General features: G+C 44.9%; 1 protein-coding gene across 1 annotated transcript; it reads left to right on the forward strand.

The window, feature by feature from the left end:
* Nucleotides 1-38,525: 38,525 nt before the first annotated feature.
* Nucleotides 38,526-117,057, forward strand: MAT2B (methionine adenosyltransferase 2 non-catalytic beta subunit). The gene is made up of 7 exons (XM_082257157.1): nt 38,526-38,661; nt 58,415-58,606; nt 78,245-78,359; nt 93,661-93,813; nt 93,979-94,172; nt 95,492-95,608; nt 116,678-117,057. The coding sequence occupies exons 1-7, from the start codon at nt 38,599-38,601 to the stop codon at nt 116,846-116,848; spliced, it is 1,005 nt and encodes a 334-aa protein (XP_082113283.1). The 5' UTR covers nt 38,526-38,598; the 3' UTR covers nt 116,849-117,057.
* Nucleotides 117,058-144,179: the final 27,122 nt, after the last annotated feature.

The following is a 144,179-nucleotide window of genomic DNA, read 5'->3' on the forward strand; positions in this document are numbered from 1 at the left end:
ATCTTAGGGAGAGCCTGGGATCTCAGTCTGGGTCTAAGATTAAGTGCTAGCAGGGAGCCCACCTTGTCCCTGTGATTATAAAACCTGGCGTTCTGCCAACGGAGGTGCTTTTCCGCCGAGTTGGCCAAGGCCAAATTAAGTTTGGCCCTGGCGTCATCCAGAGCTTTTGAGGACACTGCGGTGGGGTTCTGTTTGTGACATGTACTGAGGGTGGCAAACTCCTTTTCTAGGCGATCAACATGAGCACGTCTGTCTCGTTTAATGTTGGATGCGATTTGAAGCAGCTTTCCTCGGATTGTCGTTTTATGAGTCGCCCAAAGTGTTTCCGGAGAGATCTCGTCCAGGTCGTTCAGGGAAAAGTATTCCGAGATCGCACTTTCGAGCTTGGTTACTCTGCATGGTTCACTAAGTATTGATTCATTTAGTCTCCATTTAAAGGGTCCTCTGGGGGCATGGGAGCGAGTCAGCCTTATGGTCACCATAGAGTGGTCTGACCAGACCACTTCGTTGAAAGATGCCGAGGTCAGGGACGGGAGCAACGCCTGTGACACTAACAAATGATCGATGCGAGCAAAAGTCTGATGTGGGTGAGAAAAGTGAGTGTAATCCTTTGAGGTCAGATTCAATTCCCTCCAGCTATCCACCAATCCCAGTTGATTAATCAATTTGGCAATTTGTGAGCTGCGTTTTGGTGGTTTAACCACTCGGGAGCCCGGCGGTTTAGACTTATCTAGTCCATAATCGAATGCTGTGTAAGAATCCCCGCCAAATACAATATGGCCCTCTAGATGTGGTAGTAGCTTTTTGAACATGTTATGGAAGAATTGTGTTTGATTTTGATTAGGCGCATAGTACGAAACAAAGGAATATAATTGCTCATCTATGGTACCCTTAACCAATATGAATCTGCCCCTGGGATCCCTCAGTTCAGATTGGAGGGAGAAATTACAGGATTTGGCGAAGAGAATAGCCACTCCGCGTTTTTTATCTTCCGCGTTAGCCAAATAGAACGTGGGATATTTAACGTGTATGAACAGTGGATTATAAGATTTTGGGAAGTGAGTTTCCTGGAGCATTAAGACCTCCACCCTCCTGTGATGAAAGTCCTGAAGTGCCTTCCTTTGCTTCACGGGAGAATTGAGTCCCTGTACATTATGAGTCGCTATCCTGAGGTATGGTGCCGAACCTTTAGAACAAGCCATGGGGCAGAAAGTGTGGGTGCATCTGGTAAACCATGTCACTTACCCCAGGGCTCGACAAACCCCGGGCGCCAGGTCGCATTTGCGACTAGAATTAGCGACCTGGCGCCAGGGGTGCCCTGCAGAAGGTGTCCTGTCCCTTTTGCGCCCCCCACCTCCTCCTCGAGTGCACGGACTTCCGCGCCGTCCAAAAATTGAGGCCCCGGCTTTTCCGCCTTCTTCTGTGAGATGAGAGGCTAGGGGAACTGGCGCCCCCTTGTGGTGGCCGGGAGTAATGCATGTTCTCAATGCCTTCCCATCTCCTTCCAAAGAGGAGAGGAGAGGGAAGTTTTTTTAAGGCTTCATCTCTCTGTCCAGTTACCTTTGCTTAAAGGTAAGTGGGCAGGGAGTGTGGTTATTATTATTAATTTATTTTTTAAATGTAAAAAAAATAAATAATAATAATTTTTTCTTTTTTTTTTAATTATTAAAAAAAATAAAAAAAGTTTCTTTTTTTTTTTCCAATTCTTATTAATAAAAAAAAAATTATATATATATATATATATATAATCTTTTTTTTTCCTCATCGCCGTGCCAGAGCCGAAGGCCCCTTTCACACGGGCTGTCTGATCAGGTCCGCCTGTCAGTTTTTCAGGCAGACCTGATCGGACCCTTCATTCTCCTCTATGGAGCGGTAATCTGCCGCCATCTGATCCTGTCCGCCAAAAACAGACGGATGATGGTTCTATTTTCTATCCATCCTGTGGATCGGATCAGATGGCATCGGATGGAAAGAGACAGACAGTCTGTTTCCATCCAATTGCGCTATAGAGGAGAGTGGGGTTCTAGTCGTATTTATGTGTAAATTTAGTATCCGTTTTATTAAATAAAGCTTGGTTGTTAGTTAAAAAAAAAAAAAAACTGGCTCCTAACTTTTTTAGCTGGCTCCTAGATTTCAGGCAAATTTGTCAAGCCCTGACTTACCCGAGCCCGAAGAAAGATACCCTGCGTGGGAGAACTGGTATTGCTGAAGATCTGGCGTGATGCAAGAAATTTGGAGAACATGACCCTGGAGACCAGCTGTGGCAGAATAGAAAGAGAGGGGGTGAGTATAAGGTAAAGAAAGAGAAGTGAAAGCAGACCTACATCCAAAAAGGATTTCCGTTGTCGGGTTGAGGTCCGCAGCAACCCGACAAGGTATTGTACAAAGTTCCTGCCCCCCAATGAGGGAGGCCGGAAACAGTCACGTGAGAGAACCGAGATTTTCCCCCGTGACCAGTGGAGGCGCCATCCGGCCACTCCGGCAGGGCTCCCGCCCATACTAAAAGCTAATAAAAAATCAACTGGAAAAGGGGTTTGGTTCCTCAGGCCAAAAGAAGAAAGAAAGGTGGGATTTTGTAGGCAATGGTAAATTATATCAATTTTATTAAAAAAGTTTAACACATAAATAAAGCAAGGCAAAAAAGAAAATAATTGTGCTGGTAATTTGATGCCAGATCATATACAGGTTTTTACAATCAACTATGAACCATTTTACTTATTGAATTGAAGTGGTGATTCCTGGGGTTCCGACGCGTTTCGGCATTTATAGCCTTTATCAAGGAAAATCACCACCATACTCTATAAAGTGAAAAGTGAAGAAATACAAAAATTAGTGACTTATCGTGCAAGGTTTGTATCAAAACAAAGTAACATTGTTTTTTCTGGTTGTGTACCTAGATTCCAGAGATGGTTATCCCCATAGAATGGGTGGGAGGGTTCTGAGGTCCAATGCCCCCCAGGCTTGCTACTGGATCGTGGGCGTATTGGGTCTAGAAAAATAATGGAGTGTTAGGGCAGGCGGGTGTTGCCAGATCCCTATTGGTGGTAAGTGGAAGAAGTCTAATTACCTCAGGCTTGTGAGTAACACATCTTTGGGATGGATGGAAACCTGGGATATGTAGACACCAGACTCCTGGCTCCTGTATAGCCAAACGTCCGGTTTCCCTAAAGGAATGGACAAAATTATATACATGGAGGGGGGGAGTGTGGTAGGTGTTGAGAAAGGGTTGAATATGTATAAATAACACTCACGTTTTTGAAAAAAAAAGGGGGGGGTGAGACACTTGTAATCCTCCAATGATCCCAAATGGCAGGAGCCGGTGACCCTATATTTGAAAGGATGAGTTTATGTTGGTATGGGGATATACTATTTCCAGTACATTGATAAGGTAATATTCAAGAAACAAAACTAAAACAACACTTGGAGGACTACAGCAACAACATACTACGGAACAAAGAGAAAAAATACTGGAGAGATAAAAACGCCTTCATACAAGGCAGAGCGTACAGGTGGAACAACAATAGAAAAACAAGACCTAAACAAAATCCAGGTAACAAAAACTTTAACCCCTACTCATCCGATTCGTCATCCTTCTCGAACGCCTCAGGGACTGAGGAATCAGGTGCAAGAAGACGAGGACCCTTCCAGAAAGAACAGCATAGAGAACCACCGACCCAAAACAAATCCAAAAAGAGTAAGGATCCAAATCCTGATAATCCTCAAAATGGCACCTTAGATGCCACAAGCCAGGAAGAGGCGGAAGATACCAGTACTGCAGTTAGAAACCACGATATCTTCACAAGATTAAGAAGGAGAGAGCAAGAATCCTCAACAAAAGGTAAACCTTTTTTAGCCAAAGGCAAAGCACCTCAGAAACAACCACCAGACAATTAAATACCGAAGAAGAAGCATCCGGGATGTTCATCATTAATCTTTCACAGCACATTCTAACCAAAGAAGAAAAAGAGGTCCTCTCCTTGGGTTTATCCTTCTGCCCAAATCAAAAAATAGATAAATTTGAAACCATTAAAGATCTTAACCTCTTTGCTCGCAAACTACTATTCAAATGTCTCTATGACAAAAAAACCATGCAAAAAATACCAGAAGCCCATTTGTCGGCCGCAGAATACAGAGCCATAAGGGACTTAAACCTCCTCCTCGAGGAGGGAGGACTAGACGACATAGATGACCCCTGGGAGTAAAACTCCTCAGAGGATGAAGACCCCCCAGAACCCACGCAAAGTCAACCCATGATCTTCAAAAAGAAATCGCAAAAATTTGAACCAAAACCCAGCCATAGCACTTTTCATCAGACAGACCAGCAAAGACATCGAAAAAATGAAGGATGATCAACGCATGAGCAATTTAACCATGGAACAATGGAAAGCTCTCATAAACCTTAAACTAAATGATGAGATCGTAATCAAACCATTGGACAAAGGTGGTAACGTTGTAGTCATGGATAAACAACGATATAAAACCATGTGTCAAAAGATATTAAACAATACAGCATGTTACAAAAAAATTTCACCAGTTTTAATTCAAAGATACAACGAAGAATTCTATCTCAATGTAGACAGAGCCCTGAATGAAGGAGTGATTCCTAAAACACTATGGGAATTCATCCACATAGCTCATCCCCGCACACCCACCCTGTACGCACTTCCGAAGGTACACAAGAACCTGGAAGATCCCCCCGGTAGACCAATCGTGTCAGGGAACGGCAACATTACTGAGGCAATTAGCCAAGTAATTGATGCGTACCTGAAGCAGCATGTTCAAAATCTGTCATCTTACACCAAGGACACTATCCACCTTTTACAAATCTTGGAAGGGATGGAGGTCCCCATTAACGCACATCTCCTAACCGTAGATGTCGAATCATTGTATAACAATATACCGCATAACAAGGGATTAACTGCAGTCCAACATGTTCTCTGCCAAGAAAGTCTCCGTGACATACCATTCAACAACTTCATAATCAAAATGCTGGAATACATACTTACCCACAACTATTTTTCTTTTAACGGTTCATATTATTTACAGATCTGTGGCGTTGCGATGGGGACAAGTTGTGCCCCATCGTACGCAAATCTTTATCTGGGCGTGTGGGAGCAGGAGTTTTTGGCATCAGAAGGCAACGCATATCTCTGCAAACACATATTACTTTGGCAGAGATACATAGATGACTTGTTCATTGTCTGGAACGGCCCTGAAATCCTCATCGAGGAATGCATTAGTAAGATGAACAACAATACCTACAATTTATATTTTACAAGTTCACACAGCACCCAAGAGGTCACCTTCTTGGACACCACTATAATAAAAGACCCAGCTGGAAAACTTCACGCCAAACTATTTAGAAAAACAACTGCCGGCAATACTATATTGCACGCTGAGAGCTTTTATCCAACATCCCTCAAACAATCCATCCCTTACAGCCAGTTTCTGGGCATCAAGCGAAACAGTACGAACTATGAGGATTTTTAAAGAGACGCAGATGCTCTCACGACATGCCTACTAGAAAGAGGCTATACAAAATCTTGCCTCAAACGGGCATTTAACCGAGTAAGGACCCTGGACCGACAGGACCTATTATATAAACCCCAAAACCAACGCCAACAACAGAGCGTAGATGAGACAAGGGTAATTCTTACCTTCTCAAATCAACATCTACAAGTAAAAAGGATACTTGAAAAAAATTGGTCTATATTGACAGAAGATGACCTGCTTAAAACTTTGGTATCACCCAAACCACTTATAACCTATAGGAAAGCAGGCTCCATCCATAATTCACTCGTACACAGTGAATTTAAGGAATGTTACAATAAAGACCCTTGCAAACAAAAAGGTACCTTCCCATGCGGAAGTTGCATCCAATGCCAAGTGATCCCCAGAAGTGTTTCAAAAATACTCCCCAACGGGGAAATTTTTGAGCCCAGGCACTTTGCAAACTGCCGAACCAGAGGGGTGGTATATATGATGAACTGTCAGTGCGGAGCCTTCTAAATAGGCAAAACACGGCAAGAGTTTGGCCGCCGGGTCAACAAACATGTGCAAACCATGTCCATGGGTAATTTTCATTTCCCCCTTGGGGAGACATATGACTCAAACGCATGGCAACAAAATGCCAAAAGTTACCTTTTCAGTACTAGATAGAGTCCATATCCCCCCCCCCCCCCGGGGGGGAGATTGGAACAAAATTTTACTGCAGCGAGAAATGCGTTGGATTAAACGCCTGAAAGCTACCTCCTTTCCTGGACTCAATGAAAATGAGAGTTACCGGGCATTCCTGGAGGGTTTTTCATCGGGGAAAAACTGACTAAAACACAAAAAAACTTCAGATCCTTCCTTTACCTTCCTTCCCTTCTCGCCTTCTCCCCCCCCCCTACCCATTTTTCAATTATTTCTTATATTTTTTTTCATATTTTTTATTTTTCCCGCATTCTACACATTGCGGGTCATCAGAATTCTTCCTGTCCTTAGGGACAATATCTATCCGATGTCGGGCCAGGGGAGGAGAGACAGTGATCACCGCCGCTCTTCCCAGATCAACATCTGTCTTATGGTTCCCCCTTTGCTCTTTAGTGCCAGATTGCTGTTTTATTAGGAGGATTTTCCTCATACAATAGATTACTCAGCCCTGTTGATTATGTTACAAAAAACAGCAAACAAGTTCTTTACATGTAAAAAAATGTATTTGTTTAATGTGATTGTGTCCAGCATTCCAGGAATCCTTAGACCCATTTTGGGGGGGGGATCGTGTGCCCACATGCCCACCCAGTGCTTGCACCCGGCACAAAAAGCCCCCTCTTGGGGGCTTTACTAGGAGTTAGTTTTACATTGAGTGCTCTTGCAGCCCACCCAGCATCACGCCGGGACACACTGGCTCCAAGATGCGTGTCGGCGGCTTCCTCGTATGTCCAGCCGCATCATGGCACTGACAGGCTGCGCGCGCAGCCTCCCGGCACGCACGCACTACGTGCGGCCGTAGCCCATGACGTCCAACATTGGCGTCGCCCAGCGCGGTACCACGCATGCGCGACTCACGATTGTCGGCCGAACGATCGGCCGTCTTTTGTCCGGTGCTGTCCTGTCGGTTGAAAAGTGATAAGGACTGCACACGAATTTTGTCGGCCAACAACAGCCGACTGCAGAAGTGATGTAATGTGATGGTTAACTTTCCGTGTGTTTTTTCTTTTCTGAGCATGCCCAGTCTTGGTCATCTGCTGTTTGTCGGCCGAATTCTGTACTGACTGAGGAACAATTGGCCGTTCTGGTGTTGGCCAACAAAAATTTTAAAGTCTGCACGCCGGATTCTGTTCGGCCGAAAAGTCGCAGTCGGTTGTCGGAAGCATCATACTAACAAGCCGACAATCGGTCGATCGGTCGGTGGCTGAATATTTACGGCCGATAATCGCTACGTGTGTACGGGCCTTAACCACTTAAGCCCCAGAAGATTTTACCCCCTTCCTGACCAGGGTTTTTTTTGCGATTTTTTACTGCGTGATTTAACGGACAATTGTGCGGTCGTGCGATGCTGTACCTAAACAAATTTCACGTCCTTTTTTTCCCACAAACAGAGCTTTCTTTTGGTGTTATTTAATCACCTGTGCGATTTTTTGATCATGCGCTATAAACAAAAAAAAAGCGTAAATTTTGCAAAAATAACAATATTTTTCACATTTTTTTATATGAAATTCCCAAAACAAAAAATGTAAAAATCTAATTTTTTTAACATTTTCGGCCAATTTGTTTTATGCTACATATGTTTGGTAAAAAAAAATCGCAAAAAGCGTATTTTGATTTGTTTGCGCAAAATTTATCGCGTTTACTAACAAAGGGAAAGATTTTTGTCATTTTTGGTGTTTTTTTTTTTTAACGAGTAATGGCGGCGATTTGCGATTTTTGTTGCGGGACTGCGACATTGCGGCGGACAGATCGGACCCTTGACTGACATTTTTGGGTTTGCCAGTGACATTACTGCAGTAATCAGTGCTATACATATGCACTGTTACTGTAAAAATGACACTGGCAGGGAAGGGGTTAACTATATTGGAGAGGGAGGGGTTAAGTGTGTCCTAGGGGTGTGCTTCTAACTGTGATGGGACATGTCTACTATTGTAAAAACAGAGATCAACGGTTCTACATAGTAGAACCGTCTGATCTCCATTTTTACACAGGGGAGAATGACAGGTGGCTTGTTTACATAAGCCGCCCGCCTTTCTCCCTCTCTACCGACGATCGTAGTGTGACCGGCGGACATCGGGTCCGCCGGTCACACGCGCGGACTCCTCAGTGAACGAGCCGGGGCGGGCGCGCGCCTCAGCGGGAGCGCACTTGCCCGCTATTGGCTCACAAGCCGGTCACAGGCTAGTGACGTATATATACGTCACTCTGCCTGGCCTGGGCTGACCGCCGCAGTATATCTACTTGCGGCGGTCGGCAAGCGGTTAACTAGCCTAAGTATCGTCACCCGTGACACTAATACAGTGATCTGTAATCACTGTATATAGTGAACACTGTGACAGGGCAGTGAAGGGGTTAACTGGGGGAGATCAAGGGGTTAAACCTTTATAGAGGATAGATGGCGGGTGGCCTAAACCTATTTGGGCCTAGCGCAAGCGCAAATTAGGGTCACAAGTGACACTAATACAGTGATCAGTAGTTATCTGATATACTGTATATATTAGTGCACTGGGGAGTGAAGGGGTTAACTGAGGGAGATCAAGGGGTTAAAAGTTTATTAGGGGATAGATGGCGGGTGGCCTAAACCTATTTGGGCTTAGCACAAATTAGGGTCACAAGTGACACTAATACAGTGATTAGTAGTTATCTGATATACTGTATATATTAGTGCACTGTGTGATAGGGAGTGAAAGGGTTAACTGGGGGAGATCAAGGGGTTAAAAGTTTATTAGGGGATAGATGGCAGGTGGCCTAAACCAATTTGTGCTTAGCGCAAATTAGGGTCACAAGTGACACTAAATACAGTGATCAGTATTTACCTACTGTATATATTGTATTTAGTGCACAGAGTGATAGGGAGTGAAGGGGTTAACTGGGGGTGATCAAGGGGTTAAAACTTTATTAAGGGATAGATGGCGCGTGCCCTAACCCTATTTGGGTCTAGCGCAAGTGCACATGAGGGTCACAAGTGACACTTATACAGTGATCAGTAAAAGATCTGTATACCACTGTGAGGTGTTGGGGGGTGATCAAGGGGTTAAATGTGCCTATGTGAGGTAGTGTTAGTGTAGTGTTTGGTGGAACTCACGTTTTAGATGTCTCTCTGTCTTCTCCTGGAACCGAAAGGGCTCCAGGAGGGAAGATTACATCACTTCCCCTGCCTGTGTTTACATTACACAGGCAGAGGACATGATGCCATTGGCTAGAACCGATCACCAGATCCAGACCAAAAATCATTGGTCTGTATCTGGTGACTGATCGGTTCTCTGCCGAATTAGTCCGTGATCGTGCCCGACGTAGGTCTACGTTGCCAGACCTACAAGAGCCACTTTGCCACAGTACTGTCAATGTGAACAGTCGGCAAGTGGTTAACTTTTACCTATAGGTAAGCCTTTATCAGAGTGGGTTTACAACCACTTTAATATATGAATTTCTTCTCTGTTTTTTTTTTTTTTTGTGAGTTAGCTTGCATTTAATATATTTAAAGAATAATAAAAAAAATATTATTTGCATGCGCAGTTATTGTTATTATTAAATTGGCACTTGTTTTTTTTAACAAAATGTCTCTAATGTGAAAATAGTGCAGTGACAGCACTCCATTTTTCTCTGTTATTGGTCAAATGAATTCTCCTCCCCCTGACAAGAGAGGAATTACATCAGCAGAAGTAGGAATGCCTAAAGCCGTTATTAGTTAATTAAAGCAAGGTTTAAATTTGACTAGCAGCTACTTAGCTGAACAACAAGCTGTCATTGTCTGACTGAAACAACCATGAGCGAGAATTAAACAGCCGCCCTGTACAAAGGGCAGCTGGTGTTTCCTCATTCCATGTGCTCACTACTGAAAAGACAAAGACTGGAGCAGAGATCTGCAGCTTCCCCGGCCTCCTTCTCACTGCTATATTTTTAGCACACTGCCACAAAATGCCTGAAATGTTGATGGAAATAGAGGAGGTAAGGCACTGCCTTGAAGGATTTTGCTGGGGGGTGGAAATCAATGTATCACGGATAACAGTAGTTAACATTTTGCCTTATAGTTACAGAGCTAAGGGCGTCTTTGACAAGGGACTTCCTATTTCCTATGAGCCTGCCAGTGTCTTCTATGGTTCCTGTGTTATTTTCTTACTAGATGCTGTTAGATAAACATTTATCGTAAAGCGAGCCACTGCTGCACTACGTGTATGGTTACAAAAGTGTTGATGTATATGGCTTATCGTCAAAAGTTTAGGGGGTTGTAGTTTATGTGGCTTGCTATTTAAATATGCTTAAAACCATGCAATCTTCTCTGCAGTATATAGTAAAGCAGGCCATACCTTGGTAGATTTTTGTACGAATGATTGTATGAAAAATGTTGACAGTATATTTGAGAATGCCGTCAGACTCGATGAATGTTATTCAAAAGTACATGAAAAATGCAACTGCTTTTAACATTTGATTTCGGAATGAATGGAATTTCCCGAAATAGAATTTCAATATATTATAATATTTTTTTTTTTTTTTTGTCTTTACTGCATTTTAAAACAATCACTGATTTGACCTTGGTAATTATTAGAAAATCAAACAAACGCTCCAATATTTCTTTGTTTTCTTTTTTCGAATGAATTACTACCCATGCAAGGCCAGCTTTACTTGCTACATTGTAAATGTCCTTTACACACATACATTGTTATTATGCAGTAATATTTGTTAATCTTATTAAAGTGGGTTGTAAAGGCACAAAGTTTTAAAGTGAAGCGCTACCTCTCCAAATATCTAACGACACAAATATAAACCAAAATGAAAAATAAATACTCTGTTTCCTATGGCACCCAGTAAAAATGAAACCTATGTCATCTAGATTGCAATACACAGAAAAACAAAGACAATAATAGTGATGACCTCAAAAGGGGAGTTAGAGGTAAAAGTTCAAATGTGTCTATTTAAATCCTGTAATAGTGACAAGCTAAAAATAGTAAAGCATATGTTCATACTCAAAGCAGACTTTTAAACTGAAATAACAATAATTATGTAAATTGTAAATCATATATATAAATTTTACATAGTGACAATCCATAACATCTAGTCCATTAAATTGTTGCACATGTCCATACATGCTGTGCAAGTGATCATACTGTATATCCAATAGAAAACTTCAGTGAAATTAGTGTGCTTCTCTGATACAAAAACAAAGTGCCCTTAACCGGTCAGGGGTCCGAACTCGCCTTCCCCTTAGGAAAATTGATCCGGTGGCCCTTGGACTCTTGTTCCTCAGAGGGTATGCCTCATTCACATTATGTCACATAAATAGAAAAAAACTAACCGTGTTTAAGGGCTCTTTCACACGGTCCGCCTTCGTGGTAGGATCCGTGCTGCTCAGCGGGGATCGATCCGCTGAGCCGGCAGATTACAGCCCCGTCTCCGCTTGCATTGCGGAGAGGAAGGTGTCACAGCTCCCGCTGCTCTCTATGGGGAATCGGATGAGAGCGGACCGCCTGTCTGCTCTCATCCGATCCCTGAACGGATGGAAAAATAGGGTTTCCATCCGTCCGGATTTCACGGACAGGATCGGATATGGATGGCAGCGGGTGTCAGCGGAGGTGTCTCCGCTGACATCCACTGCCCCATAGAGCTGCATGGAGGATCTGATCAGATCCGCCTAAAAAACTGACAGGTGGATCTGATCGGATCGCCCGTGTGTAAGAGCCCTATCTGTATACAAAGGTGATCTTTATTAACCACTTGCCGACCAGCCGCCATAGTTGTACAGTGGCAGGTGGGCTCTGTTACGCAAAACAACGTACTTGTACTTTGCTTCATGTAGCAGATAGCGGGAGTGCGCGTGTGCCACCAGAGGCACACACAAGCGCCGACTGGCTAGAGGAGGAGCCAATCAGCGGGTCCAGCAGACACGATGTCCGCCGGGCCACCGCGGTCCCCCCCCCCCCCGCTCTTCTGTCAGTGATGAACACAGGGATCCTCCTATGTAGGAACGCAGGTCCCTGTGTCCATCCAGTGATTACCACCCCCACACAGTTAGAAAGCATCCCCTAGGCACACATTTAACCCTTTGATCGCCCCTGGTGTTAACCCCTTCCCTGCCAGTGTCATTAGTACAGTAACAGTGCATATTTTTAGCACTGATTACTGTAGTAATGTCACTCCCCCCCAAAGTGTCAAAAGTCTCAGTTGAGTGTCTGATCTGTCCGCCTCAATGTCGCAGTCCAGCTAAAAATCACTGATTACGGCATTACAAGTAAAAACTTTAATAAATAAAAATGACATTAATCTATCACTTAGTTTGTAGACGTAATAACTTTTTATGGCAGAAAAAAAAAATTATTATTTTTTTTTTTTTTCAGAATTGTCGTTCTTTTTTTTGTTTATAGCGCAAAAAATAAAAACCAGGGAGGTGATCAAATACCACCAAAAGAAAGCTCTATTTGTGGGAAAAAAAAGGACATCATTTTTATTTGGGTAGAGCGCCGCACGACCGCGCAATTTTCAGTTAAGTAAAGCAGCGCCATATTGCATTGTCATTAAGGGGGTAAAACCTTCCGGTCCTTAAGTGGTTATAATAAGTAATCTCACATTTACAGGTGCACTGTATCTGGTGCACACACACAGGTGGCTCACATATGGGGTGTAGGATCCCCTTCTGGTCACTTAGATATTCGCAACTACTTGACCCTATGTTCAACTGTAGCTGGCTGTTAGCTTCCTGGTACACTATGATGTCACAGGCTCTGCCCCAACATGTTTTGTCACTAATCATGTGACTTTTTCAAGAAGAACTCTTGAAAAAGTCACATGTGTCATCAGGCCTAGTGTTCCCATTGGAAGATTCCCCCTCTATTACTTTTCTGATGTCAAACCAAAATTTGGGATTTTCTTTTACTTTCACCGCTTTAACCTTCAATGATAAAGGTAAATAGGACAAATAGAGTGAATCTACCTAAAGGGGGCACAAACAGCAATAAAATCTGATTGGGATTCTAATCCCTCCCCACACTAAAGCTAACCAAAAAAAATTGCCTTTAGTGACAATTTAAATTTATGGTGGTGGCAAGCACTCCCGGCTTGTACGTAGCTGTGTTCATTTACACTTGCGAGTGATCAGATATGTAGGAAATGTGTTAACAAGCCTGTTCCTGGGTTGAATGCTGTGACAAATTATCCTCCCCGTAGAGAAGATCGTCCATAAAATACACAGGCAACAGCATGAGATAACATCAAAACATTTTCTAGACACCATAAATACATATTATTTAAGGTTGTGTGTTTATGTTGAGCTGAAGAACAAGCATGCAACCGTGTTTGTGCTAGAGAAAATGGCCATGAAGTCCTTTTCAAATCAGTGAATTTATCTGCAAAAAAAAACTTTGCATCAGAAATGATAAACTCAAAATAGCAGTTTTTTTCCAGACTAGTGTGACATTGGGGTTTTTTCGGTTTTATCGAATTAGTTAGTTTGAAGTGATCTGAAACCCTAATTTCTTTAAGCACTTTCAGCAGCTGTATTAAATTGGAAGGCTCCAACTCAGAGGTCTCTAGCTGGTGGCCCTCCAGCTTTTGCAGAACTACAATTCCCATGAGGCATTGGAAGGCTGACAGTTACAAGCATGACTCCCATAGGCAGAGGCATGATGGAACTTTGAGACCCCTACTCTAACTAAAGCTGCCCATACATTAGTCACATTTATGGTGGATAGGGGAATCCTTCCCGTTGAGCTAATGTATTCTGACAGCAGGGAGACTTCCCCCACCATCAGAATACACTAATCAGTGCTGTAGGCTATAGCTATGATCAAGAGGCTAAAATCCAACAAAGTGATTGTACAGAAGTCGATCGGTAGACATGAATCGTAATTTGTTTGGTCCCTGCTGAACCGACCAAATTTCAATCCATGTATGAATAGCTTAAACCCAAAACTGGTTTCACTCCCCTTTTAACTCCTATACAAACTACCCTGTAAAAGAAAGATGCTAATATTTACCTATTTTCTGAGCAATCCAGTCCAGATCTATGATCTCCCCAGCATCCGGTTTCAGATGAGGGGAGAGATCGCCAACAATGGCAGCTGTCGCTCACAGGCTTACTACAGGTCATTTGTTGTCTGCTGTCCCTCCCCTCCCCTGAAGCTGTCATTGGGAGTAGATCACGTGACCAGACCACAGCACCCTGAGAATAGTAGATATAACCATCTTCCTTCTACACGGTAATATAATACTTACTGAGTATTCAGCTTCCTCATATTTTAATCCTTGTCCCAGTTGAAGCGGATGCCATGATCTCTGCTCCAGTTTTCTTGTTTCCTGGTGACTCCTATCTCTTGCAACATCCTATGGAGCCACCCTTTCATGCGAGAACTTGAGTTGTCTTCTTTCACTGTGTGCCTCCCTTAAAACATACGACCCAGTAGCCTAGTTTGGCAAGGCACTCCCCTGCTTCTTACTCAGCCTAGCTAACAGACTGACTTGATACTGTACGGTCCACTGTTCCCTCTTTCCTGTGAAAACCTGAAGCTCAGGGGAGCAGCACCGGGAAAGCAGGAGCCAGCAGCTTTGACAGTTTTTTAAAATGAAAGAGCTGGAGTAAGAATTTTAATCTAAATCCGGGAACTAACTAAGCTTAACCACTTACTACATCAAATGATGGCGGAGCGGTGTAGCTATTATCCTGGGACGCCGTCATATGACGGCGCACCATAACAGCCTCTCTCGTGACCGCGCCGTGTCCTAGCAACATCCCGATGACTCTTTACCCATGTGATCGGCTGTGTCCAATCACAGCCGGTCACATGTGAATGAGGAAGTGCCGTTATTCGGCTCTTCTCGCTTCACACTGTCAGTGTGTGAGGCGAGGAGAGCTGATCAGCGGCTCTTCCTCACAGGGGAGACAAAAACAAGTAATCGGGGCACTGATCATAAGTGAAAGGAAAAATAGTCCTACTATTTAGGACTATCTACAGCGCTTGCTAAAACAATATAAATATATGCAATATTCTTACAAATATAAGTGCAAAAAGTGCAAATACTGTGCCAATTAATTAATCCAAAATTTGTAAATTTATAAATATATCAATAAAAGTCAATCCCAAAAGTGCAAAATCATAAAAGTCATGAAAACCAATGTTCAGTGTTTGTTCCTTTTCCTGGGAACTGTGCAAGTGCTCACAAAATTCAATGAGTGACAAATAAAGTGCAGGTGCTGGGTGCCTTCTTCCCGTGCAGCAATTTATATTCGGTAAATCACCCAATTTATAAATTGCTGCACGGGAAGAAGGCACCCAGCACCTGCACTTTATTTGTCACTCATTGAATTTTGTGAGCACTTGCACTGTTCCCAGGAAAAGGAACAAACACTGAACATTGGTTTTCATGACTTTTATGATTTTGCACTTTTGGGATTGACTTTTATTGATATATTTATAAATTGACAACTTTTGGATTAATTAATTGGCACAGTATTTTCACTTTTTGCACTTATATTCGTAAGAATATTGCATATATTTATATTGTTTTAGCAAGGGCTGTAGATAGTCCTAAATAGTAGGACTATTTTTCCTTTTTATGAATTTTTCACACTACTGCTGCTGCTGTATTTATTTATTTAATTTTATGATTTAACACTAAATTATTTACACATTTAATGTACACTAAATCCTAGGCGCGGGGAGTACGCTTCTTTTAAGTGGTACTTTTTTTACTGATCATCAGTGCCCTGATTACACAAAATGTAAATAAAGTGCCAGTTACTGCCCAGCATCAGTGCCCACAATCAGTGCCAAAGTGCTGCCAGTCAGTGCCCATCAGTGCCTGCTCATCTAGGCACTGACTGGCAGCACTATGGGCACTGATTGTGGGCACTGATGCCTCTCAGTGCTCATCAGTGCCGCCTCTCAGTGCCCATCAGTGCAGCATATTAGTACCTCCTCATCAGTGCCACCTCATCAGTGCCCATTAGTGCCGGCTCATCAGCACACATCAGTGAAGGAGAAAAATTTTATTTCTTTTCAAAATTTACTCACAGAAAATAAGAAAAACTTTTTTTTTTTTTTTCAAAATATTCTGTCTTTTTTCTTTGTAAGAAATAAAAAAAACCAGAGGTGATTAAATACCACCAAAAGAAAGCTCTATTTGTGTGGAAAAAATTATAAAAATTTCATATGGGTACAGTGTAGCATGACCGCGCAATAGTCATTCAAAGTGTGAGAGCGCTGAAAGCTGAAAATTGGCCTGGGCAGGAAGGGGCTTAAAGTGCACTGTAGGCAAGTGGTTTATTAAGAAGAGTGGTGCAAGAATTGTATTTGCACCACTCTCTGTTAATTTCCACCAGTGTGTTAAACTAAAACACACATTAAAGTAAAATTCCTAATTACACCTTACTAGCCTTAAAGCCATCATTTAAACAATGAACATGAAGTCAGGCAAGCTCCGGGAGGCATTGGAGGACAGAAAAGCCTGGTGTGCTATAGTCCATGAGGTCACAAAGAGTCAGACACGACAAAATAACTAAACAACAAAACTATTTTTTTTAATAGCATGTCATACTTACCTGCTCTGTGCAGTGGTTTTGCACAGAGCAGCCGGGATCCTCGTCTTCTCGGGTCCCTCGCCGGCACTCCTGGCTCTTCCCAGCTTGCTGTGGGGCACCCAAGCAGGCACGCTCCCAACCCACAGCCATTCACACACTGAGCCCTGGTTCCGTCCCACCCCCTCCATCTCCTAATTGTCTCACTGCCACTGAACCATAACCTTTCAGAAAGCCCATTAGGTGCTGGTTTTACAGTTGGAAGCCACTGCCATTTCTTTCCCTACTCATCTTTTCTGACTGTTTTTCACTAGTTTTGCATTTGGCTAGGGTCAGTGTCACTACTTGTAGCAGGAGACGATACCTGGACCCTATAGAGGTTGCAGAGGCAGTCCAACTCCACCAGGATGGCACATCAATACGTGCCATTGCCAGAAGGTTTGCTGTGTTTCTCAGCACAGTCTCAAGAGTGTGAGGAGATTCCAGGGGACAGGCAGTTACTTTTGGAGAGGTGGACAGGGCCATAGAAGGTCCTTAACACATCAGCAGGACTGGTATCTGCTTCTTTGTTTAAGGAGGAACAAGATGAGCACTGCTAGAGCCCTGCAAAATGACCTCCAGCAGGCCACTGGTGTGAATGTCTTTGACCATACAATCAGAAACCGACTTCATGAGGGTGGCCTGAGGGCCCGATGTCCTCTAGTGGGCCCTTTGCTCACTGCTTGGCACCATGGAGCTCGATTGGCATTTGCCATTAAACACCAGAATTGGCAGGTCTGCCACTGGCATCTTGTGCTTTTCACAGATATGAGCAGGTTCACCCTGAGCACATGTGACAGACGTGAAAGGGTCTGGAGAAGCCGTGGAGAATGTTATGCTGCCTGTAACATCATTCAGCATGACCAGTTTGGTGGTGGGTGATGGTCTGGGGATGTATATCCATGGAGGGACATACTCAGGGTGAACCTGCTCTCATTTGTGAAAAGCACAGGGTGCCAGTGGCGAACCTGCTAATTCTGGTGTTCAATGGCAAATGCCAATTGAGCTCCACAGTGCCGGGACAGAACACAGGGCCCACTAAAGGATGTCACGCCCTCAGGCCACCCTCATGAAGTCTGTTTCTGATTGTTTGGTCAGAGACATTCACACCAGTGCCCTGCTGGAGGTAATTGTGTAGGGCTCTGGCAGTGCTTATCCTTTTCCTCCTTGCACAAAGGAGCAGATACCGGTCCTGCTGATGGGTCAAGGACCTTCTACAGCCCTGTCCAGCTCTCCAAGAGTAACTGCCTGTCTTCTGGAATCTCCTCCATGCTCTTGAGACTATGCTGGGAGACACAGCAAACCTTCTGGCAATGGCACGTATTGATGTGCCATCCTAGAGGAGTTGCAACCTCTATAGGGTCCAGGTATCGCCTCATACTATCAGTAGTGACACTGACCCTAGCCATATGCAAAACTAGTGAAAAACAGTCAGAAAAGATGAGTAGGGAAAAAAAATGTCAGTGTCCTCCACCTGTAAAACCATTCCTGTTTTGGAGGTAGTCTCATTATTGCCCATCCAGTGCACCTGTTAGTAATTTCATTAACCTCAACATCAGTGCCTGACCTCACAAATGCACTTCTTGAAGAAATGTCAAACATTGCCATAGACGCACTCCTTGTGGACAGCCTTTCCAGAAGAGTTGAAGCTGTTACAGCTGCAAAGGGTGAGCCAACTCAACATTGAACCCTACAGACTGAGACTGGGATGCCATTAAAGTTCAAGGAAGGCGTCCCAATACCTTTTGACAATACAGTGTATATTAGGAACATTTGTGAAATCCTTAAAGAGGAAGAAAACCCTCCTCTGACACTTGTACCTATAGGTAAGCCTATGATAAGGCTTACCTATAGGTACTGTAAATATCTCCTAAACATGTACCGTTTAGGAGATATTTACCTTACATGCAGCCAGTGATGTCACTGGCGCATGCGCTCTGAAGGAAGGGCGGCTGGTGCCGTTTCTTCAGAGACCCGTGCCGTGACTGTCGGCTCCCACGCGACGTCATCGCGGCTCCGGCCAATCAGATGGCCGGATGCCGCGATCCCGGAAGACGGGCGACTGGACATGTCGCCAGTCATAGAGGTGAGTGGACGGCATGGCGGGGGCTTGTTCTAAGTTAAGTATTTCATTATGAGCTAGTATGCGATGCATACTAGCTCATTATGTGTTTCTCTTTCAGCTTGTAAAAAAAAAAAAACAATTTAACTGAGTTTACAAACTCTTTAAGTGGGGACAGTATGTGCAGGTAAAGAGTATTGCAGAGAGCAGTATGTGTAAATAATTTGGGACTAATATCAGCAGAAGAGATGACGGGGGTCAGTATGCGAAGTAGAAAAATGCTAAGGGTGTGACAGTGGGCAGCATGGCAGTAAGTATGTGGCAGGTGTTGCCATGTCCAATTTGTTTATTAGAAGAGTGTTGAGGGTGTAAAGGAATGCAGTATGTGTGAGAAAGCAGAGGATATTAGAGGGAGCAGTATTTGCAGGGGAGGAAGATAGGACTTGATGTTGGGCAGTATATGGAGAGGAAACAAAATCTCCCTGGATGGCAGTGTAGCCTTCCCAGGGGGGCACCTGTGAGGCCAGAGCTATGGGGCTATGTCACTAATGCCTCAGGAAGCCAGGACGTAAGAAACATCTACATGTATGGAAACAAATAACCGCTGTCCTTTTATTTGACTCAAGGGTGATTAGAGAGCAGCATGCGGAAAGCAAAAGCAGGTCTCATTCACACTGGCACTTTTGACAACCCTGCTGCCTGCATGTTGGTGTGTGTGTTTTTTTTGTTCCTAAACTGTGATTTTTATACAGAAACATTGTGCATAGGGTTGCCACCTCATCCGTTTAAACCTGAACACATATTAATTACACAGGCTCTGTGGTTGATTAAGGTGGTATTTAAACTGACTAGTGCCTTATCTGCATTAAATTAGCCTCAGAATCTTTGTAATTAATATGTGTTCCGGTTTAAAGGGATGAAATGGCAACCCTTATTGTGCACCTTAACTGCGAGCTCATGTTTGCTTTGCAGTGTATCCCCGTTGACGCCTGTGGGCACTTTTGACAGGCAGTGCTATCTGCCAAACTTGGTACGCCGATTTAAACTTGTCAGGCAATGTGTACAATCCTCTCTGGCTGCATGTTAAAATGTTAGGCGGGTGGCCAAGGTGCATAAAACCATGGCTCAGCTGCCTATTTTTACCACTCCCTGGCCACCCATCTGAAACTTTCTGTCCTGGTGACAATGCTTTTTAGACAGCAAGTCAGTTAAATTCTTCAGCAAGGACACAGACAGAAATAAAAATCTGTCATAGGTTTTTAGCCTTACCCGACTTTACTAACAAAAAACAATTTTATTTCTGTCTGTATTGTTGTTGAATTCCTCTTACTTTGTAGTAAAACATTGTCAGCAGGACAATGTAAGTAATTGTAAAGCTTACTAATAGAGCCCCAGATAGCAATACAATCCTAACAGGGTTCCAACTCTTCCTCGCCCAATCAAAAATTAAAGTGGAGTTCCAGTCTGGGATAGAAAAAATATTAAAAGTCAGCAGCTAGCAAATACTGTAGCTGCTAACTTTTAATATACGCATACTTACCTGTCCAGGGATCCCGTGATGTTGGCACACCAAGCCGATTTGTTCATTGGCTTTGTGTGCAGGCGCCAGCATTGCAAGTAAGCGAAAACATCAGCGAAGCCTTCAGGCTTCACAGCCATTTTCCTACTGCAAATACATGAGTCCTGCTGCACTTTCTGGATGGTCCCACCATCTTCAGACACACACACACAGGTCCCAGAAGGCAGCAGGGGGCAAGGAGGAGGGGCTGAACATGTTGTAGATTCCGTGCGCAAACTTTCCAGGAACAGGGAACTGGTATTTTTCAAAACCAGGTACCCACTCCCCCCTCCCCCCAAAAAGTGCCTAATGTGGCAGTGAAAGGGGGGGTGAAGAAGTGAAGCTTCCCCGTTTTGGCAGGACATACACCTTGGGGTTACATTTCAGTATTAGAAATAGTAACTACATTTGTAAACCCAATATTTTTTTGAATAGGGTTTAAAAGTAATAAAGTGTTCCGCCTGAGGATATGCACCAAAATCAAAGAACAAACACAAGGGCGCAACGGCCTAGTGCATTATCCTCTATAAAAGTTTTATTGAATAAAAGGTATAAAGATACTCACAAACAGATTCTTGGTATAAGCATATCAAATGGATATAGTGCCATCAGCATCAGAACCAAAAGGGTGTAACGTCCTTTGAAGCTAAAAGGCTTACGCGTTTCGAGGCTTAGCCTCTTCCTCAGAGCCTCGGATATGCACCCTCCTTATTTGCTTGGGGGGAAAATTGCCTACAGTTTTTAAAATGTACCAGGCAAGAAAATCTTCAGTGGGGGTCATTCTTCTCTAAAGGGTATTTAGACTGACTTTGTAGATTTTGCCTTTCCCTTTCTGTTGGAGCATCCAAGAGTAGAAATAAAGATGCAGGAATTGAGATGCCCCTGAAAGGATTTATTTTTATATGTTCTACTGATAACCTGAATTGAGAATTCTAATAGAGAGCTATTTTTTTCTGAGTTAATTAATTCCAGAAATGGGCATGCACAGTTTACACTTTTGTTTTCTAATAAGTGATGTCAGTGCTGTGATGATCATTGTTGTTAAGCAGCAAATTATTTTTTACAGATCTTGACACCTAAATTGAATAAAATAAAAAAGGAAACCAGTGCTTGAAGGTGTAACATTGCATAGGGAAAAAGTATCTACAAGGAATCTGTACACTCTTATTAAAAGGACAACTGTACCTTTTGGTACTCTGTTGTTCTCTTCATCCTGCTCATGTGCACCTTTAGCCTTATTCATTCCAATGGGGAGTTATACAAATGTCAATGTTCAGAGGTCCTACAGAGTATGGCACTGCCCATATGAATGAGTAAAAGAATATGTGTGCAGGTTGAAGAGAACTCGGCAAAGCCCTTTTTGATAAAAGCCTGTGTTGGCTTTGAGCCGGGCCACATAGTAAAAATTGTTGAAAACCAACTTTTAACAGAAAGGTTGTCCTTGAGGGTGGTTCTCGAAAGAAAACAAAATCCTTCCTTGGAAAGGAGCTGCCCCAGACATACAGAATATGATTTGTAACTGTTGTGCAATTCAAGGTAGTGTGGTGTCAGGAGACGCCACATTCTGAAAAAATAATTGTTCCATTGTTTTGGATTTTTTTTTCGAGTACAGATAGTGAAGGTTCAGTACTTAGCCTAATCTACAATTGGCTGATTTCCAGGTGTTGGCCAGGGAATTGGAGATTTGTCCTTGGAAATGTCCAAAGTTTTGAACACTGTTAAGCTTCTATAAAATAAACCACCAGCTTTTTGTGATATTTACTTTCAATCTTTACTCCTTATATATCCTTCACTTTGCAAATTATAGAAAAGCTATGCTTGAGAAAAACGCAAACCATTACAGTTCCCATTCAAAAAAGTGTCAAACTATATCAACTCGAGAAACTGCACTTGGAAAAAACAATAAATCATAATAATGAAGAAAAAGGCAAATTAAAATAAAAATGGTGCTAACAAAAAAATGCTAACAAAAAAAGTGATCATGATAATAGAAAGCAGCAGCTCTGCTGCAAGATATTTTGTCACAGACCAGAACCAATAAATCAAAAAAAGAGCCACGCTTTACTGAACTAAAAAAAAAAAAAACTGCATTTGTCAGTTCTTTACTGTCAGAGCGTTGAGGATGTGGAATTCTCTTCCACAAGAAGTGGCATCAGCAGGGAGAGTCGATTAGTTTCAAAAAACTATTAGATGGGCACCTTAACGAGCACAACATACAGGGATATACAATGTACTATTGACATAAACAAACACACACACACACACACACCATAGGTTAAACTGGATGGACTGGTGTCTTTATTCAACCTTACCAACTATGTATGTAAAGACATCAAGAAATTGTGATATAAATAAATTATGGAGCCAACATGCTATATAATCAATTATAGGACACCCATATGTGGCAGAATCCAAGACCAGATGCACAATACACTGATATAGTAATCCAGTTCCCAGATGTAAAGTTCATATACGTTTAAGGAACTCCTCTTCATGAGTGTTCAAACAAGAGCTGACGAGCAACCAATTACCAATAGGTCTCCAAAGTGTGACACAACCACCATTAAAATAGATGCAAGCTTACCAAAAGCAGTGGACCCTCTAACTAAAGAGAGGTCAGATGAGCATATGGCCAAACACCCTGGCTGGGGTAATTACAGGACTCTCCCACCTGGTACACTCTGGGTTGAAGATATGGGCTGTACTTTTTATTGCGATGGTGCTCCAATGAGACCGCAATCAACATAAGTACTTGTTTATTATATAAAAAGAAACACACTTGCATATCAGAAGAATATAACTCCCAATTGTAAAAAATAGCCGGCTGACTAAAAGCACAGAAGCATCCTCCACTTTGACTAAAAGCACAGAAGCATCCTCCACTTTTCTTGAATAGGCAATGACCTCAGCACATTGCTCCTCCCTACACGTTTCGTCACACATGACATTGTAAGGGGCACGGGTGCCATGCTGCGCCATCATACAAAATATAGAAATATATTTACAATGAATCTAATCACTATATAGAAGGAATCTAACCAAGCCTCTCTCTGAGTCACAGGCTTAGTGATTGAAAGATCGCAACCAAGGAAATGTAAATAACATCCATATAAACAATCGTTTGGATTGCAAAATATATTACAATAAAGGCCACATTATATATAAGCGAGACTCACCCAATGATACACTAGGTATTCCCTTATATCACTTAAAAACTGTAAATTAAAATTGTAATTTGACTGTGTCTTACCATTATTCAACTTAGCAAGTAGGAAATCAACCAAAGTGACCTAATGGGGACACCAAAACTTGACACTATACTGCCCTCTAAAGGCCATAACTAGTTCACCCAAGATGGCCAAAACTTGTAAAAATGAACAAAGCGAGCTAGGAAATAGTATAAATAGATCATGCACAACATTTCTAAGGTAAATGCTGCCACCTAGAGAGTAAAAGTCAAATTAAAAAAGGGGAAAAAGTCAAAATGCAAAAGGGAGTTTAACAAATTGCAAAAACAAGGCATCAGTCTTTGTGTCCTGGAAAATCTATTATGTACAATGTTCCTTTAAAACCTAATTTCATATCAGGCAGAAGCAGTTCCATTTTCCAATCCTATCTCCTGATTTGTGTGTTGTCACAACCACTCTGCTCTTAACATTTGATGAGATTATATTTGTTTACTGCATATTACTGCAGGGCAACCTCAGAGCTCCTTCGGTGCCCATCTCGATAATAAGACATGAGCTACTTTATCTACAGGGCAGATCATCCTTTCGTCCTTTCCTAATGGAAATGGAGCTGTGCAATTTTCTTAATATCGCCAGCACAATGTCTTGGGCCAGTAACCAAGAGAGCATAATGTAATTTGATCTTGGATCCTCTATATAATTCAAGTATTTTCCTCTGGCCCGGATGACTTTTTCTTTATTGCGATGCCTGGCATTTTGATATTATGTGGTCTATGTACTAGGATTCACAGCCCCACCCAAGAGGTATGTGTTTTTTCCCAGTTTAATTTTAAGGTTTTCTGATTATTTACATGCTCCTTTTTATTTAAACAAGCAAAAGAAAATCCTATGTGGCAGCATGTGTTGTATATTCAAAATTCCTAAAAGAAAAGTCTTTGTTCATATTTATTTGAAAACTGATATTGTGTTTTTTCCCTTTGTTGGCTGATGGAAATTGTGTGCATCTTGTTTTTTAAGTTAGGATGTTCAGCTCTGATTTAGGACATAAAATATATTGTAGTGAATTGGGATAATGCTTTTGGAAAAAGTGGCCAACCTAAATGGAATTGTCACTCTGAACTAGTAGTGATCTGGCACAATGCGGTGATCACTGGATGATATTTTCTATTGTTCTCCATTTCACCCTGTTGCTACCCAATATAGTTTGAGCTGCAACTAATTCCTAAACCTAGTCTAGCAAATGTATTTTTTTATTATAATTATCTTGTGTATGCTCAGATTTCTGAGTGTGTACAGCTGTTTAACAAAGTTGACTGTAACAGGTAAATGCTTTGCAAAGCTGGATATAGCATCAAGTAGATATACAGTAAACCCTTTCTGAATGATGATTATTATTTTTATGTAGTGCTTCTTTTCACCAGTTTGCATCGTTACTCAGCCTTGCTCTGTCTACACGTGGACATTTATCAATAGCAGGCTGCATGGTGTTTCTAGGGTTGGCTTCCTGGTACTGACATCAGTGAACCATGCCTTTGTAATTTCCATACCTCCTAATGAAGATCTTGAAGCGCCGCTCCTAATTACTATGGATGTAATGTTTCCCTACTGGTCTTCAGGATATGGGAGCAGGCATCCCTCCACTATTTCAGGAGTGCTTGAATATAAGGTGCAAGATGCTGCTCAAGTCCAGACCTGGTGTCTATAGAATATTCTAGATTTATTGGCCTTTAGTGTTAGACTTAGTGGCCACAGCCATTCCCACTTCAGCCACACACCCAGGAACTGGCTGAGGCCACTAAGTCTAAGGGTGTTTTCACACTTGGTGCGATTGCCTGGTCCGAACCCGAGTTTGATTGCTCCCCCCCCCCTCCCCCTGCCCCCCATGGACTGTGTTCACATTTGATTTTTGTATCCGAACCGCGGTACACTTGTGTCATAAAGCTGCAGCCGGCACGTACTCATGTTGCTTGGCAACCTATGTAAACGAGAAGGTGCCAAAATTGATAGAATTGCCCAAAAAAACGCCTGCAACAAAAACGCCCAGGTGTGTTGTTGCAGACGTTTTTTTTGGGCATTTTTTAGGCGTCTTTGGAGGCAGGCATAACATCTGAACTTCTGTATAGGGATATATATACACACACACATATGTATTTATACACATACACACATATAGGTGTGATAGGAGCGAAGCCCTATGCCTGCAAATTATTTCATTAGCGCAGGCATAGGGTTCTGCTATTTTTACACCTATAAGTGTGTATGTGTGTGTGTATATATATATATATATATATATATATATATAATATATACGTGTGTGTGTGTGTATATATATATATATACCCCCACACAGAAGTTCAGATGTAATGCCTGCCTCCAAAGACGTCCACAAAAAAGCCCAATAAACGCCTGCAACAAAAACGGCCAGGTGTGAAAATAGTGGAGCCCTATGTCTGCTCTACTGCAATTCTAATACAAACAATCTTCTTTTTTTTTTTTTTCTTTCTGGTTCTGGACATGCTACAGAGCTGAAACTTCACAGGTACACTTTTTAGACCACCCAGACACTAAATCCAAAGAAATCTCATTTTTTTTTTTTTTTCAATAATTTTTTCAATAATTGGCTCTCTATCAAAAACGACAATTTTTAAGAACTTTCTTTTGTGTAATTAATAGTCCCTGGGGCATGACCCAGAACCCTAGGCCCTTTTTAGTGGCTTCGAAATGGTGTTTTTTGATTACCGAAGTTCGGGTCCCATTGATTTCAATGGGGTTCTGGAATCCGGACCCGAACTTTCGGGAAGTTCGGTGTTCTGGTCGAACCGAACTTTTCAAAAGTTCGATCATCCCTAATGAGCACTGGGTTAGATCTTGAGTGGCATCTTATACCTTGTTTTCTGTAACTGTTTATAAAGTGTTAGCCGGAGTTCAGCTGCAATCTGTTAGTCTAAGGCTTGTCATACATTATTCAATTTTCTTAAAACTTTCTGTACAATTTTCCTTAGATTTATGTAGTACAAAGGCCTGCCTAATAGGATATAGTTGAAAGTGTTGTTTAGTTCTGACCTCATATTATATGGTTTTTGGTAAATCTAACAGAAAATTGTACATGTATGGCCAGCCTAACACTACCCTCCCCTAGACTGACAATAGTGCTGGCCAAAGGTGTCTGCTTTAATACTTCATCCATAGTGGACACCCTAAGACAGTGAGTGTTACTGACTGGATCACTAAGGGAAATAAAGGAAAAAAAGTCTAAAACAAGAAAACGAATGCAGCGATCACATCCAAGGATTGGTAAGCTGCAGAATATTCAAAAATTGTATATAAGTGTGCAAACCATAAATCCTTAGCGACAAGATCAGTAGTTGCATAGCTCCCAACTGTCCCTGATTTCAAGGGACTGTCCCTGATTTGGAACAACGTCCCTCTGTCCCTCCTTCCTCCTCATTTGTCCCTCATTTTGGCCTGATCTCTAAATTTGTATATAAAATGGACTATTTACCTTTTTAAATAGTGTTTTCCAGTGCTAAACCTTTTATCAATACTCTAATTTGCTGCATTTGTAAATTTCAAAGTCAGTATAAAGGAATAGTAGTAGTAAAAAAAAAAATAAATAAAAAAAAAAAAAGCCGTTGTGGGTTTAGCTAAAAAAAATGTTGGTATAATTCTCCTTTAACCACTTCTGGACTGGTAGGATTTGCCCCCTTAATGACTAGGCCATTTTTTGCGATTCGGCACTGCGTTATTTTAATGGACAATTGCGCAGTCGTGCAACGCTGTACCTAAATAACATTGATGTCCTTTTTTTCTCACAAATTGAGCTTTCTTTTGGTGGTATTTGATCACCTGTGCAATTTTTATTTTATTTATAAACAAAAAAAGAGCGACAATTCTGAAAAAAAAAAAAAACAAAATTTTTCACTTTCTGCTATATAACATTCCCAAAAAAAAAAAATTAAAAATCAAAATTTTTTAACATTTTAGGTCAATTTGTTTTCTGCTACATATTTTTGTTAAAAAAATTGCAATAAGCGTATTTTGATTGGTTTGCGCAAAAGTTATCGCGTCTACTATCTACAGGAAAGATTTATGTCATTTTTATTGTTTTTTTTTGTTTTTTTTAACTAGTAATGGTGGCGATCTGCGATTTTTTTTTTTTTTTTTTTTTTTTTTTTTTTTTTTTTTTGCGGGACTGTGACATTGCGGCGGACAGATCGGACCCCTAACTGACATTTTTGACACTTTTGGGGGGACCAGTGACATTACTATAGTAATCAGTGCTAAAAATATGCACTGTTACTGTAATAATGACACTGGCAGGGAAGGGGTTAACACTGTGGGTGATCAAGGGGTTAAATGTGAGCCTAGGGGAGTGATTCTAACTGTATGGGAACGGGGCTTATGGAATGACCATAGAGACCTGTGATCCTTTATAGAAGGATCACAGGCACTCTGTGATCATTCCAGAGAGAAGAACAGTCAGCTGTGTTTACAACAGCAGACCGTCCTTCTCTCTCAGCGGGTGCCAGGCGGCAATCGGAGCCGTCTGCCCCATGCATCGGAGTCCCCGCTGCCGAGTGGGGGCGGGAGCGTGCTGGCGGCACGCGCTCGTCTCCCCCTAGCTGCAGGTGCACGAACGATGTAGCCCTACGTCAGTTCACGTAAGAGGGCCAGCCTGCCGCAGTTTATCTGCAGTTGGCAGTCCGGAAGCGGTTAAGGGGGTGTGGCAGGGGGCCTGTAGCTTACGCATGTATTTGCAAATGCGTGCAGACTAAACCCCTGATTTTAACGCATAGTGTTAGACAGGTCAATTTGGTTGGTCACAGGCTGGTCGGTAAGTAGAGCTTGGAATTTTCCTTGGACTTTTTTGACAAATGTTGACCTCCATTGCTCCTTGCTGCACAGGCCAGTTATAGATTGGGGCAGTGGCAAACTATTTGCACAGGGGGTGTGTCCTATGCCTACATACTTTTGCTGATAGGTGTCCCTCATGCCCATCTCAAAAAATTGAGCAGCCTGTAGTCATACAATATAAATAAAATGATCTCAACAATAAATATTCAATAAATCCATATACAGTCCACATGTAAAGAATGGACAAAAAGGGAAAGAAAAAAGTCCAACTGAGAGTGCTCTTGTAAGTGAAAAGTGATTCACAACAAATGGTGCTTCAGAGTGCTCTTTCCCACATATAATATGCACCTCTTACCAGAAGGGCTGGATCTCAAGTTAAAGATCTAACTCGCTCGCTCAGATAGCGGCTTCCAGGGATATTCCACTCCTGAAGCTCCTATGAGGGTGCTTTCTCTTCGTAAGAAGACTTTTCCACTCTGCAGTAGTATATCTCAAATATCCTCGATGTATGTACAGAACATCCACTGTAGGTTCTCTCAGGCATGAAGGATTATAGAAGGAAGAGGTTTCAGGGTGCAGTACTCTAAACCAATAATAAATTGAGATCCAGCCCTTCTGGTAAGAGGTGCATAATATTTGTGGGAAAGAGCACTCTGAAGCACCATTTGTTGTAAATCACTCTTCACTTACAAGAGAACTCTCAGTTGGACTTTTTTTCTTTATATTTTTTATTTTTTTTTTTCCCCTATGGACTGTATATGGATTTATTGAATATATACTGTTGAGATCATTTTATTTATATTGTATGACTACTGATCTTGTCACTGAGGTTTTATGGTTTGTGCACTTATATAATTTTTGTATATTCAGTGAGTCCTGTATTTGGACTTTATAAGTAGAAGCACCTTTATTCTACACATTTTTCTTTGTTAGGGTGAGCGCAAAATATATTTTTTATTTACTAATCTGCAATATATTACATTTTTGGGTTAAAGAGTAACTGCATTTTTAAGATAAAAATCCCCTCTAGGTGATCTACATTGCAGGGATTTTACCAGACGTTGTTGCATATTCCGATATTTTTATTATTCTAAAGAAATGGCTTTTTATTTGCATCCATGTGCAAAGTTAATGTGAACGAGAGTGACTTTTTTCATCAGTGATCATCTGCTGCACTTGCAGGGTTCTATTAAGGAAAGTCGCAGGGTCTCAATCCCTTTAGAAAGGATTAACCCTTTGGGAGTATTTTACCAAACTGAAGTATATATTGCAGGGGATACCAAAAATCTGACTTGTATCGTAGTGCAGCTGGGAAAATCAGCAAGCCAATCACATAAGCAGGAAAAAACATTTCTGGGGGGGGCGTTTCGTACATCATCTGTGTACAGAACTTCTCCAGGTTGCCATATTGCATTGCATTGCATTTTAGCGAAAATTACAGCACTGCTATATTTTTCTCATTTGCAACATTTTTTTTTTCTATGAAAGTGGATTGCCCCTTTAAGTTAAGAAGTTGGGGATATGAATGTGTTAAACGGACGACTTGTCTTGGCTGGATGCCCATTTGATAGGGCGTGTGTGTTTTTTTTTTTTTTTTTGTTCTGTCTCATTATTTGCATTAACTCAGTTGATTACATACCAAGGGATTCTGCCCATGTAAGTGAACAGGGCCGGTGATGTCACTAATTAACCACTTCTGGACTGGAAGGATTTGCCCCCTTAATGACCAGGCCCTTTTTTGCTATTTGACACTACGTTACTTTAACGGACAATTGTGCAGGGGTGCAACGCTGCACCCAAATAATGTTTATGTCCTTTTTTTCCCATAAATAGAGCTTTCTTTTGGTGGTATTTGATCACCTGTGCAATTTTTATTTATTGCGCTATAAACAAAAAAAGCGCAAAAATTGTGAAAAAAATATATATATTTCTTTCACTTTCTGCTATATAACATTCCCAAAAAAAAAAATTAAAAATCAAATTTTTTCATCCTTTTAGGCCAATTTTGTATTCTGCTACTTATTTTTGGTAAAAAAAATCCCAATAAGCATATTTTGTTTGTTTGTTTGTTTTTTTTGTTTTTTTTTTCCTTTACTAGTAATGGCGGCAATCTGCAATTTTCAGCAAGATTGCGGCAGACAGATTAGACCCCTAACTGACATGTTTGACACTTTTGGGGGGACCAGTGACATTACTACAGTAATCAGTGCTAAAAATATGCACTGTTACTGTAATAATGAAACCGGAAAGGAAGGGGTTAACCCAGGGGCGAACAAAGGGTTAAGTGTGAGCCTAGGGGAGTGTTTTCTAACTGTACGAGGGAGGGACTTGTGGAATCAACACAGAGATCTGTGATCCTAAATAGAAGGATCACAGGCACACTGTGTTCATTCCAGAGAGAACAATGATCTGCTGTGTTTACAACAGCAGACCGTCGTTCTCTCTCCACGGGGAGTGATTGCGGGTGCCTGGCGGCGGGTCCCTGCTGCCTAATGGAGACCGGTGCGTGCATCAGGCGGCGAGCGCACACCCCCAGGAGCGCTTTCGCGAACTTCCGTACAGGTACAGCAGCCGAGACAGCCTGCCTCAGTATATCTGCGCGGGCGGTCGGCAAGTGGTTAAAGACTAGGCGGTGCCTGCACCCACTGGCATCCATAAACTGGCTGTAAACCTTCTTATATACCCAGTAAAGTGAATAGCCTCAGGTAATACCCATAGATAAAACAAATCCTACTACATAAATTTTACTTGTTTATTTGCAGTCTTCTCTTGTTACCTTCAAAAGAGCAGATTTGTGATAAAATCATTATGCATCTGTGAGGAGTACAGAGGAGGGGGTGGAGAGTTGCAGTTTTTAGATCTTCTACACTGTGTGAGAGCTGATTGGAGGAAAGGGACTCACACCCCCTCTGCACACTGTACAGGCACCAAGGAACATGCAGAGCTGTGTTCAAATAGACAAGCTGTGTGCTGAGCTCCCTCCCCCATAATAAATGTGACTCATGCTAATAACAGAGGAACAAAGCACCAGAGAGAAACGACATTTAGAGATAGACAAGTAAACAATACAGATCCATGTGCTTTGTTCAAATTTCATGACTGAGGTTTACAACCACTTTAAAGTAGAACTATTATTAATATACAGGATTTATATAGCGCCAACAGTTTGCGCAGCGCTTAACAAAATGAAGGCAGACCTTACAGTTACAATACAATTTGGAACAAAAGGAATCGGAGCGCCCTGCTCATTAGAGCTTACAATCTAAAAGGGAGGATCAATTGATACAAAAGGCAATAGCTGTGGGGATGGGCTGATGGAGCAAGTGAAACAGTGTTATTAGTTAGTAGCCGGGTAGGCTTCTTTAAAGAGAAGGGTTTTCAGGGATCGTCTAAAGATGGATAGATTAGGGGACAGTCGGACAGATTGGGGTAGAGAGTTCCAAAGAATGGGAGAAGCTCTGCAGAAATCCTGGAGGCGAGCATGGGAGGAGGTGACAAGGGAGCTAGAGAGCAGGAGGTCTTGGGAGGACCGAAGAGAGCGGCTTGGTTGATATTTTGAGATCAGGATAGTGATGTAGCTGGGGGCAGAGTTCTGGATGGCTTTGTAAACTATTGTTATCACTTAAAATTTTATTCGTTGGGTGAGTGGAAGTCAGTGAAGGGATTGGCAGAGAGGGGTGGAGGACACTGAACGGTTGGTAAGGTGGATAAGTCTTGCAGCAGCATTCATTATGGATTGAAGGGGCGTAGTCTATGTAACTACACTGCATCTGAGCACCAAAAACACAATTTGACAAAAATGTAATATTTAACCACTTGCCGACCGCCGCAAGTAAATTTACTGCGGCGGTCAGCCCCGGCCAGGCAGAGTGACGTTAATTAACGTCACTAGCCTGGGAGGGTCTGGGGAGCGAGCGCGCACCCGCGCTCCCGCGCGGTCACGGACCCCCCCGCGCGTGTGACCGGCGGACCCGATGTCCGCCGGTCACTCGGCGATCGTCGGGGGAGAGGGAGAAAGTCAGGCGGCTTGTGAAAACAAGCTGCCTGTCATTCTCCTCGGTGTAAAAACCCTGATCACACAGTTCTACTATGTAGAACCGTTGATCAGTGTCCTTACACCTCAAGCCACAGCCAATCACAGTAAGAATCACGCCCCTAGGGACACACACAGCCCCTCCCTCTCAAATAAAGTTAACCCCTTCACTACCAGTGTATTTTTACAGTAACAGTGCATATGTATAGCACTGATTACTGTAGAAATGTCACTGGTAACCCCAAAAATGTCAGTCAAGGGTCCGATCTGTCCACCACAATGTCGCAGTACCGCAAAAAAAATCGCAGATCGCCACCATTACGCGTTAAAAAAAAAACACAACAAAAATGACAAAAATCTTTCCCTTTGTTAGTAAACGCGATAACTTTTGCGCAAACCAATAAAAATACGCTTTTTGTGATTTTTTTTTTTTTTTTTTACCAAACATAGGTAGCATAAAACAAATTGGCCGAAAATGTTAAAAAATTTTGATTTTTACATTTTTTTTGGGGGGAATTTCATGTAAAAAAATGTGAAAAATATTGTTATTTTTGCAAAATTTACGCTCTTTTTTTGTTTATAGCGCAAAAAGTAAAAAGCGCACAGGTGATCAAATACCACCAAAAGAAAGCTCTGTTTGTGGGAAAAAAAGGAAGTCAAATTCGTTTAGGTACAGCGTCGCATGACCGCGCAATTGTCCGTTAAAGTCACGCAGTGTTGAATCGCAAAATATCCCCTGGTCGTTTAGCAGCCAAATCCTCCGGGGCTTAAGTGGTTAAAGAAAACTCGCCCATCCATCCATGTCTCCATGCTTTATTTTGTTGAGAAACCACTTTAAAAAACACCCCCAGCATTTCTTGCTGTGGCCATTCTGAGTAAGGGCAGATAATTCATGTAGCATCTCCCTGGAGTCCATCAGCCCTTAGCTCAGGCATATGGGAAGGAGGATGTGCTTAACTGAGGAAAGCACTCCCAGGATCGGTGCAAGGATTTTTGTCTGCACAGGCGAAGGTGCATTCTGGTGCCCCCCCCCCCCCCCCCTCCCTTTGAACTTCATAATGAGGGAAGAAGTGACCTGCAGTGCATGTAGCCTGAGGATAGTGGGTTAACAAAAGCCGGGCTTCCTTGCACCTATAAAATATGCTTTCACTGCTATGCCACAAGCAAGAGTCTCATGAATACATAAAAGCCCCAGCACAATCATCACAAAAAAAAAAGAAAAATAATGAAAAGCTTAGATTGCATACTGTATGGCTTTGAATACAACCAAAATATACAAAAAGCTAAAACTTTTTTTAGACCTTCTTTGAAATAGTCAGGGACTGCATAAAAACCAGACTCCATTGAGACAACGAACACTTTGGTGAGAAGTATATAATGTACAGTATTGTGTATATAGTGCAGGGGTCAGCGATGTGCAATGCACAGGCTGCAGTCAGTGTCGGGTTTAGGATACAAAATGCCGACTACAGGGTGTGTAACACACAGAATTCTGAAGTCAGTCCCGGGTTTAGGAGTACATGACACACAGAGAGCAAGGCCCAGGAGAGCATAATGCACAGAATGCGGGGGACAGGAGTGCAGTGCACGGAATGCGGGGGACAGGAGTGCAGTGCACGGAATGCGGGGGACAGGAGTGCAGTGCACGGAATGCGGGGGACAGGAGTGCAGTGCACGGAATGCGGGGGACAGGCGTGCAATGCACAGAATGCGGGGGACAGGAGTGCAGTGCACGGAATGCAGGGAACAGGAGTGCAATGCACGGAATGCGGGGGAACAGGAGTGCAATGCACGGAATGCGGGGGAACAGGAGTGCAGTGCACAGAATGCGGGGGCCAGGAGTGCAGTGCACGGAATGCGGGGGCCAGGAGTGCAGTGCACGGAATGCGGGGGCCAGGAGTGCAGTGCACGGAATGCGGGGGCCAGGAGTGCAGTGCACGGAATGCGGGGGCCAGGAGTGCAATGCACAGAATGCGTGGGACAGGAGTGCAATGCACAGAATGCGGTGGACATGAGTGTGTAGTGCACAGTGCAGCAGTAATTCGGGTACAAAATCACCCCCCAACTTCACCCTTTCAGCAAAAATCCCCACTCTCTCCCTTCCTGAAAAAAAAAAAAAATGACCCAGCACTAATTTGTACTCCCTCCCCCCAGCACAAATCATATCTTCGCCTCCCTGAACAAGACCTCCACCCAACACAAATCTTGTTTCCTCTTCCTCAGGACAAGTCCTCCTCCAACCTCCCCAAATACCCCAGAAAACAACGCACAACACAATCCCCCCCTTCTTCCGAATCCTAGCACCTATGCCCACACCCCTCAATTCCCCCTCCCAACACAAATCCTCTTCCCCCTCCCAGCACAAATCCTCCCCCCCCCCCCAATACCCCTCTCAGAATGAATTCTCTTCTACCCCCCAAATCCTCCCTCCCAGCACAACCCCCTATTCCAGTTCAAATGCTCCCCCACCCAATTCCCTTCTCTCCAAATTCCTCAGCACAAATCCCCCCCGCCCCCCCAATCCCCCTTACCAGCACACAAATTTCCACAGATTTCTTTTCCCAGCAACCCCCCCCCCCCCCCCCCACCGCCCTAATTCCTTTCCGAGCACAAATTCTTCTCCCACTGTAAATCTTTTCCCCATTTTTAGCATAAATGATTTCCCCCAAATCCCCCCTCCCAACACAAATCCCCCTCCCAGCACAAATCCTCTTTCCCCTAAATCCCCCACGCCAGTTCTGTCAAAAATCCTTCCTCCCAAATCCCCCTTCCCAGTACAAACTCCCTCCCCCAACACAAATCCTCCCCCCTTCTAATACAAATCAATCAACAAGACTTCCCAAGTGTCCTGCTTTTTGTGGGACCTTCCTAAGAACAAAAGCCCGCAAATCCTTAACTAAGGGACAATTCACACCAGCACGCAGTGCGGGAAAGCCGTGGTCTGTGTGCATTTCCTGCACCACATTCAAAACGCACTGCAGTTGCAATCTGCTGTAGGTGTGAATGTCAACTCAATGACCTCCCAAACGCAGGTTGCAAATTGAATGTGCTTTCCTGCACCATGTAAACCTGTCCCTGTGCGTTTTTACAACTTCTGGTGTGGCCCAGCTCAATTTTAGCCCATTCAAACGCACTGTGTGTTCCTGTGTGATTCATGGTGTGAGTCCTGAAGCCCAATGCTGAGAAAACTTCCACCACCTGGCTCCACTAATGTGCCTGGCAGGGGGGCACCTGGGGCGATTATCCACATCTCTTTGGGGTACCCAGGGTTCCACATACCATGTGTATCCCATGTGTACCAGCAGCCAGCGTCTCTTTGATTTGGGAGGGGGGCTACCAAGAAGATAATGCATGTCCTATTTTCCTCTCTCCTGCCAAAACACTCCCTAGGACATACAGTAGCTTCTCATACCCCCCACAAATCACTGCAAGTAGTTATTTCCAGCTGGTCTCCCCCCCCCGCAAGTGTTATCTATAGTATTTTCATCACAGACCTCAGATCAGCGTGGAACATGTACATCGATATCTCTCCTCCTGTCTTTGTGTAGCAATACATCAGAGCCGAGGGAGGAGGAGGCTGCGGCTCACAGTGTGAAGGGCGCTCGGCAGAGTGAGATGCTGGGTGCCATGCGGAGTGGAGATCGCAGCATGTGGCACATCAAACACCCCGCACAAGCTGCAGGTGCCCACACTAGCATGCCCCTGCAAGTGACTGGAGCCAAGTGTCTGATCTTGTTCCAACACTTGGCTCCGCTCCGGAATCCAGCCTGGATTCACCTGAGGTAAAAGCTAATCCAGGAGGTATGGGAATTTACCACCCTCACCACCCTGGCGCCCTCAGGCGGCTGCCTGTGCTGCCTTATGGTGGCGCTGGCCCTGACCACTCCTACACTGCTAAAGACTCCTGGGATGTATGACATAATTTGCCTAGGCCTAGAAAGCAGGAAGTAACTGAAGAAATGTAAAAAAAAGCTTAAAAAGGGATCCTCAAACTACGGCCCTCCAGCTGTTGTGGAACTACACATCCCATGAGGCATTGTAAAACTGACATTCACAGACATGACTAGGCATGATGGGAATTGTAGTTCCTGAACAACTGGAGGGCCATAGTTTGAAGACCCCTGAAAAACGTGTAAATATGTGGCACAGCACTTTCCTGATATTATACAAGTAGCGCAGCACCGGTTCTGTGGTTTTATGTTCTACTTGCTGCTCATTGCAGCCCAATCCTCGTCTTCTCGGGCCCCTCGCAAAGTCACTGTGAGCAGGCAGGTATTTTATTACAGGAAAGGCATGCAATGTTTGTTCTGCAATAAACCATACCCATAGTAGCTGCCTGCTTACAGTGATCCCTGGACTGGAAACTTTAAGCAGAGATGCGTATGCGCAGCTCAGAGCTTGGCCCTATCCAATATGCTGGGATGATTGGCACCCGTGGTCATTCTGCACTGGCGATGAAGATAGCCGAAACCCGGCTACACAGGAGAAGTTTCTGAAGCTGGTGAGGGAGCATTAGAAAGGTGAATATCCTCCCTTTTAGTTCCGCTTAAGGTGAATCTTTGCGCTGGGGGTCAGGATTGGCTTCCTGATCTCATAACCACTGATTGGCTATCAGAGTGGTCACATGTTTGTGAACCCAGTTGGCTGGGTCCTGGTCTTGACTAGGGACTAAGGGCTGTGTTATGAAGGGTTGGTCACTGTGCCGCCACCCTCTTTGCCGCTGCACGTATGCGTTTGGTGGAAGCCAAGAAGTTCATATATCGAGGACACTGTAATGCAAAGGGAAATTTTGGGTAAAATCCAGTAAATGTGAACTAAACCTTTTGTGAAATTGTAAATAACTGCCTCCTACCCACCATATAGACAAATGACTGTGGCGCTGGGCGGCTCTTTTCTGAATTATGATGGCGCCCAATCTAGCTGCGATTGCACGCCTAGCGCGGCGAATGCAGGCGGGCCATGTCCCGCCCACGGCTTTTACCTATGTGATTGGCTGTGTCCAATCACAGCTGATCACATGTAAACGATGAAATGCCGTTTATGGGCTCTGCTCGCCTCACACTGACAATCAGTGGCATCTCCTCACAGGGAAGACATGTATAGGTAATCAGGGCACTGGTCATTAGTGCCCTGAATACAATGAAGCCCCAACAGTGAAACACGTCTGTGCCCATCAGTGAGGCCAATCAGTGAATTAAATCTGTGCCCATCAGTGATGCCAATCAGTGCTGCCTTTCAGTGCCACCTATCATTGTCCATCAGTGCTGCATATTAGTGCCTCCTCATCAGTGCTGCCTATTACGGCTCATCAGTGCTGCAAATCAGTGCCACCTCATCAGTGCCCATTAGTGCTGCATACTAGTGCCTCCTCATCAGTGCCACCTATCAATACTCATCAGTGCTGCATATTAGTGTTACCTCATCAGTGCCACCTATCAGTGCTGCATATCAGTGCCACCTATCAGTGCTGCATAGCAGTGCCACCTATCAGTGCTCATCATTGCTGCATATTAGTGCCACCTCATCAGTGCCCTTCAATGCCACCCCATCAGTGCAGCCTCTCAGTGTCCATCAGTGAGGAAGAAAATTACTTATTTGACAAACTAAAAAAAAAATTTTTTTCAAAATTCTTGGTCTTTTTTGCCATGAAAAGAAAGCTGTATGTGTGGGAAGAACATGATAAACATTTCATATGAATACAGTTTTGTAAGACCGTGCAATTGTCTTTCAAAAGTGTGAGAGCGCTGAAAATAGGCCTGGGCATGAATGGGGTAAAGTGCCCAGTAGCAATACATTTAGCATTAGTTCAGTGTAACCTGAAGTGGTGCCCAGCGTCCCGCTCTGTGCCTGTCTGACATACATTGAAGGAGCATACATGCATAGCTCTGCCATGTCCTGGACATATAGCGGGAGTGACGTCACGTGTTTATTGGTCCCCATACCTGGCGGTGTGCATGTCGCAGCCAGCACGCGGACCGGGGTCATAGAGTGTACTGTGTACAGCTGAATAACAGAAGTTTCGCAACTCGCGCTCTGATAGGTCAGTATGGAGCTGTATGTTTATTCTTGGCCAATCGGACGCGCAGTCACGCCCATCCTCAGTCTGTGCAGATTTGCTTGTCACAGGTTCGCTGTGTTCGCTACAGGACAGGATAGAAGAAGATAAACATGGAGGGCCGATACTTCGACCTGAAGATCCGATTCCGGCCGGGCTGTGTGCAATTGGTGCAGGTGAGGGACGGGGCATGAGAGGGGCCTGGGCAACGGAGCGGGCATGGTACTGCACCTAGGCCGCACTGCTTCCAACAGAAGGGTGAGGAGTACCGATCGCTGTGTGTGTACAATGTGGACTGAGAGCTCCATGGACAGACACCTCACCTGTGTGTGGTGCAGAATGGGTGTATGTGATTGTGGTGGAGAAGGGGATGTATATATATATATATATATATATATATATATATATATATATATATAAATTGTGGTACAGAATGGTGTGGGTGTGTTTGATTGTGGTGCACAATAGTGTATATTTATGATTGTGGTAGAGAATGGTGTGTATGTGATTGTGGTGCAGAATGGGTGTGTGTGATTGTGGCGCAGAGAGGTGTGTGTGATTGTGGTGCAGAATGATGTGTGTGTGTTATTGTGGTGCAGAATGGTGTGTGTGATTGTAATGGATAATGGTATGTGTGTGTGTGTGTATGTGATTGTGGTGCAGAATAGTGTCTGTGTATGTGATTGTGGTGCAGAATGGTGTATGTGATTGTAATGGATAATGGTATGTGTGTGTGTGTGTGTGTGTGTGTGATTGTGGTGCAGAATAGTGTCTGTGATTGTGGTGCAGAATGGTGTGTGTGTGATTGTAATGGATAATGGTATGTGTGTGTGTGTGTGTGTGTGTGTGTGTGTGTGTGTGTGTGATTGTGGTGCAGAATAGTGTCTGTGATTGTGGTGCAGAATGGTGTGTGTGTGATTGTGGTGCAGAATGGGTGTGTGTGATTGTGGCGCAGAGAGGTGTGTGTGATTGTGGCGCAGAGAGGTGTGTGTGATTGTGGCGCAGAATATGTGTGTGTGATTGTGTGGTGCAGAATGGTGTGTGTGTGTGTGTGTGTTATTGTGGTAAGGAATGGTGTGTGTGTGTATGTGATTGTGGTGCAGAATGGTGTGTGTGTGTGTGATTGTAATGGATAATGGTATGTGTGTTTGTGTGATTGTGGTGCAGAATAGTGTCTGTGTATGTGATTGTGGTGCAGAATGGGTGTATGTGATTGTGGTGCAGAATGGTGTGTGTGTGATTGTAATGGATAATGGTATGTGTGTGTGTGTGTGTGTGTATGTGATTGTGGTGCAGAATAGTGTATGTGATTGTGGTGCAGAATGGTGTGTGATTGTAATGGATAATGGTATGTGTGTGTGATTGTGGTGCAGAATGGTGTGTGATTGTAATGGATAATGGTATGTGTGTGTGATTGTGGTGCAGAATGGTGTGTGTGTGTGATTGTGGTGCAGAATGGTGTGTGTGTGTGTGTGATTGTAATGGATAATGGTGTGTGTGTGTGTGTGTGTGTGATAGTGGTGCAGAATAGTGTCTGTGTATGTGATTTTGGTGCAGAATGGTGTGTGTGTGTGATTGTAATGGTATGTGTGTGTGATTGTGGTGCAGAATAGTGTCTGTGTATGTGATTGTGGTGCAGAATGGTGTGTGTGTGTGTGATTGTGGTGCAGAATGGGTGTGTGTGATTGTGGTGCAGAGAGGTGTGTGTGATTGTGGCGCAGAGAGGTGTGTGTGATTGTGGCGCAGAGAGGTGTGTGTGATTGTGGTGCAGAATGATGTGATTGTGTGGTGCAGAATGGTGTGTGTGTTATTGTGGTGCAGAATGGTGTGTGTGATTGTAATGGATAATGGTATGTGTGTGTGTGTGTGTGTCTGTATGTGATTGTGGTGCAGAATAGTGTCTGTGTATGTGATTGTGGTGCAGAATGGTGTATGTGATTGTGGTGCAGAATGGTGTGTGTGTGATTGTAATGGATAATGGGATGTGTGTGTGTGTGTGTGTGTGTGTGTGTGTGTGTGTGTGATTGTGGTGCAGAATAGTGTCTGTGTATGTGATTGTGGTGCAGAATGGTGTGTGTGTGATTGTGGTGCAGAATGGGTGTGTGTGATTGTGGTGCAGAATGGGTGTGTGTGATTGTGGCGCAGAGAGGTGTGTGTGATTGTGGCGCAGAGAGGTGTGTGTGATTGTGGCGCAGAATATGTGTGTGTGATTGTGTGGTGCAGAATGGTGTGTGTGTGTGTGTTATTGTGGTGCAGAATGGTGTGTGTGTGTGTGTGTGTATGTGATTGTGGTGCAGAATGGTGTGTGTGTGTGTGTGATTGTAATGGATAATGGTATGTGTGTGTGTGTGTGTGATTGTGGTGCAGAATAGTGTCTGTGTATGTGATTGTGGTGCAGAATGGGTGTATGTGATTGTGGTGCAGAATGGTGTGTGTGTGTGATTGTAATGGATAATGGTATGTGTGTGTGTGTTTGATAGTGGTGCAGAATAGTGTCTGTGTATGTGATTGTGGTGCAGAATGGTGTGTGTGTGTGATTGTAATGGATAATGGTATGTGTGTGTGTGATTGTGGTGCAGAATGGTGTGTGTGTGTGTGTGTGTGTGTGATTGTAATGGATAATGGTATGTGTGTGTGTGATTGTGGTGCAGAATGGTGTGTGTGTGTGTGATTGTAATGGATAATGGTATGTGTGTGTGTGATTGTGGTGCAGAATGGTGTGTGTGTGTGTGATTGTGGTGCAGAATGGTGTGTGTGTGTGTGTGATTGTAATGGATAATGGTATGTGTGTGTGTGTGTGTGTGTGATTGTGGTGCAGAATAGTGTCTGTGTATGTGATTGTGGTGCAGAATGGGTGTATGTGATTGTGGTGCAGAATGGTGTGTGTGTGTGTGTGTGATTGTAATGGATAATGGTATATGTGTGTGTGTGTGATTGTGGTGCAGAATAGTGTCTGTGTATGTGATTGTGGTGCAGAATGGGTGTATGTGATTGTGGTGCAGAATGGTGTGTGTGTGTGTGTGTGTGTGTGATTGTAATGGATAATGGTATGTGTGTGTGTGTGTGTGTGTGTGTGTGTGTGTGTGTGTGTGTGTGTGTGTGTGTGTGATAGTGGTGCAGAATAGTGTCTGTGTATGTGATTGTGGTGCAGAATGGTGTGTGTGTGTGTGTGTGTGTGATTGTAATGGTATGTGTGTGTGATTGTGGTGCAGAATAGTGTCTGTGTATGTGATTGTGGTGCAGAATGGTGTGTGTGTGTGTGATTGTGGCGCAGAGAGGTGTGTGTGATTGTGGTGCAGAATGATATGTGTGTGTTATTGTGGTGCAGAATGGTGTGTGTGATTGTAATGGATAATGGTATGTGTGTGTGTGTATGTGATTGTGGTGCAGAATAGTGTCTGTGTATGTGATTGTGGTGCAGAATGGTGTATGTGATTGTGGTGCAGAATGGTGTGTGTGTGATTGTAATGGATAATGGTATGTGTGTGTGTGTGTGTGATTGTGGTGCAGAATAGTGTCTGTGTATGTGATTGTGGTGCAGAATGGTGTGTGTGTGATTGTGGTGCAGAATGGGTGTGTGTGATTGTGGCGCAGAGAGGTGTGTGTGATTGTGGCGCAGAGAGGTGTGTGTGATTGTGGTGCAGAATATGTGTGTGTGATTGTGTGGTGCAGAATGGTGTGTGTGTGTGTGTTATTGTGGTAAGGAATGGTGTGTGTGTATGTGATTGTGGTGCAGAATGGTGTGTGTGTGATTGTAATGGATAATGGTATGTGTGTTTGTGTGATTGTGGTGCAGAATAGTGTCTGTGTATGTGATTGTGGTGCAGAATGGGTGTATGTGATTGTGGTGCAGAATGGTGTGTGTGTGATTGTAATGGATAATGGTATGTGTGTGTGTGTGTGTGTGTGTGTGTGATAGTGGTGCAGAATAGTGTATGTGATTGTGGTGCAGAATGGTGTGTGATTGTAATGGATAATGGTATGTGTGTGTGATTGTGGTGCAGAATGGTGTGTGTGTGATTGTAATGGATAATGGTGTGTGTGTGTGTGTGTGTGTGTGTGTGTGTGTGATTGTGGTGCAGAATAGTGTCTGTGTATGTGATTGTGGTGCAGAATGGTGTGTGTGTGTGTGTGATTGTGGTGCAGAATGGGTGTGTGTGATTGTGGTGCAGAGAGGTGTGTGTGATTGTGGCGCAGAGAGGTGTGTGTGATTGTGGTGCAGAATGATATGTGTGTGTGGTGCAGAATGGTGTGTGTGTTATTGTGGTGCAGAATGGTGTGTGTGATTGTAATGGATAATGGTATGTGTGTGTGTCTGTATGTGATTGTGGTGCAGAATAGTGTCTGTGTATGTGATTGTGGTGCAGAATGGTGTATGTGATTGTGGTGCAGAATGGTGTGTGTGTGATTGTAATGGATAATGGTATGTGTGTGTGTGTGTGTGTGTGATTGTGGTGCAGAATAGTGTCTGTGTATGTGATTGTGGTGCAGAATGGTGTGTGTGTGATTGTGGTGCAGAATGGGTGTATGTGATTGTGGTGCAGAATGGGTGTGTGTGATTGTGGTGCAGAATGGGTGTGTGTGATTGTGGCGCAGAGAGGTGTGTGTGATTGTGGCGCAGAATATGTGTGTGTGATTGTGTGGTGCAGAATGGTGTGTGTGTGTGTTATTGTGGTAAGGAATGGTGTGTGTGTATGTGATTGTGGTGCAGAATGGTGTGTGTGTGTGTGATTGTAATGGATAATGGTATGTGTGTTTGTGTGATTGTGGTGCAGAATAGTGTCTGTGTATGTGATTGTGGTGCAGAATGGGTGTATGTGATTGTGGTGCAGAATGGTGTGTGTGTGATTGTAATGGATAATGGTATGTGTGTGTGTGTGTGTGTGTGTGTGTGTGTGTGTGTGTGTGTGATAGTGGTGCAGAATAGTGTATGTGATTGTGGTGCAGAATGGTGTGTGATTGTAATGGATAATGGTATGTGTGTGTGATTGTGGTGCAGAATGGTGTGTGTGTGTGATTGTGGTGCAGAATGGTGTGTGTGTGTGTGTGATTGTAATGGATAATGGTGTGTGTGTGTGTGTGTGTGTGTGATAGTGGTGCAGAATAGTGTCTGTGTATGTGATTTTGGTGCAGAATGGTGTGTGTGTGTGATTGTAATGGTATGTGTGTGTGATTGTGGTGCAGAATAGTGTCTGTGTATGTGATTGTGGTGCAGAATGGTGTGTGTGTGTGTGATTGTGGTGCAGAATGGGTGTGTGTGATTGTGGTGCAGAGAGGTGTGTGTGATTGTGGCGCAGAGGTGTGTGTGATTGTGGTGCAGAATGATATGTGTGTGTGTGATTGTGTGGTGCAGAATGGTGTGTGTGTTATTGTGGTGCAGAATGGTGTGTGTGATTGTAATGGATAATGGTATGTGTGTGTGTGTGTGTCTGTATGTGATTGTGGTGCAGAATAGTGTCTGTGTATGTGATTGTGGTGCAGAATGGTGTATGTGATTGTGGTGCAGAATGGTGTGTGTGTGTGATTGTAATGGATAATGGGATGTGTGTGTGTGTGTGTGTGTGTGTGATTGTGGTGCAGAATAGTGTCTGTGTATGTGATTGTGGTGCAGAATGGTGTGTGTGTGTGTGATTGTGGTGCAGAATGGGTGTGTGTGATTGTGGTGCAGAATGGGTGTGTGTGATTGTGGTGCAGAATGGGTGTGTGTGATTGTGGCGCAGAGAGGTGTGTGTGATTGTGGCGCAGAGAGGTGTGTGTGATTGTGGCGCAGAATATGTGTGTGTGATTGTGTGGTGCAGAATGGTGTGTGTGTGTGTGTTATTGTGGTGCAGAATGGTGTGTGTGTGTGTGTGTATGTGATTGTGGTGCAGAATGGTGTGTGTGTGTGTGTGTGTGATTGTAATGGATAATGGTATGTGTGTGTGTGTGTGTGATTGTGGTGCAGAATAGTGTCTGTGTATGTGATTGTGGTGCAGAATGGGTGTATGTGATTGTGGTGCAGAATGGTGTGTGTGTGATTGTAATGGATAATGGTATGTGTGTGTGTGTTTGATAGTGGTGCAGAATAGTGTCTGTGTATGTGATTGTGGTGCAGAATGGTGTGTGTGTGTGTGATTGTGGTGCAGAATGGTGTGTGTGTGTGTGTGTGATTGTAATGGATAATGGTATGTGTGTGTGTGTGATTGTGGTGCAGAATGGTGTGTGTGTGTGATTGTAATGGATAATGGTATGTGTGTGTGTGATTGTGGTGCAGAATGGTGTGTGTGTGTGATTGTGGTGCAGAATGGTGTGTGTGTGTGTGTGTGTGTGATTGTAATGGATAATGGTATGTGTGTGTGTGTGTGTGATTGTGGTGCAGAATAGTGTCTGTGTATGTGATTGTGGTGCAGAATGGGTGTATGTGATTGTGGTGCAGAATGGTGTGTGTGTGTGTGATTGTAATGGATAATGGTATGTGTGTGTGTGTGTGTGTGTGATAGTGGTGCAGAATAGTGTCTGTGTATGTGATTGTGGTGCAGAATGGTGTGTGTGTGTGATTGTAATGGTATGTGTGTGTGATTGTGGTGCAGAATAGTGTCTGTGTATGTGATTGTGGTGCAGAATGGTGTGTGTGTGTGTGATTGTGGCGCAGAGAGGTGTGTGTGATTGTGGTGCAGAATGATATGTGTGTGTGATTGTGTGGTGCAGAATGGTGTGTGTGATTGTAATGGATAATGGTATGTGTGTGTGTGTATGTGATTGTGGTGCAGAATAGTGTCTGTGTATGTGATTGTGGTGCAGAATGGGTGTATGTGATTGTGGTGCAGAATGGTGTGTGTGTGATTGTAATGGATAATGGTATGTGTGTGTGTGTTTGATAGTGGTGCAGAATAGTGTCTGTGTATGTGATTGTGGTGCAGAATGGTGTGTGTGTGTGTGTGATTGTAATGGATAATGGTATGTGTGTGTGTGATTGTGGTGCAGAATGGTGTGTGTGTGTGTGTGTGATTGTAATGGATAATGGTATGTGTGTGTGTGATTGTGGTGCAGAATGGTGTGTGTGTGTGTGATTGTAATGGATAATGGTATGTGTGTGTGTGATTGTGGTGCAGAATGGTGTGTGTGTGTGATTGTGGTGCAGAATGGTGTGTGTGTGTGTGTGTGTGATTGTAATGGATAATGGTATGTGTGTGTGTGTGTGATTGTGGTGCAGAATAGTGTCTGTGTATGTGATTGTGGTGCAGAATGGGTGTATGTGATTGTGGTGCAGAATGGTGTGTGTGTGATTGTAATGGATAATGGTATGTGTGTGTGTGTGTGTGTGTGATTGTGGTGCAGAATAGTGTCTGTGTATGTGATTGTGGTGCAGAATGGGTGTATGTGATTGTGGTGCAGAATGGTGTGTGTGTGTGATTGTAATGGATAATGGTATGTGTGTGTGTGTGTGTGTGTGTGTGTGATAGTGGTGCAGAATAGTGTCTGTGTATGTGATTTTGGTGCAGAATGGTGTGTGTGTGATTGTAATGGTATGTGTGTGTGATTGTGGTGCAGAATAGTGTCTGTGTATGTGATTGTGGTGCAGAATGGTGTGTGTGTGTGTGATTGTGGCGCAGAGAGGTGTGTGTGATTGTGGTGCAGAATATGTGTGTGTGATTGTGTGGTGCAGAATGGTGTGTGTGATTGTAATGGATAATGGTATGTGTGTGTGTGTGTATGTGATTGTGGTGCAGAATAGTGTCTGTGTATGTGATTGTGGTGCAGAATGGGTGTATGTGATTGTGGTGCAGAATGGTGTGTGTGTGATTGTAATGGATAATGGTATGTGTGTGTGTGTTTGATAGTGGTGCAGAATAGTGTCTGTGTATGTGATTTTGGTGCAGAATGGTGTGTGTGTGTGTGATTGTAATGGTATGTGTGTGTGATTGTGGTGCAGAATAGTGTCTGTGTATGTGATTGTGGTGCAGAATGGTGTGTGTGTGTGTGATTGTGGCGCAGAGAGGTGTGTGTGATTGTGGTGCAGAATATGTGTGTGTGATTGTGTGGTGCAGAATGGTGTGTGTGATTGTAATGGATAATGGTATGTGTGTGTGTGTGTATGTGATTGTGGTGCAGAATAGTGTCTGTGTATGTGATTGTGGTGCAGAATGGGTGTATGTGATTGTGGTGCAGAATGGTGTGTGTGTGATTGTAATGGATAATGGTATGTGTGTGTGTGTTTGATAGTGGTGCAGAATAGTGTCTGTGTATGTGATTGTGGTGCAGAATGGTGTGTGTGTGTGTGATTGTAATGGATAATGGTATGTGTGTGTGTGATTGTGGTGCAGAATGGTGTGTGTGTGTGTGTGTGTGTGTGTGTGATTGTAATGGATAATGGTATGTGTGTGTGTGATTGTGGTGCAGAATGGTGTGTGTGTGTGATTGTAATGGATAATGGTATGTGTGTGTGTGATTGTGGTGCAGAATGGTGTGTGTGTGTGATTGTGGTGCAGAATGGTGTGTGTGTGTGTGTGTGATTGTAATGGATAATGGTATGTGTGTGTGTGTGATTGTGGTGCAGAATAGTGTCTGTGTATGTGATTGTGGTGCAGAATGGGTGTATGTGATTGTGGTGCAGAATGGTGTGTGTGTGTGTGTGTGATTGTAATGGATAATGGTATGTGTGTGTGTGTGTGATTGTGGTGCAGAATAGTGTCTGTGTATGTGATTGTGGTGCAGAATGGGTGTATGTGATTGTGGTGCAGAATGGTGTGTGTGTGTGTGTGTGTGATTGTAATGGATAATGGTATGTGTGTGTGTGTGTGATTGTGGTGCAGAATAGTGTCTGTGTATGTGATTGTGGTGCAGAATGGTGTGTGTGTGTGTGTGATTGTAATGGTATGTGTGTGTGATTGTGGTGCAGAATAGTGTCTGTGTATGTGATTGTGGTGCAGAATGGTGTGTGTGTGTGTGATTGTGGCGCAGAGAGGTGTGTGTGATTGTGGTGCAGAATGATATGTGTGTGTGATTGTGTGGTGCAGAATGGTGTGTGTGATTGTAATGGATAATGGTATGTGTGTGTGTGTATGTGATTGTGGTGCAGAATAGTGTCTGTGTATGTGATTGTGGTGCAGAATGGTGTGTGTGTGTGTGTGATTGTAATGGATAATGGTATGTGTGTGTGTGTGTGATAGTGGTGCAGAATAGTGTCTGTGTATGTGATTGTGGTGCAGAATAGTGTGTTTATTGTGTGGTGCAGAATGATGTGTGTGAGTGATTGTGTGGTGCAGGATGGTGTGTGTGTTGAGGTGTGGGGGGTAGTGCAGAATGGTGTGTGTGTGTGTGAGAGAGATTGTGGTGCAGAATGATTTGTGTGTGGTAATTGGTGTGTGTACGTAATAGTTTGTGGTGCAGAATGGTGTGTGTGTTATTGTGTGGTGCAGAAGGGTGTGTGCGTGTTGAGGTGGGGGGGGGGGGGGTAGTGCAGAATGATGTGTGTGTGTGTGTGAGAGAGAGAGATTGTGGTGCAGAATGATTTGCGTGTGTGATGTGTGGTGCAGAATGGTGTGTGTTTGTGTGAAGGTCATGTTTTTTACTTCTCTAGTGCTTTTGCTACCATGAGATCTGCTCTCCTGGGCAAGCAGGTAACCATCATACAGGTTGATGTCTCCCTCCTGTCATGGATTGACTACGCGCTAAGATGCCATTAACCGCTTAAGGACCGAGCCTTTTTCTGACACATGTTGTTTACAAGTTAAAACGGCGGCCTTTCAGGTGCAATTTTTTTTTGGAAAGAATACACTTCACTCAATTATAAAAAACTAAACAGTAAAGTTAGCCCATTTTTTTTTTTTTGATATTGTGAAAGATGATGTCACGCCGAGTAAATAGATACCTAACATGTTACAGTTTATAATTGGGCACACTCGTGGAATGGCGACAAACTACGGTACCTAAAAATCTCCATAGGCGATGCTTTAAAAAATGTTAACGGTTACCAGTTTAGAGTTACAGAGGAGATCTTGTGCTAGAATTATTGCTGTAAACATTCCTTGTGACAGTAATAGGCAGGGACAGCGACTCTTTATGGAGGGATCGGGGGTCTAAAAGACCCAAAATCCCTCCTTTGCACTTCAAAGTATTTAAAACGCTGAAATCTGTATGTTTGATTAGACACTTATTTTTTTTAAATCAGTGCCATTGGCTGCGGAGTAAACTGGAAGTGATGTGACGTCGCTTCAGGGTTACATGATCGGAGACCTGATCAAAGCTGAATCTGGCTTCGTTCAGGACTCCAGCCAGCTGGCGGACGTGTCAGCTGGTTGCCCGAGTCTCCCGGTGGGATGAGCGACCCAGGCAGAGCCACAGAAGGTGGCGGGAGGGGGACGTCCCCTCCCACTCACTGAGATAATGGCTGAGCAGCTGCTGAGCCGCACCTATGTTATCTACAGAAAGCTGACCGCCGGCTCTAAAAAAAACAGTACCGGGTTGATCCCTTCAGCTGCAGGCATCACCCCGCTACAACCACTTCTTCAAGCTGACATTGAGGCATGTTGGTTTGCGGGAAGTGGTTGTAGTTCATGTGCGTGTAAATGTAGGTCTCCAAATACTTTTGACAATATAGTGTACTTCTCTGCTTTTAATTGGATATCACATGGTCTGTCCACCAATTTCATGCCTATTGCCAAGTACCAGTTACATTAAGTACTTTGGAGAATATACTTTTTAGTAAGTATTGTGGGGTGTTTTCTAATTACAGGCAATATTTCCCCTTTTCTAGTCTCTTTTGGATCGACGACCCCTGTGCCTCTCTGCCCTATACTGTACAGGGATATTTTGCATAGGCTTTTCTTTGTAAAGTATGGGGTGCTTAATGTTTTGTGCATGTTTTTTTTTTTCTCCCTAAGTGGTATAGACAGAATAGTCTATTCTTTTTTGTGGGGGGGGGGGGGGGGGGCTCCATTTTTTTGGGAGGGGGGGGATTTTATGTGCTTGTATGTAACTTACTTTTTTTGCAATTAAAAAAACGTGTGTGTATATGTATGTGTGTATATATATATATATATATATATATATATATATATATATATATATATATATATATATATATATATATATATATATATATATATATATATATATATATATATATATATATATATATAATATATATATATATATATATAATTTTTTTTTTCTTTTTAACAGCTTTTTTTTACTCACATATGTGATAATTTTTTTGGTGACAGGTTCTCTTTGACGAGACATTCAGTGCCTAAAAGACTCCCCTGTGCTCTACTAAATATAATGACGTGTGTCCACTCTTCTGCCGCCCCTCTACCCTCTGGCGCCCACTATGCCAGTCCGAGGGCCTCCGATGGGCAAGGGGAGCCCAGGATACGTAGCAGAGGTGGGGCACTTTACCCAGTTGGGTGGCTTCCAACTGACAAGAGTAGAAAAAAACAACCTGCCCTATCAGGGGATGTAAATTGTGCATTCCTGCAACAGTGAATGGGTTGACAAAAGCCCAGGCACCAGTTTGCAATTTCTAGTCGACTTGGCATTTGCGATTTGTCAAGCACTTTATTAGGCTGCATTCACACTTGAGCGTAGCGTTTTTGCGTGGTTTTTAACGCGATTTTTACCGCGTTTTTCAGGCGTTTTTTTTTCAGGCGTTTTTGGAGGCAGGCATTGACATCTAACTAAAACGCTGGTAATCAGCCCAAAAAGAAGCTCATGTACTTTTTTGAGCGTTGGGCATTTTGCTTCAGGCGTTAAAATGCTCAGATGTGAACAGGGGCCATTTAAATGAATGGGGTTTTATTTGTTGGGCGTTTTGGAACTTTTTTTTTTTTTTAGCGTTTTTGGAGCTGAAAAACGCTCAAAAACGCCCAGGTGTGAATGAAGCCTTAGGCTGCATTCACATGTCAGCTTATAATCGCGGGCAGAACCGCCGCGGTTCCACCCGCGATTCGGAGATTTATTGCAAATCGCGGGACGCCTAGCTTTGCCCGTTGATTTGCAATAGCCCCCCAAACGCCGAGCGATGTTGCCGCGATTTACGCCCGCCGAATCGCGGCAACATCGCGCAAACAAAATCGCGGGACGCAATATGCTCCAAAGAAGCTCTTGTACTTTTTTGGAGCGTATTGCGTCCCGCGATTTTGTTTGCGCGATGTTGCCGCGATTCGGCGGGCGTAAATCGCGGCAACATCTCTCGGCGTTTGGGGGGCTATTGCAAATCAACGGGCAACGCTAGGCGTCCCGCGATTTGCAATAAATCTCCGAATCGCGGGCGGAACCGCGGCGGTTCTGCCCGCGATTATAAGCTGACATGTGAATGCAGCCTTAGACTTCTAAAACATAAACAAATGTTTATTTAACTCATTACATTTTTATTTATTTTTTATTTTTTTGTTATGGCTTTCTGCAGCACCATATTAAGGCTACATTCACACCTGAGCGTAGCGTTTTCGTGCGTTTTTTTACCGCAATTTTTACTGCGATTTTTGTGCAGGCGTTTTTAGATTGAATAGAGACCAATGGAAAACGCGTGTAATCTGCCCAAAAAGAAGCTCATGTACTTTTTTGAGCGTTGGGTGTTTTGTATACAGCATCAAACGCTCAGATGTGAACAGGGGCCATTGAAATGAATAGGATTTGTCTTGTTGGGCGTTTTGAGAGCTGATCCTAGAGCAGAAAAACTCCCCAAAAACGCCTACATGTGAACGGAGCCTAAGCAAAAAAAAAAACGAATGCCTATATTTTAAATTAATTATTTTTTTAAAAACTTTTGGGGGGACCAGTGACATTACTACAGTAATCAGTGCTAAAACTATGCACGGTTACTGTAGTAATGACACTGGCAGGGAAGGTGTTAACTCAGGGGCGATCAAAGGGTTAAGCCTAGGGTGTTTACTAGCTGTGAGGGGTGGAATCAACACAGAGACCTGGGTTTCTAAATAGGAGTATCACAGGCGCTCTGTTCATTCCAAAGAGAACAGCGGTCTGCTGTGTTTACAACAGCAGACCATCATTCTCTCTCCAGGGGGAGCGATCGTGGGTGCCTGGTGGCAATCGCAACCTTCGGCCTCATGGATCGGCTTCCCCACTGCCTAATGGGGGCACGCATGCACCCCCAGGAGCACTCCTGTGAACCAACGTACCCATACATAGGTTCACACAGCTGAGCCAGCCTGCCGCAGTATTTCTGCGGCGGGTGGTCAGCAAGTGGTTAAAACTGAATTGAGCTAATAAATCGTGTGTCAGGTAGGATCTATGAACAATGGGTCTATATCTCATATTTACAGTATATGTGTGTGTGTGTGTATTTATGTGTGTGTGTGTATACAGTGTACGTGTATGTATGTATGTATGTATATTATATAAACATAGATTAATATATATCTAATGTGTTCTACATAGAACTGTTGCCAAAGAGAGAAAGGAGATCAGAAATATGCCACAGCATTTGCACATGTGCATGCGATCACCCAACATCCTACCTCAGCTCCAATCGCATAAAGGCAATAATTTAGTGGTTGAAAAGTTGTAAATGTCAAAAGTGAAAGTAAACAAAACATACAAAATATATAAAATAGGAGATATTTACAGTATACCTATAAGTAGGCCTTATTATAGGCTTACCTATAGGTAATAGTCAGAGATGGGGGTTTTGTCCCACTTTAACCACTTTACCGCTGCTCACTAGAGCTCTACTGCGGCAAAGTGGTTCGTTATCATCTGGCGACGTAGACCTATGTCGCCAGACACTCCCACTTCTCTTCCCTGTATTCAGTCACAGCGGGAGTCGGGCCAGGGGAGGAGCGGCGGTAATCATCGCCGCTCTTCCCCGATCGTCGGGGAATCGAGTCTGGAGATCCGCCCGCTTGTGTAAACAAAGCGGGCGGATCTACTAAGTGACAGGCAGTGACAGATTGCAGGGTTCAGCATAGCTGAACATGCGATCTGTCCCTGTGTCACTCAGTCACCTCCCCCCACACACGTTAGTAAGCACCAGGCATACATTAACCCCTCCCTCTCCAATAAAATTAACCCCTTCCCTGCCAGTGTCATTTTACAGTAACAGTGCATATTTATAGCACTGATTACTGTAGTAATGTCACTGGTAACCCCAAAAGTGTCAAATATGTCAGTCAAGGGTCCGATCTATCCGCCGCAATGTCACAGATCGCCGCCATTACCCGTTAAAACACCAAAAACGTCAGAAATCTTTCCCTTAGTTAGTAAACGCAATAACTTTTGCGCAAACCAATCAAAATACGCTTATTGCGATTTTTTTTTTTTTTTTTTTTTTTTTTTTTTTTTTTACCAAAAATATGTAGCAGAAAACAAATTGGCCTAAAATGATAAAAAAAAAATAGATTTTTTCTTTGGGGGAATTTCATATAAAAAAAAGTGAAAAATATTGTTATTTTTTCAAAATTGTCGCTTTTTTTTGTTTATAGCACAAAAAGTAAAAATCGCACAGGTGATCAAATACCACCAAAAGAAAGCTCTGTTTGTGGGAAAAAAAGGACATAAATTTCGTTTGGGTACGGCGTTGCATGACCGCGCAATTGTCAGTTAAAATCACGCAGTGCCGAATCGCAAAAAGTGGCCTGGACGGAAGACAGCAAAATCCTCCGGTGGTAAAGTGGTTAAACTATAGTCTGGTCCTGGACCCTTCTCAGCCCTTGACTGTGCAATGAAGAAGTCCTCACTCACATGCAGCAGCTTCTGAATAGTAACCAGTATAATGTGGACAAGATATTTGTGATAAACCTGGTAAAGTTTAAATAATAAAACAAAATTGAAATCCTTTATCTTCCCTGATTTAGCCAAATTCTCTTTTTTTTGTGTGTATAGGCGTATCACACTTGTCCACTGCAGCTCACTGTGGGAAAGTTTTGGCAATGGATAAATACGCAGGCCTAGGTGGGGCCAGGTGCTCATTGGCAAGACACACCAGTGACAAATCTAAAAGCCATATCCCCTGCAACATTTTACATTTCATTTTTATTTTTTTTTAAACGTCTCTGTATTGCATAAGTGGCAACTTTGGTCTGAATTCAGAAGCATTTCAGCATTACCTCACCATTACAGGACGCTGCATGAGGTGGACTTTACTGACAGGCTCAACAGGTATTTGTGGAACTTTGCATTGGATCTAAGAAAAACAAATGGTAAGTGCTGATGCACTTATAATGTAGTACTGCAACACAGGAACACACGCACATGTTTGGGGGGGTTGTTAGCTCAATAGTAGTGCTCACTAGTGAGTTCAGTCCACACCAGATCTGCTGTTTCAAGGCTTCTTGGCCTGCTTGCTGACCACTTCACATAGGAGAACGGCGGCACAGCGGTTCTCCTGCGCTGGACCACGTAGCGAATACGTGACCCAGCTCTTCTGGGTGGGGGGCGCACGTTGACTGTGCTGTTAGAAGTTGCAGCACAAGCCGATTATCTAGTCCCGGCCAATGATTAACAGGACAGAGCTCTGTGAATGTAAACAACACAGCTCTGTCTTGTCAGCGGGGATGTGTCAGTTTTTGTTTCCCTGCAAAGCAGGGAATAAAAACTGGCACATCCCTTAGTAAAAACAGCACACAGTGAATGCACCAAGCACTTTTAGGCACACATTTAACCTCTTGATCACCCTAGATGTTAACTCGTTCCCAGTAAGTGTCTATAGTACAGTAACTATATTGTTTAGCACCAATCACTGTATTAGTGTTACTGGTCCCCACAAAGTGTCAGTGTCAGATTACCCAACATACTATGACAATCACCCTTATCACCACCATTACTAGTATAAAAAAATAAATAATAAATTCCAGTGTATATATCCCATAGTTTGCGCAAACCAATCAGTATGCGACTATTGTGATTTTTTTTTTTTTTTTACCAAAAATATGTAGCAGACTACATAATGGCCTAAATTTATGAAAAAATTAGATTTTTTCTTTTTTTTTTATTATTGGATGTTATATAGCAGAAGTAAAAAAAATATTTTTTTGTTTTTTTGTTTTTTTTTTCAAAATTCTTTGTATTGTTTTGTTTATAGATCAAAAAATGAAAAACCCCATGGTAATCGAAGACCACTGAAAGAAAGCTCTATTTGTATGAGAAAAAAAGTATAAATTTAATTTTGGTACAGTGCTGCATGACCGCACAATTGTCAGTTAAAGTAACACAACCAAACAGTTGCCCTTGCAGGGGTTCCTACCATAACTACAACATATGGAAATAAACAACTTCAGCCTGCTGGCTTTGTTTTGCAGCACCGCTGCCCAGGTCTCAGGCTTAGACCTCTGGTTTGGTTACGCATATTGCCTCACTCTCATCACCATTGAGGTCTCATGCAACCTCTGCATCTGAAACTCAGCTTTCTCACAGCTCCCTGCTGTACGTGCCCATGCCCTGACCACTTGATAGGGGGACCCCTGACACCCCGAGCTCTCTCAGTCCACTGAGACCTTTAAATTCTCTGTCCTCTGGACTCCATCGTCTTGACCATCTGTCCTCCAGACTCGCTTAGCTGACATGACTTTCTCAGCCCTCTGGACAAGGATCCTCCTGTCTCCAGCATGCAGTATAGTCTCCTGAGTACACCTGTCTCCCAATGGTAGCCCTGACCTGCTGTCAGACGTTTAATTATAAGGCCAGTGCACATCTGCACACCCACCCTGGTGGTTTTCGACAAGGTCTGTACACTGGGTAAAGGCTTCATCCCACCTAAGTCTCTTTGAAGCCTCTGGCCTCTAGAACTCAGTCTGGGAATTATAAATTCCAAAGAAAACTGAAAAAGAAAATTGATGTTCCGGAGCCTTGCAATCATAGTTACATAGTAGGGTTAAAAAAAGACACAAGTCCATCTAGCTCAACCAATAAAAAGCAAAAAAGAAAACAACCAGAAAAATCCCATGTATACAATCCTATACCCGCAGTTTGATCCAGAGGAAGGCAGAAAACCTCAGCAAAGCATGATCCAATTAACTACAGCAGGGGACAAAAATTCCTTCCTGATCGCCCAAGAGGCAATCGGATATTCCCTGGATCAACTTTACCTATAAATGTTAGTGCCCAGTTATATTGTGTACACCTAAGAAAGAATTCAGGTTTTTTTTGAAGCAATTTACTGAGCTGGCCAGAACCACCTCTGGAGGGTGTCTATACCACATTTTCACAGCTCTTACTGTGAAGAAACCTTTCCGTATTTGGAGACTAAATCGCTTTTCCTCTAGACTTATAGAGTGCCCCCTTGTCCTCTGTGATGACCTTAAAGTGAATAACTCCACACCAAGTTTACTATATAGACCACTTATGTATTTATACATGTTGATCATATTCCCCCCTTAATCTCCTCTTCTTAAGAGAGAATAAATTCAGTTCCTCTAATCTTTCCTCATAGCTCAGCTCCTCCATGCCTCTTATTAGTTTGGTTGCCCTTCTCTGCACTTTTTCCAGTTCCCCAATATCCTTTTTGGGAACTGGTGCCCAAAACTGAACTGCTGTATATTCCAAATGAGGTATTGCTAAGATTTATACAGGGGCAAAATGAAATCTTTCTCTCTGGAGTCCATGCCTCTCCTTATACAAGAAAGGACTTTGCTTGCTTTGGAAACTGCAGCTTGGTATTGCATGCCATTGTCAATAGTAACCTTCTATCAAGGCTACCTACTGCGCTTGCTAATTGTTAATTATTATTACAACCCTAGGAGCTTGTGCAGTGAAAACAATAATAATTGTGACTTTATCAAATCAAAAAATATAAAATACAGTACTTAATAATAGTGGGTTAATATATGCACATCTATTACCTCAATGGGTTAAATACCGGTACTCAATATAAAAGTGGTAAATATAGTATCAAATAATAATACGTGTGAGTGGGTTAAGATATGCACATCTATTCCCTCAATGGGTTAAATAACAGTACTCCAAAAAATTGTGCAAACCAATGTGTGAGTAAATTGGTATAACAACTGTGTTGGCTTATTGAAAAGTGCACGTGGCTCAAATAGTTAAATCAAGTCCGTATATAAAGTGACTGTAGTGTCAAAAGTTTCGAAAGAGAAATTCCTCGTGCAGAATATGCTTTTCCAATGTATTCAAGGTACAGGTGCTCAGTGTAGATATAATCCAGTCAACTTAGTGACATAAATGTGGCAGGGTTCCACCGTGGTAAGTATGAGGATGGGTAACTTACCAGAAAGAGTTGGTCTTGTATGCCTTATGGCACCAAGACCACTTACGCTTATATAGCCCCCTAGGCTAGGATGGATCCTCCCTTGGTCTCCGATGATGGGATAATGTGGAAATCCTCCTCTCCTCTCCCCGCATCACATACAAGCCAGGGTACAAGAAAAATGCCCCGGATGGTGTAGTAATTAATTTGAAACTTTTATTCCTATTCCACAAAAAGAAAACAATAGCAAAGGCAGTTTGTGACCAGATGTACGTGCTAGACAAATCTAGCTGCAGAGTGGCGAGCGGAGATTCCAGCTTGCGTGCCACCTGCTGTACTACGTCACGCCGTGCGTTCCAATCGAATGTGTTTCTTTACTTCCGGTGACGTCGTCAGAGATCTCTTAGGGACATAAATGTGGCAGGGTTCCTCTCCACCGTGGTAAGTATGATGATGGGTAACATACCAGAAAGAGTTGGTCTTGTATGGCTTATGGCACCAAGACCACTTACGCTTATACAGCCTCTTTCTTATATAGAGATCTCTAATGACGTCACTGGAAGTGACGAAACGTGTTAGATTGTAACGCACGATCCTATCTGCTTTTTTAAACAAAAGCCATGTTAACTGCTTACGCTTACTACTACTGAATGCTTTCCGAGCGATCATTTGACATCCCATGAGGCAGTGATTATAAAGTTTAGTGGTGAATTAAGTGGAGAGGGAATGGGAGGATGCCACAGCAAGGAACTAACAGGGACAAGGATTTGACACTCCTGGAAGTGTTAGCTTTCTATCACTTTTTTTTTTTTTTAACTTTATAATCAAAGAAAAGACTTATAATATCAAAAGTGAGTAAAACATGTAGGAATATTGCTGTACTGCAGCAATGATTTAAATGAGAAAGTGTGAACTGTTGGCAGAGTGAATGCTAACAAACGAGGTGCTAATGGTTTTGGTCATTTTTTATTCTGATTTATTCAGCGATGTGTAATCTGATTTCCCGCTATTTGTGTGTCTATTTACAGCATAGCAGTAGATCACTCTGCAAAAATCCTGGTTTATAACCTTGAGCACTTCACCACCTGCTGAATACCAGTGGTAAATATGAAATTTGTATACAGTATTTCACATTTACCTAAATAAATCCTTTTTTATTTTAATCCTGAATGTCAATTGTATACAAAAAAAACATAATGTAAAAATATGTTTAAAAAATGTTTATTTAAAAAGACCGGAGTTGTACAATAAAAAAGGGGATACATACACCCCTTTATGCCATACATTTTAGTTGGTGTTGTTTTTTTCCAGCCATTTCTGTGTTCTTTAAGTGTCAGCAGCTAAAAAAAGTGTAGCTGCGGACTTTTAATAAACACACACTCACCTTTTCCAGGATCCAGCGATGCGGCCGCCCGAAGCCTTGCTTCTCTCCCTCTCCTCTCCCCAGCGCAGACATCACTAGTATGGGCACCCTGCTGTGACAGCCTTCGCACTGCGCGTCCTGAATGGCTGGGCAATCTTCTGGGACCTGTGACGTGTCCCCAAAGATTGCAGTGAGGGAGGGGTAGAGGAGAATCTAGGTACCCGCTCCCCCCAAAAAAATGATGTGGCATGTCAGGGGGTCTGGGGTCCTTAAAGTGGAGCGTCCACTTTTGGGTGGAACTCTTTAAATCCAAAGTTCTAGACTGAAGGTCATAATTCTGTGTATGGTGCTCAGTTTTGTTTGGCACGCTGTCCATGTTATACTTTCCCGAATCATGGTGTGATTTGTGTTTGTGTTCTAGGCAGATGTTTTCCCTAATCGAAGGGCACTGATAACTGGAGCAACTGGTTTATTGGGCCGTGCTGTGTACAGAGAATTCAAGGACAACAACTGGCATGTTCTGGGATGTGGATATAGCCGGGCGAGGCCTCGCTTTGAGTATCTTAATTTACTAGATACATCTGCTGTGAAAGAGTTTATCTGTGAATTCAAGGTAAAATGCCATAATTTTTTTTTTTTTTTCTTACAAGAATGTATTTTAAAACCAGTTTGAAGCATATTTAGAAAAAACGCAAACCTATACATGAATCTTTTTTACCCCTGCTCTGCAAACTTTCAGATATTGCAGCAATACAAATGCAGAAATATTATACACACATGCAGTAAAAGTAAAAATTTTTGCTTAGAAACCTACATAAAATAAACATAGCTCACTAGCTGCTGTTTGGGAAGATGTGTCTGTGGTCCTGCTAGAGAGTGTTAAAGGAGATGTACAGCCAAAGCTTGGATCCGCCAGGTGCCTGGACCGATACCCGGCTCAGCCTCTCAGCGAGCCACTGAGAGCCTGAGCCGGCTGCTCCCCGCCACAGCCCAGCGATCCAATGAGCGAGGAGGGGGCAGAGCAGAGAGCCATTGAGAGCCCGAGCGGTCCGCTCCCCTCCACAGCTCAACACTCCAATGAGCGAGGAGGGAGCAGAGCAGAGAGCTGCTGACTAACAGTCAGCAGCTCTCTGCTCGGGGAGCTGTCAAAACCGAGTGATAGGTGTTCGATCGCTCGATTCTCAGTGTAGAGGTGCGGAGGGACAGATGCAGCAGCATCGGATCGATGCTGCATCAACCTAGGTAAGTTTAAAAAAAAAAAAAAACTTTATTATAGATACTGCATTATGTACCAATTTGAAGAAGCAAAGTATTAGGGATTGAACCCTAATGTTGGGTAAGCTTATGAAAAGTATTTGTTGTTGTTAAAACTGAATATAGATGTTTAAAAAAATCTCCTAAACTGGCTAAAAATTACTCGCATGTATTGTAAATAAGTATGAATATTTGCCGGAACATAAGATTAGATTGCTTTTAAAATATAGATGTACTCTCTAAGGGCTCACGTACATGGCCATAAAGGGGCCTACAGCATCCAGAGCCTTGATTGCAACCTGTCATGCTGAATGTACTGGTCAGACATTTTGTCATGGTGGCAAAGTTAAAAAGAAAAGTACTTTTAAAATATTAAAATCTATCAAAATACATTTTAAAACAAAGTTAAAGGACCTCCCCTTAATGCATGCACATACATACACATATGTGCATCTAAGGTGCAATGTTTGCATGTAAACAGTAATTGGGTAACACATGTCCAGGTATCACCGCTCATGCCAAGTGTGAGGAATAATTCTTTGCCCATTTATTTAGGGCGAACTCTAAACTGATGAGTTGTAAAGTTTTTTTTAAAATCCATTTCTTTTCGTTCATTGGCGGACACAGCTCCTGATATTCATAACCATTGGGTTATACTGCCCCCTACAGGAAAAAAAATTCTGGGTACACCAATGGGCTGTCCCAGGGGGTATACTCCCTCTCTCTGCTATAGCCACTGCCTAGTCAGGAGTAAGGGCCTAGTTCCTTGCTGGGATCTTTGGTCCTGGCAAAACTGTTTAGATAGAAATTTTTTTTCTCCTGGATTTTTCCTGTGAGATCTACAATCAACTGCCGGCTGGGTGGCGGGCTGGATAATCTAGATCCAGTGGTCACCCCAGTTTTGCCAGCGAGCTGGCACAGACCTCAGCTCCGCGCTAGGTTGGCCGCAACATAGCCCCACTGGACAGGGGCTGGCCTGAGATTTAAACACCTTGCGAGGTCGCATACGACCAGGTCTTGGCCTGAGTCCCATCGTTCTTCCTGGCCGACTGCCCCCCTTTCGATGGAGTGGGGGTCTGTCTGGAGCGGTGCCCGCCTGGTATGGTGTGTAGCTGTCACCCCCTCTCCCCCCTGGAGGGTTTTGGGACGGTTGGACCCCCTTGCCAAGTCCCTCATCCTGCCCCCCCCACGCTGGAACTGTTTGGGTGGTCTGGCCACTTTCCTGGGATGGGGGCAGGGCTCTAACTGGTGATGGGGGCTGGGGGGGGGGGTGCGCCGCTGGCGACCGGACGATTGCTTATGCGATTGATTACGCAGAGTGGGGATGACCAAATCGTCCCCGTGGGGTCACTAAGCGCTTTACTAGGCGTTACCCTTTTTAAGAAGTGGACTGTGCCACCGGTGGTGGACCCTCCAGCAAATATGTTTCCAGTTGAAGAGTCCCCAGCATTTAAGGATCCCGCTGGCCGTAAGGTGGAGGCTGTGGCCTGCAAGATTTGGTCTGGCTACAAGATCAAGTTTCGCTCTTGTCCCCCGGCAAGGTTTTTTCCTTCCAACTTCCACCTTTCTCCAGACTGCTTACAGGGTATTTTTGGGGTGGTACAAGACCTGTTCCTTCAAAGGGGTCCCGTTTCCGACCTTGGAACATTTTCAGGGTGATTACTAAAACCTGTTCACAATTCCCAGGAAGGAAAGCAAAGTGCGTCCAATCCTGGACCTCAAGGCGCTAAACTGCTTTGTGCGGCTACAGAAGTTCAGAATGGAGTCCATTCAAACGGTGGTGGCATCCCTGCGTCAGGGGGATTTCATTGCCTCTGTTGATATCAAGGATGCCTAACTTCACATTCCAATATGTGCCAGTCACCAGCGTTTTCCTTGCTTTGCTGTGGGAGAGGAGCATTATCAGTTTGGGCGTTATCTTTGGAGGCTGCAATTCGACACCTTGGTCATCCCTCCGGACTTGCATGCGGGTGCTGGGCCTGATGAAGTCTACCCGAGGCGGTTATGTGTGCACAATTCCATACGAGGTCCCTGTAAAGGTAGATTCTGACCAAATGGTACAAGACTCCACAGTCTCTGGACAATCAGATCCGGCTGAGTCAGGGAATGAAGGAGACCCTGATATGTGGGCCTTCATTTTCCGGCGCTTCGGCTGGGAAAAACCTTCCTCCCCTTGTATTGGACAGTTATCGCCATGAATGCCAGCCTGTCCGGCTCCTTGGCAAGCATTCTGCTCAGGGGATGTGGACGCTGGAAGAGTTCAGACTACCGATCAATGTCTTGGAACTCCAAGCGATCAGACTGTGTCTGGATTATTGGAAAGATCATCTTCAGGTTTGTCCAGTGTTCATTTAATCGGACCAGGCCACGACCATGGCTTATGTCAATCACCAAGGGGGCACTTGAAGTGTCCTGGCAGCTCTGGAGGTGGCCGGCATTCTAAGTTCTAAGGTGGGCAGAACTTTTCGTTCTAGCCCTCTCAGAAGTTTGTGGCTCGGTTAAGGGATCCTCTAGCAGATGCCACAGATGCGCTGTTGGTCCCGTTGGGTCAGTATTGTCTAATTTATGCCTTCCCTTCTCTCAAGCTTCTGCCCAGACTTCTACGCAGGATCGAGGCGGAAGGGATTCCGGTCATCTTGCCTTGCATGCCTTGGTTGTGGTCCGGTGCAATTAGGTGTACCTGGCAGCTACGGAGTCTTGTGCTCATGGATGTACCTCGAAAAGGGTTGTCGGCTTCCTCTGCGACCATTTCCAGATGGATCAGACAGAGGTTCATGCCTATTCCATCAGGGGTCAGGTTCCTCCATTCCCTGTCAAGGCACAATCTACTAGGGTGCTTAGTGCCTCCTGGGCTTTCCGTCATCAGGCATCTGTGACGCAGGTTTGCAAGGCGGCCACCTGGTCACCGGTGCAAACTTTTACAAAGTTTTATAAAGTGGATATGTTGGCATCTGCGGATGCTTCTTTTGGCCGCAAGGCTTTGCAGGCTGCTGTTTAAGAGGACCTGATCCTCTTGAGGGTGTGTTGTTTTTTTTTCAGGTGGGCTCCAGTTGTTTGGTTGAGCTCCTGTTGCCTGGTTGGCTAATGTTTTAGCCTTGGGAATTTTTTCGTCGTTCCCACCCCTCATGTTTAACACTGCTTTGGGATGTCCCAATGGTTATGAATATCAGGAGCTGTGTCTGTCAATGAACGAAAGAGAAAATGTGATTTTTGATTTACCGTAAAATCCATTTCTCTGATGTTCATTGATGGACACAGTACCCACCCCTCTGTGGAGTTATAGTTCTCCTGACACTGCTTGTAACAAAACCAAGTGGCTATAGCAGAGAGAAGTAGTATACAGTGGGTATGGAAAGTATTCAGACCCCCTTAAATTTTTCACTCTTTGTTATATTGCAGCCATTTGCTAAAATCATTTCAGTTCATTCTTCTTCCTCATGAATGTACACATAGCACCCCATACTGATAGAAAAACACAGAATTGTTGACATTGTTGCAGATTTATTAAAAAAGAAAAACTGAAAAATCACATGGTCCTAAGTATTCAGACCCTTTGCTCAGTATTTAGTAGAAGCCCCCTTTTGATCTAATACAGCCAGGAGTCTTTTTGGGAAAGATGCAACAAGTCTTTCACACCTGGATTTGGGGATCCTCTGGCATTCCTCCTTGCAGATCCTCTCCAGTTCTGTCAGGTTGGATGGTAAACGTTGGTGGACAGCCATTTTTAGGTCTCTCCAGAGATGCTCAATTGGGTTTAAGTCAGGGCTCTGGCTGGGCCATTCAAGAACAGTCACGGAGTTGTTGTGAAGCCACTCCTTCGTTATTTTAGCTGTGTGCTTAGGGTCATTGTCTTGTTGGAAGGTAAACCTTCGGCCCAGTGTGAGGTCCAGAGCACTCTGGAGAAGGTTTTTGTCCAGGATATCCCTGTACTTGGCCGCATTCATCTTTCCCTCGATTGCAACCAGTCGTCCTGTCCCTGCAGCTGAAAAACACCCCCACAGCATGATGCTGCCACCACCATGCTTCACTGTTGGGACTGTATTGGACAGGTGATGAGCAGTGCCTGGTTTTCTCCACACATACCGCTTAGAATTAAGGCCAAAAAGTTCTATTTTGGTCTCATCAGACCAGAGAATCTTATTTCTCACCATCTTGGAGTCCTTCAGGTGTTTTTTAGCAAACTCCATGCGGGCTTTCATGTGTCTTACACTGAGGAGAGGCTTCCGTTGGGCCACTCTGCCATAAAGCCCTGACTGGTGGAGGGCTGCAGTGATGGTTGACTTTCTACAACTTTCTCCCATCTCCTGACTGCATCTCTGGAGCTCAGCCACAGTGATCTTTGGGTTCTTCTTTACCTCTCTCACCAAGGCTCTTCTCCCCCGATAGCTCAGTTTGGCCGGACGGCCAGCTCTAGGAAGGGTTCTGGTCGTCCCAAACGTCTTCCATTTGAGGATTATGGAGGCCACTGTGCTCTTAGGAACCTTAAGTGCAACAGAAATCTTTTTGTAACCTTGGCCAGATCTGTGCCTTGCCACAATTCTGTCTCTGAGCTCTTCAGGCAGTTCCTTTTGACCTCATGATTCTCATTTGCTCTGACATGCATTGTGATCTGGAAGGTCTTATATAGACAGGTATGTGGCTTTCCTAATCAAGTCCAATCAGTATAATCAAACACAGCTGGACTCAAATGAAGGTGTAGAACCATCTCAAGGATGATCAGAAGAAATGGAAAACACCTGAGTTAAATATATGAGTGTCACAGCAAAGGGTCTGAATACTTAGGACCATGTGATATTTCAGTTTTTCTTTTTTAATAAATCTGCAACAATGTCAACAATTCTGTGTTTTTCTGTCAGTATGGGGTGCTATGTGTACATTCATGAGGAAGAAGAATGAACCTAAATGATTGTAGCAAATGGCTGCAATATAACAAAGAGTGAAAAATTTAAGGGGGTCTGAATACTTTCCGTACCCACTGTATCCCCTGGGACTGCCCATGGGGGAAGCCAGAATTATTATCTGCCTAGTGTCCTACTCCTGTAGTGGGCAGTATAACCCAATGGTTATGAATATCTGGAGCTGTGTCCGTCAATGAACATCAGAGTAATGGATTTTACAGTAAGTCAAAAATCCCATTTTTTGCAACGGTTTAAAATGTTTTTTTTTTTTTTTTATGTCTTTTTGGGGGAATTAAAACACTAAGAGGTTAAGGTATAGCTAAAACAAATACTGTAAGGGCAGCTTCAACATTGTTTTAAAAATCAACCGTGAAATGAGCCTAGCACGCTTATCAGATTGGCAGTATAATTGCTACTTTTTGTCTTGTCCATTGAGGGACACAGGAAATATTTTACCTTAGGTTATTGTTATTCTGCTACCATCAAAAGAATTGGACACTGACAAACAAAAAATTAGGCCAGTCAAGAATAAACCCCGCATGCACCATGGTACTTTAGGTTGCGGTCTACTGGGGCTAGCTATTGCGCCTGCCACTTTAGTCTGGGGCAGTGCCCCTTTTTTCTTGGTGAGCGCTTTCCGGCCCGCACTTGTACACAGTATGGGGAGCGGATCTGAGAATGGTGCCCATGTTCTGAATGGGCGGGCAGGGCATGATGATGATATGCTTGGGGCCTTCACTATTCTGGAATGCAATACAAGCTTCCTGGTGGCGGCGGGAAGGATCTCTATATGTGAACCCATGGTGTGTATGTGAGCCATTCAGGCTGCTAGGAAGTGTAGTCCTGTGCCTGCTGCTGTGAGTGCTGGCTGGCAAGGATCCCACCCACGCTCTAGACAATGACAGCTAAGAGGTGAAGATTTCGGGAGCCGCACATCAGAACAAGACCTGCTTTGTATAGACAAGTGGCAGTCTCAGCCTGGTCTCCCTGCCCCCAACATGTTTCACTCTGCCTACTGGAGCTTAATAATAGATATCCCTGGCGGGAGTCCATGCTGAGACTGCCACTTGTCTATACATAGCAGGTCTTGTTCTGATGTGCGGCTCCCGAGGATCTCTATATGCATGTGTGGTTAATGATGCGGCTTCTTCCGGGCTATTGTTGGTCTCTTGGGATCTGCTTTTCAAACTGGTTGTGGTAACTGCATTGGTATCCTCTGCTGGCTCCCTTACATACTCCCCTGATTTTTAGGGGGCTGGACGCTTTCTTCTGGGATAAGGAGGGTTTCCCTATTTTGGACAGTAAGCAGGGTATTCTCTTGCTCTGATGCCTCCTTTCCCTCGCTATTCCCTGGGCTGTATTACTGTGGTTATTTATGCATTATGGGCCATGCTTTCACTGTTTGTTATTTGTTTATTTCCCTTGGGTCCCCGCGCATCGCTGTGTGATGCCGCCATTTTGCCGTGGATGATCTTAGCTGGCTTCGGCAGTCATGTCTGTGTAGTCCAGCGACCATGTTTTGGGTTTCCCATTGTAAATAGCAGCAGCCATGTTCTTGTAGTCCGAGTGCGGGGATGTGCTGTGGGGGCCTCTAGTGTCAGTGTAGGCGCTTCCTCTTCCTTTTTGTTGGCAGTGTGCAGCTCTGGGGTTGTGAGTTTTATATGTGGGTATATGATCCTTCCTCTGCTATATACAGCGCTGCGTGTGCGCTGATTCTTGTGGTGCTCCAGCGGTGTGCAGGGGGGTTCTTTTTGAAAAAAAAAAAAATGTTTTCTTTTTGTGCACGGCGCGGCTCTGATTAACCATGTAGCCTCTGGAGTGTGTATCCCCACCTGACCCACTCCTTGAAACCTAAAAATCATTTTAGGTTCATTCTTCTTCCTCATGAATGTACACACAGCACCCCATACTGACAGAAAAACATAGAATTGTTGACATTGTTGCAGATTTATTAAAAAAGAAAAACTGAAATATCACATGGTCCTAAGTATTCAGACCCTTTGCTCAGTATTTAGTAGAAGCCCCCTTTTGATCTAATACAGCCAGGAGTCTTTTTGGGAAAGATGCAACAAGTCTTTCACACCTGGATTTGGGGATCCTCTGCTATTCCTCCTTGCAGATCCTCTCCAGTTCTGTCAGGTTGGATGGTAAACGTTGGTGGACAGCCATTTTTAGGTCTCTCCAGAGATGCTCAATTGGGTTTAAGTCAGGGCTCTGGCTGGGCCATTCAAGAACAGTCACGGAGTTGTTGTGAAGCCACTCCTTCGTTATTTTAGCTGTGTGCTTAGGGTCATTGTCTTGTTGGAAGGTAAACCTTCGGCCCAGTCTGAGGTCCAGAGCACTCTGGAGAAGGTTTTTGTCCAGGATATCCCTGTACTTGGCCGCATTCATCTTTCCCTCGATTGCAACCAGTCGTCCTGTCCCTGCAGCTGAAAAACACCCCCACAGCATGATGCTGTCACCACCATGCTTCACTGTTGGGACTGTATTGGACAGGTGATGAGCAGTGCCTGGTTTTCTCCACACATACGGCTCAGACCAGAGAATCTTATTTCTCACCATCTTGGAGTCCTTCAGGTGTTTTTTAGCAAACTCCATGCGGGCTTTCATGTGTCTTACACTGAGGAGAGGCTTCCGTCGGGCCATAAAGCCCCGACTGGTGGAGGGCTGCAGTGATGGTTGACTTTCTACAACTTTCTCCCATCTCCTGACTGCATCTCTGGAGCTCAGCCACAGTGATCTTTGGGTTCTTTCTTACCTCCCTCACCAAGGCTCTTCTCCCTCGATGGCTCAGTTTGGCCGGACGGCCAGCTCTAGGAAGGGTTCTGGTCGTCCCAAACGTCTTCCATTTGAGGATTATGGAGGCCACTGTGCTCTTAGGAACCTTAAGTGCAGCAGAAATCTTTTTGTAACCTTGGCCAGATCTGTGCCTTGCCACAATTCTGTCTCTGAGCTCTTCAGGCAGTTCCTTTGACCTCATGATTCTCATTTGCTCTGACATGCATTGTGATCTGGAAGGTCTTATATAGACAGGTGTGTGGCTTTCCTAATCAAGTCCAATCAGTATAATCAAACACAGCTGGACTCAAATGAAGGTGTAGAACCATCTCAAGGATGATCAGAAGAAATAGAAAGCACCTGAGTTAAATATGAGTGTCACAGCAAAGGGTCTGAATACTTAGGACCATGTGATATATTTCAGTTTTTCTTTTTTAATAAATCTGCAACAATGTCAACAATTCTGTGTTTTTCTGTCAGTATGGGGTGCTATGTGTACATTCATGAGGAAGAAGAATGAAATTAAATGATTTTAGCAAATGGCTGCAATATAACAAAGAGTGAAAAATTTAAGGGGGTCTGAATACTTTCCGTACCCACTGTATCTAAGGTTGATTTGGCCCTGCAAAGATGGCCTAGCAAGAAGCGCCCCCTGCCTTCACCTGTATCCTCTGCCTCCTCAGAGTTTGAGGTGGATTTGGCCGCCGCGGATGAGAGTCAGCCCACTGGGTCTGCGTCCATGCACCCTGAGTGCTCTAACAGTGAGGACGAAACCTCCTCCTCCAGCAACTTTTCATGCGCAGCTGCGGTGGAGGCCTTGATTGTATCAGTGCGGGAAATCTTAAAGTTGAAGGGTTGGCAACGCCAGTGCAGTTTGGCACCTGCAAATCTTCCAAGGTGACAAAAGTGTTCCCCTTTCCTGCCTATTTTGACTTTTTTGATATTTGTGTCACTAGTCAGTGGGGTTCCCCGAAACACATAGTTGGAATACCCAAGCGTTTCGCTAGGAGAAATCCCTTTTTGAGGAGTCTCTCCTGAAGAAACAAATGGTTCCACCATCGGTGGACTCTCAGGTTTCCAGGCTAAATAGGCCACACTTTTGTCGGTGGAGGATTCTCCATCCTTTTAAGGATCCTGTAGACAAACAAGAGAGCTGAGGCTCTGGTCCGTTTTTATCACCGTGGCAGGTTCAATGTTTAGGCCAGTGTTTGCTATTACCTTAGTATCCCAGACCTTAACGTAATGGGCTAAAATTTTACGCCAGGATCTGAAAGGGGGTCAACACCCTCCCGAGCTGGCGGATCAGTTGATCCAGGGGTTACAGTTTATGTAGCCGGCATCTTGAGGTGGACATAATTTTATGTTCTGGCCCTCTCTGCTGTGCACATTCCGGGGGTAGTGAATTGGTAAGCGGATTATCTCAGTCAGCAGACGTTGGATCCGGGAGAATGGTCTTTTTAGCCACAGGTGTTTCATCAACTGTGCCTTCGGTGGGGGACCCCTGATGTGGACCTGTTGGCCTCCCCATCGCAACAGGAAGGTGCAGAGGTTCGTATCAAGGTCTCTGGATCCTCTGGCTGACCCCGCAGATGCCCTGGTGGCCCCTTGGGGTCAGTATCATCTGATTTATGCTTTTCATCCAATTCAACTTCTGTCGAGACTGCTACACAGACTCGAGGTAGAAGGAATTCCAGTCATTCTGGTGGTACCAGACTGGCCTCGCCGGTCTTAATACGCAGGTCTAGTAAGTCTGGTAGCAGATGTCCCTTGGAAACTTCCTCTCAGGGAATATCTTCTGTCTCAGGGACCAATCTTCCATTCTGTATACAGTAGCTGGCTTTAACGGCGTAGCGTAGCTATTAAAAGCCAGGTGCTGAAGGACAAAGGGCTGTCGGTGATTCCTAATTTGTTAAAAGCTAGGAAATCTACTTCCAGAAAAGTTTATCTTAGAGTTTAAATTACTTGGTATGAGTCCCGGGGGGGTTTCTCCCTGTTCCTTTTCTGTGTCTCGCCTGTTTGGAGTTTCTACAACGAATTGTAGACCACTAGGGATGCACCGAAATGAAAATTTTGGGCCGAAACTGAAAATGCAGGATGCCCTTGGCCAAAACCGAAAATTACTTTTTCCCCCAAAAAAATGTTAAAATGGATAGAACAGGGGCATACACCAAAAACAGGTAGTGACGTACACCTGTCGCTGCCACCCTGTCACAGTATATGTACTGTGATGGGTTGGCAAGAGGTTAATTTAATTACCAATGGTATTTGTATTATGAAGCATGAGGGGTTAATGTATTGTCACTGCTGGTCACTCATCTATTAGTGACCGACCACTGGCAGGTAATTAACCCCTTTGTGCTGCATTAGTGCAACCAGTATCAGTGCAACCAGTGTTAATTAACACGGATACTGGTTGCACTAATGCCGCACAAAGGGGTTAATTACCTGCCACTGGTCAGTCACTAATAGATGAGTGACCAGCAGTGACAATACATTAACCTCTCATGCTTCATAATACAATTACCATTGGTAAGCTGCCTCAGCTACCCCCCCCCCCCACTGCCTCAGCGTCCCCCTCCTCGGGTGTCCTTCATTCAAAAGTCCCGCCTCTGGCCGGCGGCACCGCCTCTCAATGACGTCCCTACTACGATCTGGGCATTATGAATGGACATACCAGGCGGGGGGGCGGGGCGAGCGGCCGCTATAGAGAGAACTAATGTGATCCATCCCTGTCAGCTCAGCACGACTATGTGTGAATGAGAACAGAACTGACCTGACACCGGGCGGGGGGCGGGCGGAGCGGCCGCTATTAGCTGTAACTATGTGAGAGCTTCACTTCCCTGACAGGCATGTATCTCCGCTGTCAGGGAAGTGAAGCTCTCACATAGTTACAGCTAATAGCGGCCGCTCCGCCCGCCCCCCCGCCCGGTGTCAGGTCAGTTCTGTTCTCATTCACACATAGTCGTGCTGAGCTGACAGGGATGGATCACATTAGTTCTCTCTATAGCGGCCGCTCGCCCCGCCTGGTATGTCCATTCATAATGCCCAGATCGTAGTAGGGACGTCATTGAGAGGCGGACGGCCGGCCAGAGGCGGGACTTTTAAAACCTGCGCTGTGCCCTCCTCCTTCCCCACGGCGGCCATATTTATTTTCGGCAATGTTAACCCATTATCGGCCGAAATGAGATTTGGCCGATAATTTCGGTGGCCGAAATTTCGGTGCATCCCTAAGACCAACGTTTGGCTTTGGGCACTATCAAGGGCCAGATTTCCGCTTTGACCATATTTTTCCTCCGGTACGATGCTTGGTACCTCCGTGGGATCTCAATTTGGTACTGTTGGTGGTTCAAAAGCCTCCTTTTGAAAACATTTGTGAACTCCCTCTGCTTACTCTGTCATAGAAGGTGGCCTTTTTTAGTCGCTATTTCTTCTGCACGTAGGGTGTCGGAGTTGACTCCTTTTGTCCTGTCGGTCACCTTACCTGGTGGTTCACTGGGACAAAGTGGTTTTGCGACCCTGTCAGGCGTTCCTTCCGAAGGTGATCTTGGGGTTCCATTTGAATAAAGATATTGTGTTACCGTTCTTATGTCCTAAGCCGAAACATCCTAAGGAAATTGCTTTACATTCCTTGGATGTGGTCAGAGCGATTTTGGTGTACCTGGCGGAGTCAATTTGGAAATCCGATTCTTTGTTTGTTTGTTCTTACAGATGGACCTCGTAAGGGGCAGGCTGCATCTGCTGAGACCATTTCCAGATGGGTCAGGCAGACGGTGGTGCAGGCCTATTCTGTTAAGGGTCAGGTTCCTCCTTTCCCTGTCAAGGCACATTCTGCAAGGGCGCTCAGTGCCTCCTGGGCCTTTCGTCATCAGGCGCCAGTGGTTCAGGTGTGCAAGGTGGCTACGTGGTCATCTGTACACACATTCACAACGTTTATGTAAGGTGTGGATGTACTTGCATCTTCGGATGCAGCATTTGGCCACAAAGTTTTGCAGGCTGCGGTTGCAGAGGCTCCCGCCTCTTGAGGGTGTTTTTTTTTTTTCCTGGTGGTGAGCTCCAGTTGATCCTAGTTGAGCTCCTGTTTTACCTGGTTGGCTATGTTTAGCCTTGTTGGGAATTATATGTATTGCTGTGTTTCCCACCCCTCATGCTGACACTGCTTTGGGACGTCCCAACTGTCAAAGAATATATGGCTCTGTGTCCGTCAATTAGCGAAAGAGAAAGCTTGATTTCTCTTACGTCCTCCGACAGTCGCCGCCTCTTCATATTCGTCACTAATGGGGTTATTGACCTTTGCTCCGTAGGAGTAGCTAGGCAACAGAATATATTAATATCAAAGCTTTTAACCTATCCCACCCCCAGGGGGTGGTCCCCTCAGTCAATACCTCCCTGCTTCCTGCATACCAACTCAGTTTCATATGCCTAGCTCAGGAGTATGCAGGCTGTTCCTGTGCTGGGGCTCTTAGTCTCAGCTACTTTTCTCTTTTTTTGGTTTTATTTGAAGTTTTTTCTCTTTCTTTTACTTAGCTGTTTATTTTCAGCGTTAGTTAGTTTCTTCTGATGAAGATGATCGTGCGGCGCTGGGTCTCAGTCTGGCCACCCTGGATCCCAGGGCTCAGGGCCAGGGGCTTCCCAGCCTGCCATCGAGCGTTCAGCTTAGGTTTTGCCCTGGCACATTGAACGACCCATCCCTGTTCGCTGCAGGGATGCTATCGGTGAGGTGGCTACCTCACTGGACGCCATTGCGGTTTCGCACCGCAAATCCACTGCGTCATGCTTGCGACACTCCCTGTCCTCAGTACTGCGGTTTGGTCGCTGGAGCAGGCTCCCCACGCCATCCGGACTGGTAAGTGTAACTCTATGTGGGGACCTGTCTATTTGGGTGTCAGTCTGGGACTGTGTGAACCTGCGTGTCTGTGTGGCTGCTGTGCTCCCTGTCAGCTCCTGTGTGAGCTTGCTGCCTGTGTGTGGGCTGTGAAGGGGGGGGCTCTCCCGCTCTGCTGGGTGTCATATGGGGCAGCCTGATTTTAGACATGCTGTGCGGCGATCTGCCATTTTTTTTGGGGCAAGATTATGGTGGCAGGTCCTGTGAGGTACTACACAGCGTTTTTGGCGCCAAATGCCGCCATTTTGAGCGGCGATCGATCACCACATGTCAGCGCCATGTTCTATTTGCCCAGGGTTTTCCATCAGCCGATCGGCCATGTTTGTGTAGCCTTGCATAGGCTTCATGGGGGCGGTCAGTCTTGCATCACTTCCTTTTGCTCTGGGACAGCGATCGGTGCAGCAGCCTGTGTGATCTCTCCAGGTTTTTATATTTCCTTCTTTCCTGTATACCTTGCCCAGTTTCTTGTCCCTGTGGGGGTCAGTGTGTTTAGTGGGTGTGGTGGGCTACGCTCGCCGCGATCTTAAAGGGGCAGTACCCTTTCTTACTTATTTGGCTGGGGCATGGATTCTCAGGATTGCAAGTTTCCCCCCACCTTGGTGGGGGGCCAAGGGGCTGCTGCTTCCCCTGAGGGGGCTGATCTGGCCACTATTGTGGCAAACTTAGCTGCTCAAGTGCAGATGCTGGTGGCTGATCGATCGACAAAATGGCCCAGGGTGTCTATTTCCTCTGATTCAGAGGGCGATGGGGCTGCAATGGCCGGTGTGCCCTTCTCAGGGTCTCACTCATCCCTAGACCTCGTGGGGTCTGACGGGGAGGCTGAGGTGGAAGGGGTTGATAATTCTCCCCCTGGCTCGTCTGAAGAGCTTGCACTCATGGATGAGTTAGTTGCTTCTATCAAGCAAACGCTGCATTTGCAGGATGAACCATGTCCTCCTGCTTTGATGTCCTCTTATGGAACGCAGAGGAAACGCAGAACATTGCAGGTTTTTCCTTGCTCTACGGAATTTCAGCGCGCTGTTGATGAGCAATGGCGCAATTTAAAGAAGCCTTTTGCTGTACCGAGTAGGTTCAAACTGCGTTATCCCTTTACACCAGCTACTGATGAGCGTTGGTGTGTGCCGCCTCAGGTGGATCACGCGGTGGCGATTTTGAATAAATCTACTGCGATCCCTGCTGAGGATACCCCGGTGTTCCGGGACCCGACGGACAGGAGATTGGAATCTCTGGCCCGTCATGCCTATACGGTTGCTGGCTCTATGCTGAAGCCTATTTTTGCTTCCATTATGGCAGCCCAGGCTATTGCGGATTGGACGCAGGTGCTCAAGCGCACTCTGGTGGCTGACTCTGCCCCGCCGACAACTTTGGCTATGGTGGATCAGATTCATCAGGGTGTCATGTATTTGTGTGATGCAGACTTGGATTTAGTCCCTTTTGGCTGCGCGTCTTTCTAGTGTGGCGGTCTTGAACCGTCGCCTGATATGGCTGAAATGTTGGTCGGTTGACCAATCTTCTCGCAAGACTTTGGCTAATTTGCCCTACACGGGATCTCGCCTTTTTGGCGAATCTTTGGATACTCTAATAATGGATACTCTGATAAAGGGTATTTCTGGGGGTAAGAGCACTCTCTTGCCCCAGACTCACAAGAATAAGTTTGTTTGTGGTAAGAAGAATGCTTCCTTTAGGCCCTCTCAGGGGTCCTTTCGTGCCTTTCGGTCACACTATAAGGGCAAGCCCTTCACAGGCCAAGGCTCCCAGAAGAAGCCGTGGGCGGGTAAGCAGAAGTCCGGCCAGTCCGGATCCGCTGCCCATAACAATGCGGCCTGAAGGGGCGCCCTCACCCGTTTCTGGGGTGGGGGGACGTTTGCTCGGTTTTCTTCAACCCTGGCTGGACCGCGTTCGGGACAGGTGGGTTCAGGAAATCGTTCGATCTGGATACAAGATCGAGTTTCTCTCTCGGCCGGCGGGCAGATTTTTTCCCTCAAACCTTCAGCTGACTCCGGAGCGCTTGCAGGATCTGCACCTGGCGGTGCGGGGCCTGTGGGCCCAGGGAGTGGTGGTTCCGGTGCCTCATCGGGACAGATTTTGGGGGTTCTATTCCAATCTGTTCACTGTGCCCAGAAAGGAGGGCAAGGTGCGTCCGATTCTATACTTGAAAGCTCTGAACCGCTTTGTGCGGGTTCGCAAGTTCCGCATGGAATCCCTGCGCTCGGTGGTGGCTGCCCTGGTTCCGGGGGAATTCATGGCCTCCATCGACTTGAAGGATGCATACCTTCACATTTCCATTTTCGAGGGTCACCAGAGGTACCTTCGATTTGCCATTGCAGAGGATCATTATCAATTCGTGGCGTTGCCCTTTGGTCTCGCCTCGGCTCCGCGGGTTTTCACCAAGGTGCTTGCGCCGGTTCTGGCCTTTCTGAGGGCCCAGGGCATTTCTGTCCTGGGGTATCTGGACGATATCCTGATTCGGTCCGCGACCAGTCAGGGCCTGGTGAACGACCTGTCCATCACGATGCAGACTCTGCAGGAATTCGGCTGGACGATAAATTTTCCAAAATCGACGTTGTGTCCGTCGGTTCGTCTTCCCTACCTGGGGATGATCCTGGATTCTGTTCAAGCGAAGGTCTTCCTGCCGGAAGACAAGCTTCGGACACTTCAGTGCGAAGTCAGGTCCCTCAGGGACAATCGGTGCTTGTCCCTCCGGACGTGTATGAGGTGTCTGGGATTGATGGTTTCGGCCTTCAAGGCGATTGCCTTCGCCCAGTTTCACACACGGGAGCTTCAGGCGGAGGTCCTGGCCATGTGGGACGGGCGTCCGCAATCTCTGGATCTGCGGCTGTCGTTGAGCCATATCACCCGGAGGGGTCTTTTGTGGTGGCTCCAGTCCCCGGCGGTGTCGGGGGGCAAGTCCTTTCGTCCTTTGTCGTGGACGGTGATCACCACGGATGCCAGCCTGTCGGGCTGGGGTGGTGTTCTGGGCGTTCTGTCCGCCCAGGGAACTTGGTCGGAGGAGGAATCCTCCCTTCCGATCAACATTCTGGAATTGCGAGCGATAAATCTCTGTCTTCTGCGTTGGACGGACAGGCTTCAGGGCCGTCCAGTTCGGGTACAAACGGACAATGCCACAGCGGTGGCCTACATCAACCACCAAGGGGGCACCAGGAGTGCCCGGGCGGCTCGGGAAGTAGCCGACATTCTGTCTTGGGCCGAGACGCACGTCCCGGCGATCTCTGCAGTTCACATTCCGGGGGTGGAAAACTGGCAGGCAGATTAGCTGAGCCGCCAGACCCTGGACCAGGGGGAATGGTCCCTTCACCCGGATGTCTTCCAGATGTTGTGCGCGAAGTGGGGGTCCCCGGATGTGGACCTGTTCGCATCTCGTCTAAACAACAAGGTGGAAAGGTTCGTGGCAAGGACGCGCAATCCTCGGGCAGACGCCTCGGACGCGTTAGTGACGCCCTGGCATCAGTATCACCTGATGTATGCCTTTCCACCGATTCAGCTGCTGTCCAGGTTCCTTCGCAGGTTGGCCTCGGAACTGAAAACGGTGATTCTGGTGGCACCGGACTGGCCTCGCCGGTCTTGGTACGCAGACCTCGTGAATCTGGCGGTCGACGCTCCGTGGCGTCTGCCACTTCGAGAAGATCTCCTGTCTCAAGGACCGATATTCCATCCTGCTTTACAGTCGCTGGCTTTAACGGCCTGGCTGTTGAAAGCCAGGTCCTGAAGGATAGGGGTCTTTCCCTCGAGGTCATTCCCACTTTGATCAAGGCTAGGAAGGCCTGTTCGGGGAAGATTTTACTACCGTACTTGGAAGGCTTACTTTGCCTGGTGTGAGTCCAGGGGGTATTCCCCTCGCTCGTACTCGGTGTCGAGAGTGTTGGCTTTCCTTCAAACGGGCGTGGACCAGCGTTTGACGTTGGCCACGATTAAGGGTCAGATTTCTGCGCTGGCCGTTCTCTTTCAACGCCCTGTGGCGTTTAACTCTTTGGTTAGCACCTTTGTTCAAGGGGTGCGACATTTGGTCCCTCCTAGGAGGGAGCCTTTACCTCCATGGGATTTGAACCTTGTTCTGTCCGTGTTGCAACGTGCTCCTTTTGAAAATATCAGGGAGATCTCGTAGTCCAAGAAGGTTGCCTTCTTAGTGGCGATCACTTCGGCTCGCAGGGTGTCAGAGCTGGCGGCCTTGTCCTGCAAGTCTCCGTATTTGGTGATTCACTTGGATAAGGTGGTCTTGCGACCTAACCCGTCTTTTCTTTCCGAAGAGGATCTCGGAATTTCACCTCAATGAGGATATTTTTCTGCCCTCGCTTTGCGCGAAGCCTAAGCATCCGAAGGAGGTGGCTTTGCATTCCTTGGATGTTGTTAGGGCGATCAGGGTTTACCTGTCATCGACAAAATCCTTTCGCAAGTCGGATTCTCTCTTTGTCCTTCCTGAGGGACCTCGGAAGGGCATGGCGGCGTCGGCTGCTACCATCGCCAAATGGATCAGACAGACCATTGTGCAAGCCTATGCTTTGAAGGGGAAGGTTCCTCCTTTTCCTGTGAAGGCGCACTCTACCAGGTCTCTGAGTACGTCTTGGGCCTATCGTCATCAGGCTTCTGTGGCCCAGATGTGTAAGGCGGCGACTTGGTCGTCCGTTCACACTTTCTCAAAATTTTACAAGGTGGATGTTCAGGCATTGGCAGATGCTTCTTTTGGCCGCAAAGTTCTTAGTGCGGCAGTGCCTTAGGGTCCCTTGTTTGGGTCCTTGGCTGTTGGGGTGTTGTTACCCCTGGGTTACTTGTTTTTTTCCTGGGTTGTTGCTCCTGTTGAGCACGTTTTTTCCTGTTGCCCAGTTGGTTCTCTTACTTTGGTAAGGTTCCTTTCTCTGATGTGGGTACTGCGTTGCTTTAGGCGCGGCTGTTTTTTTTTTTCCCACCCCTCATGTCTACACTGCTATGGGACGTCCCCATTAGTGACGAATATGAAGAGGCGGCGACTGTCGGAGGACGTAAGAGAAAACAGAATTTTTGTAAAATCTTACCTGTAAAATTCCTTTCTCTGAGTCCTCCGACAGTCTCCGCCCCCGCCCCTCTTTTGGGGTTTGTTTATGTACTCTACTGCTATTCTACTGAAACTGAGTTGGTATGCAGGAAGCAGGGAGGTATTGACTGAGGGGACCACCCCCTGAGGGTGGGATATGTTAAAAGCTTTGATATTAATATATTCTGTTGCCTAGCTACTCCTACGGAGCAAAGGTCAATAACCCCATTAGTGACGAATATGAAGAGGCGGCGACTGTCGGAGGACTCAGAGAAAGGAATTTTACAGGTAAGATTTTACAAAAATTCAGTTTTTTGTCTTCCAGTAAAATTATTTTCTCTAATGTTCATTGACGGACACAGGACACACCCCACTCTGTGGAGTTTGGGTTATATATTCTTCTGACACTGTTTGTTACTGAAGTCCTATAGCAGGAAGTGGGAGTATACCCCCTAGGACTGCCCTATAGGCGTAGGCAATTTTTTTCTGCCTAGTGTCCTACTCCTGTAGGGGGCAGCATAACCCAACGGTCAAAGATGATATGGAGCTGTGTCCGTCAGTGAACATCAGAGAAAAGGATTTTTACGGTAAGACAAAAATCCATTTTTTTTTTTCTATTTAATGTTTACTCAAGAGATAAAACTACAACCCTATCACTTTACAACTCTGGTTTGGCCACATATTGAGTATGCCGTCCAGTTCTGGTCTCCAGTCCTCAGAAGGTATGTGCTAGAACTGGAGAAAGTCCAGAGAAGGGCAACAAAACGAATAAGGGGGTTGGAAGACCTCAGGACATAATACAATACATTTATTCTCCCTGTCGAAGAGACTCTTAAAAGGGTATCCCAATATGCAAATCTTTGAATGATAACTCCAGTATTGGGAGTAAACTATTTAACCCAAGGTCTCAGACATGCGGCCACACAATGATGTTGTACTAGAAGCAGTCCAAACTTAACTGCGTAAGGGGTTCTTTACTGTAAAAGCAGGATGTGGAACTCTATATGGGTGTCTATTCAACCTTACCAACTATGTAGCTTTAATTAGAATAATACCTGGTGATCCTGCCATGAAGGTCATTGTTCAGGTACTTCCTGACCTGGTATAGAGTGACGATCCTCAGTCCTGTCTCGCAGTTGCTCGCCTGTGTTATCACATGCACTTCCAGTGGAGACTAGAGGCAACTGTGCTAATGTTAATGTTGCTTGCGCAGGCTTGTCGGCAAACTTTCCTCGGTCAGTGGCATGCAGCTGCCCTGGAACAACTTGCAAGGGCAAAATATCTATTCATATGAATTAAAGGTAATTGAAGATGCTTTAAATCTATGAGACTGTAATAACTCTTGAATATACTGTAACTTAGTGTAGAAATCTTGCTTCTAATATATTCTTGTACGTGTATTTTTTTTTACAGCCACATGTGATTGTTCATTGTGCAGCAGAAAGAAGACCAGATATTGTTGAGAATCAACCTGAGTCTGCCACCAAGCTGAATGTGGAGGCATCTGCAAATCTTGCCAAAATAGCAGGTATTTACCTTTGTCCTTCTGAGTCTAAACATGTAACAAACCTAGGCAGTTCAAACTCTTCCCAACATTTTGTGCCTCCTTGTTAGAAAGGTTGCCCATTTATTTAATAATGAAAAGGGAGGTAAAGAAATAGGAGCTGCAGGACCCAGCAACACTTTTACAGGAAAGGTAATTTGTGGCCAGCAATTGTCTTCCTTTTTTTTTTTCCAACAAGACCTGAGATAAAATGTTATATTTACTTTTCTTTAAGAAACCCGACCATTTGTAAAAATACACTTTGCTTATATACACTTCTCAAAAAAATCTAAAGGAACACTTTTTTTAATCAGAGTATAGCATCAAGTCAAGTAAACTCCTGGGATATTGTCACGGACCCTACTTCCCCCCCCTTCTTTTCCTCTCTTCTGCACCCCCAGTACTTTACTATCTTCCCCAGCATGGGATTCTTCTCTCCCCCATGGCTGCTCACTCCTTTGCTTGCCCCCCCCCACTGTGCTGTCCCTTTCCCCTCCCCAGCAAGGTGCCTGAATGTCTGCTTCTCCGCCTTCATGCTCACTGTGGACAATGAACACATTCCTTGTGTGGGCTCAAATAGAGGGGGGCGGGGCTGGTTGCTGGGGCAACTGGACGCCAGGCTGGGAGTTGCCTGGCCCACCTGCTGGGACACAAGTCCTAACATATTTAGCTGAGTGAGAGTCTCTCCTGTGTGTTGTTCATCTCTGCTGTTTGGAAGAGTGTGTGGCTCTGAGCTGCGGCCAGAGAACACAGAATCCCCTATTGGTTCCTGCGGGCCTCTTCAAACCTGCCTGACAACCTGGATTTTGGATTTACCCTGTCCCTTCCTACAACCTGAATTTTGGATTCATCCTGTACCTGCCTGCTGGTGAGTGGATTAACACTGGGCCTACCAGAACTCTGCCTGAACTTTGTCACCTCATTGTTTGCCCTGCTCTGTGTGTGGCCCAATCCCTCGCTGGCCAGGACTTTGCCCATTCTATTGGGAGCCCCTGTTACGGACTAACCCGGTTATCTGGAACTCTGTCCTACCCATGTTGGGTCTGACCCTGGGCACCTTTGTTTGGTCCTTTCTTTGTGAACATACCCGCTACCGTTCAATAAAAGGCTTTGTTGGCACTCCTGCTCTCCATGTGCGTTCTGTCTTACCTACACTTCCGTCACACTGGTTGGCAGCGGCGGGATCAGAACGCTGAAGAGGATGGAGAGCAGCCCCCTCACACTGGACCCAACGCGGGGTGGGGAGTACAGAAATTGGACTGTGGCAAGTTTGCAAGAAAAGGCTCGGGAGTTAAGCCTTACCTACAGGGGCCTGTCCAAAGAAGAGCTGGTCACCGCCATTGAGGAAGCCGGCCTTCAGAGAACTGAAAGCTTGAATGCTCCGCCATCAGAGAATGAACAGAGTGCATCCACCGTCTCAAGTCCCAGGAGCCCTTGGATCACATGGTACGAAGAGGAGATGGCTATCCTGGGGCCCGGGGCCACCTTGGATGACAAGCGGGAGGCTATCCGAAGGGCTCATGAGCGAGAAACCATGAGAGGCCTCAGGGGATATGACCCTCTCCCCAGCCCACGAGTCGGTGGGCCTGATCGGCCAAGGGTGACTCGTAAAGACTTCAAGCCATTTTGTGAAGCTACAGGGGATGTGGAAGGGTTCTTCCAGGACTTCGAACACTTATGTCAGCTGCTGGAGGTGCCCCGTGGAGACTGGGTACGCCACCTAGTGGGCCTGTTGGAAGGGGGTGCGGCTGCTGCCTACCGGACAATGAACGCACAGTGGAATCGAGATTACAGTAGGATCAAACAGACTGTACTAGAATACTACGCGGTAACTCCAGAAACCCCCCGGATCAAATTCAGGGACCTCTCCTGTCATTCTGAGCCTTCCTTCAAGATGTATGCGCACAAAATCTCGCGGGCCTGCAGACGCTGGCTGGAGGGGGAGCAGGCCTTTACTATTGAACAAGTTGTCCAGGCCTTTCTAAAGGAACAATTCTTTGCCAAATGCCCAGCAGAGGTGCGGGAGTGGGTGAAGGAGAGGGACCCTGGCACCCTTGAGCGGGCTGCTGCACTGGCAGACGAGGCCCTTGCCATTAAACCCCATTGGAAGAGACTGGTAGTCGAGCCGCCCAAAGCCCAGAACACAGGCAGACCACTTCCCAGCAACCCCCTGCCACTCCTCCAGCGCCCTGTTGCCCCAACACCATCCACAGCCCCTTCCTACCGACCTCGTACTTCTGGGCCATTTCTGGACCGCCGGTGCTATGGGTGCAACCAGCCCGGGCATCTTCAGGCCAGCTGCCCTCAGTACCGTCGCATCATGTCTGCCAGCCACAGTCGCCCAGTCAACTACCTAAAGTTGACCCCAGAGGAAGAACCACTACCCCCACCTCCCAGTGACTGGCTGACCCCCACTGTTGCCAATCCTCCTCGGGGAGTCTACGGTGTTCATCCCCTTGTCCCATCCTACCCAGAGCAGAGGCAGCGCCACCTGCAGGAGGTCCTGATTGATGGAGAGAGAACTACGGGATTTCGGGACACTGGGGCCTTCCTCACCATTGCTGATCCCCGCGTGGTAAAACCAGAAGCCATCAAGCCAGGCCCCGGGTTCTTTATTGAAATGGCAGGTGGTACTACGAAACACATCCCCAAGGCATCGGTTCGCCTTGACTATGGGTTTGGGGAAAAGCGCTGCCAAATTGGAATCATGGCTGGACTACCTGCGGACATTCTGCTTGGAAATGATTTAGGAGAGCTACAGTGCCAATACGTCGGAGCTGTGACCAGGAGCCAAGCCAGCCACGGCCTGCCTGCCGAGAAAACCCAACGGGACTCCCCTTCTGCCCTGGATCCGGTGAGTGTTACCAACCCTGACCAGAATACCACCCTGACCTGGGACCGTGAGAAATTTAAACAGGAACTAGACTCTGACCCCACATTGAGCAAATTCCGGTGCTATAGGTGTAACCAACCTGGGCATCTTCAGGCCAGCTGCCCTCAGAACCGTCGCACCACATCCGCCAGCCACAGTCGCCCAGTCAACTACCCAGAGTTGGCCCCAGCGGAAGGACCTCTACCCCAGCCTCCCAGTGACTGGCTGACCACCATGGCGCCCAATCCTCCTCAGGGAGTCTACAGTGTTTATCCCCTTGTCCCACCATACCCGGCAGCAGGACCTTCAGTAGGTGAGCCTATTACCACAAGTGCCTCCAAGGAGACCTGCCGAGGTCCCCCTGTCGGCACTTGTAAAATAAAAGGGGGAGGGGTTGTCACGGACCCTACTTCCCCCCCCCCTTCTTTTCCTCTCTTCTGCACCCCCAGTACTTTACTATCTTCCCCAGCATGGGATTCTTCTCTCCCCCATGGCTGCTCACTCCTTTGCTTGCCCCCCCCCACTGTGCTGTCCCTTTCCCCTCCCCAGCAAGGTGCCTGAATGTCTGCTTCTCCGCCTTCATGCTCACTGTGGACAATGAACACATTCCTTGTGTGGGCTCAAATAGAGGGGGGCGGGGCTGGTTGCTGGGGCAACTGGACGCCAGGCTGGGAGTTGCCTGGCCCACCTGCTGGGACACAAGTCCTAACATATTTAGCTGAGTGAGAGTCTCTCCTGTGTGTTGTTCATCTCTGCTGTTTGGAAGAGTGTGTGGCTCTGAGCTGCGGCCAGAGAACACAGAATCCCCTATTGGTTCCTGCGGGCCTCTTCAAACCTGCCTGACAACCTGGATTTTGGATTTACCCTGTCCCTTCCTACAACCTGAATTTTGGATTCATCCTGTACCTGCCTGCTGGTGAGTGGATTAACACTGGGCCTACCAGAACTCTGCCTGAACTTTGTCACCTCATTGTTTGCCCTGCTCTGTGTGTGGCCCAATCCCTCGCTGGCCAGGACTTTGCCCATTCTATTGGGAGCCCCTGTTACGGACTAACCCGGTTATCTGGAACTCTGTCCTACCCATGTTGGGTCTGACCCTGGGCACCTTTGTTTGGTCCTTTCTTTGTGAACATACCCGCTACCGTTCAATAAAAGGCTTTGTTGGCACTCCTGCTCTCCATGTGCGTTCTGTCTTACCTACACTTCCGTCACAGATATTGATCTGGTCAGTTAAGTAGCAGAGGGGGTTGTTAATCAGTTTCAGCTGCTTTGGTGTTTAAAAAAAAACAGGTGCACTAGATGGGCAACAATGAGACAACCTCCAAAACAGGAATGGTTTTACAGGCGGAGACCACTGACATTTTTTTTTCCTACTCATCTTTTCTGTTTTTCACTAGTTTTTTATTTGGTTAGGGTCAGTGTCACTACTGGTAGCATGAGGTGATACCTGGACCCTATAGAGGTTGCACAGGCAGTCCAACTCCTCCAGAATGGCACATCACAATGTGTCATTGCCAGAAGGTTTGCTGTGTCTCCAAGCACTCAAGAGCAGGGAGGAGATTCCAAGAAACAGGCAGTTACTCTTGGAGAGCTGGATAGGGCCGTAGAAGGTCCTTAACCCATCAGCAGGACTGGTATCTGCTCTTTTGTGCAAGGAGGAACAGGATGGCACTGCCAGAACCCTAAAAAATTACCTCCAGCAGGCCACTGGTGTGAATGTCTCCGACCAAACAATCAGAAACAGACTTCATGAGGGTGGCCTGAGGGCCCAACGTCCTCTAGTGGGCCCTGTGCTCACTGCCTGGCACCGTGGAACTCGATTGGCATTTGCCATTGAACACCAGAATTGGCAGGTCTGCCACTGACATGCTGTGCTTTTCACAGATGAGAGCAGATTCACCCTGAGCACATGTGACAGATGTGTTTAAATGTGATGGTGCGCTTTTCAATGTGAGATGAATATAAACAATGTATATCTAATACACAATAAATGTTAATGTGACAGGTGAAAAATCAAAAATGATTTACAAAGAAGTCTGTGAACAAAAAGTCCAGTGAAATTCAACCGTGTGTAGGTCAAACAAATCATACATAAAGAAATAAATATTCCTTTACATGGTGATAATGAAAACAAATGTATAGGTGAAGAGTCCAATAACAAATCAATAAAGTGATGAGTGATTCCCTCCACCTGGTGAAATGCCTCCTTACCCGGCGGAAAAGAGGTAAGTACCTGATAAGAAATTCCTGTGATGTTGATATATATTTCTAGTATACACCTGCCAAACGTGCGCGATCCCACCGGTGATAGAGCTTATAGAAGTCTCTTACCAGATAATAAGCCTCTGAATCAGTTGATGAAACTGTAGGGGCTCTTTCTTATCCTTTTAGAGTATGGATGGATGGCTCGCACTTGATCCCATATATCAAACAAAAGATAGACTCTCGATCTCTTTACATAAGCATGGAGAGTTCCCACGGTATTCCAGTGCAGTACATAAAAGGTATAAAGAGGACTGATAGTGCATTACCTTTTTAAAAGTTTTATTTAGAAAAAAGATTGCACTTACATTTGCATGAATAGTTTCAAGCAGGAAAATATTTGGTTACAGGCAGAGGATCTCTATTGCACCTCTGATCCGGCTGCAGCACGGACTCCGAGTGACGTAATGACGGCACACCTCCCTTCTGACGCGTTTCCTCCAATAGGGCTTCGACTGAGATGGAAGATAGGCGCGCGCCGTCATTTCCGCCTTTTTATACAGGAACAAAGGATCCTCCACTTTCCGGTGTCTGCAAAGGCTGTTCCGAAACCGGAAGTGTCCTATATTTTGACAATTCGCTTCGTGATACAGCAATAAGGATTATATCGATGCCGATTTGTAAATTTTTCCTATATTTTAAGGAATGTGTACGGATCAATTATATATTAAAATGATTCCTATCGAAATATTCTCATTTGCTTTACTCATATGATTCGAATGTCTCTGGTTTACATGACACCGGAAGGGAGATTCCTTTATAACTTCCTGTTTGAAATTAGAAAAACCACCTATATATTCATATGGTTTCAAGTTTCTATAACTAAAAACGTACCAATCTTTATACATTTATACCATTATATTTATACAATACATAAATATACTTTATTAGAATATATTAAAATATTAAAAATATTTTTATTTAATATATGTCCTAAAAGGTTTTAAAATTTTTGTTAAAAAGATAAAACTTATTTTTAAAGTGTATTTTAAGATGTGTATAAAACCATATAGGGGTGGATGGATTGTATATCAGGATTTTGGGAAATAAAATTAGCTATTGTTAATGTGGGAATTAATGTCCCATTCAATATTATGTCCTCGAGGCTGGAAGCATTTTAATTCAAAAATCCAGAAAGTTTCTCTTCTAGAGATGGTTCTTTTTAAATTGCTCCCCCTCCAATGTGGAGTGTATTTCTCTATGACAGTGATTTTCATTTTTTTAGGATTTTTTTGATGGCACTTTGCATAGTGTTGGGATACACTATGTCCAGGAAAGGCTTTATAGATGTTGGTTAAATGTTCTCCTATCCGCACACTGGCTGTACGTATAGTTCTTCCCACATATTGTTTGTTACACTCACACTGTAACAAACAAATAACTCCTTTAGTATGGCAGGATATGAACTCTTTAATAGGGTATTCTTTCCCTGTGATACTGGACGAAAATTTCTTTGTTCTTACGGTGTGGACTTCTTTACATATCCTACAACTTCTGCAGGGATAAAACCCTTTCATATCTGGAAAGATTCTCGTTATTGTCGGTTTTTCGACTGGGTTTTGGGCTACCAAATTTTTAATATTGGTCGCTTTTTTGAAAATGATTTTCGGTTGCTCAGGTATTGCAGGTCCAAGAATCTTATCGCCTTGCAGCACTCCCCAATATTTGCGAAATACATGATTGAGCCATTTATAGCTGGTGGAAGATTGTGTAACAAACGCAAACTCAAACTGAGGCCGGGTCTTCTCTGAATTCTTTTTCAACACTGGCTCTCTCAACGCAGATTGTTTCATTAGGCTCATTTTTTGTATTTCCTGATCCAACTTTTGTGGGTCATATCCTTTTTCACAGATGAGAGCAGATTCACCCTGAGCACATGTGACAGACGTGAAAGGGTCTGGAGAAGCTGTGGGGAATGTAATGCTGCTTGTAACATAATTCAACATGACCGGTTTGGTGGTGGATCAGTGATGGTCTGGGGAAGTATATCCATGGAAGGACGCACAGACCTCTACAGGCTAGACAATGGCACCCTGACTGCCATTAGGTATCGGGATGAAATCCTTGGATCCATTGTCAAACCCTACGCTGGTGCAGTGGGTCCTGGGTTCCTCCTGGTGCACGACAATGCCCAGCCTCATGTAGCGGGAATATGCAACCAGTTCCTGGAGGATGAAGGAATTGATACTATTGAATGGCCCTCAAGCTCACAGGGCCTAAATCCAATAGAGCACCTCTGGGACATTGTTTCGGTCCATCTGATACCGCCTGGTTGAACCTCAGTCTGTTCACGAGCTCAGTTATGCCGTGGTCCAGATCTGGGAGGAAATACCCCAGGACACCATCCGTCGTCTCATTAGGAGAATGTACCGATTGTTGTCAGGCATGCATACAAGCATGTGGGGGCCATACAAACTACTGAGTACCATTTGAGTTGCTGCAATGACATTTCAGCAAAATGGACTAGCCTGCTGCATCTTTTTTTTCACTATGGTTATTGGGTGTCTTTGAATTCATCCCTCTGTAAATTAATAGTTTTCATTTTCAGCAAACAATGTGACATCCTTTACCCAGTCCAAATCAGTATAGATATCCAGCATGATATTTTTTCCCTTTGAGATCTGATGTGTTTTCAAAGTGTTCCTTTAATTTTTTTGAGCAGTGTATTTTTCAATCAATGTGACCTGAGCATGTTGCAGTGAAGTTATTTATCAAGTGTAATTAACAAATGTGTCCAGATACACATGTACAGAAAGGCATGCAATTTTTTAGAGCTCATCGCTACATCCATCCAGGTCTATTCCCTTACATTAGAACCAATGCCTGAAGGACTAAATAATGTGTGTCTGTGGCTTGAGGATCACTCTATACTGACTTATGGAGGGGTCTCAGTTGGTTTAGTTATAGAGATATTCTGTTTAACCCTTTGCCCGCCCACACTATAGCCGAATGAGGGCTACAGCACGGGCTTACTGTGTCAAAAGGGCATCTATTGACGTGTTTGCGCGTCCCCTGTGGCCAGTTGGAGGCATGCTCTGTGATCCCCAAGTCCATTCGTACTCAGCTGATCACAGATCAGGGTAAAGGGTCAATCACAGCGCCCCTTTATCACGTGATCATCTGTGTCCAATGACAGCTGATCCTGGATGTCAACACAAGCTGGTTGAAGAAGAGAGCCGATAACCAGCTTGTGTTAAAGGGACATCGGCACTGATTATTAGTGTCCTGATTATCAGTGCAGTCCCAACAGTGCCCATCAGTGCTGCCAATCAGTGTCTCCTACTCAGTGCCACCTATCAGTGCAGCACCATCAGAGCACATCAGTGAATGAGAAAAATTACCTGTTTGCAAAATTTTATAAGTAACTAAGAAAAATGTTTTTTCTCTTTTGTTTCAGTGACGGACACAGCTCCAGAATCTTCTTAACCATTGGGTTATGCTGCCTCAAACAGGAGTAGGCCACTAGGCAGGAAAAAGCTTCACCACGCCTATGGGGCAGTCCCGGGGGGGGGGGTATACTCCCACTTCCTGCTATAGGCATTCCGTTTTTTTTTCTACCTAGTCAGGAATAAAGACCTAGTTCCTTGCTGGGATCTCTGGTCCTAGCATTTTTTTCTTTTTTAAACTGATTTTTTTTTTTCTCTTTTGTTATTTTCTGTTCCTGTGAGAACTACAATCAACTGCTGGACTGGGCGACGGACTGGATATTTTAGATCCTTACGGCCAGCGAGTGTGTGCGGACCTCAGATCCACGCTAGGTCAGCCGCAACATAGCCCCACTGGACAGGGGCTGGCCTGTGAGTTAAACGTCTCGCGAGGACGCATACAACCTGGTCCAGGCCTGAGTCCCAGCGTGCCTCCTGGCCTGCAGTACCCCCATTCTGATGGAAAGGTGGTCTGCCTGGAGCTGTGTCCACCCAGTTCTGTGGTATGGTAGGTCCCCCCCTTCCCTGGTGGCCTTTCGGGGGTGGACCCCCGGGTTCCCCTCCCCAGCCCCTCTCTCCTCCCCAGCCCCTCTAAATTTCAGTCACTGTCACTTTCGGCCCCCCATTACCCCCCTCCTCCCTGTGTGCGGTTATGAGCTGGCTGTTGCCACATGCTCTTTGGGTGGGGGGGGGCTGGTTGGAGTTGCTGCTGCTGCCTGGGTTTTCCTGGTGCGCAACGAGGGGTTGAGCAGGGTTCCCTGCCATCCTGGGGGTTGGTGACTAGGGCAGGGATGTCCTCGGGGCTCCCTGCAGCGGTTGTTAGGCTGGGGAAGTGGATGTTTTACCATCTGCGGGTACGCGCCTCATGCAGCTTTGTGGCCTATACGTCCGCTGTCTGGGCTGTTGACCAGACTGCTAACAGGAACCTATGTGAGGCGGCCCCTGTGAGGATAGCTGAAGCCACTGCCTCCTGTGTGAGCAAGCATCCGTCTTCCCCTCTGCTGGCCTGGGTGGTCGGCTCCACTGGGGCTTGTGTCCTGTCAGCTTGGCGCCTTCAACAAATTAGGCTGTGTCCATTGGAGTCTAGCTGAAGTGAAGAGAAAAACAGGCGCCACTGTAGTTAGCCAAAAAGGTTTATTGCACAATATGCATAATCACTTACACATTGGTAAGCTCCAGTCCGTATAGCAGCGTCTCCAGCGCACGATCCGGCCGTCCACCGGTCCGGAGGTGACATCACGGGAAGCTGATCGGAGAGCTGGTTACACCGGAAGCCGCAAGTGGAACGCAGGCTCCCGGAAATGTCTACGCTTGAGGAAGGAGCTGAGTGCGCATGCTCCGAAACGCGTTCCGTCATTTCCGGGAGCTTACCAATGTGTAAGTGATTATGTATATTGTGCAATAAACCTTTTTGGCTAACTACAGTGGCGCCTGTTTTTCTCTTCACTTCTGCCAGCGGATTCTTCTGAGTTTTCCTGTCAGTGCTGCCTTGTATCCAGCCATCCAGGACAGTCCCTAATAAGAATTTGGAGCATCCCCTGCGCCCCTCTCACAGCGGTGGACTCCTTGCTTTCTTGGTCAGAAGCGCCCAACAACCACTTTTTCTGAACATTGGAGTCTAGCTGAAGCCCCCAACTCTCCTTTGGGCATCTGCCGGACTTAAGATCTGTGCAATTGTGGCTGGGCCTCCACAAAAATTTAGGCCGTAGCCTGCTAGGCCATATGGTCAGCTTGGCACCTCCCTTGATCCGGGTGGCGCTGTGGGGGCACTTCTTTTTTAGTAACAGTCTTGCCTCCATTTATATTGATTGATTTTATGGGCGAGGGTACCCTGCGAGTCAGTGGAGTTGTCCTAAACGCAATATGGCAGTGCCTATGCGTTTCGCTAGACGGTGTCTCTTTGAGGAGTCTGTTGAATAAGTGGACAGTCCCACCTGTGGTGGACTCTAAGGTTTCCAGGCTGAATAAATCCACCCTAATTCCGGTAGAGGAGTCTCCAGCTATTAAAGATCCCTTTGACAGGAGAGCTGAGACTTTGGTCCGCCACGTGCTAACTGTGGCTGGTTCGGTCCTTAGGTGGTGTTCACCAAAGCTTTGGTGTCCCAGACTCTCGGAGTGGGCAAACATTTTGCGCCAGGATCTGGAGAGGGAACAGCTTCTCCCTGACTTTGCAGGGCTGGTGGACCAGTTGGTTCAGGGTTTGTAGTTTGTCTGTGACTCTCTCTGGATGCGGTTCCCTTAGTTTCTAGGCTGTCCGTGACAGTAGCGTTCCTTCTGGGCAGGATATGGCTGAAATGCTTGTCTGCGGACCAGACTTCCAAGAAGGCCTTATCTGATCTTCCCTTTGTGGGGGATCGCCTGTTCGGATCCTACCTGGATGATCTCATTATGCAGGATCTCAAGAGAATGGATCTAAGCCTGTAAGGACCTCCTCCGGTGGTTCCAATAGGACCTGGTCTGGAAAGCCAAGAGTGGGTCCTTTCGGACTTGTGGGTCCAGTAGCTGATTCGGTCCAGCTACAAGATCGAGTTTCGGGCTTATCCTCCAGAGAGGTTCTTTCCTTCCAACTTGCGTTTATCCCAAGACCACCTGCGAGGTCTTTTCGGGGCGGTGCACGACTTGCTACTACAAGGGGTGATTGTTCCGGTTCCAGAATCGGAACATTTTCAAGGGTTTTCTTCAAACCGGTTTACAGTTCCCAGGAAGGAAGACAAGGTACGTCCAATCCTGGACCTCAAAGCTCTGAACCGCTTTGTGTGGGTAAAGAAGTTCCGAATGGACTCCATTCGTACGGTCGTGGCATCCCTACGTCAAGGGGATCTTCTGTCCTCTATCGCTATCAAGGATGCTTAGTTTCCGATATATATGTCGATCATCCGGGCTTCCTCCGCTTGTCGTGGGCGAGAAGCATTATCAGTTCGTGGCATTACCCTTTGGTCTCCCCTCAGCTCCTCGGGTCTTCATCAAGTGTTGGCCTCCGGTGTTGGCATTGTTGCGCCAGCGGGGGATTGCGGTACTAGAGTACCTGGACGATCATCTTCTGCGAGCAGAGTTTCCGAATGCTCTGACGGACAACCTGGAGATTACTGTGCATACTCTGCAGGAGTTAGGTTGGAGATTGAATTTCCAGGAATCTGCTCTGGTTCCGTCCACCAAGTTGGACTATCTGGACTCGGCCTCAGCCAGGGTGTTTTTTGCATTGGACAAGCTCCCAAAGCTGCAGGATGCAAATCGGCTCCTGTTGTACAGTAGTTGGTCATCTCTCAGGACTATCATGAGGGTGCTGGGCCTGAGGGTGACTACCTTTTTGAGGCATTTCTGTTTGCAGAGCTCCTCACGAGACCTCTGCAAAGGAAGATTCTTGCTAGCTGGGACAAGAATCCACAGTCTCTAGACAATCTGATCCTGTTGAGCTGGGGTACGAGAGTGTCCCTGATTTGGTGGCTTCTTTCTCTGGCGCTTCGACAAAATCTTTCCTTTCCCTGTACTGGATGGTGGTCACCACAATTGAACAAGACCACGGCTGTGGCTTATGTCAATCACCAAGGGGGCACATGAAGTGTCCTGTCGGCTCGGGAAGTAGCTGACATTCTAAGGTGGGCAGAACGCTTTGTTCCAGCCCTCTCTGCTGTGCATATTCCAGGGGTGGAAAATTGGCAGGCGGATTATCTTAGTCGTCAGGCATTGGAACAGGGAGAATGGTCACTTCATCCGAAGGTGTTTCATCAGTTCTGTCTCTGGTGGGAAACTCGAAGGTGGACCTGTTGGCCTCTCGTCACAACAGGAAGGTGCAGAGGTTTGTTGCATGGTCTCGGGATCCTCTAGCCAATGCCGCAGATGCACTGGTGGCTCCTTGGGGCCAGTATCGTCTGAGATACGCATTTCCCTCTTTAACCGCTTGCCGACCGCCGCAAGTACATATACTGCGGCGGTCAGCCCCGGCCAGGCAAAGTGACGTATATATATATATATATATATATATGTCACTAGCCTGTCACCGGCTTGTGAGCCAATAGCTGGCGAGCGCGCCCGCTGAGGCGCGCGCCCGCCCTGGCTCGTTCACTAAGGAGTCCGTGCGTGTGACCGGCGGACCCGATGTCCGCCGGCCACACTGCAATCGTCGGTAGAGAGGGAGAAAGGCAGGCGGCTAATGTAAACAAGCCGCCTGTCATTCTCCCCTGTGTAAAAATGGAGATCAGACGGTTCTACTATGTAGGACCGTTGATCTCTGTTTTTACAGTAGTAGCCACAGCCAATCACAGTTAGAAGCACGCCCCTAGGACACACTTAACCCCTCCCTCTCCAATACAGTTAACCCCTTCCCTGCCAGTGTCATTTTTACAGTAACGATGCATATGTTTCGCACTGACTACTGCAGTAATGTCACTGGTAACCCCAAAAATGTCAGTCAAGGGTCCGATCTGTCCGCCGCAATGTCGCAGTCCCGCAAAAAAAACGCAGATCGCCGCCATTACTCGTTAAAAAAAAACAACAAAAATCTTTCCCTTTTGTTAGTAAACGCGATAACTTTTGCGCAAACCAATCAAAATACGCTTTTTGCGATTTTTTTTTTTTTTTTTATTTTTTTTTTTTTTTTTTTTTTACCAAACATATGTAGCATAAAACAAATTGGCCGAAAATGTTAAAAAAATTTGATTTTTACATTTTTTTGGGGGAATTTCATATAAAAAATGTGAAAAATATTGTTATTTTTGCAAAATTTACGCTCTTTTTTTTTGTTTATAGCGCGTGATCAAATACCACCAAAAGAAAGCTCTGTTTGTGGGAAAAAAAGGATGTCAAATTCGTTTAGGTACAGCGTCGCACGACCGCGCAATTGTCCGTTAAAGTCACGCAGTAAAAAATCGCAAAAAAACCCTGGTCAGGAAGGGGGTAAAATCTTCCGGGGCTTAAGTGGTTAAAAACTTCTGCCAATACTCCTGTGAAGGATCAAGGCAGAAGGGATTCCGGCCATCCTAGTGGCTCCAGAATGGCCTCACCGGTACGCAGATCTGATACGGAATCTTCCATCTTGCTTTACAGTCGCAGTTACTGTTTGGCTGTCGAAAGACAGGTGCTGAAGGATAGAGGGTTGTCTAAATCGGTGATTCCCACGCTGCTAAAAGCTAACAAATCTACCTCTAGGAAGATTTGCCATCGCGTTTGAAAAGCATACATTGCGTGCTATGAATCTCTTGGGGTTCATCCCCGCTCCTTTTCGGTTGCTCGGAGTTTGGCTTTCCTCCACCGAGGTGTTGAGCAGGTCCAGGTTTCGGCCTTGCCAGTTTTCTTTCAACATCCTTTGGCCACGCATTCTTTGATTCACACCTTTATTCCGGGGGTTCACCACTTGGCTCCTCCCAGTGCAGTCTCCGTTGCCTCGTGGGACCTCAATTTGTTGCTGTCGTTTTTCCAGAAACCGCCTTTTGAAAATATTCAAGGGATTCCTCTGCTTACATTGTCCCAGAAGGTGGCCTTCTTGGTGGCTATTACTACTGCATGTAGGGTGTCCGAGCTGGCAGCGCTGTCTTGTCGTTCACCTTGCCTGGTGGTTCACAGAGATAAAGTGGTGCTTCGCCCCTGTCAGTCATTCCTTCCTCAGGTTATTTTTGGTTTCCATCTGCATGAAGACATGGTGTTGTCTTCCCTGTGTCCTAAGCCTAAACATCCTAAGGAGATTGCCTTGCATTCTCTGGATGTGGTCCGGGCGATCAGGGTGTACCTAGTGGCTATCGAGTCATTTAGGAAATCAGACTCACTATTTGTACTTGGGGATGGCCCCTGAAAAGGGTTGGCCGCATCTGCTTTGACTATTTCTGGATGGATCAGACAGACGGTGGTGCAGGGCTGTTCAATTAAGGGTCAGGTTCCTCCTTTCCCTGTTAAGGCACGTTTCTACTCTGGCGCTAGTGCCTCTTGGGCCTCCCATCATCAGGCCTCAGTGATGCAGGTTTGCATGGTGGCCTCCTGGTCGTCTGTGCACACTTTCACAAAATGTTATAAAGAGGATATTTTGGCATCTGCGGATGCTGCTTTTGGCCGCAAGGTTTTGCAGGCCGCTGTTTAAATGGACCTGGTCTTTGAGGGTGTTTTGCTTTCAGATGAGCTCCAGTTGTTTCTGGTTGAGCTCCATCTTATCTGGTTGGCTAGGTTTATACCTATAGCAGTAAGTGGAAGTATACGCCCTGGAACTGCCCAATAGGCGTGGTGAAACTTTTTCCTGCCTAGTGTCCTACTCCTGTAGAAGGCAGCATAACCCAATGGTTAAGAAGATTCTGGAGCCGTATCCGTCGCTGAACTTCAGAGAAAAGGATTTAACGGTAAGAAAAAATACTATTTTATTTTATTAATTTTTGGTCTTTTTTATTTGTTTAGCGAAAAATAAAAAACCCAGTGGTGATTAAATACCACCAGAAGAAAGCTCTACTATTTGTGTGAAAAAAATATATAAAAATGTAATTTGGGTACATTGTTGCATGTTGATTAAATTGTCATTTAAAGTGCCACATCGCTCAAAGCTGAAAATTGGCCTGGGCAGGAAGGAGGTGAAGGTGCCCAGTAGGCAAATGGTTAATGAACAACTCTGTGTTGGTTTCTGCCCTTTTTAAAGGGTTGTCACTCATGGAGACACAAATATTACTAATCTTGATATCAATAAGCTGAATTCTTTAGTACTTTAAGAACATGAAATTTATGGAAATGTATTTTGTCTATTTTTGTTCCAAAGCTGCATCTGGAGCATTCCTGATCTACATTAGTTCAGACTATGTCTTTGATGGATCAAATCCTCCTTACAGAGAGGACTCTGTGCCAAATCCCCTGAACCTATATGGTAAAACCAAACTAGAAGGAGAGAGAGTAATCCTGCAGAACAGCGATAGTAAGTACCTGTCAGTTTTCATTTAAAATAATTTTTACTGCAAAGTATTGATTTCTGTAATCTCAATAATTGCTATATAATACATATTATGTACAGTTATTGCATACTTATGTTTCCAGGAAGTCTTTAAAGTGGTGGATAATTTTTCCTTACCTTGTTCAATAGATGCTGCTGTGCTCAGAGTTCCTGTGTTATATGGGGATGTGGAGAAATTAGAGGAAAGTGCAGTTACAATTATGTTTGACAAAGTACAGTTCAGCAACAAATCTGCTAATATGGATCACTGGCAACAGAGATTTCCCACTTATGTCAAGGACGTAGCCAGTGTCTGCTTTCAGTTAGCTGAGAAAAAAATGCAGGTAAGAATTAATATTAAAGCGTTTGTTATCCTAAAAATAAAATAAAAAAATCGATCCTGTTCCTTTAAAGCATGTGCTTGTGCTGTGTAATTTGCCCCCCTGTATCACCTGAAATACCTGGCTGATCCTGCCTGGTTCTGCCCTCCCCCCTGTAAACTGACCACGATTTATCATGGCTGCTGAGCCCTGACACTGTGGTCAGTTTACATGCTTTAATAATCCGCACTCTCCTCTCCTCTCCCCCCCTCCTTTCCAGCTTGTCAGCTAGTGACCGTGCCCGCCCCTCCCTCCCCTCCCCTCATGCTGCTGAAATAACTTTTAGTTGTTTGTTTATATGATCCCCTGTGTTTCCTAATGCTGTGTGCCCCAGTGTCTGTGTTTTTTTTTTTTTAAATGCTTTTATATACCTGATTTCAGAGCGCTGCTTGGCGCTCACATGACCGGCCACCTCTCTACTCCTCCCGACTGACTTCATCGGGGGATTCTCGTCCCCCCCCCCCCCCCCCCCCCGCTGTCACCTTCAGATCGAGAGAGGGGAGAGGCAGCCAGTCGCATGAGCGCCAAGTGGCAATCTGAAATCAGGTACAAAACGGCATTTTTTTTTTTTTATAAAGCAGACCCTGGGGCACACAGCATTAGGAAACATAGAGGATTATATGAAGATATGACAGTGGCTTAACAACCACTTTGAGTGCCTTTGCTCCATTACAAATAACACCTTTATAAAACAACTATTGATCTTTTTTGTGCTTTGTGTAACACATTTATTTAATCCTTCATTAGTGGGAGTCAGAAGTAAGCTAAACCTCATTCATTTTAATTAATGGGGGAAGTGGCCTACTGGATGGACAGCCTGGTCACGTGATTTGCCAGTCAGATCTTTGTTTTATGGATAACATAATCTCCAACTTTACTCTCTTATGAACGTACACTTAACCTAAAATTATGCCTTGGGTTGCATAGAACTTAAAGTGGATGTAAACCCTCACATATACACAGTGAAGTGAACAGCCTCAGATGATACACAGAGATGAAACAAATCTCCCTACATAAGTTTTATTTGTATATCTGCTGTCTTCAGTTTTCTACACTGTTTAGAAAGTGAACATCGTGTTCACATAGGCAGAGGAGGGAAGAAACATGCAGAGCTGTGCTGTGAATAGACCAGCTCTCTGCTAATCTATCTCTGTGCACCCACCCTGACACTAATTTCTAGCTGCTTTTATCTCCTGTGTCAGAGAATTTGTCAGAATTTACACTTGTAATGCCTTTCTTTGAAAATGTAAATGCATATGTTAATTCCTTTTATTATTTTCCAGGAACCATCCCTGATAAAGGGAATTTATCAATGGTCAGGGAATGAACAAATGACAAAGTATGAAATGGCTTGTGCTATGGCTGATGCTTTCAATCTCCCCAGCAGTCATCTAAGACCAGTAAGTAAATTTCATATACATTTAATGGGCACCTAATAATAAGATACACCTATCTACATAGTATGTATAAAGGGATAGTAATGTATGCGTATGCGCATGTGTCCACACTGCTTCAGCATCACTTCATGAGTCTAAACAGTTGAAACAAAAAAGAATAATAAAACAAGTCTGGATATCTATTAACTTCTAATGTGTATGCCTAATTTACAGCCTTTCATTTGTATTTTGCAGTGGAAGACTTTGTGATGCATCAGGCCTGGCAATTCTTTTTCTAATCTTTAGCATCCAGGTTTTTTATAAAGTATGCCAAGTGTTAATTTACTGTTCTTGGCTGATAAAAGTGATCCCAGCATGGTGTTATTCGGTTGTAGCCCATCTTTAGGCTCAGAGTTTTTGTGCATTAAAAGATTTGCTTGTACTCAACACTTCTAAACTGTTTCATTAAAAGTGTTTACTTGAGCTTGAAAAAAAAAAAAATCTGTAGCAACAATAATTCATTAGTCCAAGTTGCACAAAACATGGTAAAAGAACTGAACTTCTGAACATTACGTGTAACGGGACGCACTGGACACCTTTGCTGGCATTTTGCTATGTGCTGGATGTCCCAGTGCCTTTGAGTGGTGGGCTCCCTCCTAGCTTACCAGCCCTCTATCCATTATTATGCATGTGCTTCTATGATGGAGGCTCTCAAGAATTTATAGAGTGAGCACTGCAGATAATACTTGGGTGCTGTGAAGTGGCTCTGCAGATTATGCATGTATTTACAAATGTGTGCAAACGAAACCCGTTTCGCTATCGTTCATTGACAGACGCAGCTCCATATTCTTCTTGACCATTGGGTTATGCTGCCTCCTGCAGGAGTAGGACACTAGGCAGGCATACACCTACTCGCTCTGCTATAGGATTCAGTTTGTTTCTGCCTAGTTTAGGAGTAGGACCTAGTTCCGGGCTGGGACTTCGGTCTTGGCTTGTCTTTTTATTTTAAATGGAACCTTTGTTAAATTAAATTTTTTTAGCTAGTTATGCTCCTGAGAGAACTGCAATCAACAGCCGGACTGGGTTTCGGACTGGATATCCTAGACCCATAAGGTCTCCCAGCCAGCGAGTGCAGGTTATAGCCCAGCACTAGGCCTCGCCACGACAGAGCCCCAATGGACGGGGGCTGGCCCGCGAGTGAAACACCTCGCCGGGACGCATATGACCTGGTTCGGCTTGAGTCACAGCGTACCCCCTGGCCGTCAGCACCCCCATACCGAGTAGAGAGGTAGTCTGTCCGGAGTGGCGCTCACCCGATGTCGTTGGCATGGTGAGTAGTGTCCCCCATAGCTCTGACGGTCTCAAGGCGGATGTGGGCCCCTCCCTGGGAAGGTTGGACCCTCGGGTACCTCTCATTCCCCGAGGGGGCCACCATTTTCTGTACAATCGTTCAGCCTCATTTTGCAAAAGTTCCTATTGAAATGCATGGGCAGCCATGTTTCTCTATCGCTCATTGACAGACGTAGTCCTCGGTGATTCAACACCCTCGGGTTATGCTGCCCTCTATAGGAGTAGGACTAGACAGGAAAGAAAACGTTCTGGCCACACCCTAGGGGCAGTCCCAGAGGGTATATCCTCTCACTTCCTGCTCTAGCAAATCAGTTTTTTTCTGTCTAGTTAGGAGTAAGGACCTAGATACCTTGCTGGGATCTTCGGTCCTGGCAGGATTTTTTTCTTAGAAAAGATTTTTTAGACAGCTTTTTTTCTCCAGTGTTCCTGTGAAATCTTCAAGCAAGAAAGCTGAACTGGGCGACGGGCTGGATGTTGAGATCCAGTGGTCACCCCAGTTCAGCCTACGAGCGCGTGCAGGCCATAGCTCCGCGATGGGTCGGCCGCAACATAGTCCCACTGGACGGGGAGTGACCCTGCGAGTTAAACGTCTCGCTGAAACGCCAAAGACCATGAGTCACGGCGTCCATATTGGTCGACAGCCCTCCTACCTCGGTGGAGAGGGGTACTGTCAGGAGTTGGCGCCCGCCTGGTTCCGGTATGGTGAGTAGTATGTTCCCCCTTTCCCCCTGACGGGTCTTGTGGTGAACGCGGGCCCCTCTCTGTAATGGTAAGGATGGGTTCCCCTCTATCCTATAACATGTCACAGATCCCCCTAATTGAGTGTGATTTTTGTGTACAAGAAGCCAGGAGGCTTGGTTTGGGAGCTGACAATCTAATTGTAAAAATGTGAAAATGATTGTAGTCAGTGGCAGTACTAGAACTTTACTGTGATAGTATAAGGTATCCTACCTGTCAGAAGCCACAGGGCGATGTCTATACATGTATACTGCATTCCAGATCATTCCTCCAGCTAAGCAGATGCCTCCCGACGGCCACGGACCGCATACGGCCCGCCAGGGTCCAGTACCGCCGACCACGCTGACCACCATGAGGGTGAAGGGTTGTGAGGCCGAGATCCTTCTGCAGACATGCCGCTATTCTGTGCAGGCCGCCGCCATTGTCTGGTAGATCGCATGAGGCCGCCATTTTGGTGTAGCCTCGTGTCTCCAGCATGGGGGCGGCCATGTTTGAGGTGACTCAAACACCTCATGGAGCCAGGGGGAGGCGCCGGCAGGCGTGTTAAGGGGCGGAGCCGCCTCCTTTACCCAGGAAATAGGGCCAAAGACTTCCTGTCTGTAACAAGACAAGCACTGAGCAAGCTGATGAAAACTTCTGTGCATCAGGGATGAGCCTTGGGGTCTCTCTCTCTCTCTCTCTCTCTCTCTCTCGGGTCCAAAAAGGCAGGTAACACTGAGGGGCGCTGTTGCGACTGGGGGACACAAAAAAAAAAAGTTTTTTACTTTGTCATTTTTTGTCGCTGGCAAGTGTCTTGTATAATCATTGACCCTGACGCATAGGTATCCCCACCTGATCCCCTCAAGGTGGCTGCAGGACCCTCCAGTACCCCACTTGTTTTTAATGCATTATCGGCAGTTTTGGAGTCTTTGGTATCCCGGGTGGAGGTGGCCTGTCAGGGACGGGGGTCAAGAAGCGACCCCGCCTACCCCTATTGTTTATCAGATACTTCAGGGGCTGTTGTCTCAGGTAATATCTCCTCAGCAGTGAGGAGCACGTTTCTGCCTCCGCCATAGCACAAGAGTGGTGGATGCACTAGTTGTGTCCGTCCGGGAAACCTTTAGTCTTGAGGTTACACCGGCAGAGGTAGCTGAGACTGAGATTCCTTTTTGGTACTTGTTAGCCTACCAAAAGGGCGAAGGATTTTCCTTTACCCAAATGGGGTCGTTTTGAAACGAACCCCTGTTATTTCCAAACGCATGGCTAGGTGCTATCCGTTTGAGGACTTCCTCTTTATAGGATAGACGGTACCACCTGCTGTCTTGCCACAGACTGTTGGGATAAAAGGACCTCGTAACAACGAGGACCTTCCTTTTCTGCTCCATAAAGAGTTGTTTGTTCCGCGAGGGCGGGCGATAAGGCGAAACCCTCCAAAGCCCCTTTAGAGGGGTTTCAAAGGGCGCTGGTCGGCTAAACAAAAAGTCCGGCTCAGCCAAGCCTGAAGATACAGCCTGATGCGCCCCTCTCTCTCTCTCTGGGGTGGGGGGGATGTCTTCACCGGTTTCTGGAGGACACAGGATCGAGTTTCGATCACTTCCACCGGTGCGATTCTTCCCTTCTAACATTGAACGGTTTCAGGGGTTCTATTCGAACCTATTCACAATGCCCAGGAAAGAGGGCAAGGTGCGTCCAAATCTGGACTTGGGAAGAAATAGAGTCCATCCGTACAGTGGTGGCCTCCCTGCATCAGGGGGATTTCTTGGCGTCCATAGACATTTAGGAGGCCTATCTTTATATCCCCATCATCGCAGGACATCAGCGTTTTTTCGCTTTCCCAAAGATCATCCCTGGTTCCCACCAGGAGACTGAACTATCTGGGCCTAAGGTTGGATACATCCTGGGCAAGAGAGTTTCTCCTTGCGGAGAAACTCCAGAAGGTTCAGTCAACGATTCGGATGTTGCTGTCCGTCAATTGGCTGGGACTGATGGTGGCCTTCTTAGAGGCAGTACCGTATACCCAGTCTCATACCCGAATTCTCCTGAAGGAGATTCTTTTTTAATGGAATCAGAATTCCGATTCCCTGGACAATCGGATCCGGTTGAGCGAGCGGACCAGGAAGTCTCCGATGCTCAACCAGGGGAAGTCATTTCTTCTGATAGTATCCAGATTACCAATAAGGGTATCGGAACTGAGAGCGATCAGATTTTGTCTGATTTACTGGATCGAGCAGCTCTAGAGCAGCCCGATTCGGATCCAATCGCATATGGCCTCTTCATCCAGAGGTTTTTCACTAGCTGTCCCTTCATTGGGACATCCCGGATGTGGATCTGTTGGCACCTTGGCTTAACAGGAAGGTGCGGAGGTTTGTAGCTCGCGCCGCGATCCTCTAGCGGACGCAGCAGAAACGCTGATCGCCCCGTGGGGGCAGTATCAGCTACGGCATGCCTTCCATCCTCTCAAGTTGCTGCGGGAACTTCTTCGCAGGATAGAGGTGGAGGGAATTCCAGTTATTCTGGAAATTCCGGACTGACCTCGTCGAGCCTGGTACGCCGACTTGGTGAGGCTAGTCGCGGACGCTCCTTGGAGACTTCCTCTCAGGGAGGATTTGCGGTCTCAGGGACCGATCTTCCATCTTGCTTTACAGTCGCTGGCTTAATGGCCTGGCCATTGAGACCCAGGTACTGAAGGACAAGGGAGTGTCAGCTTCAGTTATTCCTACCTCCAGTTAAAGCAAGGAAAGCGACTTCCAGCACATGGAAGTCTTATATTGCATGGTGTGAATCTATTGGATTTCCCCCACATACCTATTCGGTGACCCGAATTTTGGTCTGTCTGCAACAAGGGGTTGAGCAGAAACTATCCTTGAGCACGATCAAGGGTCAGGTTTTCGGCGTTAGCAATCTTCTTTCAAGAAACCTTTGGCTAATCATTCCTTGGTGCGGAATTTCATCCAGGGGGTGCGACATCTGGCTCCGCCAGTGCGCGCACCCTTACCGCCTGGGATCTTAATTTAGTGTGGTCGGTTCTTCAGAAACTTCTCTTTGAAGATATTAGGGAGATTCCCTTGCTTACATTATCCCAGAAGGTGGCCGCATTATCTTGTCGTTCCCCATATCTGGTGGTTCATAGGGATAAGGTGGTTCTTCTTCCGAATCCATCCTTCCTTCCTAAAGTGGTTTTCAGAGTTTTTCATCTGAATAAAAGTATTGTGTTACCTTCCCCGTGTCCTAAGACTAGCCATCCTTGGGAGTTTTGCATTACACTCCTTGGATGGGGTTCAGAAGGATACACTTGACTACTACGAACTTGTTTTCGTAAGACGGACTCACATTTTGTGATCACTGATAGCCCTTGAAGGGGGTTGCCTGTGTCTGCCGCGACCATATCTACATGGATCAGTCAGAGGGTGGTACAGGCTTATTCTATTAAGGGTCGGAACCCTCCGTTCCCTGTTAGGGCGCACTTCACTCGAGCGCTCAGTACTTCCTGGGCCTATCGCCATCAGGCGTCAGTGGTCCAGGTATGTAAGGCGGCCACCTGGTCGTCGGTACATACCTTTTACAAAATTTTATAAGATTGATGTGATGGCATCGGCGGATGCCTCGTTTTGCCGCAAGCTTTTGCAGGCCGCAATTTGAGGAGACCTGTGGTCTACCTCGGGGGTTTTTTTCTGTTGAAAAATTTCTGTTGAGTCTCATCATTGAGGATGAGCATTGTAAACTTCTAGTTGGCACCGGTTGGGCCTTCTAGATTGGATTTGATTTCCATTTTCCCACCCCTCATTTGTGGTACTGCTTTGGGACGTCCCGAGGGTGTTGAATCACCGAGGACTACGTCTGTCAATGAGCGATAGAGAAAAATGGATTTTTGTAAAATCTTACCGTAAAATCCTTTTCTCTTAGCTCATTGACAGACTTAGTACCCGCCCCTCTGTTTTTGAGTTGGGTTGGGTTAAATTCTCTAAACACTGCTTTGTGACATAACTGATTTGCTAGAGCAGGAAGTGAGAGGATATACCCTCTGGGACTGCCCCTAGGGTGTGGCCAGAACGTTTTCTTTCCTGTCTAGTCCTACTCCTGTAGAGGGCAGCATAACCCGAGGGTGTTGAATCACCGAGGACTACGTCTGTCAATGAGCTAAGAGAAAAGGATTTTACGGTAAGATTTTACAAAAATCCATTTTTTTTGTGGTTTCCCCCATAGGAATGCATTGGGCGAACATTTTCTCGGAGTCCGCGAACGCTTGACAGAAGGGAGCAGCTAGGCCTTTACTCTAGTGATGACCCAGATACTTCCTCTTCCTGTGAAGGTGGTTTTCTCTGCACAGCAGACCGATCCTATTCTCCTCCATATCAAATGGTGGTATGTTTATTGGGGTCCCTGTAGGTCTCTCTCTCCCTACCTGCTATCTGCAGTGCTAGTGGCTGGGACTTGTAGTCCAGCTGGTGCAGCGGTGTGAGTTCGTTTTTTGCAGTTTTCTTAAAATGACACTGCGCTATTCCAGGGTTCACATGGAGTCCCAAGAACAAATTTCACCTACAGATTCCCCTCCTTGGGGTTGCGGGGACCTCTGGGTCGCAACCCGTCTGCCTTAATGGTGGTTTTGGAAAACCTGGTGTCAAAAGTGGATTTGGTTTTTAAAAAATACCACTAGTAAAAAGCGCCCTATGCTCTCACCTGCCTCTCCTGTATCCTCAGATTCTGAGGTGGATATCTCTGCCGCGGACGCATGTCACCCTGAGGGTTCTGTGTCATCTCATTGGGATGGCGAGGATGACATATCCTCGTCTGCAGCAGCGCAGGAAAGCATGCTGATGGAGGCACTTATAGTGTCAGTGTGAAACTCTAAAAATGGCAGATGATTCTGCAGCATCAGGGACGCAGGTGTCATTTGACACTCTCGAATCCCAGAAATCGGGCAAGGTTTTCCCTTGTCCGGAACTTTTTGCCGAAATTGTCTCTGACCAATGGGGGCGCCTCAAACATATGTTAGTGGTGCCGAAGCATTTTAAGAGGCGCTATCCATTCACGGTATCCGCAAAATGGACCGTTCCACCCAAAGTAATCTGGTCTCCTTACAGTGGGGATCGAAAGTTTGGGCGCCCCAGGTAAAAATTTGTATTAATGTGCATAAAGAAGCCAAGGAAAGATGGAAAAATCTCCAAAAGGCATCACATTACAGATTAGACATTCTTATAATATGTCAACAAAAGTTAGATTTTCTTTCCATCATTGACACTTTCAAAATGACAGAAAACAAAAAAATGGTGTCTGCAAAAGTTTGGGCACCCTGCAGAATTTATAGCATGCACTGCCCCCTTTGCAAGGCTGAGACCTGCCAGTGTCATGGATTGTTCTTAATCATTGTCTGGGAAGACCAGGTGATGTCAATCTCAAAGGTTTTAAATGCCCAAACTCATCTAACCTTGCCCCAACAATCGGCACCATGGGATCTTCTAAGCAGTTGTCTAGAAAACTGAAACTGAAAATAGTTGACGCTCACAAAGCTGGAGAAAGCTATAAGAAGATGGCACAGCATTTTCAGATGTCAGTATCCTCTGTTCGGAATGTAATTAAGTCATCAGGAACAGTGGAAGTTAAAGCAAGGTCTGGAAGACCAAGAAAAATATCAGACAGAACAGCTCGCAGGATTGTGACAAAAACAATTCAAAACCCACGTTTGACTGCACGATCCCTCCAGAAAGATCTGGCAGACACTTAAGTTGTGGTACACTATTTCACTATAAAGAGATACTTGTACCTCTGTCCCAACTGTTAAGCATGGGGGTGGATCAATCATGCTTTGGGGTTGTATTGCAGCCACTCGCACAAGGAACATCTCACGAGTAGAAGGAAAAATGGATTCGATAAAATTTCAGCAAATTTTGGATGGTAACTTGATGCCATCTGTGAAAAAGCTGAAGTTAAAGAGAGGATGGCTTCTACAAATGGATAATGGTCCTAAACACACCTCAAAATCCACGAAGGATTACATCAAGAGGCATGAACTGAAGGTTTTGCCATGGCCTTCACAATCTCCTGACCTCAACATAATTGAAAATCTATGAATAGACCTTAAAAGAGCAGTGTGTGACAGACAGCCCAGAAATCTCAAAGAACTGGAAGACTTTTGTAAGGAAGAATGGGCAAAGATACCTCAAACAAGAATTGAAAGACTCTTGGCTGGCTACAAAAAGCGTTTACAAGCTGGGATACTTGCCAAAGGGGGCAGTACAAGATATTAACTCTGCAGGGTGCCTAAACTTTTGCAGACGCCATTTTTTTGGTTTTCTGTTATTTTGAAAGTGTAAATGATGGAAATAAGAGCTAACTTTTGTTGACATATTATAAGAATGTCTAATCTGTAATTTGATGCCTTTTGGATATTTTTCCATCTTTCCTTTGCTTCTTTATGCATATTAATACAAATTTTTACCTGGGGTGCCCAAACTTTCGATTCCCACTGTACATGTGATAGCGGGCTCAATACTTAAACCAATCTTCGTGATCACTCTGATGTCCCAGACCATAACGGAATGGACAAAGTTACTAAAAAGTGACCTAGAAACAGAACAGCTCCCTCAGGGCCTGGCAGAGATAACGGATGAAATGGTCCAAACCCTACTATTTATATGTGATGCGTCGCTAGATGCGGCCCCTCTTGTTGCCAGAGTATACGCGGTGGAGGTAGCTATTAGACGCATGGTGTGGCTAAAAAGCTAGTCTGCGGATTAGGATTGAAAAAAGGCTCTATCAGAGGTCCCCTTTTTGGGGGACTGTTTGTTTGGATCCTCATTGGATGAACTGATCAAGGGTCTTACAGTTGGGAAGAGTACTCTTCTTTCTCAATCCTCCAAGGGCAAGTCACCACGTAATAGACGGGGGGCCTTATTTTACAGCCCACAGGCGGTCCTTTTGTGCCTCCGGCATGCAGGACAAAAAACCTAAGCCATTTAGGTCTTCTGGGGGTTCCAAGAAGACATGGTCGGGTAAGCCGAGAACAGGCCAATCCAGATCTACAGACAAATCCCCATCTGCATGAAGGGACACCCTCACCCGTAAATGAGGTGGAAGGGGGGAGGGCGTCTTCGCTTCTTTCCGGAACCATGGCCCTCCTTGATTCAGGATAAATGGGTCCATGAACTGATCCAATTGGGTTACAAGATCAAATTCAGGTCTCGACTGTCGGACAGATTCTTCCCTTCCAATCTACGCCTATCTCCAGATCAGTTAAGGGATCTACGAGAGGGGGTACAATATCTGCTGTCGCAAGGGGTGATTGTGCCAATTCCCTCTCGGGAACGCTTTCAGGGGTTCTATTCAAACCTGTTCCCAGGAAAGAAGGCAAAGTGCGTCCTGTCCTGGACCTCAAGGCTCTGAACCGCTTTGTGCGAGTACAGAAGTTTTGAATGGAGTCCATTTGCACGGTAGTGGCGTCCCTACACCAAGGAGACTTTTTGGCCTCCAGCGATGTCAAAGGCGTATATATGTACACATCCCTATTTACGCTGGACACCAGCGTTTTCTTTGCTTTGCTGTAGGGGGGGAGCATTCTCAATTTGTGGCGTTACCCTTTTGTCTCACCTCCGTTCCCAGGGTCTTAACCAAAGTGTTGGCTCCGGTATTGGCATTACTGTGACAACTGGGGATTGCGGTACTGGGGTACCTGGGCGATCTCCTCTTAAAAACAGACTCACATTCAGTCCTGCTGGGCGACTTGACAATCACTGTACGGACTCTACAAGAGTTCGGTTGGAACATCATTTAAAAAAAATATGCTCTGGTACCATCTTCAAAACTAGATTATCTGCACCTGACTCTGGAATCCCCTTCGATGAGGGTGTTTCCTCCCCCGGAAAAGCTGCAAAAGTTGCAAAGGGCGATTTTGTTTGCTGTTATCCAGCAATCTGTCCTCTCTGTGGACTTTAATGCGAGCCTTAGGTCTGATGGTGTCGACCTTCGAGGCGGTTCCAGTTGCTCAGTTCCACACGAGACCCTTACAAAGGGAAATTATTGTCAAGTGGAACAAAGACCCAAAATCCTCTGTTCACTATGATTCGGTTGAGTCACCACACAGAGAGCTCTTCTGTGGGGGCTTTGCTCCTTGGTCCTTCCTCCCATTGTATTGGACCATGGTAACCACGGATGCCAGCCTGTCCTGGTGGGGAGGAGTGCTTGGGAAGCTGTGTGTCCAGGGGTCCTGGACCGTGGAGTCCAGACTACCGATCAATATTCTGGAACTAAAGCGATAAAGCTTTGCCTGAGTCACTGGACAAATCCTCTGTGGGGTTGTCCAGTTTGGATTCAATCGGACAATGCCATGGCCACTACAATGCCATGGCCGTGACTTACTTCTCTCATCAAGGGGGCACCAAGAGTGTCTTGGCGGCCTGGGAGGTGACCAAGATCCTGAAATGGGCAGAAAATTTTGTTCCAGTCTTTTTCCGCTGGCAGGCGGGATTACCTGTGCTGTCAGGTATTGGATCAGGGGGAATGGTCCCTGCACCCGGAGGTGTTTCACCTGTTGTGTGTTCAGTGGGGGACACCCGACGTTGACCTCTCGACTCAACAAGAATAGTACAGAGGTTTGTAGCCAGGTCTCGGGATCCTCTGGCCGACACCACAGACACACTGGTGGCTCCTTAAGCCCCGTACACACTTACCGATTGTCGGCCGTAAATATTCGACCGATCGGCCGATTGTAGGCTTGTTAGTATGATGCTTTTGTTGGCCAACACCAGAACGGCCGATTGTTCGCCAGTCAGTACAGATTTCTGCCGACAGACAGCAGATTAGCAAGACTGGGCATGCTCAGAAAAGAAAAAAGACAAGGAAAGTTAACCATCACATGACATCACTTCTGCAGTCGGCTGTTGTTGGCCGACAAAATTCGTGTGCAGTCTTTTGCAGTTTTCAACAGACACGACAGCCCTGGACAAAAGATGGCCGATCGTTTAGCCGACGATCGCTACGTGTGTACGAGGCATAAGGGTCAGTATCTGCTGATCTGATCTATGTGTTCCCTCCACTGAAACTCCTACTGAGGCTTCTGCACAGACTAGAGGTGGAAGCGATTTTGGTGATTCTGGTGGCCCCAGACTGCCCTCATCGGTCTTGGTACGCAGATCTGGTAAGGTTGGTCGCTGATACACCTTGGAGACTTCCTCTCAGGGAAGATCCACTCTCTTAAGGGCCAATCTTCCATCCTGCTTTACAGTCGCTGGCTTTAACGGCATGGCTGTTGAAAGCCAGGTATTGAAGGACAGGGTTCTTACTGACTCAGTGATTCCTACACTGTTGAAGGCTAGAAAATCTACCTCCAGAAAGATCTATCGTACGTGGAAATCCTACATCTCATGGTGTGAATCACTGAAGTTGCATCCTCGCCTTTTTTCGGTGGCTAGGATTTTGACCTTTCTCCAAAGAATGGTTGGGTACTATTAAAGACCAAGTGTCGGCTTTGGCTGTGTTTTTCCAACGCCCTTTAGCTACGCATGCTTTGATTCACACTTTTATTCAAGGGGTTCACCATATGGCTCCTCTGATACCTTCCCCGTTACCTCCGTAGGATCTTAACTTGGTACTGTCTGTTCTTCAAAAACCTCCCTTTCAGAACATTAGAGAGATTTCTCTGCTTACACTGTCACAGAAGGTAGCCGTTTTGGTGGCTATTACCTCTGCTCGCAGAGTATCTGAATTAGCAGCGCTATCCAGCCGTTCACCTTATCTGGTGGAATCAGTCCTTTCTTCCTAAGGTGGTTTCTGATTTCCATTTGAATAAAAACATTGTGCTGCCTTCACTCTGTCCTAAGCCCAAGCATCCCAAGGAAATTGCCTTGCATTCTTTGGATGTGGTTCAGGCAATTAGGGTTTACCTGGTAGCTACTGAATCTGTCAGGAAATCAGACTCTCTTTTTTTGTCCTCACGTAAGGACCTCTAAAGGAGTGGCTTCATCTGCCGCGACCATATCCAGATGGATCAGGCAGACGGTGGTACAGGCTTATTCACTGAAGGGTCAGGCTCCACCTTTCCATGTGAAGGCCCATTCTACTAGGACGCTGAGTGCCTCTTGGGCTTTTCGCCATCAGGCGTCAGTAATGCAAGTTTGCAAGACGGCAACTTGGTCGTCTGTGCACACGTTCACAAAATTCTGCAAAGTAGATGTGTTGGCATCCTCTGATGCTTTTTTTGGCCGCAAGGTTTTGCAGGCTGCTGTTAAAAGAGAAAATTTATCTTTTGAGGGTGTATGTTTTCTAGGTGAGCTCCAGTTGTTCCTGGTTGAGCTCCATGTTCTCTGGTTGGCTATGTTTAGCTTTTGGGGAATTGCGTTCTTTTCTGCGTTGTTTTCCCACCCCTCATGCAAATACTGCTTCGGGACGTCCTGATGGTCAAGAAGAATGTGGAGCTGCGTCTGTCAATGAACGATAGAGAGAGCCGGATTTTTGACTTGCCGTAAAATCCTTTCCTCTAAAGTTCATTGATAGACGCAGCACCCGCCCCTCTATTTCTGAGTTGGATGGGGGTTTTTCTTCCAAACACTGCTTGCAACAAAACTGAATCCTATAGCAGAGTGAGTGGGTGTATGACTGCAGGGACTGCCCCATGGGCATGGTAAAGATTTTTCCTGCCTAGTGTCCTACTCCTGTAGTGGGCAGCACAACCCAACAGTCAAGAAGAATATGGAGCTGCATCTGTCAATGAACTTCAGAGAAAAGGATTTTACAGTAAGTCAAAAATCCATTTTTTTTTTTTTTTACGCATACTGTTAGACAGGATCATTTGGTTGGTTGCAGGCTAGTCCGTAAGTTGAGCTGGGAATTCTCTTTGGTTTTGTTTGCCATGTGTCACTCTTCCATGTGCTCCTTGCTGCAAAGGCCAGTTAAAGATTTAAGGCAGTGGCCATTTGTTTTTACTGAAGGGCCCATTCACACCTGTTCTCTGTAACACATGGTATCGTAACATGCAGTATCCTGGCATTCATAGTGAATGGCACCTTGAAGCACCCGCACTGCAGTGCTACCATGCAGTAACACATGGCTGTGCCATGCTCTGCAATGACCAAACTTGCTGCTCTGAGGTGGCTTGCCAGTCCATTCACATAAATGGTAGCTGCCTCAACACAACCCACAATGACACTTAACACTGCTATAGACTTAATCTAAGGGCTCGTTTACACTATATGCAGTGAATTGCACGTCTCCGCACTTGCTCACATACACACACACACACACACACACAACACTGCAGCAATATGCGGACATGCTGCATTTTTCCACAGCACATCAGATGGCACCACAGATCAATACAGTGCAGCTGCAATGTGGAGACCTGAATGGAATGTAACATAGTGCACACTCATTAAAATAAAGTAAAAAAGTGGTGCAATGCATTGAAACAGCGCATCTCACTGCCAAGCAAAACAGACACAAGCCTATATGCTGAAACTGAACATTTTAACACGTGGAAAGTGTTAACAGCTCCTTAATATCTGGGTGCTTTATGTTTATGTACCTAATACAGCAGCCACTGAATGTGTAACAAATGTGCAATGCGCACAGTTGCCTTCAGGTCTTTTATTCTTGTCAGAATCTCTGAAAGACTGCATAAGTCTTATCATGACTTACTGTTGGCATAGTTCTCCCAGGAACAGAGCTTAGGCAAGAGAGCATAAAAAAAAATGAATAGATTCATGTCGACATATCAACCTTTTGCCAAGGTCACATTACTGTTATGCCAGAATGGAAGCAAATGAACTTGTATATAAATATATCTGCACATTCCTCACAGTAATATTAAGATTGGCTCTTTTGGAACCCAAACATTTTCAGATTTTTCTAAGATGGAGATCTTAGTCTTAGTCACTGGGTCTCTATTTTAGGGCCCAGCCTCCTCTCCACCAGACCGTCAAAAAGAAAACACACAAAGAGGATGCAGGGGAGGCAAATCCAAGCCCACCACCAGAAAGCCCTGCTAACAGTAAAAATATTTAACCTATCATCTCACACACTCACTCCATACGAAACAACCCTACTTACACAGGGACTTACTTTCCCACCTACCATACAGCCAAATGCCTTCCAGCTGTTTAAAGACTTGAACAAATTGATCCGTAATTTAACAGTAAAACGTTTTTATACCATACAAGCCGCCAAAAAAGGTTTCCTCCCCTCCCCAAGTTGAGACTATCAATCCCCCTTCCACCCAAAGTTTAATTTAAGAGGAAGAAATTGCCCTATAGATACTTGAACTTTGCCAGGAAAGAAACAGACCTTCCCTAAATCCTGATGACCCCGAACTAGGCGCACTCCTGTACACCCAACATCTCATTTGCTCTCCTGCAGTAAAACAAACCACCTTTTGTCCCCCGTCCAACTTCTATCCCACACAATCAAATGGACCGTGCCTAGAAACTTTCTACCGCATGGTCTATTCGGAGTTACTACAAATGTGCAAAAAAGAACACCCCCCTACAAGAGCCACAACCTCACACATAAAGAAATATCTACCTTAAACTCTCTCAAAACAAATGATATCCTCATAAAACCAGCTGACAAAGGCGGTAGCATCGTACTAAAAGACAAAAACAACTACACTAAGGAGCCCATGAGACTGCTGGGAGATTCGCATACATATATAAGACTTCCCAGTGACCCAATACTGGGCTTCACCATGGATGCCTCTGTTTTGGTGAACCGGGTACTCCGAGACCCCATCATCACTAAAATGAAGCGTCCTTAGTCAAGAAATACCACCATACGCCATATTTCTACCATTTACCCAAAGTACACAAACATACTACGAATCCCACAGGCAGACCCATATTAGCTTCTATGAATAGCATCACAAGCGGCTTTTCCCAGTACGTAGGCAACTTTCTGCAACCCTTTGTATTAAACCTACAATCTTACATCTGAGACGGAACACATCTGCTTGAGCTACTAAACCCATACCAATTCCTATTCCTGGCTCTCTTTAGATGTCCAATCACTGTATACATCCATCCCCCACAATGTCGGCATGGAGGCCGTATAAAACTTCCTGATGAAAGACTCATCCATCCACCCAAATTAAATCCCACATTGTTCTGCCTAACGCACAACTACTTTCTGTTCAAAGACAACTATTACCTCCAAACCCACGGCACGGCCATGGAGACAATTTCTGCTGTACCAAACAAGCTGATTACCAAACCCAGAGCAAAACCCTCAAAACAAACATTTCTGGAAAAAGGATACCCACCCCCACTTATTAAAAAGGAATTGCTACGTACATAAATCCCGACACCCAAACCAACAGAAATGACAACACATCTAACGTTATCTGGATCACCACCCAGTTCCACAACCAATATTAAAATATGGAACATATAGTGCGAAAGGACCCTCATCTGAAAGACTGCATACCAACCCCACCCAAATTTTACAGAAAAGCCCCCAATATCAAAGGGAAAATAGCACCCAGCAGACTCAAAACCACCAAATACACATTCCCATCACTTAAATTCTTTTCCATCATTGGGATGTATCAGTGCCGGAAACCTCTTTTCCTCACATGCAGTTTTGTCCACCATGGACAAAAAGAATTCATAGTGAAAGGGAAGATATAAAAATTCCAAGAGTTCTACACCTGCTCCACAGAATATGTAGTGTATTGTTTGTCTTGCCCCTGTGGCCTCCATTACATCGGCAGAACTATACACACCCTAAGTGTTTTGGGGAGTACCGTCAGTTGATCAAGGACAGCAGAGATGACCACAGTGTCCCCCAACATTTTGCCAAATACCACCAGAAATCCACCAACGGCCTAAAAGTGTGAGTCATCAAATCCATCCCTGCCAGTTTCCCTGAAGCAGAGCGATTCCAGCGTTTCTGCCAAAGGGAAACATACTGGATATATACCCTAGACGTGCTCTCACCAGGAGGGATCAACGAAGATTTAGAAATAAATACTATATTATAGAACTGTTACACTACACTTTATGACATCATGCATAAACTAAACCCTTTACTAATATCACCTCTGCCTCTCACAGGAAACACCGCTGCATCTGCCATCCAGATAATCGACCCACCATATAGACAAGGCAGAATTCACACAGTTGCCAGTGGCATTGCATACACCCAACCATGTCCACCCAACCATGTCTACCATCACACACAGACTCCCAAATGTTCTTACAGTAGTCCTAACAGAACAAGTTTTTTTGTATGCACAGTATTAAAATGTTCAACTTCCTACTATCCATTACCCTATAAAGCATAAAACATGCTTCTGGGACATGCCATCACAATAATCTCAATTTATGGACCCCTTTTTTCCATTATGATGTTCACATGGACCTCAAGAGCATAGCACACACCATCCTTGGCAATTACTGGCTCTAACTGATCACTCTTAGGAAGGCCCTTTAAGAAAGTTATTCTCTCCGATAATTGTCTATCATTCTATAATTCCCTTTTTCTCTTTCGTTCATTGACGGCACAGCTCCTGTCATTTTGACTATTTGGTTATACTGTTTTCTCTGCTTTGCTGTGGGAGAGGAGCATTATAAGTTTGTGGCGTTACCCTTTGGTCTTGCCTCCGCTCCTCAGGTCTTCACAAAAGTGTTGGCTCCAGTGCTAACCTTTCTACGCCAATGGGGGATTGCGGTACTGGGCTACTTAGACAATCTCTTACTGCGAGCGGAGTCTCCCCCTGCTCTGGTGGAGAACCTGCAGATCACAATACGAACACTGCGGGCGTTCGGCTGGATTGCGAGTTTTCAGAAGTCTGCCCTGGTTCCGTCCACGAAGCTAGACTATTTGGGCCTGACTCTGGACTTGGCCGTAGCCAGAGTGCGCCTTCTTTTGGACAAACTCCAGAAATTGCACTGCAATTCGCCTCTAGATGTCAAACAGATGGTCATCCCCCGGACTTGCATGCGGGTGCTGGGTCTGATGGTATCTTATGTCAATCACCAACCAAGGGGGCACAAGAAGTGTCCTGGCGGCTCTGGAGGTAGCAGTTAGTTCCTGCCCTCTCCACCAAGCACATTCCCGGGGTGGAAAATTGGCAGGCGGATTACCTCAGTCGGCAGACGTTGGATCAAGGGGAGCGGCCTCTTTATTTGGAGGTGTTTCATCAGCTGTGTCTTTGGTGGGGCACCCCTGAGGTGGATCTGTTGGCTTCTCAGCTCAACAGAAAGATGCAGAGGTTTGTGGCTCGGTCAAGGGATCCTCTGGCAGATGCGCTGGTGGCCCCGTGGAGTTAGTATCATCTGCTCTACACCTTCTCTCCTTAAGCTTCTGTCCAGACTCATATGCAGGTTCGAGGCAGTTGGGAGTCCGGTCATTTTAGTGGCTCCGGACTTGCCTCACTGGGCCTGGTACGCCAATCTAGTCCGGCTGGTCGTCGACATTCCTTGGAAGCTCCCTCTCAGGGAGGATCTGCTGTCCCAAGGACCGATCTTTCATCTTGCTTTACAGTCGCTGGCTTTGACGGCTTGGCTGTTGAATGCCAGGTGCTAAAGGATAGAGGTTTGTCTGAGTCGGTGATTCCTACGTTGTTAAAAGCTAGGAAATTCTAGGAAGATCTACTATGGTGGAAGATGTACATTGCATGGTGTGAGTCTCCTGGGGTTCATCCTTGCTCCTTCTCGGTGGCTCGGATCTTAGCCTTCCTTCAGTGGGGGGTTAAACAGAATTGTGCCTTGAGTATCATCAAGGGCCAGCTTTCGGCCTTGGTGGTCTTTTTCCAATGACCTATGGCCACACACTCCCTGGTGCATACTTTTCTTCAGGGTGTCGGACATTTAGTTCCTCCAGTGCGGGCTCTGTTGGCGCCTTGGGATCCTAATTTGGTGCTTTCAGCTCTACACAAGCCTCCCTTTGAAAATATTCAGGAGATATCCCTGCTTACTGTCCCAGAAGGTGGCCTTTTTGGTGGCTATCACTTCTGCGCACAGGGTGTTGTCCTGTCATTCACCTTTATTGGGGATTCACAAGGATAAGGTGGTGCTTCGCCCCTGTTCATCATTCCTTCCTTAGGTGATCTCTGAGTTTTATTTGAATTAAGACATTGTGTTGCCTTCTCTGTGTCCCAGGCCTAAACATCCAAAGGAAATTGCCTTGGATGTGGTCTGGGCAATTGGGGTGTACCTGGCAGCTACAGAGTTTTTCAGGAAGTCAGACTCTTATTTGTGCTCGCGGATGGACCTTGCAAAGGGTAGTCTGCTTCCTCTGTGACCATTTCCAGATGGATCAGACAGATGGCGGTTCAGGCCTATTCCATCAGGGGTCAGGTTCCTCCTTTCCCTGTCAAGGCGGACTCTACTAGGGCACTTAGTGCCTCCTGGGCCTTCCGTCATCAAGCGTCAGTGACACTGTGGAATGGAGATTGTGTCTCCACTCCACAGCCAATTAATTACTGGGCATTTACTCCTCCCATTCACCCCTTAGAAGTTCACCTAGTGAATATGGGCATAGGTCTGATGAAGGAGCCGTGCATGTTCCCAAAACGTGTTACCACCCACTGCCCTCATCTGACACCACATCGGCCACATGCGTTCCAGCATGGTTCCTGAACCCGGGCCACCTCATTGTCCCCTCGTCTCCTTGCTACTGCACGTCTTCCGGGAATCTGACAGCTGCTGGACAGCCTTCTCCACTCTCTGCTTATAATTCGAAGGACAAGCGACTTGCATGAGGACTTTTCTATGATATGCCTTCTTTTAACACGATTCTGTACGTTTTTTTTAACCCCTTGCGCTCTATAATAAACCCTTTAATATTGCACTTAGAGGCGCCTTTCTCATGATATTTTAGATTTGCTTCTCCTCTCGTAAGTGCTGCCTGAAGTGCCGCCCCCCCCCCCCCCACTGCTGTTTAGGGCCGGCCATCCACCCCCACCGGAGGGCCATTATCTTTCTCTTCCTGTATCCCAGAGGGTTGCAAACAGCGATGGGTTGGAGGAGAACTTCCAGTGGATGTGCTGTGGCGATCCGACCCGAAATAGGAGCTGGTACCTGTCAAAACCAGGTGCCTGCCCACAATCAAGTGCCAAAAATAGTAAAACAGGGCATAAAGCAGAACCTCCCCTTTTGGGTGACGTTCTGCTTTAAGCTGTGGGAATCTATAGAATAAATTACAGTTTCTTTTGTGCATTCCATAGTATATTGGAACATATTTAACAGAACAGTGTTAAAAGATACATCAAAATGTTTAGTGGACACAAAAACCAGCATAAACTCCTACTACATAAAACTGTTTCATATATGTATCAACATCATGAGTTACAACTAAATTGTAAATTCATAATTGTGCGTTTTTGCAAAACTGTAAGTGATTTTTAAACTAACTAAAGTTTGAAAGTATAAAACCTTGAGCCTCGACAACCACTTCATAATTCCAAATTTTTTTAAAACCTCCTCTACCAATAGATATTCATATTGCCTACATAATAATAGCAAGCAAATTTTACAAGTCAGTTTTTTAGCAGTGCTTTTATGTTTGCTGTTACGTCGGCAGCATGAACTTTCATTTCTGCCTCCCTGGCTGATGAACGAGATAATCAGGAGGAACTTGTGTTATCGAAGGCTCTGCTTTCTCCTATGCAGCATCTCAGCAGCCGAGAAGGAGCAGTGCCAGCTCCCACTTTGTCCATTCTGAGCTACATTTCAAAGACACAAACAAAAGCTCACACACATTTAGTGCAGCTCTATAAAAGTATTGGAATGAAAAAAGAGATGGGAAGGACTGCTACTCCACTACTGACAGAAGTGCAATGGTCACAGTAGAATAAAAAAAGAGGGCAGCTTGGAGCATTAGTCAGATCAGTGGATTTGTACATGGCCGGTCTCCTTGGGAATCATTGGGGAATTGTTGAAAAGTCATCGGTTTTCAATTTTAAAATGTGACTGCTAGTGAATGTTACCAAGGTGGTTACCAAGACTGTTAGGGAAATCAAGGAACAGACAGCCATATCTGGAGGTTCTGGGGACTCCTAGGATTGAGGATGGCTAAAACATAGTGCAAATATAGAGCAGATACAGAAATCTCAGAACAGCGTAAACATGGATGAGATCAGGTACAGGGTCAGGAGACGAACAACTATACAAGATTGCCAGTTGACAGAAAATGGATCTCATTGGATTAAAACTGGAATTGCCTTGTCTTTTTTATTGAAGGTACATATTGACGTGTGGGGCAGGACCGCTCTCCCAACATGGGACCAAAGGAATTCCTAGCTAAACAATTGCAGGAAAAGCACCAGTGCACATGTACACACTTAAGCAGGTGATTTACATGTCAAATTAGTATATACAAGACAGAAGGCCTAGCCCAGACACTGGAAGAGACCAAAGGTGGATATGTGAATTGCTTCACAGTTGTTTTGACACGCTGGGGTTTATTTATTAAGCTGGAGAGTGCAAAACCAGGCTTGCTTCTGCAAAGAAACCAATCCGCTTCCAGGTTTTATTGCCAAAGCTTGATTGAACAAGCTGAAGTTAGAAGCGTATTGGTTTCTATGCAGAAGTAAGCCTGATTTTGCACTCTCCAGCTTTGGCAAATAAGCCCCACTGGCTTTAGTACATACTGAGCTGCTAACTTGGAATAAGTATGTTCTTATCTGCATAAATGTTTATGACAGACTGCTCAACATATTGAAGGAAGAGGGCCAGCCTGGCAGTTAGAATTTTTAGGAAAAATCATGAGTAGCAGCCTACATATTTCTTTTATGGCATTCTTGATGGCTGATGAGGCTGGAGCCCTTAGATGACTACAAAAACTGAACAGTAGTGACACAAATAAGAGAACACAGAACCGTTCTGACAGGGAAAATGCACCAAATGTAAGTAGTTTAAGAGGAAGACACTCCAAAATCATGACAGATCTGGTATAGATTGCAGAGTGGCAAATACAGAAGTTGGGTAAAGACCAAAAAATGTGCCTTGTTCAATTTCTAACATTTTCTAATAAAAACCTATATTTTGTTGTCCATATCAAACTGGAGAAATAAAGTTGTATGCTTGTTTTTACTTCTTTCAGATCACAGATGAACCTGTTGGCCCAACTCCTCGACCTTGGAACCCACAGCTAGATTGCTCCAAACTGGAAGGGCTTGGAATTGGACAGAGGACACCATTTAGAGTTGGCATTAGAGAATCATTGTGGCCATTTTTAGTGGAGAAGAAAACGAGGCAAACTGTCTTCCATTAGTTTTGTTTGTGGGTTTTTTTCTGTATGTCCAACTGATTTCTATGTTTTGTTTTTGCTCTTTTATTAAAAGAAATTTAGTTTTTTATTGGTGTTCTTAAAATATATACAATCTGAACAAAGTTGTCAGTGACAGAATGCTAGGCGTTTTTGAAAGATATATTTTTTTTTTTTTTTTTTTGCCATACAAAGACCATAAAAGAAATCGGTTAAGTCACAGGTCAGCTTACAGTTTGTTCAAGTTACTTTTTCAGATAATGGTTTAGGTTTTAGGCTTTAAACAAAATGGAAGTGAAATCGATATGTGCCAGTTGAGAGTTATAGTCTTTATGCTGCCAATTGGAATAGTGCCACTTATCTTTGTATTATTGGCAGAAGGCTAGCTAGATTCAGCGTTCGGAGTTCAGCTTTTTTTGCAGAGCTTAAGCAGATTTGTGAATCTACATAAATATAAAATTAATAAAGTAATTCAAAGCATTTACGATTAATTAAAAGTTGATTCTTAAGTTACTCTGTCAAGCCCATTTTGAGCTAGATTTTGCACTGTGAAGGGAATGCATACACAGGTGCTGTCATGCTGCATTTGTGTCCAGTGATGCTGGTAGTGGTTGCTTTAATTACTACAAGAGCACAGCTGGCGATGTGTAGAGATATCATAGCCACCACTGAACAGATTGCAACAGGACATATTTGCCAGTTGCCCATGTAGATTAATGATTGCACTATTGTTGGTTTCTAAGCTTTTTTCAAGTTATGAACACTTTGCCCTGTGGCTTGATGAGCACTCAAAGATCTGTGTGTACACATGCAAAAGCTGCACTGTTCCAAAATGTCTCTGAACAGCTTATATTTCCAAAAAATAAAGGAAGGGCCCTATTACTTTTTATTGTGTTAATATTTCAAGGTAGATATCCACCTGACATATTTCCCTTCTATTTCACATATTTCTATTGATTGAATCATTTTAGCTGACACTTTTCGCCTGCAGTATGTTTAGGAATAAGGCCCAAAGTGTATACAGTTCTTACTAGGTATAGCAAGTAGCACTCCTCACCTCACACAATCCTCATCCTCCAAAATCCCTTAATCCTCTCTGTGCCACAACTGCCAGCTCCCTCTTGGAACTTTGTTCAGTGGGATTCTGCACTCTCCAGTACACTCCTCCCCTCCACGTTTCTCAAGTCCTCATTAACTTACTATTATTTGTAATGTGTCCCATTACGATCATCGCCATCCATATTCTGTGTATGCTCCTCTATTCGCCTCTCCTCTACCCCTCCCACACATCTCCCAAGTCCTTCTTTGTTTCTTCTCCATTCTGCTGCTTATCTACTATCTTCTGTTCCCCAAACCTGTGTCAGGTGATATGCTTAATGCCACATTCTGCCTTTGCTGCCTTCCTTTTACAAGATGCCGGTTTTGCAGTCTCTTGCTTCATTGCTTGAGATCTGGACCTCCAAGCAAGCATACAAATAATGAAAGTCAAAGTGGATTTAAGTACAACTAATCTGCATACTTTTTCCAGGCATGTGACTTTCAAAGTACTGAAGCCTTTGAATCTGCCTTTGAATGAGGACCTAAATATTACATTTCCCACATAGAGTAGCGTGAAGCAGTAATGATTTGAATATTTCATAAACTATCTTTCACGGCCAGTTAATACTGGGATTCTATGGGAACACAAGCATTCTCGTGCTGTGTATTTTGAGAGCCTATTCATTTGAATGGGCTGCCAAATGCACTGGACCACAGAAAAAAAGTAGTGCTTGCACTACTTTGAAAAAATGCACTGCACCAAACTGCATGGACCTGTGAATTTGTGTGGTCTTGCCTGCTTCAGTACACTCAGCACCTCCCACAATCTGTGCCCCCTCATTTGATACATGTGATCCATCTACCTGCCACCAGTACTTGGTTCCTTACTACAATGTTTTGGCCACTCCATTGCACTTCTCATCTGCCTAAATCTGTGTGTGTTCCTCCACAATCTCTCAACCATCTCCCTGCCAGACCTCCAACATCTCTGTTGTTTACTCTTCCATGTATTGGCTGCTACTCTATACTACGTTCCTCAATATCTGCTATCCGCTTTAGTACACTGCTCACCTCCTGCTATCTGGCTGCTCCTGGGAAACCTGTGACCCTAACCTCTGGTACACCTGTCCACTCCCGCCTAGATCCTTGGTCAACCGTTTCCTATATCTGCCACACCTCTTTCCTCAAAACCAGCTCTCTACCCTCCTCAGATTTTTATTAGTTTACTCTTTGGTCTCCTGGCCATTCAACTCTTCATCTTGCACCATCTTGGCCCAGTGCGGTTATCCATTTTACATTTAGTAACATGGGAGGTCCTCAACTGTCCTGTTTGAGTTGCTGAACTTAAAGGGAGGAATGTGATTGCCTCACAGTTTTGATTCAGTCGCTAGGAGAAGGTTTACATTTTATGTCCTTTGTTTACAGCAGAGTGGAGTCCTGGTACATTTTGCAGTGTTCACTTTATTTGCACATGCTACTCTTTAACTCCCTGGCTAGTTTATACATCAGTTTGTCATTTTCTTTTCTTTTTTTTTTGTTGCTAAGACTACTTGACAGAAATGCTACAGGATGCCACCTGTTCATGTTTTTGTGATGTACAATGTCAGATGGCATGTGTGTGTGTTTCGCAATAGCCCAAATACTGTTTTGTATGTTACATAGTTGTAGACATCGTGAACAAATCATTGATGCTTCCCACTCAAGTACAATGTACTTTTTCCTCAGAATTGTGAGAACATTCTTGTATTTTTAACAAGTGTTTGTTGAGTAAAAAAATAAAGTATATTTCTGAAATGTGTGTGAAATGATATGTTTGGGACAAAAAGGTTACATATTTACAATGTTTAAATGATAAGTTCACCTTTTATAACGTTAAAACCATATTTAGGGTGTAACATGTTATAAATGTACTGGCCCCCGCAACACCCCCTTCCGGATTCCCACTGTTCCAGCAGACCGGGGATCTTCTCCCCATGTCTGGTGCCACAGAAGACTGGGCTCCGCGTCCCTCATTTACAGTCCTCTGTGAATGGGAGAACTACAAGGCTGGCTTGTTGGCTGTTGGCTTGTAGTTGTCAATGAACTACCACAGTGCTGTGAGGGCTGTGGTAGTTCATTGAGTTTTCCTGACAGAATGTATCGGCTTGCTTGTATGAGGTACGAGCTTTTCTTTTGTCTACTGTTGCGTATCTCTTTTTGTGCCTGTCACTAATAGGAAATGGGTGAAGGAAACCTAAGTTTTATTTCTTGAAAATGTACCTGCACATTTTATATAATAACACTAATTCTTACCAAAGTCAAACAGACATGGATGGCCACCACATACAAATTACTAGCTTGTGAGAGACCCTTGCTCTTGGTGCTTTTCGACAGAAAACTCCAGCATAAAACAGACTAGTACATAGGATTGTTGCAAGCTCACTCTGCATTCGCTAGAAATGAGGGTTTTAGTAAAAGGCCTTTTCAGGGTTAGGACAGGCACAAACTATAATACGTTCACATCTTTCCTTTACCCTGCGTTCACACGTATGTGCTTTTAGGTGTATTTTGCTGAAACGCACTAATGTCCTTTTAACATGGTTGCCTATGATACACGTTCACATCTATACTATTTTAGAAAGGGTCAGGGTTTTTTTTTCCCGCAGCAGATTGTGTTTTGGGTTTAATAGACTTCAATGGAGTTGCACCAGAAACGCAAGTGACGCATGTTTGATGTGTTTTGTTTTCCCTTTAAAACACTGTATATAGCTGGTAGTTAAGGAGCAGACCAGGAAGCCGGCTGCCTCATCCTTTGCAACAAATGAGTCATCAGCTGTCATGTAAAAAAAATGTAAGAATTGTCAGCAAATACATTTGTAAAAAAAAAACGGCGTGAGGTCCCCTCCCAAATCCATACCAGGCTCTTTGGAGGGGAGCCCCATGCCCAAAAAAAAAAAACTGGTGTGGGGTCCCCCCCCCAAATCCATACTAGACCCTTATCGGAGTATGCAGCCAGGCAGTTTAGGAAAGGGAGAAGACGAGCAAGCGCTGGGGGTCTGTGGGCAGGGGGCTTATAAGAATCTGGAAGCCCCCTTTAACTAGGGGGTCCCCTATGTGAATGAGTATAGAGTACTCATTCACCAAAAGAACTATCACTTAGAAAAAAAACACAAACATGGTTTTTGACAATTCCTTTATTAACAATCCAAATGTCCCCCTGATGTAGATCCATTGCCAATCACGCAGCCCGCAAAACAAGCAAAAAAAGAAAAGCTCTGCACTTGTTGAAGACTAACTGCCGACTGCCCGCTCCTCTGCCTGACACAATGACCTTGTGACACCACCACCATCAGGTGATGTCACCATGTGGCCCCATCCCTTACCTATTCAATTACTTAAGGACCAGGCCTATTTCTGACACCTGTTGTTTAACCAGATGCCGCCCGCCCGCCGTCCTATGACGGCGGAGCGGTGCGACCATTGTTCTGGGCCGCCGTCATATGACGGCGCCACTTTAAGCAGGGCAGGGGCGCGATCGCGTGCGCGCCGCCCTGCACTGCCGGTGTCGGGGTGTCCCCGGGACACCCCCCGTCACCGGCAGGGGGGAAACAGCCAATGGGCGTGGCTGTTTCCCACGTGTTCCAATGACACAGTCGATCACAATGGAGTCGCCCACAAGATGATCGTGCATGCGCGATCGGGAGCGCGCAGCGCGGTCATGTCGGTGGCACTGTGTTCCGTAGGAACACAGCTGTCACCGGCACTAGTAAACAGTCACTGACAGTTACTGTTTACTATGTGATCGGCTGTGAATCCATTCACAGCCGATCACAAAATGTAAACAAAGAGCAGTAACTCACTGTTACTAGCTCTTCTCCCCTCATACAGTTTCCAGTGTGAGGAGAGCAGAGCTAGAAACAGTGAGTTACTGCTCTGTGTACCTGTAAAATCACAAAAATAAATGTCCCCACACAGTCCTCAGCCCCCCCCAATTGCACCTGTCACCCAACAGTCACCTCATCAGTGCCCAGAAATTGACACCCATAACGTTCACATGTGAGCGTAGCGATCGCAGGCAGAATCACTGCGATTCTGCCCGCGATCCAGAAATCATTGCAAATTGCAGGACGCCTGTGCGTTGCCCGTGATTTGCAATAGCACCCCAAACGCTGTGCGATGTTGCCGCCATTTCCGCCTGCCGAATCATATACATGCAAACACTTACCGATCGCCTAACGACTATATGCGTCGGCCATTAAAAGCTAAATACTGGGGTTATGGCAGCAGATAGCTGCCATAAGCCCGGTATTTTTTTAAACGGCGGGCGGTCGGCTTTCAGATAAGGGTGGTCCCAGTGGCGGATTCGCCGCGGAATTACCCTTACGGTGCAGGGGAAGAGGTGCCACCCTCCCGCCGCGTCCCAGACGTTTTCCCAGCTTACCGGACCCGCCGGTAGCGGGGAAATCTATCCGGTCCCGGATCCTCAGGGACAGGAAGTCGAGTGAGGGCAAGATGGAGCTACGTCAAAAGTCGTTGCCTAGCAACCGGTTTAAAGGGCCGTTTTTTTTTGTTTTTTTTTTTTCTTTCCTTTTTCAACAATTTTTATTTTTCTTTTTTAGTGTAGATGTGAGGTGTGAGGTCTTTTTGACCCCAGATCTCACAATAAAGAGGACCTGTCATGCCTATTTCTATTACAAGGGATGTTTACATTCCTTGTAATAGGAATAAAAATGATCAAAACATTTTTTTTTTTTTTTAGCTTGTAAACACCAAGTGTCAAAAATAGGCCCAGTCTTAAAGTGGATAAATGGACAACTTTGTGAAAAGGGCTACTTGGATGTTAGGCCTATGTATGTGGCTAGGCTGTGTAAAAGTGTTACACATGTGGTATCACCATACTCAGGAGGAATAGCAGAATGTATTTTGGGGTGCAATTTTTGCTATGTGCATGCTATGTGTTAGAAAAATTGCATAAATGGACAGCTTTGTGTAAAAAAAAAATGTGTTTTCATTTTCTTTCCACAGTTTCCAAAAACTTGTGGAAAAAAATGACAAGTTCAAAAGACTCATTATGCCTCAAAAATTATACGTTGGGCTGTTTTCTTTCCAAAATGGGGTCATTTTATGGGGGGTTTCCATTGTCCTGGTGCTCCAGGGCCTTCAAAAGTGCGATAGGTTTTCAGGAAATTATATGTGTAATTTATGCTCCTAGAATGCCGGACGGTGCTACTTGGATGTTAGGCCTCTGTATGTGGCCAGGCTGTGAAAAAGTCTCACACATGTGGTATCGCCATACTCAGGAGGAGTAGTAGAATGTGTTTTGGGGTGTAGTTGCAAGTATACATATGCTGTGTGAGAGAAATAACCTGTTAATACGTCAATTTGTAAAAAAAAAAAAAAATCTTCATTTTGCAAAGAGTTGTGGGAAAAAATTACAACTTCAAAAGACTCACCATGCCCCTTATTAAATACCTTGGAATGTCTACTTTCCAAAAAGGGGTCATTTGGGGGGTATTTGTACTTTCCTGACTTTTTAGTGTCTCAAGAAATGAGATAGGCCTTCAGTACATCAGGTGTGGTCAAGTGTGATCAATTTTCAATGAATAGCACCATAATAGCATCAAAAAACTCACCATGCCCCTTATTAAATACCTTGGAATGTCTACTTTCCAAAAAGGGGTCATTTGGGGGGTATTTGTACTTTCCTGACTTTTTAGTGTCTCAAGAAATGAGATAGGCCTTCAGTACATCAGGTGTGGTCAAGTGTGATCAATTTTCAATGAATAGCACCATAGCTTGTGGACTCTATAACTTTCACAAAGACCAAATAATATACACTTATTTGGGTTATTTTTACCAAAGATAAGTAGCAGTATAAATTTTGGCCAAAATTTGTGAAGAAAATTTACTCATTTGCTAAATTTTATGACAGAAACAAAGAAAAATGCGTTTTTTCACAATATTTTCAGTCTTTTTTTATTTATAGCACAAAAAATAAAAAACCCAGTAGTGATTAAATACCATCAAAAGAAAGCTCTATTTGTGTGAAAAAAAGGACACAAATTTTTTATGGGTACAGTGTTGCATGACTGAGTAATTGTCATTCAAAGTGTGAGAGCGCTGAAAGCTGAAAATCAGTCTGGGCAGGAAGGGGGTGAAAGTGCACTGTAGGCAAGTGGTTAACAGGTGTTTAAGTTAACATCAGTATTTTTTGCTAGAGAATTACTTAGAACCCCCAAACATTATATATATATATATATATATATATATATATATATATATATATATATATATATATATATATATATATACTGTGTATGTACAGTTGTGTTCAAAATTATTCAACCCTAAATGCTGTAAAGGGTTTTAGGGAATTTAGTGTACATCTGTAATTGTATTCAGAATGAAATCTTACAAGGACTTCTTAAAGAACCATATGCAACTAAAATGACATCAGTTGGTTTTGTAATACAGTAGTAAATGTTTCTTTTGGGAATTCTTCATTGACACAATTATTCAACCCCTTAGGCCCCTTTCACACAGGCGGACCGTTCAGATCCGCCTGTCCGTTTTTTTGGCGGATCTGAACGGTCCCCCCATGCATTCCTATGGGGCATCGGATGTCAGCGGAGACATGTCCGCTGACATCTGACCCGATCCGATCCGTCAAATCTGGACGGATGGAAACCCTATTTTCCATCCGTCCAGCGGATCGGATTGGATCGGGTGAGAACGGACTGACGGTCCGTTGACATCCGATTTCCCCCATAGAGATGCATGGGGAACTGTCAGCTGTGTCTCCGCACACAGCGCGGAGACACAGCTGTCCTCCTGCTGCTCAGCGGGGGATCGGTGGCTCGATCCCCCGCTGAGAAAAACGGACTCCGTCCAGCGGACGGAGTGTGTGAAAGAGCCCTTAAAGACTACCACTCTGAAGAACAGAGGTTCATTGAAGTGTTTTCAATCAGGTATTGAAAACACCTGTGGATGTCAGGGAGCAGCAATAAAGCCTAATAAGCACCAATTAGGCAGCTTTAAAATGACTGTGATACTTAGCTCCTTCTAGACATTTACTGGTGTGGTTACAAACATGGTGAAGTCAAGAGAATGGTCCAGGAAGGCAAGAGAAGAGGTGATTACTCTTCACAGGAAGGGCAATGGCTATAAGAAGATTGCAAAGATGTTAAAAATACCAAGAGACACCATAGGAAGCATCATTCGCAAATTCAAGGCAAAGGGCACTGTTGAAACGCTACCTGGTCGTGGCAGAAAGAAGATGCTGACTTTGACTGCTGTGCGCTACCTAAAGCGTAGAGTGGAGAAAAGTCCCCGTGTGACTGCTGAGAAAAGATTTGTCAGATGTGGGTACTGATGTTTCTGCTCAGACAATACAGCGCACACTGCGTAATGAAGGCCTCCATGCCAGAACTCCCAGGCGCACCCCCTTGCTGTCTCCAAAGAATAAGAAGAGTCGACTGCAGTATGCCGAAAGTCATGTTGACAAACCACAGAAGTTTTGGGATAGTGTTCTGTGGACTGATGAAACAAAATTAGAACTGTTTGGGCCCATGGATCAACGCTAGGTTTCGAGGAGGAAGAACAAGGCCTATGAAGAAAAGAACACCTTGCCTACTGTGAAGCCTGGCGGGGGGTCAATCGTGCTTTGGGGCTGTTTTGCTTCTGCAGGTACAGGGAAGCTTCAGCGTGTGCAAGGTACCATGAATTCTCTTCAGTTACCAGGAGATATTGGATGACAATGTGATGCAGTCCGTCACAAACCTGAGGCTTGGGAGACATTGGACCTTTCAACAGGACAATGATCCCAAGCATACCTCCAAGTCCACTGGAGCATAATTGCAGATTAAATGCTGGAATATTTTGGAGTGGCCATCACAGTCATCAGACTTAAATCCGATTGAGAACCTCTGGTGGGACTTAAAGAAAGCAGTTGCAAAGCACAAGCCTAAGAATGTAACTGAACTGGAGGCTTTTGCCCAATGATGAATGGGCGAAGATACCCGTAGATCGCTGCAAGACACTTGTGTCAAGCTATGCTTCACGTTTAGAAGCTGTTAGTACAACATCCTTTTACAGTTATAAGTACTAAGATTGAATGTCACTTGGGGGTTGAATAAAACTGATAATGATGTGAGCACAAAAAGACATTTGTGGTTATTTCTTTATATGTTATGTTATATTTGTCTGACCTACACGTGCCTCTTTGATTTAATTGTAAGCAGGATGACTGAATGATCAAAATCAATGTCAAACTGGCCAAAACAATCAATTTCAGTGGGGGTTGAATCATTTTGAACACAACTGTATGTATATGTATATATATATTATATATATTTTTTTTTTTTTTTAAAGCGGAGTTCCAGCCTCAAAATGAACTTTGCCCCATCTGCTTGCTGTACATTACCTGAAAAAGAATTGGATAATGACAATTTTTTTTGATTCCCTTACCTTGTTTTTGAAGAAAATATACTTTCCTTCCTTCCACTTCCTCCCTCTGTGGCCGCGGCCCGCGCTGTTACTTCCTTCTTGCCTTAACTCCTGGGAGCTGAGCGTCATCGCTCCCAGGAGTCAATGCGCCTGCACCGGCCCTGCTCGTCACTTCCGGTGCAGGCGCGTTATTCCTGCTGAACAGCTTCTAGGCATGCCCAGAAGCTTTGCAGGGATGACGCGCCTGCACCGGAAGTGACAAGCAGGCCATTTTGGGACTCCAAAGTCACCGAAGAGGATGCTCCGGCTTCAGCTGCCCACACCTGAGATGGCAGCGCTGGACAAGACATTTTCAAGGTAAGTATTTCTTCTAAAAGGATCACAAAACATTATTGTATGGTCTTATCAATGTAAAACCCATAAGTGGTGTGACAAATCAAAAATCATTTTTAACAAAGCTACAAATATCAAAAATCTGATAGCTCAAAACCCAGTTGAAAAACCGACAATCACAAGAATTTTTCCAGATATGAAAGGATTCTATCCTTGTGGAAACTGCAGAATTTGCAAGGAAGCACACACTGTAAGATCTAAGAAATTTTCATCTAGTATTACAGGAGTACTCTATCAAAGAATTCTTCTCTTGCCACACAAAAGGAGTTAATTATTTGTTACAGTGTGAATGTAACAAACAATACGTGGGAAGAACTATACGTACCACTAGTGTGCGAGTAGGAGAACACTTAGCCAATATCTATAAAGGTTTCCCTGGGCATAGTGTATCCCAACACTGCAAAATGTCACCAGAAGAATCCCAACAAAATGAAAATCATTGCCATAGAGAAACATACCCCACATTGGAGAGGGAGTAATTTAAAAAGAACCATTTCCAGAAGGGAAACATTCTGGATTTTTGAATTGAAATGCTCTCGGCCTCAAGGACATAATATAGAATGGGATATTAATTCCCATATTAACAATAGCTAAAGAATTTTGCCCGATATCCCGTCGTATATTCATTTTAATTCATCACATGTTTTTATACATTTTATACCTTTTTATACATTTTAAATATTTTTAATATATAATGAAATGAATATATTTTAATAAATTTTATGTATATATATATATGTATTTTAAAGCTTATTAATAACTGCCAAAATGTCTAAGATTGTAAAGTTTTTAACTTACATAAAATATAGACAAATACTATTGGTAAAGGTGTCCCCTTACCACACCTAAACATGAAACTATAGAAGAATCCTCCTTCCGGTGTCATAAGGGAGAAAGAATTTTTAATTTGTTTTTTAAGTATAACACGGTTCAATTACAAATTATTTAAATATTCAATCAATTTATTTTATTTTTCAAATAAAATCCGTAATTGTTTTTAATACATTATTGGTTTATTTTGCAATTGCCTTAATGTAAGCGAGTCGCCATACAAAAGAATACTTCCGGTTTCGGGACATTCTCTGCAGACACCGGAAGGCGCAGTATCTTCTTTCCTGTATAAATAGGCGGAAATGACGGCGCGCGCCTATCTCCCATTCTCAGTCGAAGCCCTATTGGAGGAAACGCATCAGATTTAAACGTGCCATAATTGCGTCACTCGGGGTCCGCGCTGCAGCCGGACACGAGTCATACTAGAGATCCTCTCTGTCTTAAATATACCTGCATTTCTGCCTGAATCGTCTGTTAACATGTAAGTGCAATCTTTCTATTAAATAAATATTATCAAAGGTAATGCACTATTAGCTTCCCATATCTTTTATGCACATTGCCGATTTACCGTGTGAGCCATCCATCCTAATTGAAGGAGACAGGAAGAGTGCCTGCAGTTTCCATCTGTTGATCGAAAGGCTGGTTTTCCTTTTTCATTTGGTAAGAGGCTTGCATTGCTTTTGCACATGGGGGATCGTGCACGATTGGAGGTGTTCACATGGATATATATATGTCACAATCACAGGAGTATATTTAAGGCACTTACCTTATTTTCCGCCGGGTAAGGAGGCATTTCACAAGGTGGAGGGATTATCCACTTATTCATCACTTTATTGATTTAATATTGGACTCTTCACAAAAAAAATTTTTGTTTCTTCATCACATAAGCTTGAAGGACAATCACAAAATTTTTTTCACATGTGGACTTTTTTACACATTTGGATTGTTGAATACTTTTGTTCAATTTAACACTGTCAAATATAATTTTTGATTTGTCACACCACTTATGAGTTTTACATTGATAAGACCATACAATAATGTTTTGTGATTATTGTGGTTTATATATTATATTTTGAATGTTTTAATCCATTATTTTCTACACTGAAAAGCGCACCAATCGCATTTAAACATATTATTTCCACATATTCTGGGAGCAGCCTTTCACACATCGGCACACCCTTCTTTTTAACTAATTGTTTTATTTTGGATAAGTAAAGAAAACAAAAATAGAAACAATAAAAATCCTGTACTGTACAATACAATGATGTACAGTGCCCAAAAAGCTGGTCGTAAGTGTGAGCGGTCATTAAACAGGTAAGTCGTTAAATGGGGAGCATCTGTATTTGCGCAGCGATCTTACCAATGCAATTTTTTGGGAAAAAATAACCTTATTTGAATTAAAAAAAAAAGAAAACAGTATAGTTAGCCCAATTTATCTCTAATGTGAAAGATAATGTTATGCCGAGTAAATTGATACCTAACATGTCATGCTCAAAATTGCTCGCGCTCGTGGAATAGCGACAAACATTGGTACTTAAAAATCTTCATAGGCGACGCTTTAAAAAATTCTACAGGTTACCAGTTTAGAGTTATAGAGTAGGTCTAGTGCTAGAATTATTGCTCTCGCTCTATACCACACGTGTGTTTTTTGAACACTGTTTACATATGTGGGCGTGACTTGCGTGTGCGCTTGCTTCTGCGCGCAAGCTTGGAGGGACGGGGCGCTTTCAAATTTTTTTTTTTTCTTATTTTACTTTTTTTTTTTTTAAATGAAAAATTTTAATGAAAAAATAAAGTGCTATCTTAGGATCATATAAACACTTGCATGTGATAAAAAATTATCCAAGGCTAAGATCTTTGAAAAAAGAACCAAAAATTGTATCACTTAACCACTTAACGACCGGCGCACGACGATCTACGTCGGCGCTCAGCCCCGGCCAGGCAAACTGACGTAGACCTACGTCAGCACTTTTTGCCGGCCCTGTGCGCGCTCCCGCGCCCCGCCGCCGCCGCCGATGACTCGATTGGGTTCAGAACCGATCAGTCATCAGGTCCAGGCCAATCATTTTTGGTCTGGACCTGTTGATCGGTCCTGCCCAATCAGATCTCCCTCTAAGCCTGTGAAATGTAAACACAGGCTTAGAGGAGATGTGCCCTCCCCTCCCAACGGTCTTTTCGGATCCAGCGTGAGAGGAGAGCACATCTTACTGTGAGTAATTGCACCAAGCACATCACACACAGCTAGATAGGCACATTTCACCCCCGATCGCCCCCCCAATTAACCCCTACAGCACCTGACACAACACACACTATATACAGCATATAGCATATACCTATATACCTGTATAAGTGTGATTTGTGAACAGGTGTAGCCCTTGCGACCCCCCCTTTTCCACTCAAATTACCCCCCACCCCCCCCTAATAAAGATTTAACCCACTGATCCCCCCTGAACCCCCCCTGATCACCGCCGTTAACCCCTACACCCTCTGTCACATCAGCACTAATACAAACGCAATATACGGTGTTATTGTATTTTTGTATTAGTGTCATTGTGATCAGAATTAGCGCAGGCGACTAAGTTTCTGTCCCAAGAAGGTTTAGGGTCCCCGCCACCCGCCCAATAAAGATTTAAGCCCCTGACCCCCCCCTGATCACCCCTACACCCCCTGCCATAACACACACCGTATACAGTATATAGCATTTTGCTATATACCCGTATAAGTGTGATTTGTGGTCAGGTCTAGCGCTTGCGACCCCCCTTTTTCCACTTGAATTACCCGCCACCCCCCCCTAATAAAGATTTGAGCCCCTGATCCCCCCTGATCCCCTCCTGATCACCGCTAGTTAACCCCTACACCCTCTGTCACATCAGCACTAATACAAACGTAATATACTGTGTTTTTGTATTTTTGTATTAGTGTGATTGTGATCAGAATTAGCGCAGGCGACTAAGTTTGTGTCCCAAGCAGGTTTAGGGTCCCCCCCACCCGCCCAATAAAGATTTAATCCCCTGATCCCCCCCTGATCACCCCTACACCCCCTGCCACAACGCACACTGTATACAGTATATAGCATTTTCTATATACCTGTATAAGTGTGACTTGTGACCAGGTTTAGCGCTTGCCACCGTTCCTTTTATCCTTAGGATACCCGCCAGCCCCTTCCAATAAAGATTTAAACCCCTGATCCCCCCCTGATCACATCCCGTTAACCCCTACACCCTCTGTCACATTAGCACTAATACACACATAATATACTGTTTTTACTGTATTTTGTATTGGTGTCATTGTGACTTGAGGTTGTGCTAGCTAGCTAGTTTCTTTCCCAAAGGAGGTTTAGGGTCCCCGCCACCCCCCCCAGATCCCCTGCGCATAGTTTAGAAGTAACCCCTTGATTGCCACACACGCACGCACGCACACACGCACGCACCTACACTTCCATTTCTAGTATAGTGTTTGAACAGATCAATATCTGATCTGATCAGAGCTATACTAGCGCCCCCATAGTTTAGGGTTCCCAAAACGCAGTGTTTGCACGATCAGCACTGATTCCTGCCAGCACCTGCGTTTAACCCTTTCACCCAGGTAAGTGTAGTAATCAACAGATTACTGTCACTTACAAAAAAACACAAGACACAAAACCGCTGTGTTAGCAGAGTCAGGCCTGATCCCTGCTAGCATTAGCAGTTTTTTTGGTAGCGCTTGAAATAGTCTTCGACAACCAGGTGCTTTTATTACCTGTGAGTCGCATCACTGTACGGGTAAATTTAGTTACCAAAATGTCTAAACGTTCGTACAGTGATGAAGCTATTTACAGTATGATGACCATGTCAGGTGAGAGCGATGGGGAAGCCTCACCGGCAGAATCAGGGTCAGTATACGAACCAAATGACAGCAGCGGCTCCCTGACAGATAGCTCCGACGACAGATGGGTCCCTGTTAGACCCAGGCGTACCCGACCCCATTCTGGTGTTGTTGAGATGCAGGAATCGCAGGGTGCTCGTATGGAGCAGAGTGTGGGTACTAGTGCCGCTCATCCTTCTGGCGACCTGGCAAGCGCCAGCGGCCTAGTACACCCTGGACCTAGTACAACCAGCACTGCAGTAAGACCTGGTGACGTGGCGAGTCCCCTAAGTGCAGTTGAAGCTGGTGCGGTGGCTAGCACAAGTAGTGGCCCGCAGCCACCGCGTATTCGAAGACAGGCCCGTAGAGCCCATAGTGCCCTCCCTGATGCGCTGGCATTTCCTAATTGGCAACCCACTGATACTACAGCGCCAGTACTTCCCCCATTCACCGCCCAACCTGGAATCCACGTGGAGACAGCTGGTTTTACGCCCCTGAACTTTTATGAGCTGTTCTTCACGGAAGATCTTTTCAGATCTATTGTGGATCAATCAAATTTATATGCTCAACAATTTATCGCCGCCAACCCAAATTCGCCCCTTGCCAGACAATTCGGCTGGAAACCTTTAACGGTTTCCGAATTTAAGATCTTTCTGGGCCTTTCCCTCCACATGGGCATAACTAAACAGAGTGAATTGCGGCTATATTGGTCCACTAGCCCACTTCACCATATGCGCATGTACTCTGCCTCCATGTCCAGGGCGAGATATGAGCAAATTCTGCGATTTATGCATTTCAGCGACAATGAAATCTGTCGTCCTCGGGGAGACCCTGCATACGATCGGCTCCACAAAATTCGGCCCCTCATAGACCACTTCAATCAGCGGTTTGCAGCCTTGTTTACCCCCGAACAAGTTGTCTGCGTTGACGAGTCCCTGATTAAATTTACTGGCCGCCTTGCTATGAAACAGTACCTCCCCAGCAAGCGTGCCAGATACGGGGTCAAACTGTATAAATTGTGTGACAGGGCCACAGGCTATACAGTTAGTTTCCGGGTCTATGAGGGAAAAGATAGCTGTGTGGAGCCCCCCAACTGCCCAGACTACATAGGGAGCAGCGGTAAGATCGTTTGGGACTTGGTGTCACCCTTATCCGGAAAGGGGTACCATTTGTACGTGGACAACTTTTATACAAGCGTGCCACTATTTAGTCACCTGCTCGAATTACAAATTGGCGCATGTGGCACCGTGCGACATAATCGCCGGGGCTTCCCCCAACGGCTTGTAGATTCCCGTCTTAGTCGGGGGGCGAGAGCCTGCTTGAAAACGGACAAATTGCTTGCGGTGAAGTGGAAGGATACACGGGATGTTTATGTTCTGTCCTCCCTTCACGCAGACACGACAATCCAAATCACTACGGCAACTGGCGTTGTGGAGAAACCCCTCTGTGTCCACGAATATAACCTTAACATGGGAGGGGTGGACCTTAACGACCAGATTTTGGCGCCGTATTTAGTTGCCCGTAAAGCCAGACGCTGGTACAAAAAAGTGTCTGTTTATTTATTCCAATTGGCGATGCTGAACGCCTTTGTCCTATACAAGGCGTCAGGACGAACTGGATCTTTCCGGGAATTCCAGGAAGAGATCATCCTTGCCTACCTGTACCCAGGAGGCATGCCTGCCCAACTTCCCCTTCCAGATGCAGTGAGCCGGCTGCATGAGAGGCATTTTCCTTATGCCCTCCCGAGTACCCCTACCCAAAGATGGCCCCAAAGAAGATGTCGTGTCTGTAGCAGGCGCGGATTTAGGCGTGACACCCGTTATTATTGTCCCAAATGTCCTGACCAACCTGGTCTCTGCATCGGGGAATGTTTTGAGCGCTACCATACACTAGTGGAGTTTTAGTGTAGGGTACAGCACGACACAGTGTAGGGCACACAAACACAGGGTCTCGAAGGATGTTGGATGTCCATCGACATTTTGAGAGACCCAAGCTGGAAGAGAAGATCGCAGAAGATCGCAGTCCCTCCCAAATCAAGACATGAAGAAACAGTTAGAAAGAAAAATAAATGGATCCAAAAACAGTTGTTGTGTCAGTCAATTTATATGTCCTTCTACTCTTCTTACTGTACATTTAAATGTCCTTTGTTTGTTTTTTCATTCTTTTGTGACCTGTTTCTCCTGCAGGTACTCGTCGGCTACCACGCATTGATTTTATATATTCTGACACAAACAGTGTTTGCGCTCAGCATATATGGATACCTTTGCTGATAGCAGCTGTGGTGATTTTCTGATTTCAGCACTGCAGTTAAAATCCTATTTTGGTATACGTGGATAGCGCCGTGTATACCCATCATTAAATTCAGTGGGTGGCTGTTTGGGCGGTTAATGATGAGAATCCAAAAACTTTTGTTGTTGTCAGTCATTTTATATGTCCTACTCTTCCTAATGTACTTTTTTTTAATGTACTTTGTTTTTTCATTCTTTTGTGACCTGTTTCTCTTGCAGGTACTTGTCGGCTACCACGCATTGATTTTATATATTCTGACACAAACAGTGTTTGCGCTCAGCATATATGGATACCTTTGCTGATAGCAGCTGTGGTGATTTTCTGATTTCAGCACTGCAGTTAAAATCCTATTTTGGTATACGTGGATAGCGCCGTGTATACCCATCATTAAATTCAGTGGGTGGTTGTTTGGGCGGTTAATGATGAGAATCCAAAAACTTTTGTTGTTGTCAGTCATTTTATATGTCCTACTCTTCCTAATGTACTTTTTTTAATGTACTTTGTTTTTTCATTCTTTTGTGACCTGTTTCTCTTGCAGGTCCCTCGTCGGCTACCACGCATTGATTTTATATATTCTGACACAAACAGCGTTTGCGCTCAGCATATATGGATACCTTTGCTGATAGCAGCTGTGGTGATTTTCTGATTTCAGCACTGCAGTTAAAATCCTATTTTGGTATACGTGGATAGTGCCGTGTATACCCATCATTAAATTCAGTGGGTGGTTGTTTGGGCGGTTAATGATGAGTAATACTACGCATTATTCTTGTGCTGATTTCTGATAGGTTCTCTTTTTTTCCGTTCAGCCCACAGGCTGCATGAAAAAAAAAAAAACCTATATGCCAAACAAGGACTAGCAATGTACTGGTACGTTGCTGGACTTTGAGTGGTTATACCAGGATGATGCCTGCAGATTTAGGCATCATCTTGGTATCGTTTTTTACAGCCAGCGGTCGGCTTACATGTAAAAGCAATCCTAGCAGGTAATTGGCCGCTAGACTGCTTTTACATGCAGTGGGAGGGGCCTCCCCCCCCCCACCGCCGCCTTCCGCAGCCTTCCGTGGTTTTTCTCGGGCTCTCCTGTCCCACCGGTTAACCCGAGAGTGCAGCCGGTGGTTCAGTTATCTAACCATAGAGCTAATTGAAGATTAGAATGGCTCCAATCATCTCTATGGCCTAAGATACCGGAAGCTACGAGCATTTCATGACTTCTTTTTCGCCAGAAATAAACAGGGCCATTGGGAAATTGGGAAAGTATTTTATCACACCAATTTTGGCGTGGTCAGAAGCATTAAGGTCAGAGGAGAGATCTAGAGTATAAAAGACCCCAATTTTTAAAAAAAAGAGTACCTGTCACTACCGATTGCTATCATAGGGGATATCTAAATTCACTGTGATAGCAATAAAAATGATTTAAAAAAAAAAAAAATTAAAGGAAAGGTGTCAAAATAACATAAAAGAGCAAAAAAAAAAAAAAAAAAAAAAAAAAAAAAATCGAGCTCCGCCCCCTTTCCCCCGTGCTTGCGCGCAATGGCACACGCACGCGTTGGTCTAGTGTCATATGTAAACCGCAATTTCAGCATGCATGTGAGGTATCGCCGCGATCGCCAGATCGAGTGCAGTAATTCTTGCAGTAGACCTCCTCTGTAAGTCTAAAGTGGTAACCTGTAGAGACTTTTAAAGGTTTTTAAAAATGTACGTACGTTTTTGCCGCTGCGCAGGTGTGCGCAATTTTTAAAGCATGTCATGTCAGGTGTCTATGAACTCGGCATAAGATCATCTTTTAAATTTTACCAAACAAATTGGAATTATATAGTGTATTTGTGCAATAAATTTAAAAAAAATGTATTTTTTTCGCAAAAATTGCGTTTGGAAAATCTGTGCGCAAATACCGTGTGACAAAAAAAATTGCAACATCCACCATTTTATTCTATAGGGCCTCTGCTTTAAAGAAATATATAATGTTTGGGGGTTCAAAGTAATTTTCTAGTAAAAAAAAAATATTTTTTCATGTAAACAAAAAGGCACAGAAAAGGCTTGGTTTTCAAGTGGTTAGAAGAGTGGGTGATGTGTGGCTAAGATTGAGCGTAAAATGCCGGGACTGTTCAAACACCCCCCAAATGACCCCTTTTTGAAAAGTAGACACCCAAAGCTATTTGCTGAGAGGCATGGTGAGTCCATGGAATATTTTATATTTTGCTACAAGTGTCGGGAAAATTATTATTTCTTTTTTTTTTGTTGTTTTTTTACAGAAAGTTGTCACTAAATGATATATTGCTCACACATGCCATGTGTATATGTGAAATGACACCCCAAAATACATTCTGCTGCTTATCCTGAGTACAGGGATACCCCATGTGTGAAACTTTTTTGCAGTCTAGCCGAGTACAGGTCCCCGAAAACCAGTCCCCACTTTCAGGCTTTCCAAAGGCGTAAATTGTTGATTTCACTCCTGACTACCTATCACAGTTTCGGAGGCCCTAAAATTCTAAGATAGCACAAAACCCCCCCAAATGACCCCATTTTGGAAAGTAGACACCCCAAGCTGTTTGCTGAGAGGCATGGTGAGTCCATGGAATATTTTATATTTTGCCACAAGTTCCGGGAAATATATATATATATATATTTTTTTTTTTTTTTACAAAAAGCTGTCAGTAAATGATATATTGCTCACACATGCCATGGGTATATGTGAAATGACACCCCAATATACATTCTGCTGCTTCTCCTGAGTACAGGGATACCCCATGTGTGAGACTTTTTTGCAGTCTAGCCGAGTACAGGACCCCGAAATCCAACCTCCACTTTCAGGCTTTCCAAGGGCGTAAATTGTTGATTTCACTCCTGACTACCTATCACAGTTTCGGAGGCCCTAAAATTCTAAGATAGCACAAAACCCCCCCAAATGACCCCATTTTGGAAAGTAGACACCCCAAGCTGTTTGCTGAGAGGCATGGTGAGTCCATGGAATATTTTATATTTTACCACAAGTTCCGGGAAATATATATATATATATATATTTTTTTTTTTTTTACACAAAGCTGTCAGTAAATGATATATTGCTCACACATGCCACGGGTATATGTGAAATGACACCCCAAAATACATTCTGCTGCTTCTCCTGAGTACAGGGATACCCCATGTGTGAGACTTTTTTGCAGTCTAGCCGAGTACAGGACCCCGAAATCCAACCTCCACTTTCAGGCTTTCCAAGGGCGTAAATTGTTGATTTCACTCCTGACTACCTATCACAGTTTCGGAGGCCCTAAAATTCTAAGATAGCACAAAACCCCCCCAAATGACCCCATTTTGGAAAGTAGACACCCCAAGCTGTTTGCTGAGAGGCATGGTGAGTCCATGGAATATTTTATATTTTACCACAAGTTCCGGGAAATATATATATATATATATTTTTTTTTTTTTTTTACACAAAGCTGTCAGTAAATGATATATTGCTCACACATGCCACGGGTATATGTGAAATGACACCCCAATATACATTCTGCTGCTTCTCCTGAGTACAGGGATACCCCATGTGTGAGACTTTTTTGCAGTCTAGCCGAGTACAGGACCCCGAAAACCAACCTCCACTTTCAGGCTTTCCAAGGGCGTAAATTGTTGATTTCACTCCTGACTACCTATCACAGTTTCGGAGGCCCTAAAATTCCAAGATAGCACAAAACCCCCCCAAATGACCCCATTTTGGAAAGTAGACACCCTGAGCTATTTGCAGAGAGGCATGTTGAGTGTTTTGCAGATCTCACTTTTTGTCACAAAGTTTTGGAAATTGAAAAAAGAGGAAAAAAAATGCATTTTCCTGTTTTTTCTTCATTTTCCAAAAAAAATGAGAGCTGCAAAATACTCACCATGCCTCTCAGCAAATAGATTGGAGTGTCTACTTTGCAAAATGGGGTCATTTGGGGGGGTTTTGTGCCATCTTGGCCTTTTATGGACTTCAAAAGTGTGATAGGTAGTAAGGAGTGAGATCAACAATTTACGCCCTTAGAAAGCCAGAAGGTGCAGATTGGTTTTCCGGGTCCTGTACGCGGCTAGACTGCAAAAAAGTCTTACACATGGGGTATCCTTGTACTCAGGAGAAGCAGCAGAATGTATTTTGGGGTGTCATTTCACATATACCCATGGCATGTGTGAGCAATATATCATTTACTGACAACTTTGTGTAAAAAAAAAAAAAATATATATATATATATATATATTTCCCGGAACTTGTGGCAAAATATAAAATATTCCATGGACTCACCATGCCTCTCAGCAAATAGCTTGGGGTGTCTACTTTGCAAAATGGGGTCATTTGGGGGGGTTTTGTGCTATTTTGGAATTTTAGGGCCTCCGAAACTGCGACAGGTAGTGCAGAGGTGACATGAACAATTTACGCCATTAGAAAACCTGAGAGTGTTGATTGGTTTTCGCGGTCCTGTACACAGCTAGGCTCCCAAAAAGTCTCACACATGGGGCATCCCCATACTCAGGAGAAGTGGCAGAATGTATTTTGGGGTGTCATTCCACATATACCCATGGCATGTGTGAGAAATTTATCTTTTAGTGACAACGTTGTGTAAAAAAAAAAAATTAAAAAAAAAAATTGTAATTTTCCCGAAACTTGTGGCAAAATATAAAATATTCCATGGACTCACCATGCCTCTCAGCAAACAGCTTGGGGTGTCTACTTTCCAAAATGGGGTCATTTGGGGGGGTTTTGTGGTATCTTGACATTTCAGGGCCTCCAAAACCGTTATAGGTAGTGAGAAAATGCAATGAAAAATGTACGCCCTTTGAAATTCTGATGGTGGTGATTTGTTTTCCGGCTCCCGTACACAGCTACGCTCCCAAAAAGTCTCACATATGTGGTATCCCTGTACTCAGGAGAAGCAGCAGAATATATTTTGGGGTGTAATTACACATATACCCATGGCATGTGTGAGCAATATATCATTTCAATGACAACTTTGTGTAAAAAAAAAAAAAAAAATTATTTTTGTCATTTTTCAAACACCTGTGACAAAAAAATAAAATATTCAATGAGCTCAACATGCCCCTCAGAACATTCCTTAGGATGTCTACTTTCCAAAAAGTGGTAGTTTGGGGGGGTTTTGTACTGCCCCGCCATTTTAGCACTTCATGAAATGAGATAGGCAGTCAGAAATTAAAGCTTCGTAAATTTCAGTATTTACACCATAGTTTGTAGACGCTATAACTTTTGCGCGAACCAATAAAAATACGCTCATTGATTTTTTTTTTGTCAAAGACATGTAGCTAAATATATTTTGGCCAAAAAAAATGACATAAATTGAGTATATTGGATATTTTTTAAAAGACAAAGTTGAAAATGTCATTTTTTTGCAAAATTTTCGCTCTTTTTTTATTAATATCGCAAAAAATAAAAAGCGCAGAGGTGATCAAATACCACCAAAAGAAAGCTCTGTTTGTGGGAAAAAAAGGACGTAAATTTCGTTTAGGTACTGCATTGCATGACCGCGCAATTATCAGTTAAAGTCACGAAGTGCCAAGTTGAAAAAAGGGGTCTGGACCTTTAGCAGCCAAATCCTCCGGGGCTTAAGTGGTTAAAAAGTGTATATGGATACAATGTGAAATAACAATTGTGAAAAAATAAACATAAAACCACTAAAACAAATCTGATGTGTGTAGCAGATATCACAGAGTATGGGTCCTTTCACATGGTCCGCTGTGCGGTGCGGACCATTCTCTGCTCAGCGGGGATCAATCCCCGCTGAGCAGGCAGATGACAGCTCCGTCTCCGCACTGTGTGTGGAGAGGGAGGTGTCAGAGCCCCGCTGCTCTCTATGGGTAAATCGGATGAGAGCCGACCGCCTGTCTGCTCTCATCCTATCCGATCCGACCCCCTGGACAGATGGAAAATAGGGTTTCCATCTGTCTTGATTTCACGGACAGGATCGGATGCGGATGGCAGCGGGTGTCAACGGAGATGTCTCCGCTGACATCCGCTGCCCCATAATGAAGCATAGAGGATCCGATCAGATCCACCTAAAAAACTGACAGGCAGATCTGATCGGATCGTTCGTGTGGAAGATGCCTATGTCACTAAATATAATTCAAAATAATGAGAAACAAAATAACCTCTGTGATAAAAGAAAGCAAACAGTGAGGAAAAAGTCCAGTCCCATGACGTGAGAGAAAACCACAGCCAGTGACACAATGTTAACCATGCTGAGATAGATATTCTCTCCAGGTGCTAGTGTTCTACCCTCGTGCTGCTTAATAAAATTGGCCGCTTACCAAAAGTCATGCAGCATGATAGAAAATTCCACCACATATGAAACCGCTCAGGATCAAGCTCCAATATAAATCAAGGATCCAGCCATAAAGGTTTGTATATGGGGCAACCAAATTTACTTGTGAGATAAAATCATATGCAGAGAAAAATGAGCTGATAGTGCGCTATCTTTAAAATAAGTTGGTTTATTAATAAACTATACAAACTTACATCAAACCCGAAGCTATGGGACATTCAAGAAACAGATGTGCACGGCCATCTGCAGTGCGCACCGTGCAACAGTGACAAGCGTGGCTACTCTGTCCTTTATTAATCAGCACGAGAGTGGAACACTGAGCACCTGGAGGAATATCTATCTCAGAGCGGTTAATATTGTGTCACTGGCTGTGGATTTTCTCTCTCTTCATGGGACCGGAATTTTTCTCACCGTTTGTTTTCCATCTCACAGAGGTTATTATTTTTCTCATTACTTCAATTTATATTTAGTGACATACTCTGTGATATCTGCTACATACTACGGATTTGTTTTAATGGTTTTATGTTTGTTTTTTCACAAAAGTTCACATTGTTCACAAGAAGGTTCAGAGGTTCATAGCCAGGTCTCGGGATCCTCTGGCCGACGCCACAGATGCACTGGTAGCTACTTGGGTTCGATATCGGCTGATTTATGCCTTCCCTCCCCTGAAATTCCTGCCGAGGCTCCTACGCAGGATAGAGGTAGAAGGTATTCCGGTCATTCTGGTGGCTCCAGACTAGCCTTGTCGATCTTGGTACGCAGACCTGGTAAGCTCCTTGGAGAATTCCTCTCAGGGCAGTTCTTTTTTCTCAAGGCCCGATCTTCCATCCTACTTTACAGTCCCTGGCATTAACGGCATGGCTGTTGAAAGCCAGGTGTTGAGGGATAGAGGTCTTTCTGACTCTGTGATTCCTGCGCTATTGAAGGCTAGGAAGTCGACTTCCAGGAAGATTTATCATCGTATGTGGAGAGTAAACATTTTCCAAAGATGAGGGCTGCTCTCCAGGATTTAGACTGGGAGGGAATATTGGCATAGATGAGCACAGAACAGAAATGGGAATTTTTCAAAAAAGACTTTATCACGTACATGGTGAAGACTGGAATGTTGTGGAGGCCTCTCTTGCTCCTCCCGCCTGACACTCCTGAAATTGGGAACAGAGAGTGTAGGGCAAGGAGTGGCACGAGTTCCTTAGCGGCTAGCTGGTGGTGTTCACTCCGTAGGTGGGTACAGCTGGTAGTTGCAGTCCTTGGAACAGGGTCCAGTGGCAGCTTGACACCAAAGCGTGGGAGCAGTAGCCAGCGGAAACCGGGCAGTGAGGTACAGAATCAGCAAGCAAGTCCAGAAGATAAGCCAAGGTCGATAACAGCCGGGCAGCACGGTACAGGGTAAGCAGGCAGATCAGATCCGTTGATCCGTTGAAGCAAGCCAAGGTCAGGGTAGTAAGCAACAGAGCAGAAGTACGGGCAGAGGCAAAGTCCAAAGGCAGGCCGGGTCATACACAGGTGAGAAGTAACAACAGATCAGGTCTCAGAACCACGGGAACAAGCTGAAGACCATTCAGCAACTGCTCACAGTACTAGAGCAGTTTAAATAGGCCACTGGGAGCCAAATGCTAATTGGTGAGTGCAGGTGTGCAATGTGCACGGGTATAAGTGAAAGTCCGTACTGGCCTTCTGGTGGAGGAAATCCGGTTTACCTTACATTGCCCCCCCCCTAATGGGCAGCCTCCGGATGCCCATCTGAGACATCTTCGCAGGATGAGCTTGGAAAAAAGTTTTCACCAGTCTTGGGGCATGAACATTAGCTTCAGGCTCCCACGAGTTTTCCTCAGGACCATAACCTTTCCACTTGATTAAATATTGGGTACCTCCTCTCCCTCTCCTACAATCCACAATGGCCTCAATTTCATACTCCTCTTCATCGTCAATCATAATTGGTGCTAGAGGGTCCGGATTATGGGCAGGAAAGGGATCCGGTACAGCAGGCTTTAGCAGGGACACATGAAAAACTGGGTGAATCTTGTACTCCTCAGGTAGAAAAAGTTCATAAGCTGTCGGATTTATCATTCTTTTTACAGCAAATGGACCGATGTACTTGGGGGCCAATTTCTTGGAAGGACAGGCCATCTTCAAATTAGTGGTTGATAATCAAACCCTGTCCCCTGGCTTGAGATCCAGATCACCCCTTCTCTTTTTATCAAAGTATTTCTTGTTGTCTTGTTGAGCCTTGGCAATAGCTTCCTGCAGAAGTTTATTGTTGCTTTGTAGAAACCTCAGTCGCTCCTGGACCGCTGGAACAGGTAAATCAAAGACTGCATCAGGTAAAAAAGAAGGGTTGAATCCGAAGTTCGCAAAGAATGGAGTTTGACCAGTAGCCGAGTGGACAGAATCATTGTAAGCAAACTCTGCTAGAGGAAGGAACGAATCCCAATCATCCTGCAAGAAAGAAGAAAAACACAGAAGGTATTGCTCTAGGGCAGGGATGTCAAACTCAATTTCATCGCGGGCCGCATCAGCATTATGGTTGCCCTCAAAGGGTCGGTTGTACCTGTAAAGCCTCGTACACACGTACCGATCGTCGGCCGAACGATCGGCCGTCTTTTGTCCAGGGCTGTCGTGTCTGTTGAAAACTGCAAAAGACTGCACACGAATTTTGTCAGCCAACAACAGCCGACTGCAGAAGTGATGTCATGTGATGGTTAACTTTCCTTGTCTTTTTTCTTTTCTGAGCATGCCCAGTCTTGCTAACCTGTCGGCCGAAATCTGTACTGACTGGCGAACAATCGGCCATTCTGGTGTTGGCCAACAAAAATTTTAATCCTTGCACGACAGATTCTGTTCGGCCGAAAATGCGCTGTCGGAAGCATCATACTAACAAGCCTACAATCGGCCGATCAGTCGTCGGCCGAATATTTACGGCCGACAATCGGTACGTGTGTATGGGGCATAAGAGTTTATAAATGTATCTACTGCAAGTCTGAAAAGGAGGGTCGAACACCGCTGGTATCCACAAGAAACTTTACTTGAGACTGCTCAGAGAGAACATGGTTCTGCCATGGTCTTCTGTCTGAAGTCTCCAATAAAGTTTCTTGTGGATGATACCAGTGGTGTGTGACCCTCCTTTTCAACTGGTATAGAATCGTAGTATTCTCATAATACTTATAAGCAGATGTCTAGAGCACCCCACCCCCCCTTACATCAAATGTCAAGAGCCCCCCCACCATTAGAAGTCAAGAGTCCTCAACCCTCCCTTACATCACAGTGCATCTCCTTACTTTGTGCTGCTGTGGGGAAGAAGCTAGGGGCAAATCTGCAGGAGAGGTGCGAGGGCCACATGAAATGGCCTGGAGGGCCGCATTTGGCCCCCAGGCCTTGTGTTTGACACTAGTGCTCTAGGGTCTGGTTGGTTCGTTCCGTCTGACCATTCGTCTGGGGATGATATGCTGAAGAAAACCATGTCTCAATCTTAAGTGCCTTACAAAGTTCTTTCCAGAATTTGGACGTAAACTGGACCCCTCGGTCAGACGTTATGCTCCGAGGAACCCCATGCAACCGCACTATTTCTTTGACAAATGCTTTTGCAGTCTCTGGAGTAGATGGTGTTCCAATCATTGGTACAAAGTGTGCCATCTTTGATAGCCTATCAATGATCACAAAAATAGAAGTAAAGTTTTCAGATACTGGAAGCTCGACAATAAAGTCCATATTAATCATCTCCCAGGGCTTGGTAGGAATGGGCAAAGGCCTTAATAGGCCCCAAGCTTTAGTCTTGTCTCCTTTGCTTCGAATACAGGTTTCACAAGTCTTCACGTAATCCTGGCAATCCGACCTCAGGCTAGGCCACCAAAAAGACTGTTGTAAAAGTTCCAGAGTCTTGCGCATCCCAAAATGCCCTGGGATGGTCATGGCACAAATTTAAGACTGACTGGCGAAGACTTGAAGGTACAAAAACTTGTTGCTCATGGACGAACAATCCATCCCGTTCTTGCAATTGTGAATCACATGGTGGACCTTCCTCCTTTGATGCTTGTTTGAGCTGTGACACAAAATCTCCTTGCAGTAACAGAAAATTTTGCGAGGATAGGATGGTGTCAGGTTGAGTAGCTTTCTTTTCTTCCAGAAACATACGTGACAGGGCGTCAGGTTTCCCATTCTTAGAACCAGGTCTGTAGGTTATGTGAAATGGGAATCTTGAAAAAAATAAGGCCCACCTGGCCTGACGGGGTCTT

The sequence above is a fragment of the Pelophylax lessonae genome (genome assembly GCF_965119305.1).
Source record: "Pelophylax lessonae genome assembly, chromosome: 4".
Classification (NCBI taxonomy): domain Eukaryota; kingdom Metazoa; phylum Chordata; class Amphibia; order Anura; family Ranidae; genus Pelophylax; species Pelophylax lessonae.

What these genes read in the sequence shown, in the direction of transcription:
- MAT2B (XM_082257157.1), top strand. Translation starts at nt 38,599, where the DNA reads ATGGAGGGCCGATACTTCGACCTGAAGATCCGATTCCGGCCGGGCTGT. An exon ending in GCTGTGTGCAATTGGTGCAG is followed by an intron (nt 38,662 to 58,414) that starts GTGAGGGACGGG and finishes TTTGTGTTCTAG; the next exon opens with GCAGATGTTTTCCCTAATCG. An exon ending in AATCCTGCAGAACAGCGATA is followed by an intron (nt 93,814 to 93,978) that starts GTAAGTACCTGT and finishes CTTGTTCAATAG; the next exon opens with ATGCTGCTGTGCTCAGAGTT.